This window comes from Electrona antarctica, assembly GCF_951216825.1.
Source record: "Electrona antarctica genome assembly, chromosome: 16".
NCBI classification, from domain to species: domain Eukaryota; kingdom Metazoa; phylum Chordata; class Actinopteri; order Myctophiformes; family Myctophidae; genus Electrona; species Electrona antarctica.
The window spans coordinates 38,022,525-38,138,611 of record NC_136797.1 but is presented as its reverse complement, the minus strand read 5'-3'; the positions used below and the strand labels follow the sequence as shown (position 1 = coordinate 38,138,611).

The 116,087-nt window shown below is 41.9% G+C and overlaps 3 protein-coding genes across 3 annotated transcripts; all 3 read left to right on the top strand.

Moving 5' to 3' along the window:
• The first annotated feature begins 1,255 nt into the window (after positions 1-1,255).
• LOC306939690 (long-chain fatty acid transport protein 6) lies at positions 1,256-31,869 on the top strand. The gene is made up of 12 exons (XM_079524363.1): positions 1,256-1,510; positions 4,738-5,029; positions 8,432-8,544; positions 8,770-8,866; positions 10,515-10,673; positions 11,372-11,496; positions 16,753-16,947; positions 18,846-18,936; positions 19,681-19,879; positions 27,953-28,050; positions 28,203-28,333; positions 28,985-31,869. Exons 1-12 carry the CDS (start codon positions 1,313-1,315, stop codon positions 29,159-29,161), a joined length of 1,875 nt encoding a protein of 624 aa, XP_079380489.1. The 5' UTR covers positions 1,256-1,312; the 3' UTR covers positions 29,162-31,869.
• LOC306939692 (proteasome maturation protein-like) lies at positions 21,732-22,166 on the top strand (the record flags this gene model as incomplete). The annotated part of the gene is made up of 1 exon (XM_079524365.1): positions 21,732-22,166. The coding sequence occupies one exon, from the start codon at positions 21,732-21,734 to the stop codon at positions 22,164-22,166; it is 435 nt and encodes a 144-aa protein (XP_079380491.1).
• An 8,197-nt stretch (positions 31,870-40,066) lies between the features above and the next one.
• On the top strand, positions 40,067-67,124 carry slc27a6 (solute carrier family 27 member 6). The gene is made up of 11 exons (XM_079524362.1): positions 40,067-40,450; positions 44,065-44,297; positions 44,682-44,891; positions 46,088-46,246; positions 55,519-55,643; positions 58,127-58,321; positions 60,285-60,375; positions 62,295-62,493; positions 63,849-63,946; positions 64,554-64,684; positions 65,027-67,124. Exons 1-11 carry the CDS (start codon positions 40,140-40,142, stop codon positions 65,201-65,203), a joined length of 1,929 nt encoding a protein of 642 aa, XP_079380488.1. The 5' UTR covers positions 40,067-40,139; the 3' UTR covers positions 65,204-67,124.
• The last annotated feature ends 48,963 nt before the right edge of the window (positions 67,125-116,087 follow it).

The following is a 116,087-nucleotide window of genomic DNA, read 5'->3' as shown; positions in this document are numbered from 1 at the left end:
TACCTACCTAGGTTCCATCCTGGAGGCTAATCTTTCCGGTGATAAAATGGCCACCAATGTAATCAAAAAAGTCCATCAAAGAACAAGATTCCTTTACAGGATCTCCTCACTGGTCAACAAAAACACCTTGAAGACCTTAACAGGAGCCCTCGTACAAGGTTTCTTTGACTGCATGCACCTCTTGGTACCACAGCACCTCAAAGGCCCTTAAAACAAGGCTCCAGACCTCCCAAAACAAACTGGTCAGGCTCCTACTTGGCCCGAACCCACCTCACCCCTGCCCACTTTGACAGGCTGGAATGGCTTAGGGTCGACGACAGAGTACAGCATCTTGCAATGGGTCTGGTCCACAAGATTCGATACACCACCAAGATACCCATGTACCTGAAATACTTCCTTAATGTTAACGAAGTCCACACCCACAACACCAGAGGGAGAGCAACAAACCATGTACAACCCAGATGCGGCACAAACAAGGGACTAAATTATTTTCGCTCCTATGCCACCAAAATGTGTAACGCCCTACCAACAGTCATTAAGACATGTGAATCCCTTGACTCCTTCAAAACCACTCTCAAAGGGCACCTACGGACGGCTGCAATTCGAAGCTGGCCCCCGTAAAATCGGAATCCCCCCCCCTTGTTTTCCCCCTCACTGTATGTTTATTTTCCCTTTTTACCTCCTTTATGATGAATTCCTGTTCTGTTATTTGGCTGTATAGAAGTGTCTATTTGTACGTCTCTAAATGTTTTGATGAATAGAACAAGGTGGACCCTCTTGTAAACAAGTGTAATGCTTTATTGGGTCGTCCACTCACAGTTAACAGTCTTTGTATCGAGTTGTGCTTGAAATGTACTGTAATTCTGCAAACTGTTAATACATATTTCAATCAATCAATCAAAACCATATGTTTATTCAGCTTCAGTTACAAATAACTAATCAAATTGAAACAAAATCAAATTTTCGAATTCTTATTATTACAGTATATAGTAGCATAGTTCTAATGCATCTTGCATGCATGCAAGTTTCCCGACATTTTGAGGGAAATATTTTCAAATAATGAATATTAGATTTAAATTAGCTCATTTGTGGAGTGGCTTCTTCTGGGCTTCATTGTTTTCATAGACCCTGCTCACTTATTTCCGTCGAAAGATCTGGCAACGCTGCTCCCCATGCGCATGCGCACTGCCGGCACGTCAGCAGCCAGGCAGGAACCGTCCCCCCAGCTCAGCTCAGCCATGTAAATAAGTTTCTGTTGAAGCAGAACTTTATTAATGTCGTAAAAACCTGTTTGTTTTTAAGGTGAGACATCATGTTCACTTGGCTGGCGGCGGGGTGGGTGACAGCCATGGCGGTGGGCCTGCTGTCCGCGCTGTGGGTCCAGAGGAGCCAGTACCCCTGGTTCTGGGACGATCTGAGCTACTATGTGAGGGTTCGGACGGTCGGACGGGCTGTGAGGTCCCGCATGCAGAGGGGGGTGATCACCTACCTGGACTGCTTCATTCACCAGGTAAGATCAGCACCTATCTGGACAATCAGGGTTGCCAATTAAGTAACCCTTCTATAGGGTGACCTGATCCGAACTGTTCATTTGAGGAACACAAGTAGCCTACCCATAGAACTATCGCTTATGTGGGACGGGTTAAATGTGGTTATAGCAACGTATTACTCAAGTTGCTATTAAATGCCTTATGTCATATCATATTCGACCATAGGGCTAATATTGCATATTATTTTGTTATTAAACCCGGCTCTGGCGTCTCACATTTAGTTTTAAAATGTTAATTTATCATGGGTGGTATGGCGGACATGCAGGTACTGTAGCCTAGGGGATATTTCTCATGTTATTTTAACAGGCTTAAAAACACACCTTGCGGGAAAAGATACCTTTACAACACTAAGACAACTATTAGGGGACTATAGGGCATTTGGACACTGATGGGTGGGACACTTGAAAAGTCTTGGAATGAGGGACTGACCCAAGCAAAGGGGGACATCTGGTCATAGGAGCCAGGAGTCTTCTGGATTTTGACCTCATCTTCTGGCAGACTCCCGGATTGTCATTTCTCTGGGGATTTCTCCTTGATTTGGTATCGAATTCCCAAACTACTGTGTTACAAAGTTTCTGGGGGAGGACCCCCAGTCCAGACCCCCGGCAGGGGGTGGTGTCTGGTGTGTGAGTGTGACTCATAGGCCTCCAGTAGTTATTGATCAAATCTGACTGCACTACTAAAGTTTGTTAGCCTCTCAGACAGTTTTTTTCTGCCAGGGCACACCTTTCATATCATAAGCCCAAAGATTTGTCTAAGAAGGCATATAAACAACTGGTAATGATTACAAAACAAATCATGTAAATGTTTATTCTGTTACTGTTGTTTTTGTCATCACCATTGCAATAGAACAGTTAAGAACTGTTCTATTACCAAACTCTCCTTGATTCTGACAGTCCAATGTTGACAGCCCTGAGATTGCCAGATCACCTATCTCTGGTCTGGACTTTCACAGTTTCATTCACTGCCTATCTGCAGTGTTAAAGAAAGATATATAAGGGTCTGTTTGGTTTCATTTTACACTCTCAAGAGTTAAAGATCTATAAGGGTTCATTATTCATTTGGTTACCAACTCTCCATTATTTGATTGATTGATTGAACATTTTATTCACAGTATGAATGGGTACATTTCAAACGAAGGCACAAGCCAATACAAAAACTGCTACGAGGATGAAACCAGAAAAGCACTAAGACTTGTTTACATTAGGGTCCTCCATTTTCAATTCATAACATTAAAGACGTACAGTTAAAGAAAGTAAAAAAGGGTGTTCCACATTTTAGTGGCATATTACCCCTCACATTTAGCTGGGGTCTCCCGCGTGGAAAGCCAACATCTTAACCAGGCAGAGGCTCCTCTGAGCCACTCCTGCTACAACAGCTCATGTACCTTTATTATGTGTGTAAACCTCATGTATATAACATACTGTATTGATGGATATGTGTCAACCTCATGTACTGTATACTGTATGGATGGATATCTTTGCTGTCAGGGAGAAAAACTCCTAACTCCAAAATGTTAATTTTTCAGGAAATTCAGGAAACCACATATTTTTAAAACAATGCAATACTGCCTCATCAAAGTTGGTATTGTGACATTAACTGAGAGGGGGAGAGGGTAGCTGCTTTAGCAGACAGTTTGAGGGTCCAATGGAGTTCAGTTAAGAGGTTTTGTCCAAAGCGCTTTTTAATACTTTTCATTGGTTCAATGTGTTATTAACCAACGCACAATGTAAAGGGTGTTCAATAGCACTGATTTATTGAGAAAAAGAATGTGGAAATAATATGTCGTTTCTTTGATTTCCCCCCCAAACAAAACAAAACTAGAAAAAGTGCTCCTCGGAGCACAGGTCTCAGGTAGGTTATTGTGGGGACATTCCTGCAAACTGTTGATTCCAGGAACTATCACAAATTCGACAGACCCCTCTTGTTAGATAGGATGATGTTTGGCAAAAATCTTAGTTTGGGAGTAATATAAAATCACTAGAAAAGCAGTTCCTGCAGAAACTGCGTGGGCTCGCTGAAAACCAAAATGGACCATTGGTCCGGCACTGATGATGGATGGTGACTTATTCACTGCCGCCCCAGGAAGTGGCAGAGGTTTGAATGCATTGTTATAGCAGCCAACCAAAAATACAAGCATAAACTGTGTAAAGCTGAACATGTTGAAGTTTGAACTGGTTTGAAGTATGTGGAGGTAGTTGGATGCCAAAAAAAGTTAGCCTGGCTAATAAGCCAGACCGAATCAGCCGTTGGCAAAAAAAAAATTGCCTGCCGGTGGATTACGGTCTGGAGAGGCTCAATTGTACGCCCATTTCCTACACCAGATAACTGGTGTGGCCAATCGGGACACGGTATGCAATATGGGCAGGCTTTGGTACAATGATGTTCAATGCTTGAGACCTTTGACTGACAGTAGCTCTGACCAATTGCGTCAAAGAGAAAATGTTTCAACCCGCCCCCCGGGAAACAAGATCCATACACAGCATCTCCAGACTCAAATACCACACGACAGTGTGATTTGAGTCTGGCTTATTAGCCAGGCTAAAAAAAAGAGAACTAGTATGTGCTCGCCAGAGCCAGCCCACAATAATTGCTTTGTAAAAATCTGCCTGATGGCCTCCTGGTGGCGCTATAATAGGCCAATGTGGAAAAGGGTGACATTTCTTCCTCGGCCTAGTGGGAATATGCGTGAAATGTAAGTACGGGCCTGGGCTGGCGGGACAAGAATATGATGGAGCTTGCACCGAATCTATTATCACCACCCTCACTGTGGTTCTCAACCAGTGGTCCAGGGACCACCAGTGGTCCTTAAGGGGGTTCCGGGTGGTCCCCAGCTAAGTGAGGGAGAGTTGGTAACCAAATGGACCCTTATAGATCTTTAACTCTTGAGCGTGTAAAATGAAACCCAATTTATTTTATGCACTCAAAAGTAAAATTATTGTTAAACATCTGCATTACATAAATGAAGTCTACACTAGAGAATGTAGAATAATTGTTATTTTGATCAACGTTTGCCTGTTGTCTCCTATGGTACCACACATCAATACAGCATGGAATTGTGGACATCTTATCCGATGATGAACGATAACAAAATATTCAAAGTTTTGGGTCTGAGAGGCTAAATCTCATCTGATCTGACAATAAAGATTCTGATTCTGATTCTGATAATATGATCATCCCTCTACAGGCGAAGAAGACCCCCGACAAGGCCTTCATCGTCTACGAGGACCAGCATCTGAGCTACGGCGAGGTGGACGGGCGCTCCGGGCGCTTCGCGCGTGTCTTCCAGAAGGAGGTGGGCGTGCGGCGTGGGGACGTGGTGGCGCTGCTCATGTGCAACGAGCCCGACTTCGTGTGTGCGTGGCTGGGCCTGTGCAAGCTGGCGGCGCAGGTGGCCTTCCTCAACACCAACCTCAAGCCCCGTGCTCTGCTGCACTGTCTGGACTGCTGCGGAGCCACGCGTCTGGTGGTGGGGGCGGGTCAGTGCCAGTTTGTTTGTTTGTTCTTGCGTTCTTTCTTGCTTGCTTGCTTGCTTTCTCAACTTTTGATTTAGTACAGTACTTAAGTTAATGTAGCACTCTGGGATGACCTGTGAATGAAAAGTCCAATACAAATAAAATTCATTATTACCCTTATTTTTTTTACCCTTATTATTATTATTATTATTATTATTATTATTATTGTACTTAGTTACCAGTACCACCGCTGAAAGAAATACAAATGTAGTTATTATTTTAGTCACACAAGCTCTTATCATTAGTTAAAGGGGAAAACCACCCATTTTCAACATTTTACTATGTCATTAATATACCTTAGAGCTGTTGTGTGGAAATAATAAAAAGGTCCCCCCATTCTGTGTTTCCTAGAACTGTAAGTATGAAAAAAATCACCCGTGAGCTATATCTCTGAGAAATATGGGAGGGGATGGGGCCCCCTCCCCTACTGGGCGGGGTTAACCCCTACTAGGTGGGGTTTTTCCTTTTCTTTTACATGAGTTGGGCGTGTTATAATGTAGTAGACTCTGGAAAAGCATTCCAGCAGCCAGCTCGTAGCATGGCTCGTTAGGCTATAGACTTTCAATCTGTACCTCCTGAGTTCAAATCCTGCTCATGCCATAATTCTTGTGTCCACCGCGAACAACTTCTTTTTTTGCGGATAAAGTACAGTTTGCTTTGGTCCAACATGCGTTGTGTCGTGCTTGCGGTTAGGGTTAGGGTTGGGTTGGGTTTTGGGGTAGGGTTAGTAATAGTAATGTCCGGCATAGAGTACATGTTCACCCACATGCGTTGAGTTGTGCTTGCGGTTAGGGTTAGGTTTGGGGTTAGGGTTAGTAATAGTAATGTCCTAGTCCGACATACAGTACATGTTCACCCGTGGCTTTGTGTGGTGCCACTCAAAGTGACTACTGGGTTGGGATTACTGGATGCATGGCCCAACCCCATGTATTTCTGTCAGAAGGCGTTGAGGGGTGAAAACACCCCTTCTCCCACCACGAGCGTGCTCCGCAGCATCATTCGAAACACTATAAGGCTTGTGCAAGTATGCACTGTGATGATTAGCCAGTGCACTTGTGCAAGGACGTGCTGCTGTGATTGGCCAGTAGCCACTTTGTGAGTGTTTGCGTGTCTCACTCAGATCGGGTGTCCTGCTCTCAATTTCTAGTATTTATAAAAACCCACAGGCGCACATAGTATACATACCACTTTAATTTTATCTAAAAAAAATATATATTATTAATTTGCAAAAACATAAAGATAATACGAGGTTTCTGCCCGACGACAACGACATGTAATGATAATGACGTGACATAACGTTCTCCTTCCAGGTGATATGATTACACTTCACCCTTCACCCACATTCTGTCCCTCTCATAAAAGCATGCTGTAAGAGCCACAGTATAATGGGGTTATTATGGCACGGTGACCTCAGTATGAGAGCCTCCGTCTCTCGAGGAATTGATCCCGTGGTTGGACCTGGCTGACGCGCTGATGCTAGACTTGTACTGTTCGCTGTGTGTCAGTGCTCCAATGATTAACACAGGCAGCTCTTCGTGCTTTTAAATATTTATTGCTTGCTTCACCTGTTCACCATATGCGATTACATAAAACCCATAATTAGAGACAGACAAATAAACATTTCAGACAAACAAACATTTCGCTCCACAGTGTTTGAACAACAGTGACGTACCTGCGGTCAAAAACCATTGCCCTTCCGGGTCAATCCTCCCTACAGATGCCAGTGAACCTGATGCTTAAAAGGATAACAGCGCCACCCCATGGTCACAAATTAATTTGACAATTGTACTCATTTTACACTCAGCCTCTGTGATTTCTGGTCTAGAGGTGCGGGTGCTTGGCGAGTAGAGAGACAGAGCTGGGAGAGACAAGGCAGTGAGAGTACAAGGCAGTGGATCCTATTGGCTCACCGATCTGAGTGCCCGCCGCCGTCCCCCTCCTCCCCTACCCGGTAGAATACAGCTATGAACACCGACGTCACCAAATTCGCAGCAAAATACGCCCCAAGTTATTGGTTTGCGAAATGCAAGTTGGCTCCCACTTCCTATGCCAGATTTTCCAAAGGGTTTCCCCAGGCTTTTAATTTTTGAGCCGAATGCGAACGAAAATAAAAGCGTGGGTACCGAGGCTTACGATGACCTAGTTTGCTTTAATTTTTGCCAAATTCTATACAGCAGTGTGTAATCTGAATGTTTTTGATTGAATGTTTGATTGGTGCTCATTTGTTTTATGGATGTCTAGATTTATGTACAGAAAATATACACCTCTATACCAGGGGTTCTCAACGTTTTTGGCCGGGGACCCCCGGAAATGCTTTGGCAATGTCTCGGGACCCCCGCCCCGCCCCCCTCCCGACCCCCAATATAAATTGACTGCTACAATAACCTTAAACCATTTTGGGCGGGAACCCCTTTTGGTGTTTTAAGCAGTTATAATTTAGCTATTTAAAAATAGCAGATCTACAAGCTCATAGCGCGCCACCGAGTGGCGCGCTATGAGCTTGTAGGTCTGCTATTTTTGAAAAATCGTGAAAATAAAATTTAAAAATATATATATATATATTTTTTTTTTAAATAATTTGGGGACCCCCTAAAATAATTTGGCGACCCCCCGAGGGGTCGCGACCCACGGGTTGAGAACCCCTGCTCTATACCTGCAGTCTTGCATTGTTTCTGCTCCACACAGGTCTGTAAATAGCAACTAGTTCTCAAAGGTTTTTGTGCCAAGGACCGCTCGAAATTGATATATTTATTTTAAATCACAGCTACACAACTTTTCTTGTTGCCACTGCCTTTCATGGAGTTTTATTTTGTTATTTCTCTTCTGCATCTTCTGTCATTTTATTTGTTACTTCTTTTGTTTTTTTTATTGCATCCTAATCCTAATATCATTTTATAACGTGTTGCATTGGTTCTCAAAGTTCTAATGTGGCCTGACTGAGTCCCGGAGGCCTTCCTCAGCGTAAATCACGCAAATTCACGCTGATGAAGGCGGCGAAGGACTCCGGGCCGAAACGTCCATGTGTTTGCTGCTGGACGAAACCTAAATAAACAAGAATCCTACTGGATACAAAGTGAGTGCTGGTATCTTTTTCCAGTACTTGACCAGTACAACCACAGTCTTATGCTGTTGCCCACTGAGCAGTTCCACTGGAGCAGTTGGGGGTTCAGTGTCTTGCTCAAGGGCACTTCAGCGGTGTTGGGAGAGATGTGGGCATTCACCTCCCCAGTTTTTTACCAGTCTGGGGAATCGAACCGGCAGCAACCTTACTGCAACAAGGGTGCTCCTCTAACCTTTAGGCCACTGCTGCGGCCTTCCCCAAATGCTGTGTCTCTACATCATATGCTACTGTATATGTCTCCGTAGACGTGCTGAGCGGTGTGCTGGAGGTGCTGGCGGAGCTCCAGCAGCAGCAGGTGGAGGTGTGGGTGGTGGACCACGCGTCCCCCTCTAGTGGCGTCAGCACCTTATTGGACAAGGTACTGTAGTCGTTTATTTGGTCATATTAACAAAGCAGACATAAATGTTCTCTTTTGGGTCATGAGCTCTCTCTCTCAATTCAATTTAAATTAAATTAAAATAGTTTTATTGGCATGAATGTAACAATTACAGTATTGCCAAAGCATCACATGCACTAAAAAACTGAAATAAATAATAATACAACAACTCTCTATCACTCTCTAATTCACTTTAATGTTCTAAAGGTGGAGCTGGTGTCCGCTGACGAGCGCGTGATGGCGGGCCCATCCGACGTCGACATCATGTCCAACTTCCTCTTCATATTTACATCAGGAACCACAGGTCATTTTGTGTGCTGTTTTTATTCCTTTATTTAGGAAACCCCCAGGGGTTGCTGAGGGGCTTCCAGTGGGTAAAAATAATGTATGTATTTTGCATCTTGTAGATTGGCTTGTAGACATTAAATGATGTTTTTTGGAGTGTCGAGCTAAAAGGTGTTGGAAACCACTGTACTCACTGAACTGTAATGTAATGTACATATCCATTGTAATCTTTAGTGGTTGTAATGGTTTTACCAGCAGAGTAAATGTTAGTGGTCGTATAAGGGTTTTACCAGCAGAGTAAATGTTAGTGGTCGTATATGGGTTTTATCAGCAGAGTAGATGTTAGTGGTCGTATAAGGGTTTTAACCAGTGTAATGTCATGTATAGATCCAGAGTAATGTTAGTGGTCGTATAAGGGTTTTAATCAGTGTAATGTCATGTATAGATCCAGTCTAGAGTAATGTTAGTGGTCGTATAAGGGTTTTAACCAGTGTAATGTCATGTATAGATCCAGAGTAATGTTAGTGGTCGTATAAGGGTTTTAACCAGTGTAATGTCATGTATAGAACCAGTCTAGAGTAATGTTAGTGGTCGTATAAGGGTTTTAACCAGTGTAATGTCATGTATAGATCCAGAGTAATGTTAGTGGTCGTATAAGGGTTTTAACCAGTGTAATGTCATGTATAGATCCAGAGTAATGTTAGTGGTTGTATAAGGGTTTTAGCCAGTGTAATGTCATGTATAGATCCAGAGTAATGTTAGTGGTTGTATAAGGGTTTTAACCAGTGTAATGTCATGTATAGATCCAGAGTAATGTTAGTGGTCGTATAAGGGTTTTAACCAGTGTAATGTCATGTATAGATCCAGAGTAATGTTAGTGGTTGTATAAGGGTTTTAACCAGTGTAATGTCATGTATAGATCCAGACTAGAGTAGATGTTAGTGGTCGTATAAGGGTTTTAACCAGTGTAATGTCATGTATAGATCCAGACTAGAGTAGATGTTAGTGGTCGTATAAGGGTTTTAACCAGTGTAATGTCATGTATAGATCCAGACTAGAGTAGATGTTAGTGGTCGTATAAGGGTTTTAACCAGTGTAATGTCATGTATAGATCCAGACTAGAGTAGATGTTAGTGGTAGTATAAGGGTATAACCTTCACCCACTGTGTTTAAAAAAAACCTACAAAAAAAACTGTGTGTGTGTGTGTGTGTGTGTGTGTGTGTGTGTGTGTGTGTGTGTGTGTGTGTGTGTGTGTGTGTGTGTGTGTGTGTGTGTGTGTGTGTGTGTGTGTGTGTGTGTGTGTGTGTGTGTGTGTGTGTGTGTGTGTGTGTGTGTGTGTGTGTGTGTGTGTGTGTGTGTGTGTGTGTGTGTCTGCTGAACCTTGACCTTAACCCATTAAAGGGGAATCCCACTCATTTTCAACATTAAACTATGTAATTAATATAACTTAGAGTTGTTGTGTGGAAATAATAATAATTACTTTAATTTAGTCTTAGTTTTAGTCATCATAGCTTAGTTTTCATTTAGTTTCCATTTATTTTTTGTCATATTAGTCAACAAAATCAACACTGATTACTAGTTACTGAAAAAAGGTAATATGTAATAAGTTACTTTAGTTACTTTCCAACACTGGTTGTCAGAATGCCGTCATGCCGTCTCTCGCCAGGTGTGTCCAAGGCGACGCGCGTGGGTCACTTCAAGGCCATCATGAGCATGTCCTTCCTGCAGCTGTGCGGGGCGCGCTGCAGCGACGTCATCTACATCACCCTGCCCCTCTACCACATGTCTGCCTCCCTGCTGGGGATTGGAGGATGCATCCAGCTGGGTAACCAATAGAACAGCATGCCCTGGGGGGGTCCTGCCAGGGGGGGTAATTTACATTGATGCTACGTTAATGACTTAAAATGTAGCATCAAAATCAGTTTAACCACTTTTTTAACCCAAAATTAATTGGCTATTTGAAAAGAGCAGATCTACAACCTCAGAACGTGTCACAACAAACTGTGAGCTTGTAGATCTGCTCTTTTGCAAAGTGCATCAAACCACTTCACAATAACCACATGAATATGATATTTTTGTTGGCCACCCAGAAGTTCTACCAAATTAGAATATCGTCTCTGTCGTGTGGAAACCTCATATATCCAAGACTGTTACCTTTCAGGATACAGATTCAAAAGTAGCAAAAGTAGCAGATCTACAAGCTCGAAACGTGTGGGTTTGCGCTGTGTTTCGAGCTTGTACATCTGCTATTTGTTGAATGCTTTTGTGTGACGCTGTAATAAGTAGGCAATTAATTTACAAAAAAACAACACGAATAGAATATGGAGATAAGAGGTTTCTGCCCGACAGCAGCGATATACTTTAATTCATAATATTCTCTGTTATTACAATATATAACTTATGCAATTGGGACAATTTGGTCTCCGGGCTCTTCTATTGAGACAGGCAGGCTATATTAGCTCAATGATAAAACATAAACATACATTTATTTGTATTATTAATATTATTATTTCTTTTCAACAGGTGCTACTTGTGTGTTAAAGAAGAAGTTTTCAGCAGGCCAGTTCTGGAAGGACTGCATGAAGAATGAAGTGACCGTGTTCCTGTACATAGGGGAGCTGTGTCGCTACCTCGTCAACCAGCCTACCGTAAGAAAGTACACTCATTACTACCTCGTCAACCAGCCTACTGTAAGAAATTACACTCATTACTACCTCGTCAACCAGCCTACTGTAAGAAATTACACTCATTACTACCTCGTCAACCAGCCTACTGTAAGAAATTACACTCATTACTACCTCGTCAACCAGCCTACTGTAAGAAATTACACTCATTACTACCTCATCAACCAACCTACCGTAAGAAATTACACTCATTACTACCTCGTCAACCAGCCTACTGTAAGAAATTACACTCATTACTACCTCGTCAACCAGCCTACTGTAAGAAATTACACTCATTACTACCTCGTCAACCAGCCTACTGTAAGAAATTACACTCATTACTACCTCGTCAACCAACCTACTGTAAGAAATTACACTCATTGAGTCATTACTACCTCGTCAACCAACCTACTGTAAGAAATTACACTCATTACTACCTCGTCAACCAACCTACCGTAAGAAATTACACTCATTACTACCTCGTCAACCAGCCTACCGTAAGAAATTACACTCATTACTACCTCGTCAACCAGCCTACTGTAAGAAATTACACTCATTACTACCTCGTCAACCAACCTACTGTAAGAAATTACACTCATTGAGTCATTACTACCTCGTCAACCAACCTACTGTAAGAAATTACACTCATTACTACCTCGTCAACCAACCTACCGTAAGAAATTACACTCATTACTACCTCGTCAACCAGCCTACTGTAAGAAATTACACTCATTACTACCTCGTCAACCAACCTACTGTAAGAAATTACACTCATTACTACCTCGTCAACCAGCCTACCGTAAGAAATTACACTCATTACTACCTCGTCAACCAACCTACCGTAAGAAATTACACTCATTACTACCTCGTCAACCAGCCTACTGTAAGAAATTACACTCATTACTACCTCGTCAACCAGCCTACCGTAAGAAATTACACTCATTACTACCTCGTCAACCAACCTACTGTATGAAATTACACTCATTACTACCTCGTCAACCAGCCTACTGTAAGAAATTACACTCATTACTACCTCGTCAACCAGCCTACCGTAAGAAATTACACTCATTACTACCTCGTCAACCAGCCTACTGTAAGAAATTACACTCATTACTACCTCGTCAACCAGCCTACTGTAAGAAATTACACTCATTACTACCTCGTCAACCAGCCTACTGTAAGAAAGTACACTCATTACTACCTCGTCAACCAGCCTACCGTAAGAAATTACACTCATTACTACCTCGTCAACCAGCCTACTGTAAGAAATTACACTCATTACTACCTCGTCAACCAACCTACCGTAAGAAATTACACTCATTACTACCTCGTCAACCAACCTACCGTAAGAAATTACACTCATTACTACCTCGTCAACCAGCCTACCGTAAGAAATTACACTCATTACTACCTCGTCAACCAGCCTACCGTAAGAAATTACACTCATTACTACCTCGTCAACCAGCCTACTGTAAGAAATTACACTCATTACTACCTTGTCAACCAGCCTACCGTAAGAAATTACACTCATTACTACCTCGTCAACCAGCCTACTGTAAGAAATTACACTCATTACTACCTCGTCAACCAGCCTACTGTAAGAAATTACACTCATTACTACCTTGTCAACCAGCCTACCGTAAGAAAGTACACTCATTACTACCTCGTCAACCAGCCTACTGTAAGAAATTACACTCATTACTACCTCGTCAACCAGCCTACCGTAAGAAATTACACTCATTACTACCTCGTCAACCAGCCTACCGTAAGAAATTACACTCATTACTACCTCGTCAACCAGCCTACCGTAAGAAATTACACTCATTACTACCTCGTCAACCAGCCTACTGTAAGAAATTACACTCATTACTACCTCGTCAACCAGCCTACTGTAAGAAATTACATTCATTACTACCTCGTCAACCAACCTACTGTAAGAAATTACACTCATTACTACCTCGTCAACCAGCCTACTGTAAGAAATTACACTCATTACTACCTCGTCAACCAACCTACTGTAAGAAATTACATTCATTACTACCTCGTCAACCAGCCTACCGTAAGAAATTACACTCATTACTACCTCGTCAACCAGCCTACCGTAAGAAATTACACTCATTACTACCTCGTCAACCAGCCTACTGTAAGAAATTACACTCATTACTACCTCGTCAACCAGCCTACTGTAAGAAATTACACTCATTACTACCTCGTCAAACCAGCCTACTGTAAGAAATTACACTCATTAATCGTAATACCTCGTCAACCAGCCTACTGCAATTAACACTGATTACTACCTCGTCAACCAGCCTACAGCAAAGCCCAAACCACACCAGTTGCAACAAAACCGTTTTAAGGTCAACCACACCAATGCAACTTCTTCAGATTTCGCTAATTTTTGTTTTTGCCAAAAGTGCCCTTTTAGGGAATTTGAACCCCTGCCTATCTAACATTGTCTGCACGTCCCTGCTTGATAATGTACAGTATAGTTTAATGTACAGTATGGTTAACACTCCGATTGCCCGGGGTTATTTAATCCATTAAATCATAGCGCCCAATCGATTTATAGCAACGGAGCACTTTCACCGACGGACCGGAAGTTATACCGGATGTGGCTGGGGCAGCTAAATGTAGCCAAAACACTCTAAAGGCGATCGACAACAACGGGAGGCATGATTAAATCTAACGCGACTAGACACAGGATCTTTTCTTAGAAGTGGACGGGATGATTTAGATCGAGAGTTATTAACGTTTTAAGATTTTCGTTGTCGTAGGCTAATAGGGGGGGGGGCATATTTTTTTCTGTTTTTGTAAAAAAAAGAAATTAGTGGACAGACAGTACGGGGGGACATTTTCAATGACGTCCCACTGTTACGCAACATCGAGGATTGCGCAACAGGCGCTCCTAGGCTGTGGAGCGATGCGATCGGTTTTCATATCAATAAACTTCGTCTTTTGGATAAAACTTCGTCCTGGGAGCTGGGTGTTACTAATAGAAAGGACGGTGAACTTCGTCCTGGGCGATTGGGGTGTTAATGTACAGTATAGTTTAATGTACAGTATGGTTAATGTACAGTATGGTTAATGTACAGCATAGTTTAATGTACAGTATGGTTAATGTACAGCATAGTTTAATGTACAGTATGGTTAATGTACAGCATAGTTTAATGTACAGTATGGTTAATGTACAGCATAGTTTAATGTACAGTATAGTTTAATGTACAGTATGGTTAATGTACAGCATAGTTTAATGTACAGTATGGTTAATGTACAGCATAGTTTAATGTACAGTATGGTTAATGTACAGTATGGTTAATGTACAGCATAGTTTAATGTACAGTATGGTTAATGTACAGCATAGTTTAATGTACAGTATGGTTAATGTACAGCATAGTTTAATGTACAGTATAGTTTAATGTACAGTATGGTTAATGTACAGTATGGTTAATGTACAGTATAGTTTAATGTACAGTATGGTTAATGTACAGTATAGTTTAATGTACAGTATGGTTAATGTACAGCATAGTTTAATGTACAGTATGGTTAATGTACAGTATGGTTAATGTACAGTATGGTTAATGTACAGTATAGTTTAATGTACAGTATGGTTAATGTACAGTATGGTTAATGTACAGTATAGTTTAATGTACAGTATGGTTAATGTACAGCATAGTTTAATGTACAGTATGGTTAATGTACAGTATAGTTTAATGTACAGTATGGTTAATGTACAGCATAGTTTAATGTACAGTATGGTTAATGTACAGTATAGTTTAATGTACAGTATGGTTAATGTACAGTATAGTTTAATGTACAGTATGGTTAATGTACAGTATGGTTAATGTACAGTATGGTTAATGTACAGTATAGTTTAATGTACAGTATGGTTAATGTACAGTATGGTTAATGTACAGTATGGTTAATGTACAGTATGGTTTAATGTACAGTATGGTTTAATGTACAGTATGGTTAATGTACAGTATAGTTTAATGTACAGTATGGTTAATGTACAGCATAGTTTAATGTACAGTATGGTTAATGTACAGTATAGTTTAATGTACAGTATGGTTAATGTACAGTATAGTTTAATGTACAGTATGGTTAATGTACAGTATAGTTTAATGTACAGTATGGTTAATGTACAGTATGGTTAATGTACAGTATGGTTAATGTACAGTATAGTTTAATGTACAGTATGGTTAATGTACAGTATAGTTTAATGTACAGTATGGTTAATGTACAGCATAGTTTAATGTACAGTATGGTTAATGTACAGTATAGTTTAATGTACAGTATGGTTAATGTACAGCATAGTTTAATGTACAGTATGGTTAATGTACAGTATAGTTTAATGTACAGTATGGTTAATGTACAGTATGTTTAATGTACAGTATGGTTAATGTACAGTATAGTTAATGTACAGTATAGTTTAATGTACAGTATGGTTAATGTACAGTATGGTTAATGTACAGTATGGTTAATGTACAGTATAGTTTAATGTACAGTATGGTTAATGTACAGTATGGTTAATGTACAGCATAGTTTAATGTACAGTATGGTTAATGTACAGTATAGTTTAATGTACAGTATGGTTAATGTACAGCATAGTTTAATGTACAGTATGGTTAATGTACAGTATAGTTTAATGTACAGTATAGTTTAATGTACAGCATAGGTTAATGTACAGTATGGTTAATGTACAGTATGGTTAATGTACAGTATGGTTAATGTACAGTATGGTTAATGTACAGTATAGTTTAATGTACAGTATGGTTAATGTACAGCATAGTTTAATGTACAGTATAGTTTAATGTACAGTATAGTTTAATGTACAGTATGGTTAATGTACAGTATAGTTTAATGTACAGTATAGTTTAATGTACAGTATGGTTAATGTACAGTATGGTTAATGTACAGTATGGTTAATGTACAGTATGGTTCATGTACAGTATGGTTAATGTACAGTATGGTTAATGTACAGTATGGTTAATGTACAGTATAGTTTAATGTACAGTATGGTTAATGTACAGCATAGTTTAATGTACAGTATAGTTTCATGTACAGTATGGTTAATGTACAGTATGGTTAATGTACAGTATAGTTTAATGTACAGTATGGTTAATGTACAGTATGGTTAATGTACAGTATGTACAGTATGGTTAATGTACAGTATAGTTTAATGTACAGTATGGTTAATGTACAGTATGGTTATGGTTCATGCACGTCGTGTGGTTTTTCCAGATGCTGGAGGAGCGCGCCCACAAAGTGCGCGTGGCGGCGGGGAGCGGCCTCCGGGCCGACGTGTGGAGGGAGTTCACGCGGCGCTTCGGGAGGATCGGTGTCCGCGAAGGCTACGGCCTGACGGAGGCCAGCATCGGGTTCCTCAACTACACCGACGAGGTGGGGCCCATCGGGAGGGCCAGCTACTTCAACAAGGTGAGTCTAACGAGGTGGGGCCCATCGGGAGGGCCAGCTACTTCAACAGGGTGAGTCTAACGAGGTGGGGCCCATCGGGAGGGCCCGCTACTTCAACAGGGTGAGTCTAACGAGGTGGGGCCCATCGGGAGGGCCCGCTACTTCAACAGGGTGAGTCTAACGAGGTGGGGCCCATCGGGAGGGCCCGCTACTTCAACAGGGTGAGTCTAACGAGGTGGGGCCCATCGGGAGGGCCCGCTACTTCAACAGGGTGAGTCTAACGAGGTGGGGCCCATCGGGAGGGCCCGCTACTTCAACAGGGTGAGTCTAACGAGGTGGGGCCCATCGGGAGGGCCCGCTACTTCAACAGGGTGAGTCTAACGAGGTGGGGCCCATCGGGAGGGCCCGTTACTTCAACAAGGTGAGTGTAACGAGGTGGGGCCCATCGGGAGGGCCCATTACTTCAACAAGATGAGGTGCGGCTGCCTAATTCTAGACTACGACGGTGACTATCCTTGGTAACGCCCCACCTGCCTCTGATTGGCCCCCCTCCTACTAGTAGTAAGAAGTGTTAGATGCCCGCAGGGCGGAGCATTCTTCTCACATTGTAATAAACCAAGAAACCAATTCAGCCAGCCAACAGCATAATGGTCTAATCATTAGACTACGGATCCACACCTCCCAGGTTTGAATCCTGCTGCTGCCACTATTTTTCCAACAACCGCCGACTAGTTTTTGCTGATAAAGTATAGTTTTAGACCACAACGGAGGAGCGCCCTCTCTAGCGAACTTGAGCCACGAGAGACAACACAGGGCACGCTAAAACGCACAAGTTGCCGTGTCCAACGTTGCGAAGTTCGCTAGAGCCGACTCACTCAGCCCCGTTCGAGTTGCGAGCCAATGCCAAGACCGAGCAATATTTATTTCCCACCACGGAGTAACCTCGCATCGGTGTCACCAGACTATCCACCTCGGAGGAAAGTCTGGTAAGACGGGCAGTGTCGGTAGGCCAATCAGAGGCAGGCAGGGCGTTACCAAGGCATAGTATTGAATCACACGGTGGGGCCCATCGGGGAAGAATCGGGAAAGAATTATCCTTTTTCTATCTATCTAAGACAGGGGTTCTCAACGTTTTTGGCCGGGGACCCCCGGAAATGCTTTGGCAATGTCTCGGGACCCCCGCCCCGCCCCCTCCCGACCCCCAATATAAATTGACTGCTACAATAACCTTAAACCATTTTGGGCGGGAACCCCTTTTGGTGTTTTAAGCATTGTAATAATTTAGCTATTGAAAAATAGCAGATCTACAAGCTCATAGCGCGCCACCGAGTGGCGCGCTACAAGCTTGTAGGTCTGCTATTTTAGAAAGATCGTGAAAATAAAATTTAAAAAATGTATTATTATTATTTATTTTTTTGAAAATAATTTGGGGACCCCCTAAAATAATTTGGCGACCCCCCGAGGGGTCGCGACCCACGGGTTGAGAACCCCTGATCTAAGACAGTGTTTGTTTCCTAAAAATCCATTGTAGACATGTTGTGAGCTACTTTCTTCCGTGCAGGTGATTATGACCTGACATTTGAATTTGAGGTTGCGCTGGGGTGTTAGCAGATCTACAAGCTCACAAGCATGACGTGTTGTGAGCTTGTAGATCGGCTATTTTCAGCATGCAACCAAGTGTAAAATCAGCCATTACGACGTCATCGCCTGCCAAAATACATTTTAGCTGACAAAGTAAACAGTAGATTTAGTCAACTATTAATAGACTAAAACTAAAACTTTTCAGTTGACTAAAATATGACTAAAACTATAACATTTCAGGTGACCTAAATTCAAAAGACTATTACTATAAATCAAAATGTGCTGTCAAAATCAACACTGCTTTACAGTTAATAATACGGTACTCTTGTTTTTTCCAGCTGAATATGCCTTTCGAGCTGTTGAGATGTGACGCAGAGACATATGAACCCGTCCGCACAGACACTGGAAGATGTGTGCCGTGTCAAAGAGGTGAAATAAATCATAGGCAGGTCAAACCACTGTTCATGTACGTTAACGTTAGGGTTGTCCCGATCCGACCACATGATCGGAAATCAGGGCAGATCACGCCATTTTCAAATGATCGGAATTGGATCGGGAGCAAAGAAAACGTAATCCCTAGTATCAATATTATAACAATATCATGATATTAGAGTGAATATTGTCTGTCATTTTGGATATTGTACTATTGTGATATGGCGTGTCATTTTTTTTATTTTTTAAATTTATCCCACGATTTTGTAACTAATTTTTCACCCCTGACCGAATAATTAACAGAAACCCCCAAAATGTGTCATTGTACATATGGCCCTATTTTTGTCAGTGTCCCTACTTCCACTACATTTGTCCCTAAACTTCTTTGCCTTTACTTACTATATTTTGAAAAACATCTTACAAAATATCTACATGGACACACACCACGAACGCCCGGGGGTATTTAGGACCACTAAATCAGAGCGCCCAGCGATTTGCAGCAACGGGGGGACATTTCGAGATGCACCAGGCGCCATCTTGGATGTAGCTGAAGTAGCTAGATGTGCCGTGGGATTTTTGGTCTCATCCACTAAAATGGGGGGGAACATTTTGGATGACGTCCCAACTGGAAATTACATTGAATGTTGCCCAACATGCACTTGTACTTTACTTGTAACGGAGAGTATTTCTACATTGCAGTATTGATACTTTTAACGTACGTTTTTTTTCCCACCACTATAGGAGAGACGGGCCTCCTGGTGGCGCCGCTGTCCTTCACCAACCAGTTCCTGGGCTACGCCGGCAACAAGACGCAGTCGGAGAAGAAGCTGCTCCGCGACGTGCTGCGCCAAGGAGACGTCTACTTCAACACCGGAGACCTCATGCTGCACGACCACCGTGACTTCCTCTACTTCAGGGACCGCCTCGGGGACACCTTCAGGTGACCGTTGTTGATTTTGAGTTACTGTAGTTAAGAGAGCCATTGAAAGGAGAGTTCTGCCAATGAGGCGGGGGGGGGGGGGGGCAGAAAACAGCCCGGTCACGTGGTTCGTGTAACTCGTTTGTCACTCTCTAAAGCCCATAGACTCCAATGCATTCCGTAAACTTCCGGTTCAGGCCCTTGTCACTCTTCGCCAATAGAAGTCAATGTAGAAGATTGGCCCCATGAAGTAAACAGAGTTGTCGTAACTCTCATCCATACTACTCTTGTTTTGCTCACAGTCTTTTGAGTAAAATTGAATCTGAAATGTTTTAGTTTTAGTCTAGTTTTAGTCGAATAAATCTACAGTTGATTTTGTCGACTAAAATGAATTTCGGGAGGCCTTGATGGCGTCGTAATGGTTGATTTTACACTTGGTTGTATGCTGAAAATGCAACCAAACATGAAATCACTTGTCTTTTAGTTCTACTGAATAATTTATTATTACTATTTGTTATTATTATATATTATATATATTTACTAGTTTTAGTCATCATACAGCTTAGTTTTTATTTAGTTTTTGTCAGTGGAAATAAAGGTAGTCGACGAACATTTTCCATCATAGTTTTAGTCGACGAAATCAACCCTACTTCAACCCGACTTTGTTGATTCTGATGGCAAATTTTCATTTAGTCATAGGCCTTTTTACGATTCCATTCATTTTTTTTTGCCAGGCCTTGATGGCGTAATGGCAGATTTTATACACTTTCATGCTGAAAATAGCCAGTCTACGAAAATAGAAGCCAATCTGCAACCAAACATAAAATGATTTGTCTTTTTAGTTCTACTGGATCACTTCTCCAATAGTCTCTCCCTAACATTTTTGTCGACAAAATTATTTGTTGACAAAATTGTCAATATATTTAGTCATAGATTTAGTTTTTATTTCGTTTTTTGTCTGTTTTCTGTCATAGCAGTGCATGTTCTTTTTGTGGGGTGCAGGCATTAGTTCCGACATGCTATTGGTCCGACTGTCATTAGAACGACAACCTACCTCAAACCCTAACCTAACCATAACCGCAAGCACGTGAGCAGCGCATGTTCGCCAACATTAACGCATGTTCGCCAATCTTAATCCGGTAGTCAACCATAATGCGTGTTTGCCAACCTTAATCCGATCGTTGTTTCCGCATGTCGGTCCTATGCTGTGTCGGATAAGCGTGCGCACCCCCCTTTTGTGCTCATATATGGAGATCTCTTTTTCTGTCTGTCCTTTTTGTCTGTCCTTTTTGGGTACCCTGATGTCATCGGTATACTGCATGCCCATATATGGGCTTTCCCGTATAAGATCTTGTGAACTCTTCGCCGAACGTTCGCCCCGAGAATAAGGGACTCTATAGCATATACTTGATGTTTGACCACTTGAACACCAGCATCCCTATCCTGGGGGTGGGGTTGGTGAAGAGAGTTGGTGTAGAAAGAACTCAAGTACAGTGGAACTCAGCTCTGTTTTACTAAGCATAGCGGATCAAACTGAAGTGACATTGATAGATTCCAATATTATCAAAGTATTCCGAGGCACCCCTGGACGTGTGTCACGGCACCCACCTTGAGAAATCCTGGTCTAGGGGTTCATAATGGAGGCCTTGGCAGGGCTGAAACACTGCCCTAATTTGGAGTCATACGTCACATCATACATCACAGATATATCATAAACGGACTGCATTTATACCTCCAAAAGCGTTTTACCACACATCGACGCTCAGGCCTGAGAGAAGCACACAGAAATTCAGCCCTAAAGACAACAGCCAGAGATATCGCCAAAGGAGCAAAGAAGCCTGCAGAAAAAAAACACCTACACACAAACGTAGCCATGGAAAGCCGAGGACTGCACTCCCAGCAGCAGGACAGCGTGGTGCCGCTGGCGGGCCCCGGCCCGCAGGGCGCGCATGGCGTCCGGGACACGCTGCGCGGCGGCTTCGCCGGCAGCGTCCAGACCCAGCTGCTCCCCGCCCACGCGCTGGAGCTGCCCGAGAAGAACTTCCAGCTGAACCGCGACCGCCTCCGCCTGGCCACGCTGCGCAGCGAGCAGGGCCTCCACGCGCCGCTGCGGCTGCAGATGGAGCTCCGGGCGACGGGGCAGGTAGGGCAACGCCTGGCCTTTCTGCCCAGCTCCCACGTGGCGTGCGACACGCTCCGCGGGATGGACGAGAGTATCGGCTTCGAGGACATCCTCAACGACCCGGAGCAGAGCGAGTGGATGGGCGACCCGCATAGGATGGTGGAGCACAAGCTGGGGCTGTTGTGATGGACGTTGTTGGACCGATGTGCACGCACGCACGCACACACACACACACACACACACACACACACACACACACACACACACACACACACACACACACACACACAAACTACACATACAGTCTTATCGTTCTTGAACCCTCATAATGAAATCTATACAGATGTGCCATTTGAGAACTCATGCCATTGGCAAGACAGTGAGTGGATTGTCAGTAAATTGTCAGAACATTGTCAGTGAGAAAGGAGGGAATTTGCAATAGTGTTATGTTATGTCAATGCTATTCAGATTTGAAAAGTGACACAGAGAAGAATTAGCAAGGCTAAACAGTTAAAAAGAACTGTGGGAAAACAAATACTTTCAGAAAAAATGCAGGAAAAGTATATGAAAGCCTGAAGTGTTGGAATAGCACGTCATTCTGCATGGCCGCGGACCACCATATGCATGCATTTTTGCCAGGGACCCTACCAGAAGAGAAGATGTACAAGCTTGCAGCAGTGAGCTTGTAGATCTTCTATTTTCGAATAGCCAAAACCAAGGCCCGTTTTCCACCGTTGAACCAGTTCAGTTCTTTTCCCGCCTAACATTGAACCAGTTCACAGTGTTTCCACTGGAAATGAATTGATTCAGAACCCTAAAGTTGGTTCGGAACTGGAACCAAAGAAATGTCGCCGGTTCCGTGGAAGAACAAAGGTTCCAAGAATCTAGAATGGAACCAGTTATTTTGGTGGAAAAGGGAAGGACGGACCCGCACAGGATGACGTGGCACAAGCTGCGTCTGTTGTCAAACACTGAAACCGGTAGTTCTCAACCTTTTTTTAAAGGGATTGTGACATTTAAAAAAACGTTTTTCTTTAGGTTTTCTGAGCTCAATTGCACCCAAAAAAACTGAACTTTTAACATTCAGTAGATTTTCTGTGGTCTGGGGTTTTCAGGCTCAAACAAGTGCTCTGATTTTCCTGCTGTTTGTGATGTCACAGCCTGCAAATCCCATATATGTTAACACGAGGCCTGCCGGGAACATAGGAATTTTAAAACGTAGAATCTTGTGGCCTGCCACAAACGGAAAAGCCGTTTTAACAGCGATGTATTAATTAATGCATGTTTTAATACGATCGTATCGAAATCTACCGTCAGTTAGCTTTGTTATGCTTCTGACACAATGGGCGCGGCCATTTTGAAAATGCGCGCGCATCCACTTACATTGCCGGCTCTGGTTTCAGACGGCTTTATCTCACAGAAGCGACATTGCAGAGGACGCTTTGTCCCAGACAAGCGTTTTCAACGGCCTGTAGCAGGCGCTGTGATACTCGCGGTCAGCTTTTTCCACCGCCGAGCGAGACAACAACAACCGGTCATGATACCACACACAGCAGCTTTTCACAGGAACAATGCGATTACGGATATTTGGATCTTCAAAGTAAGTGTTACGCGCGATAAAACCTTGGCAATACGCAATCGAGGGATTAATGAATGGCGGCAGGCAGACGGTTAATAGGATTTGCCAGCAGATGTCACTGTTTTCACTGTTTTTGCCTGTTTCCATTGCAGCTCAAAAGGCTTCCAAACCACAGAAAGTCTACTGAATGTTCAAAGTTCAGGTTTTTTGGGTGTATTTAAGGTCATAAAACATAAAAGAAACGAAAAATAAATGAAAATGAATGCCATGAAACATTTAACCATTAGACCAGATTCTACAAACGTCTTTTAAATCCCGTAGTCACGTATGTTTCTATGTCAGTGGTGTTCAAACTGATGATATGTATTTGGCTGCAAATCTCAAAATCCCCCCCAAAAAGGTAAGATTTGAGTTAAAAATGTTCATTTGGAAAGAATATATTCAAAGATTTGCATACATTTTCACAATTTTTCCAAAGATAGCAGATCTACAAGCTTGTACCGTGGCTTGTAGGTCTGATATTTTTCAATATAATGGTTAAAGTGGTTAAAAGCTAAAGTGACTATTTTTTACACTGTTATGAATCACTTGAACCCTTGCAACCCAATTCTCAGGTGGACTATTGTTGGCAAAAAGGTTTGGCGGAGAGAAGAGGTTCTCAACCCTTTTCATATCAAGGTCCATTATTTATTCGGTATTTGAGCTACAGACCACCATTTGATAAAAATGGTAAATGGTAAATGGTGCATTTATATAGCGCCTTTATCCAAGGCGCTTTACAGAGATTGTGCATTACATTCACCCATTCACACACACATTCATACACCGATAGCAGCGGAAACCATGCAAGGCACCAACTAGCACATCGGGAGCAATTAGGGGTTCAGTGTCTTGCTCAAGGACACTTCGACAGTAACTCTGGGGGAGCCCGGGTTCGAACTGGCAACCTTACGGTTACCATCCAGGCACTCTACCCCTGAGCCACCGCCGCCTTGATGAGATTTAGCCTCTCAGACCCAAAACTTTGATTTTTTTTGTTGTCGTTGGATAACATTGTGTACACACTTTCATGCTGTATTGATGTGGTACCATTGAGGGAGATACAGTAAAAGGCAAACGTTGATCAAAATAACAATTCTTCTACATTCTCTAATTGTGTAGATAATTTGACTCGTAATGGTAGCCTGGTAAACCGCTCCCCCTTGAACAAAATATGTCTAGGGGAGGGCTTTACCAGTCTACCGTAAGGGTCCATTTGGTTACCAACTCTCCATTATTTAGCTGGGGACCACATGGAACCCCCTCAAGGACCACTGGTTGAAAACCATTGGTGTAGAGGGAATTCAAAGAGCGGACCAAGTACAGAGCCAAAGGTCAAGTTTACTAAGTATTAAGTGGTTAAATGTCTGAAATGGCTTTTTCCAGCGCTGTATCAGCCCGTGTGAGTGTCCAGCGCTGTATCAGCCCGTGTGAGTGTCCAGCGCTGTATCAGCCCGTGTGAGTGTCCAGCGCTGTATCAGCCCGTGCGAGTTTGCCCAGTCTGTGTCGGCCTGTAGCCTCCTTTCTATCCAGTGCTGTATTGGCCTGTGGCCTGTAGCCTCCTGTCTGTCCAGTGCTGTATTGGCCTGTAGCGGCCTGTATCAGCCTGTAGCCTCCTGTCTATCCAGTGCTGTTTTGGCCTGTAGCCTGTATCAGCCTTTAGCCTCCTGTCTATCCAGTGCTGTTTTGGCCTGTATCCTGTATCAGCCTTTAGCCTCCTGTCTGTCCAGTGCTGTATTGACCCGTATCAGCCTGTATCAGCCTCCTGTGTGAGTTTGTCCAGCACCTGGAGTGGGGTCAGAGAACACGTCAGCGTGATCCTCTTCTCTCGGGAGCGGCTGCCCTTGTCCACGCACACGTCACTCCTCCTCACGCCTAGCACCTCGGCCAGGTACCTGACCAGCTCCACGTTGGCCTGCCCGCCCACGGGGGGCGCCGCTACGGAGACCCCCACCGCCTCCGGCGACACGTGCATGACGGCGGTGCGCTTGGCGCCGGGCGTCGCACGCACGGACACGGCGAGAGCTCCGCTCTTGTCGTCTCGCGCCACCGGTCCGGCGGGCGTGGGGGGAATTGATGACGTTGTTACGACGCTGGCTTTCTGTCCACCTTTGGGCGTTTTGTCTTTTTTGGGCATTTTCTTGTGTTTTCTGGAGAGAGGTGCCCCCTGCTCTGGTTGGTGGAAGTGGGAGTCGCCGATGGGGACAATTTAAGTGAGGTTTGCCAATCCGTCTTTGAAGAGCTGGACAATGGGTTTAATTCCTCTCTGAATTAAATAATGCAAAAGAGAACATTAAAGTCATGATTTCTGAACCCACTAGATATGTCACAGATGTCTGACGTCATAGACGTCTGATATCATACATACTGTATGTATGATGTCACACAGTCACAGATATCTGATGACACAGGCTGGTCACATGAAGTCAGAGATCTACATTGGAGCCACACCGTTTCTATGTGGATCCCAAGATCCATAGAAAATCAAACCAGCACATTTTGATTTCAGTGTTGATTTTGATTTAGTTTAGTCATAGTCTTTTGAATAAAATAAAATTTAGTTTTTTGTCATAATTTAGTCATCTGAAATGTTTCAGCCCTGTACATTTCAGCCATTTGAAAATACCCAATCTACAATCTCACACTGTGACACATTGTTGTGGGCTTGCCATTTTCAAAAGATGTGTATATTTGAAAAGGAGACATTCTATAATGAGTACTTCCCACTTTTGGTACTTTAGGTACATTTTGATGCCAACACTTTTGTACTTTCACTTCAACTACATTTCGAATTCCGGACATCTTCTACATTGCAGTATTGATACCTTTATACTGAGGGGGAGAACGTCTCCACCACAGAGGTGGTGATGGTGTGTCACTGTTGTTGACAGGTGGAAGGGGAGAATGTGTCCAGTTGTCCACTACAGAGCGGTGGTGATAGTGTGTTGTTGACAGGTGGAAGGGGGAGAACGTCTCCACCGCAGAGGTGATATTGGTGTGTTCACGATGTTGCAGTTACCTTCACACCACTGGTTGTTGTTGTTAACACATTGAGAGCCCACGCAAAACTGCCAAGACATCTTGGGCTATGCACGTGCGGTAATACCCAGGACGTCCACAGACGTTTTGGGCACAAAATGTGTTAACAGTTGGAAGGGGGAGAATGTGTCCACCACAGAGGTGGTGATTGATAGATAATTTTGGAGTTTGGTGGATGGAATTGTCAATTTCCCTTTTGCCCAGACCGTGTTCATATTTTGTCATCTTGCCCTTTGGTCATCAGTTTTATCATCAGCCTACTGCCTGTTTACTCTGGGTTGTTCTCCTTATCCTATTTATGTCATGTCACCATCCACGTGCCTAATCATCTCAGCCCTATATTATCCTTTATATTATTTTATCATATATATTATGGGTTGCCGGACGCCAAGTTAAGATTCACTGTCTGTCCCCAGTCAAAAGTCACCATACTGTAGTGTGCTGTTTTGATTTTAGGTTACATGCAGCTGCTTCGATATCAGTGTGGCCTTGGGGCCTAGTGAGAGAGAGCATTTCTCTCTGTAAAGAGTTCACAGCTAGCCGGGAAAGAAATGTTATCTTCAGGTTGCCATAGCAACGCCAGCCTCAGTGCTTTCCCGGTCTATGGCCCTCCATGACGGAACTAAGGAAGCTGTCACAATATCAGTCTCATCATCCATGTGCTGGTCCAATGAGCGCTTGACAACCAGTGCCAGCGCGGTATAGTGCGGAAATGAAATATCTATTAAGCCAATGAGGGTGTATCAACAACTGACGTATTCTACAGTATTAATGCCTGTGAAATGAATTGTTCGAGAGAGACTACCCTGTGCCTTTTGGTGGTACAGGGGAGAGTTATTTGGCTGTATGTGAGTATCATTCTGTCTCTCAGATCTGGAAAATGAATTAACTAAAACCACAATGTTCTGACTCGACAATCATTCTTCTGGTGGACTCATCTTTTTTATTGGGTACTTAAAAGGTATTTTTCTAAAAGAGTATTTCCTGCTTAAAGTAATCCTGTTAAAGCTAATTGTTAACTTGGTCATCTACCATTGTCAGAGGCTCTCTGCCTAGTTGTGGTGCTGAGTATTTATCAGTACTTTTGAGTACTTCCTTAAGAGTATTTTTTATAGTTTTAGCTCTGTGAAGCTCAATAATTCAGATATACAGTCCTTTATCATTAATTGTCCCTTCTGCATTTTATATGCAACTAATTGGCCTTCCCTTATCTGTTATCTTGACAATTAATGTATCAAATTGGTCTTCAAGCCTTATAATTGGTTTTATCTTAATTATAATTCCATCAGTGATGGTGTGTTGTTGTTGTTGACAGGTGGAAGGGGGAGAACGTGTCCACCACAGAGGTGTCTGAGGCTCTGAGCAGTGTGGACTTCATCCAGGACGTCAATGTTTACGGAGTGACCGTCCCAGGTCTGTACCCCTGCCTAAGCCTAACCCTAACCCCCCTAAAATGTGTTTTGGCAGGCCTTGATGGTGTCATAATGCCTGATTTTATCCTTGTATTGGTTGCATGATGTAAATAGTCGATCTACATTAATTATGTCTCCAAACTGTGTGGACAGGATATGAAGGTCGAGCAGGCATGGCGGCCGTGGTTTTGAAAGCAGACCACGCACTGGACGGCGGGAAGCTCTACCGGAATTTAGTGAGAACACTGCCTGCCTACGCCTGGCCCCGCTTCCTTAGGATACAGGTATGAATAACCCTACACCTGCTGACCCTGGTTCGTTAGGATACAGGTATGACTAACCCTACACCTGGCCTTGGTTCCTTAGGATACAGGTATGACTATAACCCTACACCTGGCCCTGGTTCCTTAGGATACAGGTATGACTATAACCCTACACCTGGCCCTGGTTCCTAAGGATACAGGTATAAACTAGAAATGCACTCTGTCGAGGTGCCAACTTGCGCCTTGCGCACAAGTATGCCATCTAGAGCCTACGGAATGCGTTTGTGAGCGTGTTCTCTTCTTCCGCGTCATCAGTGCCCATACCCTGGGTGGGGTTGGCAAAAGGGCCTTTCTGTGTTCCCTGACTTCCCTCACAAAAACATGCAGTAATCCTGGTCTCTAAACTGCCTCTCCCTGGCCAGCCGCGGCGCATGATGGAGGGGAAAGGAACTGGTTGGAATAACGTGTTCCTTCCACGCGTTATACGTCCTACCGGGGAAACTTCCCCCCCTGTCAGGTGAAAAGAAGTGGCTTGGACTCCTCATGCATTGAAGGAAGCATGAGGTCGTTCACAAAATATAGCAATTCCACACTTATTTTAACAAAAACATAACAATATCCCTGGCTTTCCTTGAAGCATCAGTCTTTGTCCGAATGTGTTTTGCGGGTCAGGAGTCTCTGGACGTGACGGAGACCTACAAGCAGCGGAAGCAGACGCTGGTCCAGGAGGGATTCCACCCCGGCTCCGTCCGCGGCCCTCTCTACTTCCTGGACACGTCCCGGAAGGACTACATTTCCCTAACACCACCTGTGTACCACGACATCATCAACGCACAGGTCAAACTGTAGCCGTCCCGGTGTCACTCTATCTGTGACGGCGACCTCACGTCCTCATCCGAAATACCATACTAAACGTACTATTCTTTTTGTTAGTTATGTGTGAGACTTTTTAGTGTGTTTCTACTCGATAGTACGTGAAATTATGTATTATTATGTATGCAACAGTGGATGCTACCCAAGGCAAAAAAGAAAGAAAGACCCATCCGCCATCTCTGGTTTACGTCCAGTATCTGCGTGAAGTGGGCGGACGCCTTTTTAGGAGACCGACCGGAAGCAGGTTGGAGTCTATTCATTCCAATGGGAGAGTGAACGTGAACACAGTTTCTGAATCATTCTTAAGCTCCACGGTCACCAAACTAAATATTTGACCCAATAATTTATCGACATTTCTCAATACACTCCCATGGGATCTAGCACCAGTAACCATAGGACGTTCGTTCGCGAGATCTGCCGCCAGACACCGGCATTTGTTTTACAGTTTCGCCTCTAGTGGCTCCAATCGGGATGGCGGATCTTAATAAATGAACAGTCTTTGACACTATGCTGCTATTCTAGACCGCTAGGCCATTGCCCGCCTCTACGCTGCTATATGAATGTCCCACAATGCAACACGGTAGCTGCGACCACAACGACATTCCAGAATTGACATGGGGGACATCGACCAAACCTCCGTCGTAACGTCAATTATGCTTGTATTAAACAGTTAGTTAGTTTGTTGAAATGTATGACGTCCTGTAAACGTTCATCTGCTACTGTACACACGCCACAGTGCAGTGTTGATTTTGACGACTAAAAACTGATGATTTTTTTTTCGTCGACTACCTTTTGTCACCTACGAAAACTAAATAGAAACTAAGCTATGATGACTAAAACTAATACTAAATATATTGACAATTCCGTCAACAAATAACTAGACTAAAAAGTTAGAAAGCGACTAGTGGAGAAGAAATCCAGAACTAACAACTAGAACTAAGACAAATCATTTTGTGTGGTTGCGCTCTGGTGTTAAGCTTGTTGTGAGCTATTTTTAGCATGCAGCCAACTGTAAAATCAGGCATTACTACAAAATATTTTTTCTCAACAAAATCAACAATCTTATGATATTTAGTCGAGTAAAACTAGACTAAAACTAAAACTTTCCATAAGATTAAAACTAAATAACATTTTATTCAAAAGTACCTCTGCTTTGTCACAAGATGGGGCACTTTCTTAACATGTGGTCTCATTAGCATGTCTGAAGTTCAATGCTGAGCATTTACAAGCCTCTTATTACAAGTGGCTTTTCTGTTTGTTATTTTTTTTATCTTGGCTGGAAATAGCAGCAGATTCCGCAAACCGGATGCCAGGGTGCATACGCTCAAAGGTATGTTGAGCAATAGGATATTGATTAGTATGTAGAATATGGATCATTTGGATGCAACCAAACATTATACTGTATGTCCGATCCACATTTTTAAAAATTATTGTATTATTAAAAGGAAAAATAATCCTTTTCTACAGCCTTCTGTCCGTATATTTGCTGCTGTCGAGTAGAAACCTTTTATGTCCAAAAGAGTTACTTTTCCCAGACTGTGTTTTTGGTCAAAACAAGCTTTTTTCCACGGCCCCTAACTCATGAACCAATGGCTGCGGTTGATTTCTTTATTTATCTGGCGTTCCTTTGGCTCCCACATGTGCCTTTGTTTACATGGTGGACACATTGTGGGTCCATCGTCAGACAAAAGTTAAACAAGCTGAAAACACTGGCACTGGCAGGGGAATTAAATAATTAATACCTGGCACTCAAAGAGATTTATGAACAAACATTTTAAACAAAAAGTTTAAATATGGCCTTAACAAGGTGTTTTCCCGACAGCAACGAAATACGCTTTTACTCCAATGTTTACAAACGACATAAACCAATCAATGTCTCTAGCATAAAAAAAATGCATCAAATGCAGTTTAATGTCGTATTCCAAATTCATCAGGTTGTAATTATAAAGACAGACCTTTATACAAATTAACTCTTAACATTTCTGTCTAGATGAAAGATATATTCTCTTAACTTAATTATTTTCTTTATTTAATACCTCCAGATTAGCTATCATAGTATAAACACAATTAATGGTTCTGGACTGGGGGTCTTGGCTCCAGGGGCTCTAGGGGGGTCCCCAAGAAAAAAATACTAATAATACAAATATATATATATCAATTTGGAAATAGACGATCTACAAGCTTGGACATCAAGCTGTTTTAATTTTTACATTTTTTTATCTTGACATTTTGTGAAAAATGTTGGACAGATTTTTAACAAATCTTCTCTCATTGGGGGCTCCTCGCACAAAACCGTTTCAGATGGTGGTTCGCCACCAAATACATATCAATCTGGGGGTCCTCCATATGAAAATGTTTGCGAACCACTGCTGTAGATTATTTTAATTATTATTATTAATAATAATCATAATAGAAGCAGGTTAGAAAGATTTTATTGTAAAGGTGAACATTCTGCTTTACAGATTCATGTTTTTTTTACATGTGACTTTTCTCTTTTAACATTGATGCACCAGCACGAAGCACAAACTATCAAGCATTCATTCCTCCAAACAAAATGTACTTTTTAAGTCTGATGTACTGTATAATTGTTTCCATTATTTCAATTGTAAAATAGAATCTATATGACATAAATGTCAGTCTTTTGTAAGTCTTAACATTTCTTAAATAAAGTGAATGTATCCAGACGTGTGTGTGTCTCTTCTCGGATAAAACCGCCCACCTGTTTCTTTTTTGGTTTTTTTCGGGTTGCGTTACAATGGACAGGTGAAAAATGCAGGCTCAGTGACAACGTAGTATACAGCGGTATTGAAAAATAGCAGATCTACAAGCTCGTGCATGTACTGTAGCTCTTCTATTTTTAGAAAAATCGTGAAAACGTGTGCAAATCTTTTGAATATATATATTCTTACCCAGCGAACGTTTTTTAACTCAAATCAAATTTGCTTCTGCGGGGGTCACTGGAACAAAATATTTTCAGATGTCCGCGGACAAATTCAGATAATTGACATGAGAGGCATTGACATGATGAAGGTTTGAGCACCACTGATTGGTTTTTCAGAAAACTAATCAGATAATTTTGTAGAATTGGGTCCTCATCCTCATGAGTTCCATCACATTTAAAACCGTTTCTGGAACCGGTTTTCATCACACTGTCGGAGCTGGTTATGTGGACTTCACGTATCTGCTATATACAATTACAATACCAGCGGTTCTCAAACTTCATTTCATGAACCACCATATGGTCCATATCACATCTTCTACAACATCTACAGTACAAGCTCATAACGCCTCACAACGAGGCTTGTATTTTTACAACATTTTGGAACCGAGTCAAACTAAATGTAATACCTCAACTCCTACAATTCCAAGTGCTTGTTAGGGTGGGGACTGGGTCCCCATGCACCCCACTGGATCCCCAGTTCAAATATGATTATTTATATATTCGCAATTATTTTTGAGTGGTGCAACCACTACTATACAGAGCTTTGTGTGTCTCTGACTGTGTCTCTGGCTGTGTCCCTGTGTCACTGGCTGTGTGTCTCTGTCCCTGGCTTGGTCCGTGTCCCTGGCTGTGTCCGTGTCCCTGGCTGTGTCCGTGTCACTGGCTGTGTCCCTGTGTCTCTGGCTGTGTCCCTGTGTCACTGGCTGTGTCCGTGTCACTGGCTGTGTCCCTGTGTCACTGGCTGTGTCCCTGTGTCTCTGGCTGTGTCCCCCTGTCCCTGGCTGTGTCCGTGTCACTGGCTGTGTCCCTGTGTCTCTGGCTGTGTCCCTGTGTCACTGGCTGTGTCCCCCTGTCCCTGGCTGTGTCCGTGTCACTGGCTGTGTCCCTGTGTCACTGGCTGTGTCGTGTATGTCCGTGTCCCTGGCTGTGTCCCCCTGTCCCTGGCTGTGTCCCTGTGTCACTGGCTGTGTCCCCCTGTCCCTGGCTGTGTCCCTGTGTCACTGGCTGTGTCCCCCTGTCCCTGGCTGTGTCCCCCTGTCCCTGGCTGTGTCCCCCTGTCCCTGGCTGTGTCCGTGTCACTGGCTGTGTCCGTGTCACTGGCTGTGTCGTGTATGTCCGTGTCCCTGGCTGTGTCCCCCTGTCCGTGGCTGTGTCCCTGTGTCCCTGGCTGTGTCCCTGTGTCCCTGGCTGTGTCCGAGCATGAAAATAGCGTTTGGTTGGTTTTCATCACCAAGTGTCACTGTTGTGCAGCCTAACACACACACACACATTAACTGTATATACATGATGATGATTTTGGGTGTGACAGTACAGTAGAGGGACCTCCTGGCGACCCCCACACGGTAACTCTGTCATTTCTCAACCGTTTCGGACGTGGGCTTGTTCCTGTGGGTCTGGAAGTTCCGGGGACCCCCTGGGGACCCCCACATGGAGTTGCACCACTCACTTCACACGGATGTGATTTTTGCATAATCGCTAATTGTTTCCATGTTGAAAAATGTCCATACATTTAAAAAAAAAAATCAAAAATAGCAGATCTGTAACAGAAGCTGTAACATGTTATAAGCTTGTAGTTCAACTATTTCCAGTGCTAAGCTGCTCCCACAGTGATGAGTCAATGAGGTCACTCCTCCCCAGCTGGGTGAACGCTGCTGGAATGCACTATTGGAACCTAACTAAGTACATTTACTTAAGTACTGTACTTAAGTACAATTTTGAGGTATTTGTACTTGAGTATTTACAATTTACAATACTTTTCTACTCCACTACATCTCAGATCCAAATATTGTACTTTTACTCAACTACATTCATTTGAAAACTTTTAGTTACTAGTTACTAGTTTGTAGATTTCGATTACTATTACAAAACTTACGTTTAACCATTTCAGCCCTATATACATTTAGACCATTTGAAAATAGCCGATCTACAAGCTCACAATGCGTCGCATTGTAGATCTGCTGTTTTCAAAGGATTTGTATACATTTGAAAACTTTAAATGGGACATTCTGCTTAGTGAGTACTTTCTACTTTTAAGTACATTTGAATACCAATACGTTTGTACTTTTACTCAAGTACATTTTTAATTCAGGACATTTACACACAGAGTATTTCAATATTGCAGTATATACTTCAGTATATACTTCTACTTAAGTGAAAGATGTGAGTACTACTCCACCACTGCTGGAATTGTAATGTCAGACCGGTCAGTCCTGTGGCTCTGGTCGGTGTGACAGACGGGACGGACCGGTCCGCTAGGGTGCCACTGCCCTGGCTGCACAGAAGCGCAGGCAGTGTTCATTCACTTTCAGTCATAGTCTTTTGAATAAAACTTCCATTTAGTTTTAGTCACATTCTAGTCATCTGAAATGTTTTAGTTTTTGTGACAGTCTAGTTTTAGTCAGAGATTTTAGTCGACTAAATCTACATTTGATTTAGTCGACTAAAATGTATTTTGGCGGGCCGTGATGGCGTCTCATTGGCTGATTTGTACACAGCGCTCACAAAGGGCGTCACACTGCGACGTGTTGTGAGCTTGTAGATCTGCTATTTTCAGCATGCAACCAAGCATAAAAATGACTTGTCTTTTAGTTCTCCTGGATCTCTTCTCCACTAGTGCCTTCGTAACATTTTAGTCTAGTTTTATTTATTTATTTTTACAAAATTGTCAGTATATTTAGTCTTAGTCATCAATAGCTTAGTTTTTATTTTGTTTTCGTCAGTGGAAAAAGGTAGTTTTAGTAGACTAAATCAACACTGCCGCCTCAACGTACTAATGACATTGAACACATTAAGACCTTTTACAAATGATTTTATTTTAATTTTTCCCCCCAAAAATAGCAGATACAAGCTCGTAGCGTGTCTTTTGAATAGCTAAAGTATAAAATAATTTGGTAAAAGTTTGAATCTATAATGACACAGATGCTTTCCCGGTTTCGATGTGTTAAGTTAAGTGATTAATTTATTCCTGCACCCTCAAAGAGTTTCTCATGAAAACATTTGAGCTGAAGATTGTAATCGAGTCGACTGAAAGAAGTGTGGAAGAACTGAACATGTACTAATTGTACTACCAAGTAGGCTAATAGATCAATGTCTAGTCGAGGTTAAGTGAAGAACTGAACATGTACTAATTGTACTACCAAGTAGGCTAAAAGATCAATGTCTAGTCGAGGTTAAGTGAAGCCACAACAACAGCTTTGTTTGTTCATTCAGGATCTCCCATGATAATCATTAGCACGTGAATGGCAGCTAGCAAACAGGAACAAAGTGCACTTTCTTTTTTTGTCCAAAAGTACACAGGAATAGTTGGTCCAGTTGGTCCAGAGCCTAGTAAGTGTTCACCGCATGAACCCTAGCATCACTTTTCTGGGGGGTGGGGGCATTTACAGAAAATAGCAGACTTCTAAGCTCAGCTATTTTCGGCGATGGCAGGCCCGGCGCCACGGGGGTGCTACAGTACTCACCTTTTCGGTGGTTAGTGAAAACAGAGAGAAGTGTCGGGGGGTGGGGGGCACTGACCTCATCAAACCCTGCATAGCCATACATGGAGAAGACTGGATCATCACCTAGATCTGCATATATGGAGCCGGCCAGCAACTCTACATCTGACCTCAAACCCTTAGATCTCCATATATGGAGCTGACCTGTTCTGACATTCCATATGTTGATCCATCCCCACCGTCCTTCCTCTTCGATGTCTCCCTTTTGACTGATACCTGTCCAACAGGCCCGAAAATTAAGGCCCAGCCCTACCTGGGCCCTCATCAAACCCTGTACACTCAAGACACTTCTCCCGCTGCTACCCTCATATATGGAGCTGCTCCTGACCTGTTCTGACATTCCATTATGTTGATCTGACCTCATCAGACCCTGTACACTCAAGACACTCTCCATATATGGCCAGTACAGAATCCATTCCATATGTTGATCTGACCCCCCCATGCCAAAGCGCCAGCCCAGCAGTCTGCTGTCACCCAGGCGAACGCGTGCACGCGACCTCGCCGCTTCTCGCCCTCAGGGCGTCTTGCTGGTTTTACTCAAGTACATTTTGAATTCCGGACTTTCTCTTATATCGAAGTACTGCAGCATTAGGCCTCACTCACACCTTTCGATCTAGCATACAACATTGATGCATGCTTGTTGTATGAATGTTGTGAGTGTCATGGCCGCCCCCATGCATTTCCAATGGAAGTCACATGGTTTGAGGACTACATTTTGGACTACAAGCTGTTGTATGGCTTTCGGCTGTGTTTCGACTGCCCCCCTCCCCCTCATACAACACAAATGTTGTGTCAAACCATGTGACTCCCATTGGAAATGCATTGGGGCAAGCTGTGTCACACCCTTTGTATACAACAAGCATACATCAATCTGTTGCGACCGTGTGAGTGAGGCATTAAAACAATTGAGTACTTTTTCCACCACTGGTGGTCGCCTTATCACCTAAAACTGGAGTATGTGTGGTACAGTATGTCACAAAAGACTGACGTCATTGATGTATGATGTAATAACTGTCTGGTGTCATAGATGTCTGAGGAATGAGTGTGGTAGGCCACGTCCCATAGATATACCAGCAGTCCACATACTGCAAAGATGTTTCTTCCAGGAAGGAAGGGGGGGGAAACACCAACTCACTTAGAGTTAGTTGGACGGACGGACGGACGGACGGACGGACGGACGGACGGGGGAATTGTTGGAAATATGATGGAGGCTTTTCGAGTTGTCTGCTCACCTATCTGTTTTCACCTATCTCTTCTCCTCTCTCTTCGCTTGTTCTCTCTCAGCTGTGAGGTCCGAGTCCTCTCAGCTCTGAGGTCCGAGTTCACGTCTCAGACTTCCTCCACAAACACATGAAGAGGAGCCACAGTGACCTCCACTGCCAGATGTTAAGTGGTCAGGGGTAGAGCGGCCGGATGTTCCCAGTTCGATCCCGGGCTCCCCCAGAGTTAGTGTTGAAGTTCCGTGAGCAAGACTCTGAATCCCCAATTGCTCCTGATGTGCAGGTTGGTGCCTTGCCATTGGTGTGTGTGTGTGCGTGTGTGTGTGTGTGTTAATCTTGTTTTTTTTGAGTGGTGCAAACCACTCCAACAACTGGCTTTGTACCCGTGTACCCGTGTTTGTTCGTACCAAAAAACGAGCATGGTTGCTATGGTTAGCAACCAAAAAAATCACACCCGTGTGAACTGAGTGGTGTAAGGTTTTATATAGCATGATCAGCTGTGGTCTGACGTAATGTCTAACGTAATGAAATAAGGTAAGGTATTATGTAGCCTGATCAGCTCTGATCTGACGTAATGAAATCACACCCGGATGTGATTTCACAACTGGCTTTTTCTGTGCAGAGAAAATGACCATGGTTGCTACGGTCATCCAGTTCACCCGGGTGTGATTTAATTACGTCAGAAATTATTTTGAACATAGCAACCATGCTCATTTTTTTCTGCACACAAAAGCCAGTTGTAGGAGTGGTTTACACCACTCAAAAACGAGCATGGTTGCTATGGTTAGTATGTGACGTCACTGACATCACAGATATCACGTCAGAGTGAATCAATCTCTATATAATCAATCTTTATAGTTATTCCTATAGTTGCACCACTCAGTTCACACGGGTGTGATTTTATTTTTTTTAAACAATCTGCCTAACGATGATGTCACTGTAAGATGGATTTCTGAACTGCCCACAGCCCTCCTCTGAGACACAGAGTAGGAAATAGATTGTGCTATTTTATCATTGTGGACAAATTATATGAAGATAGAAGTGGTGAAGTCGTCCTTTAAATGATATGATAGGTCCTTGGGAAAAAGAAGTTATTATTTAATTAGATCATCATCATCACCACCATCATCAAACCTCAGGTGTCCTATATCTGCTTGCTCTATAGTAGGCTAAAGGCTACAACCCTTCTATCTGAGCACATCAAGACCATCTCTCATCCTCCCTCTATAGTAGGCTAAAGGCTACAACCCTTCTATCTGAGCACATCAAGACCATCTCTCATCCTCCCTCTATAGTAGGCTAAAGGCTACAACCCTTCTATCTGAGCACATCAAGACCATCTCTTCTCTATAGTAGGCTAAAGGCTACAACCCTTCTATCTGAGCACATCAAGACCATCTCTTCTTCACAAAGAATCCTCCCCCTATTTAGCAGAACAGTCACATGACAGACAGCCCGACCCGCGGTTCACGTCACGCACACGCGCGCGCGCGCACACACACACACACACACACACACACACACACACACACACACACACACACACACACACACACACACACACACACACACACACACACACACACACACACACACACACACACACACACACACGACCACCAGTAACTAAGTACATTTACTTAAGACTGAACTTAAGTACACTTTTGAGGTCTTTGTACTTTACTTTAGCATTTCCAATTTCCAATACTTTCACTTCTCAATAATACGCTTTGTTTTATAACTTTTACCACACCGGTTTGATGTTACATGATCGCCCTGCCCTGATCTGATTTTCATCAGAATCAAGACGTTTTTTTGCTGTTGTTTTTTACTCCATTACAATTATTTGAAAACGTGTTACTATTTTTGAGATTTTAATTTTCATTAGAAAACATACATTAACCACTTCAACCCTATACATTTCAAAATTTGAAAAAATAGCAGATCTACAAGCTCACATTAATGCGATGCGATGCATTGTGAGCTTGTAGGTCAGATCATATGTTGATCTGACCTCATCAAACCCTGTACACTCAAGACATGCTCCTTATATGGCCAGTACAGAATTCATTCCATGTTGATCATGCCAAAGCGCCTGCAGCACTCGCCCTGCAGCAATCTGCCGTTAACGAGGCGGATGCGTGCACGCTTCTCGCCCTCAGGCATCTTACTGGTACTGTAGGCCTATAGAGAGTATGTGCGTGACATCATCAAACCAGGAAGTTATGCAGGAACGCCTACTGAGTGGCAAAAAACTACTTTCTGGCCTTGACAGCCCATACATCCAAACAGAAAAGTCATATCTGATTGCATTAAATAACGTTAAACAATGTTAAACTCACTTTGCATGTTGCTTTGCCACTCGATGTGCCATTCACTTTAAGCATGTGCATACCCTCTATTGTGTGTTTCCCAAACCTTTCAGGTCGAGACCCGAAAGAGAGATTAGGCCCTAGATCTTGCGCCACCCCTTATCCCTAAACTTATTTGCCATGTTTTACTATTTTAAAACATTTTAAAATAGTACAAATAGCTGATCTACAAGCTAACAACGTGATTGGCTAGTTGAACTATTTTTAAATGTTTTAAAATAGTAAAAAATGGCAAATAAGGGGTAAGGGGTAGCGCAAGATGGAGCCCTAGATGTTTGCCCGGGACCCAAACTGGTGAAAATAGCAGATCTACAAGCTCACAACGCGTCACTTTGTGCCGCGTTATGAGCTTGACACCGGCTTTTTTCACTATACAGTATATAGCCTACCTGTACTACAAACATTTGTTTTCTAATGTATGGAATTTCTTAGATTTTTCTTTGATTTCTTCATGAAAATGACTGAGAACGTGCTGCCACATATAGTTAACATCTAAATAAAACTCACCCACAAAAGTTCTGCCATGAAAAGGGTAGGCTAGCCTTTTTATATTAGGCTACTCAAAAATGAAGGCTTAAGCATGTGACAATTAGATGCTTTTTAATGTTTTGAAATAATAATAATTAAAAACCAAATGTGGGAAATAAAAATAATAAAAGGGACCCATAAAAATGTGTCCGCGACCGCGACCCACACCCGACCCACTGTTTGGTGATGAACGGTGCACTATAACCTATGGTTGCTTGTTTCTCTCGCAAAGCCATGAGCCTGGCAACACTGGTGGTAGTAAGTGTGTAGATTTTCAGAGTAGTTTGTTAGACACACAGTTGACAGTACACACACAGAAGGATAGTTAGAGGCAGGAGTAGTCACTGTCTCTCTGTGTGTGACCGACTCCGCGAGTCTCTCCGTCCATCGGCGGTCATGTCGCTCCTTCTGGCCGGCTTGGTGGCCCTTCTCGCCGGCATCATCATCACCACCACCATGGTCGTCGGTTGGTGGGTCTGGCTGGTGGTGGCGGCTCTGCCTCTGCTCGTAGCGGCGCAGAGGCTGTGTTTCCCCTACCTGTGGCGGGACGCGCTCTTCCTCTGCCGGGTGGTGAGCCGCGGCGTGCGGCTGGAGCTTTACCGACTGCGCGGCTCCGTGCTCACCGTGGCCGACAAGTTCGCGCTCCAGGCGGCCAGGATCCCCCACCAGCCGTTCATCATCTACGGGGACGAGACGCACACCTACCGGTAAAAGTTGTAAAACAAATCGCGTTGTTGAGTGACTGTCACACCGGTTTGTTTATTTACTGTATGCATGATGTTATATGATCGCCCTGCTCTGATTTGCATCAGAATCAAGAAGTAATTTTTTTCTTCTTTTATTTCTATGTCACTAACTTTAATACTATAGGCTGCAACAAGCAGATGCTAAGGGTCCAAGGGACCGACTTATTCTGCAAAATTGTGCTATAAAAAGCAGTAAAACTAATATAAAATGTTAGTAGCCTAATAATAATAATAATATAGTAGTAGCATAATAATAATAATAATAATAATAATAATAATAATAAACATTGAAAACTATGCAATGCAATAATGATAAAGTCCTGGATGTAATGTAAAGAAGACAGGTTCAGGGTCTTGTCATAGGGCGGCTGTGGCTCAGGAGGTAGAGCAGGTCGTCCAATGATCCATGGGTCGGCGGTTCGAATCCCGGCTCCTCCTGTCTACATGTCGAAGTGTCCTTGGGCAAGACACTGAACCCCAAATTGCTCCCGATGTGCTGGTTGGTACCTTGCATGGCTTCCGCCGCAATCGGTGTATGAATGTGTGTGTGAATGGGTGAATGTAATGCACAATCTATGTAAAGCGCCTTGGATAAAGGCGCTGTATAAATGCACCATTTACCATTTACCATTTAGACAATTGGCACAATAGCTTATCATTTAGCAGCATTAATCATAAAATCATCATAATTTTCAGGTTGAACTTTTTTAATTCATCAACAAATATTTTGAAAACATTGCACACAAATAGCCGATCTACAAGCTTACATGCAACATGTCACATTATGACGTGTTGTAAGCTTGTAGATCCTACTATATTTCTAAAATCTTTTTAAAGTATGAAGTTATTAAACATGTCAAATATGTCATCATAATACAAACTTCTTGGTATAATTGTACTTGTACTTTATATATCTGCCTGGTAAAAGTTCTGTTTACGAAGCCTGGAATTCAAATACAAAACTAGAAAAAGTGCCACATGGGGCACAGGTCTGCACCAGGGAAGGTCAGGTTGTGGCCTCCTGGTGGCGCTATAATAGCAGGCCAATGTGAAAAGGGTGCCATTTGTTCTTATTTCTTTGATGGCAATTTGATGATTTGAGGCATTTTGTAACAAAAATGTGTTTTGCAAAGATCCACCTGTTGGTGGCGCTATAACAGGCCAATGTGAAAATGGTGGGATATATTCCTCAGCCCAGTAGGAAAGTGCGTAAAAGATTTCACGTAAATTGCACGCTGTGTTCATGATTTGAGGCTTTTTGTTCAAAACGGGCCAGTCCTGCAAAGTTTGAAAGCCAATGTTAGCCAATTAGGATGGAATATGAAATATCGGACAGATCCTTCTTGAGCACATGACTATAGAGATACTGTGTAACGATTTGCGGGATTTTTGGACAAAATCTGGAGGAGTAATAGCAAAAAATGTGTTTTACAAAAGTCGGCCTCCCAGTGGCCATCCCAACAGGCCATTTTTTGGAGCAGAGGTTCATCGTTGTCATCTAGAGAGTGTGTGTGCAAAGTTTGGCATGGATCGGGCCAACGGTGCCGGAGATTAGCTGGTAACGGACGGACACACACACACACACACACACACACAAACACAATTCAATTCAATTCAAATGGCTTTATTGGCATGAGAAAACATACGTTTACATTGCCAAAGCAGAAAGCACAATACAACAATACAGCAATACAATCAAAACAAAAAGTATGTACATTTGAACGTCAGAATCTTCAATAGATCAATTTCTATGTACCAAGATCACTGGATGCAGGTATAGTGCAGGAATATACACAATGATTAGTCTTTAGGGCGGTTGTGTTCCGTTTGATATCCTTCTATCACAGCAACTCACAAATCTTGCTGCTGTGTTTGCACATTGTTGTACTTCGCCCAGCAGATATGGGAGTTTTTTGTCATTGGTCATGTTTTCAAAATCTCCGTGTGTGGTTGTAATCTGTGGGAAGTATGTGTCTCTGATGTCTTGGTACAATGGACAGATGGTTAGGAAGTGTAGCTCGGTTTCCACTTAATTTTGTGTGCAGTGGGTGCGCACACACACACACACACACACACACACACACACACACACACACACAAACACAGACGGAGTGCAAAACATACTCTCTGCCCATGCCTTCAGCCTGGTGGAGACAATAATGTAATTTCATTAAAGGATGCCTGTCTTAAATATAATTGGTCCTCACCCTAATGCTCATTATAATTTGGCACCAATTCTGTCTACTCACTCTGGCCCCTTTTCCACCGAAAGAACTTTGGTTCTAGACTAGAACTGGTTCCGTTCTATATTCCTCGAACTTCGGTGCTTTTACAGGTCCAGTTCCAGACCAATTGTGAACTGGTTAAATATTAGGGAAAAGGGGCCACAGGAGGGCTGTGGACAGTATGCTACAGTAACCTGCCTACCAGTGACATCATCTGTATGCATGTTTGGTCATTTCAATAACATTTCAAGTTTATTTTCATTATTATTTAAATTAAGAAAACAATGGCTTGTATTTCAGCACGCTAACTTTCCAGAAAGAGAAAGACGTGTAGTTTCTATTAGAAGGAGGGAGGGGTTCCTTCTAATAGAAACTACACGTCTTTCTCTTTCATCGATGATGGGCTTCAAGCTTGTAGATCTGATTTTCAAAATACTTTCATACATTGCATACATTTGAAAACCTGTGAAATGGGACATTCTGCATAATGAGAACGTTCTACTTTTGGTACTTTAAGTAGCCTACATTTTGACACCAATACTTTTGTACTTCTACTCAAGTACATTTAGAATTGTAACAGAGCAGTTCTATATTGCAGTTGATACTTTTACTTTATCCCTAGAACACTAAACCTGGGTGATTTTCACCAGGACAATTATGTTAATTATGTTGATTTTCATAATGTTTCTGATGTCTGAGGTGGGTCTGGGTAGCTTCATGATGCTCAGTGACGACATAGGTAGGTTTGTTTCCCTGCCCACATGCCTGTTTTTTTCTACAGGCAGGTGTTGGCGTGAATTTCACCCGGGTTTAGTGATAGAGGGTAAAAAATAATAATACTCATACTTCTACAATGGGCAGGTTTTTTTTTTACCCAGGAGCATTCACACATGTCCCAGGAATGGGTGAACCAAAGGAGAAGTTCTGAGCTCATTTTCTTTTGTAGGTTTACTTTAGATACGTTTGGTTTTCTTTTTTTGTGTGAAATTTCATGTTGAAATATTAAATAAGAGTACATACAATTACCATGTATTGCTGTACTTTAATATATTGAGAAATATTTGTTACGGAATATTCAGGTAAGATATACCCGGGGTGTGACAAAAGTTGGGTTTAGTGTTCTAGGGTTAAGTAAAAAAATCACACCTGTGTGAACTGAGTGGTGTAAGGTATTATATAGCCTGATCAGTTGTGTTCTGACGTAATGTCTGACGTAATGAAATCAGCATCAACCAATCAGCATCAACCATGCTCATTTTTTTTGCACAGACAGACAGACTAACAAAGCCAGTTGTAGGAGTGGTTTACACCACTCAAAAATAAATAAAATTTGTCCACCGGTCGACACAGGGACGTGGATGAGCGCAGCAACCGCGTGGCCAACGTGTTCCTGTCCTCGGCGGCGGTGCAGCGGGGCGCCACCGTGGCACTGCTGATGAGCAACGAGCCGGACTTCGTGGCCGTGTGGCTGGGCCTGTGGAAGCTGGGCTGCTCCGTGGCCTTCCTCAACACCAACGTCAGGTCCAGGGCTCTGCTGCACTGCTTCCACTGCTGCGGAGCCACCTCGCTGGTGGTCGGAGCAGGTGCGTAATTAATTAATTATCCCACGATTTTTGTAACCCCTTTTTTTCACCCAGTGTCAATTGTCTACGCTTGTGTGTGTGTGTGTGCGTGTGCGTGTGCGTGTGTGCGTGTGCGTGTGCGTGTGCGTGTGTGTGTGTGTGTGTGTGCGCCCCTGCATGTTAAGCATGCACACGTACAAGCATAGACATGACCGTGGGGAAGCACACAGTGGGGAAGCACACAGAGTGTCATGCGTTGGTGCACGGTGCAGGCGTTTGTAACACGTGGACGAGCGTATAAAGGCATTGAAAGAGCCTTGTGTGTGTGTGTGTGTGTGTGTGTGCACGTGTGTGTGCGTGCGTGTGCGCATTTGTGCGTGTGTGTGCCCGTGCCCGTCCCTCTAGACCTGGTGTCCTCTCTAGAGGACATCCTTCCCAGCCTGCAGGAGGACAACATCCAGGTGTGGTCCATGACGCGGAGCACCGACTCTGCCCATGTGCTCACGCTGCTGGACAAGATGGATGCCGCGTCGGCCCGGCCCATCCCTGCCGTGCTGCGCCGCGCCACCTCCCTTAAGGCCCACACCCTTTACATCTTCACCTCCGGGACCACCGGTAGGTAACCCAGAAACCTCTTCAGTGGTGGGTTAGGGTTAGTACTCACATTTCTGATGGGCGCTAGCCCCTCCTATGCACAGCTTTGTGTGTAGGTTTTTAATAATTATAATAATATATATTTTTTAGTTTGTCAAAAAACATATGTCAGGATTTAGAAGGTAAAAGTACTAAAGTATTGACATCAAAACGTACTTAAAGTATGAAAAGTAAAAGTACTTATTATGCAGAATGTTTTCAAATGTATACAAATCTTTTGAAAATAGCAGATCTACAATCACAATGTGTCGCAATGTGACCTGATCTTATTCCACTTGTTTGAAAACTTTTGTTACTAGTTACTTTGTAGATATTTATTATTATTACTAAACATGAATTAACCACTTCAACTCTATAAATGGACAAAAAACAAAACATTTCAGATGACTAAGATTTTTTTTCTGGTTACAGTTACAGGAGTTTTCACTACATGATGTTTGTGATATGAAATGTAAGCTTACCCTAATCACAGTAAACATCACTGCAGTCATTTTCAAGTTACTGTAGTATAGTCACTTCAGTTGGCTGGAGTAGATTGTGATGAAATCCTATGTATTGAATCGAGAATCATTTTGAATAGAGAATCGTTTTGAATCTGAATCGAGTTGAATCGAATCGTGACCCCAAGAATCGGAATCGAATCGAATCGTGGGACACCCAAAGATTCACAGCCCTATTGAGTTGTGTGTACAATTTTACAATTACAATTTAGGCATTTAGCAGACGCTCTTAATTCAGAGCGACTTTCAGTAAGCACGAACATCACATGCTAATACATCAAATTCATATAAATAGCTAGTCATCAAGAATCATTAGCAAACTAAGAACCTAACATCCGTCTAACAGTAGAATATCTATTCATATACAATGAAACTCGTATACTCACGAAACTATGAGTATAGAGTGATATATCTACATAACATGCTATTTAAATTACAGTTAAGTTGAGCCTTTGCATACGCCTGTAAGGTTGTCGAGGTTAGGGAAATTGCTACGGCAAGTGCGTTGTCCTGGCTCTTTTAGACAAGGTTCTGCCAGCCTCCCTGTGTAGGCAGTAGCCAGGTCGCGATAGAAGTCCAAATAAATAATCATCCATCATCTTTATGTGTTGTGTCTGTGCTTATATTTCTCACACAACACTCGTGTCCCTATCCTAGGCCTCCCTAAGGCGGCGGTCGTCACCCACCTGCAGACCCTGAAGGCGGCGGCAGGCTTCTGGGCGTTTGGAGCCACGGAAAAGGACGTGGTGTACATCCCCCTGCCTCTGTACCACAGCGCTGCCTCCATGATCGGCATTGGAGGGACCATCGAGCTGGGTAGGCCCAAAACTACCTTTAAACTGTGTTTAAAGGCTTGAAGGCCATTGTCTGTGATGGATTCAATTACATGCTCTGGTAGGCTGTTCCATTGTCTGTGATGGAATCAATTACATGCTCTGGTAGGCTGTTCCATTGTCTGTGATGGAATCAATTACATGCTCTGGTAGGCTGTTCCATTGTCTGTGATGGAGTCAACTACATGCTCTGCTAGGCTGTTCCATTGTCTGTGATGGAGTCAACTACATGCTCTGGTAGGCTGTTCCATTTTCTGTTATGGAGTCAACTACATGCTCTGGTAGGCTGTTCCATTTTCTGTGATGGAGTCAACTACATGCTCTGGTAGGCTGTTCATTTTCTGTGATGGAGTCAACTACATGCTCTGGTAGGCTGTTCCATTTTCTGTGATGGAGTCAACTACATGCTCTGGTAGGCTGTTCCATTTTCTGTGATGGAGTCAACTACATGCTCTGGTAGGCTGTTCCATTTTCTGTGATGGAGTCAACTACATGCTCTGGTAGGCTGTTCCATTTTCTGTGATGGAGTCAACTACATGCTCTGGTAGGCTGTTCCATTTTCTGTGATGGAGTCAACTACATGCTCTGGTAGGCTGTTCCATTTTCTGTAATGGAGTCAACTACATGCTCTGGTAGGCTGTTCCATTTTCTGTGATGGAGTCAACTACATGCTCTGGTAGGCTGTTCCATTGTCTGTGATGGAGTCAACTACATGCTCTGGTAGGCTGTTCCACACCTGGACAGCAGTGTGGAGAAAGGTTCGGTCCAGTGTGCGTGTATTGGAGCCTGGGGGGTCGATAGCATGTTCTGGTGTAGCTGTGCATATAGGCGGGTGTTTTGCCATTTAGTTTTTCCCACCGGTTTTCCGAAAACACAGCAGTCTGCAGGGACCTTAGTAGTGTACAAATGACCCCCGTAACTCTGAGAGTACTGAGAGGGTACAGATGGGACCAAATGGACCCCATAATGGTCCATTTGTACCCTCAGACCTGCACGGTTCCATTTGGTTCCTAATGATCGATAATTTAGCTGGGTACTCCCTGTTAATCCTGTGCCACCTGTTGGACAGAAAGTGTTGTGCAGGTGCCAGAGAAAAGGGACAAATAAAATAATAAACTAAATGGATCCTTTATTAGATCTTTAACTCTTGAGAGCGTAACATGAAACCAAATGGACCCGTAAGGGTCAAGAGTTAAAAGTATTGTTAAACATCTGGATTACTTAATGTACAATAAGTCTACACAATTAGAGAAATGTAGAATAATTGTTATGTTGATCAACGTTTGTTAAAGGTTATACAGACTACAACTGATACAAAATGCAGCTGCTAGACTAGAGCAAAGAGAAGTGAGCACATTACACCTGTCCTTGCGGCACTTCATTGGTTACCTGTAAGTTTTAGAATAGATTTTAAGATTTTATTGTTTTTAAAGCTCTAAATGGTCTGGCACCTGCTTACATCCGTAATCTTTTAACTCCCTACAAGCCTGGCCGCTGCCTGAGATCATCCAGCTAAACCCTATTGAAGGTTCCAAAATCTCGCCTTATCACAAAAGGCGACCGGGCTTTTGCTGTACGGGCCCCTCGGCTGTGGAACTCACTGCCTGAGGATCTCAGGCTGGCAAACTCAGTATCCTCTTTTAAATCGCGGTTAAAAACTCACCTTTATTGCACAGCCTTTTTATGAAATGTTTTAATTGTGTTTCTTTTGTTTTATTCTTATTGTATTATTTTACTGCTATTATTATCATCTGTAAAGCACTTTGTAAAGTTGTTTTTGGAAAGGTGCTATATATAAATAAAGTTATTATTATCTCTCCTAGTCCAAAATCTTATCCAATGACAACAAAATAAGTCTTGGGCCTCTCAGTTTATTCGGCTCAAATGACGAATAAACAATGGACATCGATATGAAATGGGTTGAAAAGCACCCGATTACATAATAGTCCTTTTTTGTGAGTGTACATGTCAACGGGTTAGGAAAACAGAGCAGAGCCCTGTGTTCCTCCAGAACGCAGTTTGCTGTATGATGTGATGATGAACAAAGAGCTTGGCCTCACTGGACCCTGTGTCTCGCCATTAAGGGCTTAATGAGCGAGGACGTGCACAACCACACGTGTACACTGCACAGTTGGCTTGTTGTTCAAGCAGCGGCGCACGCACGCACACTCACGTACACATGCGCACGCACGCACACCAGTGTTGCCAGATTCTGTGAGATTAATGACCGTGGTGGAAAGTAACTAAGTACATTTACTTAAGTACTGTGTTACGACCCTTAGTGTCTAGGGGCAAAGACCCGCAACATGTTGGAAATGAGAAGCAGCAGCTTATGCAAAAATATAGTTTATTAACAGGAATGTGGATAAATGAATGAATATTTACATAAGATGAATCAATTAGTTGGATTCAGACAAACTACAACTAAGCAAACCTAATCCTTTCCGAAGGGATTCAAATCATAATCAAAGTCACTAGTTGGTTGGGGGAAAGAGGATTGCCTCCTTCCCCAGCGCCGGTCAGGCTCAGACTGGCTTTTATAGTGAGGGCTGGGCCTGCCACCTCAGCGTTGCCATGGAGACGAGAGCAGCCACCAATCCTCTGAGGGTGATCAGTTCCTCACAGGTGAGAAGGAACCTGGCCACGCCTCCGTGACCAGAGCATCAATTACTATGCTGATTGGCAATGAAGCCAACACCCCAGCCTCTTCCACAGAACACTGTTGCACCCTATGGCCAGAAATATAATGAAGTCTGTGTGTTTGACTAGGGTTTGACTGGATTGCTGCATTCCTACAATGACCATAATGCTTTTTTGCACTGCCCCTTCTTGTGGAGAAGGGGGAGGCTGTTTGGAGGTGTGACTTAGAGGCGGACTTACCATTGGGCTAGGGTGGGCTGCAGCCCGGGGGCCCCCGACATGGGGGGGGGCCAAAAAATATATGATTTGAAAGTATTGCAATCCAATTCAAGTGAAATTTATGTTTAGTTATTGTATATTTATTATTATGGTTAAACATTGAGAGCTTCTGCTCTGCTGTCTGCACTGCAGACATGAGTGATGCTGTGTTGTGGGGTAGCTGTGGAAAGCCCTAAAGCCTGCCATGTATGCACAGCTGTCTGTCTGTCTGTCTGTCTGTCTGTCTGTCTGTCTGTCTGTCTGTCTGTCTGTCTGTCTGTCTGTCTGTTGGGGGGCTGGGTACCTCAAAATTTAAATAAAAGACCCCCAATATGTTGCTGCATTAGTGCACTATTAGTGGCTTTACTCTTTCTTTATTGCTCATCTCTCTTACTGTGATTGTTAATGTGAGGACATTGTGAAATATTTTGCTGTAAAACTGCATTAGTGCACTACTGGCTACACTAGTGGCTGCATCCATTCAGCGACTAGTCTATCTGTCTGCCTACCTGCCTCTCTCTTTTGGGGGGGCTGGGTACCCCAAAATTACAGCGAAATTAAAACAAAATACCACAATTTTGTCTAGCCCGGGGGCCCTTTGGAGGGTAAATCCGGCCCTGCAGTCCAGGAATGAAGTGAGACGACATGCACTAAAATATCCAAAAACGTTTCTTGTGTGCTAAACATCATTAAAATAAGATCTGGTTGCAAAAGGGGTGAAGTGGCCCTTTAAACTAACTTGTAATTGTAAAATAGAAAATTGTAATCCTTTAATATGTTACTACCCGTTTACGCCATCGTATTACTCATTAATGTTTCTCATTATTTAAGTTTCAGATGTATTTCTGTACCGCTATCTGCCCTATGTTTCATACTCCTATCTGCACCGCACAGTCCTATGTTTCATACTCCTATCTGTACCGGACAGTCCTATGTTTCATACTCCTATCTGTACCGCACAGTCCTATGTTTCATACTCCTATCTGTACCGCACAGTCCTATGTTTCATACTCCTATCTGTACCGCACAGTCCTATGTTTCATACTCCTATCTGTACCGGACAGTCCTATGTTTCATACTCCTATCTGTACTGGACAGTCCTATGTTTCATACTCCTATCTGTACTGGACAGTCCTATGTTTCATACTCCTATCTGTACCGGACAGTCCTATGTTTCATACTCCTATCTGTACTGGACAGTCCTATGTTTCATACTCCTATCTGTACCGGACAGTCCTATGTTTCATAGTATACTCCTATCTGTACCGGACAGTCCTATGTTTCATACTCCTATCTGTACCACACAGTCCTATGTTTCATACTCCTATCTGTACCGCACAGTCCTATGTTTCATACTCCTATCTGTACCGCACAGTCCTATGTTTCATAGTATACTCCTATCTGTACCGCACAGTCCTATGTTTCATACTCCTATCTGTACCACACAGTCCTATGTTTCATACTCCTATCTGTACCGCACAGTCCTATGTTTCATACTCCTATCTGTACCGCACAGTCCTATGTTTCATACTCCTATCTGTACCGCACAGTCCTATGTTTCATACTCCTATCTGTACCGCACAGTCCTATGTTTCATAGTATACTCCTATCTGTACTGGACAGTCCTATGTTTCATACTCCTATCTGCACCGCACAGTCCTATGTTTCATACTCCTATCTGCACCACACAGTCCTATGTTTCATACTCCTATCTGTACCGGACAGTCCTATGTTTCATACTCCTATCTGTACCACACAGTCCTATGTTTCATACTCCTATCTGTACCGCACAGTCCTATGTTTCATACTCCTATCTGTACCGCACAGTCCTATGTTTCATACTCCTATCTGTACCGGACAGTCCTATGTTTCATAGTATACTCCTATCTGTACCGGACAGTCCTATGTTTCATACTCCTATCTGTACCACACAGTCCTATGTTTCATACTCCTATCTGTACCGCACAGTCCTATGTTTCATACTCCTATCTGTACCGCACAGTCCTATGTTTCATACTCCTATCTGTACCGCACAGTCCTATGTTTCATACTCCTATCTGTACCGCACAGTCCTATGTTTCATAGTATACTCCTATCTGTACTGGACAGTCCTATGTTTCATACTCCTATCTGCACCGCACAGTCCTATGTTTCATACTCCTATCTGCACCACACAGTCCTATGTTTCATACTCCTATCTGTACCGGACAGTCCTATGTTTCATACTCCTATCTGTACCGCACAGTCCTATGTTTCATACTCCTATCTGTACCGCACAGTCCTATGTTTCATACTCCTATCTGTACCGCACAGTCCTATGTTTCATACTCCTATCTGTACCGCACAGTCCTATGTTTCATACTCCTATCTGTACTGCACAGTCCTATGTTTCATACTCCTATCTGTACCGCACAGTCCTATGTTTCATACTCCTATCTGTACTGCACAGTCCTATGTTTCATACTCCTATCTGTACCGCACAGTCCTATGTTTCATACTCCTATCTGTACCGCACAGTCCTATGTTTCATACTCCTATCTGTACCGCACAGTCCTATGTTTCATACTCCTATCTGTACCGCACAGTCCTATGTTTCATACTCCTATCTGTACCGCACAGTCCTATGTTTCATACTCCTATCTGTACCGCACAGTCCTATGTTTCATACTCCTATCTGTACCGGACAGTCCTATGTTTCATACTCCTATCTGTACCGCACGGTCCTATGTTTCATACTCCTATCTGTACCGCACAGTCCTATGTTTCATACTCCTATCTGTACCGCACAGTCCTATGTTTCATACTCCTATCTGTACCGGACAGTCCTATGTTTCATACTCCTATCTGTACCGCACAGTCCTATGTTTCATACTCCTATCTGTACCGCACAGTCCTATGTTTCATACTCCTATCTGCACCGTCCGGGCCTATTTTTCATACTACTATGACGGCTGAGTTTCCTCTCACTGGATCAATAAAAGGTCTATCTATGTATCTAGTGTGGACAGGACAACGTCCATCTATGTCCGTGATAAACATTGCGTGTGGACACTAGGACGTTACCTCTAGGAGGACATTTTGTGATCTCCAATAGCCTTATCTGTGCTTTTATTTGCAGTCATATTTGCGGTGTGTCCTCCGCCCGAAAGCACAGTGGGCACGACGCCTGAGCTGTACCTTCTGCTTGTGTGATGCGCTTTGGATGACCTCATGTGTCCCAAAATCCAGTGGTGGGAGAAGTACTCACAATTTTTACTTAAGTAAAAGTATCAGTTCTGCAATATAGATATACTATGTTACAAGGAAATTACCAGAATTCAAAATGTACTTGAGTAAAAGTACAAAAGTAGTGGCATCAAAATGTCCTAAAAAATATCCTATTTTTTTAATGACAGGTGTAGCCACTACGACCACAACAAATGTCCCAAGAAGCTAGCCTAGCCGCCGAGTCTGCTGCGCTCTGGGAGAACAGAGCAGCTGAATTCTTTGTTTTCTTTGTCTGTTTTATCATGCTGGTTTGAAGCACGGCTAGAAGGCTGTTTCAACCAATCAGATTGCTTCCTCGAAATGTATGTATGTTGTAATAATTATCAAAGTAACTAGTAACTAAAGTTTACAAATTATTGTTGTGGAGTAAAAATACAATATTGGCCTCTGAGATATAGTGGAGCAGAAGTAAGTACTGCAAATTGGAAATTCTCCAATAAATAAGTAAAAGTAAATCAAAATTGTACTTAAGTACAGTACTTGAGTAAATGTACTTTACACCTGTGCCAAAACCCACCTCTGTTTGTTTGTCGAAGGAACGCTGTCAAAAGTTCACAGACGAATAGTTGATACTATATTTGGAGGGATTTGGCCAGAAATAAAACTGAAGGATAAACAGTCAATCCAAAAGTGTGTACACACAGGTGAGGTAACCACATGGACATTTGTACTCACTTCAGAGTTACATTAACACTGAGGAGGACCCTCTAACATTTTGATGCCTCTCCGGAACTAAATGTTTAGACAAACTCCAGGTCCATGACCAGTCACATGAATGTGATGTGACTGCTGCGTTAGGTTTAATGTTTAGACAAACTCCAGGTCCATGACCAGTCACATGAATGTGATGTGACTGCTGCGTTAGGTTTAATGTTTAGACAAACTCCAGGTCCATGACCAGTCACATGAATGTGATGTGACTGCTGCGTTAGGTTTAATGTTTAGACAAACTCCAGGTCCATGACCAGTCACATGAATGTGATGTGACTGCTGCGTTATGTTTAATGTTTAGACAAACTCCAGGTCCATGACCAGTCACATGAATGTGATGTGACTGCTGCGTTAGGTTTAATGTTTAGACAAACTCCAGGTCCATGACCAGTCGCATGAATGTGATGTGACTGCTGCGTTAGGTTTGGTATCCCAAAAATATTGGTGTATATAGGGCAGGTCTGCAACTGCAAGTAAGTTTGGCCTTGGGCCAAACTCTTTCAAAGACAGTAGATGGTGGGCCAGAACACAATCAATGGCTAATTTAAGAATAGGAACCTTGTCTTACAGTATGTACAATAATTAATAATAACTATATTGTTATAAAAGGTGTGTGGTACAATAGATAGAAAACCATGTGGAATAAAATGTTACAGGTGCAGGCCTCATCCTTGAATGTAGCACGTAGACTAGAGGATATTTAGTTAATCAAAAAGAACATTTTATCTGGAGACAGAGAATCATGCTCCTTTTGGAACAAGAGCTCTTTCATGGTTCAAGGTCCGTTAAAATGGAGAGAAACAATGTATCATTTAAGGAATGTAAAATACAACTTGAGAGAGGTTTTTCATCCACACGTCTCAAAAAGAGGAAAGTCAACAGTGAAAATGGCAACATGGAGGCCACCAGACTGTGGCCTTGTGGTTAGAGTGTCCGCCCTGAAACTGGAAGGTCGTGGGTTCGATCCCCGGCCGGGTCATACCAAAGACATGGGACCCAATAGAGCACCGAAGTCCTGACGTCACTTTCAGTAGAGGGCACCAACACACAGGTTTATAGGTTTTTTATTTGTATTGAAATCTCCATAGGGCGATTTTATGTCGCTTCATATAAGAACTGTGTTTGAAAAATAAACCGATCACCCCGGCCTTTTCACTCATATGGATATGAAGCATCGACTGAAGGTGGAAATGTACAAATATACCCAAAGAGTAACAAAATAAGCGTTAGAAACGAGCCAAACAACCCAGAGACTACATTTCCGGGTAGGCTGCTTCTGCCCGCAGCCCGTCGCACAACAGAAACTGAAGGTGGTCGGTTTATTTTTCAAACACAGTTCTTATATGAAGCGACATAAAATCGCCCTATGGAGATTTCAATACAAATAAAAAACCTATAAACCTGTGTGTTGGTGCTCTCTACTGAAAGTGACTTCGGTGCTCTATGCCTACCTGCTTGGCACTCAGCATCAATGGGTTGGATTGGGGGTCAAATCAACTAATGATTCCCGAGCGCGGCGCACGCTGCGGCTCACCGCTCCAAGAGATGGGTCAAATGCGGAGAACAAATTTCACTGCGGTAACGTGTGTGACTAATTGTACGACTTTGACTTTGACTTTGCTTTCCCGAGATTCCTTGTATAGTATACAGTTGGGTGCCACCGATATTGTCCCTTATCATTTGACCCATTTAGGCCTGACCTCAAAATTTAAAAAAATCCTTCTAAATCCTCCAGTTTTCTGAAATAAATTCACGATCTTTCGAAAATAGCAGACCTACAAGCTCATAGCGCGCCACTCGGTGGCGCGCTATGAGCTTGTAGATCTGCTATTTTTCAATAGCTAAATTATAACATAATGTACGTAATGGAAGGGGACATTCGGTAGGTCAATCAGAGGCGCGACTCCCTCTTTCCCAGCGGCACTTGCTTTGGCAATGTCAACGGAAGTCCCGGAAAAGACGTGCTGTGATTGGCCAGTAGTCACTTGAGTGGCAGCAACGCAGCATGCCTTAAGTTCAGCACTTCCGCTTGACTTCCTCCTCACGCTAGAGACAGGTCGCTAGTCGCTACAACGAACTGCAGCAACCAATGAGACATCTATATCTTTTTGTATCTATGGTTAAAAGCTGAAGAAATAGCCAATTATGGGGCTATCATTCCAGTGTGACTGTTAGGCCTGTCACAATTTTTACATAATCGCCTAATCGCAATTATTTGAGATAATCACAATTAGTTGTGCATTATCGTCATTCGTTGAAAAATGTCAGAAAAACCGCAGATCTACAAGCTTACAAGCTTTTAGATCAGCTCAGTTTGCTGTGTCATTCCAAGTGGGACGTGACTGAATGTGTTGGGGTTGGTTTGCTGTGTCATTCCAGGCGGGACGTGCGTCCTCAAGAAGAAGTTCTCTGCCTCGCAGTTCTGGAACGACTGCAGGAAACACAACGTGACAATCTTTCAGTACATCGGGGAACTGTGCCGCTACCTCTGCAACCAGCCGAAGGTAATGTCCACGCAACGCATGCACACACGGCACGCACGCACGCACACAAGCGCAAGCACGCACGGCGCACGCACGGCGCACGCACACGCACGCATGCACGCACGCGCACACACACATACACACACGCACGCACGCACGCGCACACACACATACACACACACACACACACACATACGGATTCAAGTTCTGTCATAATTGTCAGTTCAGTCAGAGCAGTTCAGTTGGATTCCATCCTTTCATGCTGTTTCACAGAAATCGCACATTAGGAGTTGACCATACAAACATTTTCAGTCGTGAGATTAAATTGAATCCATGCGTAAGTGTGCCGACACGCACGCACACACGCACGTGCGCACGCACGCACGCACGCACGCACACACACACACACACACACACACACACACACACACACACACACACACACACACACACACACACACACACACACACACACACACACACACACAACTGTTCCTCCTGATTGACCTCAGTTCACCATCTCTCTCCTTCTCTCCATCTCTCTCTCTCTCTCTCTCTCTCTCTCTCTCCATATCCAGTAATAGCATATAGTAGAACAGCTTTCTTTCTATAGAGGCTATGCGCGTGACATCATCCTCACACCCGGAAGTTATGTGGGAATGCAGCATGCCTACTTTCTGGCCTTGACAGCACATACATCCAAACAGAAAAACCTGATCGACGTTAAACAACGTTAAACTCACTTTGCGATTTGCACTAACTTTATGCATGCACATACCCAGTATATCAGAGAGAGTTATTGGAGTGTGTGTGTGTGTGTGTGTGTGTGTGTGTGTGTGTGTGTGTGTGTGTGTGTGTGTGTGTGTGTGTGTGTGTGTGTGTGTGTGTGTGTGTGTGTGTGTGTGTGTGTGTGTGTGTGTGTGTGTGTGTGTGTGTGTGTGTGTGTGTGTGTGTGTGTGTGTGTGTGTGTGTGTCTCTGTCTGTCTGTCTGTCACAGACAGACAGACAGACAGACAGACAGACAGATACAAAAATATACAAATACAAAATATAACATCTGCACTTGGACCGACTGGCTTAGAGTTATGCATGGGCTACAGTACATAGATCATGTGTCATCTATTAGCAGTAATGTGGCCATATCATCCATGAATGGATTAATATATATCTCTGCTCTGGAGGGGGAAGCTTGTATGTCCAAAACAGTTTGTTTATTAAAAAAGAAAAGAAAGGAAAAAGGTTAATCTAGCCGATCTGCAAGCTCATAACGCATTGCATGCAACACATTCTGAGTTTGTAGATTGGCTATATTTACTACTTTTGTGCGACACTATGATGAAGTAGGGCATGAATTTACGATGTACAGTGTCAGCCATCTACACAGTGGGACTGTGTGTGTGTGTGTGTGTGTGTGTGTGTGTGTGTGTGTGTGTGTGTGTGTGTGTGTGTTTCAGTGTGAATATGGCGCGGTCAAAAGCGCTCTTTGTTCAGACTTAACACAGGCCGTCTTTGACGGTGGCAGTCTGTCAGCCGCGTCTACGCATGGCATTCCTCTTCACTCCCATTCACCGTGTTTACCGGGAGAAAGGCTTGCTTTCTGACAGTCGCTCACTGCGGGAAACTCGTTTGTTTGTGTAAACAGGCAGGCCCCACAATTACGTCACCAAAAGTAGAGCCCCAAACGATGTCAGGTTTTTTAGGGACAAGTCCTACACCTACACACACCACTAATTACTTTGACTTGATTCAAGTTTCTATTAGAGAACATCTTACAATAAGCACATTTATATACAAATAAACATAAATCACTAATGAATTAATTGTATTTATATTAAACTTCAATATATGAAGAGCATTTAACTTTAATAGAGGGTATGCGTGTGACATCAACATCATACCCGAAAGTTGTGCGGGAACGCCTACTGAGTGGCAAAAAACTGATTGCATGCTGCTGTTAAACTCACTTTACTTTATGCTTGCGCATACCCTCTATTATACAATGAACAAGCACCACAAACAAGTAAATATAAAATACACACAATCTGAACATTATTTTTATTTGATCACAAGCCAACCATTTAAAACAGTTATTCTCTCAAGTTTTCCTCGTGACATACTGTATCTTTGGGGGAAAGATTTACATATCTATGTACCATTAATAATATTAATGGTCATATGGCATATTATGACAGTGTTTTATATTACAGCAATAAGCCACAAGAGGTCTCAGGTTACCATGTATTTTATAATGGCTGAGAGGCGTGGTGAGACACGACGCATAGCGGAGTGTCTCCAACCCTACTCAGCCATGTGGCAAGAAATTAGATAAAGTAAAATAATTGTTATTTTGATCAACGCCTGTTATCTCTCCTAATGGTACTAACGTCAATACAGCATGGCATTGTGGACAAAATCTTATCCAACATTCTAATAATGGACCTTGATGTGAAAAAGGTATGAAAACCACTGCTATAAAAGCTCTCTCTCTCTCTCTCTCCACGCAGGCTGATGGGGAGCGCCTTCACAGCGTGTGCATGGGCGTGGGCAACGGCCTCCGGCCCGACGTGTGGCGGCGGTTCCATGCGCGCTTCGGGGAGGTGCGGATGTGCGAGCTGTACGGCTCCACCGAGGGCAACCTGTGCTTCATGAACCACACGGGGCGCATCGGCGCCGTGGGCCGCTCCAACGCCATCTATAAGGTGAGTGCATCGGCGCCGTGTACATGTCTCAGTCATTTGAGCACACCATTTAGTTTTAGTCCCTATTTAGTAATCTGAAATTGTTTAATGTTACTATAGTCTTAGTCGACTAAATACCCAAATATTCGTCTTTTAGTCTTATAGTCAACAAAATGAACAGTGCTAAGCAAAGCAAAGCAAAGTTACTATATTTACCCAGGGTAACTGGACTAACCATCAGATACTTGTTTACAGCCAGGCCCTGCTCATAGAACATTTCATGGTAGTGGTTCAATGCCTTGCTCAAGGGCACTTCAGCGGTGGTAATTTTAACGTGCCGGTCCGGGGATACGAACTGGCGACCTTCCGGTATCAAGACCGCTCCGCAAACCGTTCGGCCACCGCTGCCACTAGGGAGTGTCAGTGACCTGGCCGTCAACTCCCTCTCAGCGTGAGCACGTGGCTACTTTATTTTGATCTTAAGCAGGTGGGGGAGCAGTGGTGGCGGTGGGTTTATTTACTAAGAATAACAAGATGTATTATCCAGGTCGCTGGGTTCACAGACACAGGTCACACAGGCATGGGTCAACGATGTGTCCACACACGCACGCACGCACGCACGCACGCACACACACACACACACACACACACACACACACACACACACACACACATACACGCACACACAGGCATGGGTAGGCATGCCTAGTAGTCAGCGAGGATAAAAAATAAAAAATCCTGGCGTACGTACACAGAATGGTTGTTTGTGTAATCCACCAAAGCTGCTGTAAGGTTAAGAGCATTAACATTTAATCTGTTACTGTAGCCTTACCGTTTCACTGATCAGCCAAAACAGAAGGCACTTAAATCATCTTCACCTCCTTTATGGTAATTTGATTATATTCTCACCAAAACTCCTTTCCTCGTCTGAACATTTAGACATGGCACAGCATGGGCACCTTCTTGCATTAAGTTCCTATGCCCATGTGAACAAAAACATTGGCGGATGATTGGCTGATCACCCCATAGCGATGATTTCATTGGCTGAGCAAAGTACATATTAAGATAAAAGTGAGGGCAGGAAAAGTGAAGACACCAAAAGTGATTGGCCGGAATGACATTCGGGATGATTTAAGCACGGAATGTGATGGATGATGATGTATGATGATAAGAGTGCTCCTCAATTAAACACACACACACACTTGCACGCACGCACGTACACACGCACGCACAGACGCGCGCGCACTTCTATAAAGCAGTGGTTCTCACACAGCTGTGGTGGTAGCCTGGCTAATAAGCCATATGGCTACTGTGGTGGTGCTTGGAGGTGGAACTTGGGTGGTTGGGTAGGACACCTACTGGTCGACAAGAGGTACTGCTGCCTGAAGGTAAAATTCGACCGTTTGCTCAGTGGTAGAAATAAATGTCAGTGTTTTATGAAGTTTTTTTAATAATTGAATAATTGATAATAATAATAATACATTTTGTAGGAAACAAAAGATAAAGGGACCCATAAAAATACATCTGCATCCCCATGTTTGGGAAACATTACACTTTAGAATTTTGGCATTTAGCAGACCCTCTTAATCCAGAGCGGTTTAGGGTTTACAGTAAGCAAGAACAACACATGGTAATACATCAAATACATACAGAAATAGTCATCAAGCATCATAAGCAAGCTAAGAACCCAACATCCGTCTATAAACAGTAGAATATCTGTAAACTATAGAGTGCTATACAGTATTTTATAGTCCCTTTCTCCTCAAAATGAGACTGCGATCTTTGGGACTTGGGACCTTATAAAACCCTAATCTTTGATCGGAGGGGCTATGGAGGGCTATCACTTCCGGGTTGAGCAGAAGTGGTCTCTTCTTCTGAGTTTTTTTTGCGCATTACATGATCACGATCCCGCCTATAGTAACGGGAGGGAAAATGTGTATGCCCACTCAAAAGCATATTATTGTTCTCCTTGTGTTGTTGACAGCTCCTGTTCAAGTATGACCTGGTGCAGTATGACATGGTGAAGGACGAGCCTGTGAAAGACCACCACGGTTTCTGTCTGCGAGTCAACAAGGGTAAGCTCACCCACCAGCAGGGTGGCAAAGTAACTAAGTACATTTACTCCAGTAACATATAGTTTATTTGTATTTAAGTGGTTCTCAACCAGTGGTCCAGGCAGGGACCACCAGTGGTCCAGGCAGGGACCACCAGTGGTCCTTGAGGAGGTCCCCAACTAAATGATGGATAGTTTGTAATATAGTCTAGGTCCGTAACTCTTGACAGTGTAAAATGAAACCTGTAAAATTGTTAAATATCTGCATTAATTACAGTAAGTCTACACAATTAGAGAATATAGAAGAATTGTTATTTTGATCAACGTTTGCCTGTTGTCTCGCCTATGGTATACCAACATCAATACAGCATGGAATTGTGGACAAAATTGTTTTCAACGACAACAAGGTATTCTAAATCATGGGTCTGAGAAGCTAAATCTCATCAAAATAATGGTGGTCCGTGTGGCTCAAATGCTGAATATATAATTGGCCTTGATATGAAAAAGGTTGAAAACCACTGTTTTATTTGATCATCTTCACCAGTATCAATACAATCAAACGTCAACATAAGCATAATGTGTTGAAATCCCCACAGCAGTATCTTAGATCGCAGATAAGAACTTTGTCAACTGGGCTTTACTGGTCAGGGGGTTTATTATATTCATTCATATTTGATACAGCCTGTTTCTAGAGAAAATGTAATTAGTTCTGCCTTAATAGTCTTAAAACTACACTTCCGGTTCTGAAATCAATGCTGTTACTAAAATTTGTCACGCTCCGTCAAGACAACAATTGATTGGCGAACGTTGTGTGCGACGGGTAGCAGCTCGGAAATGACATCGTAGGCCAGTCAATCATTTGACCCAAAAGACATTGCAATAGTAATCGTTCAAGGTTTTTTATGATCCTTAGGGTCATCCAAATAAAATAAAAAAGATATTATTATATACATTTTGGATCAATGTAAATTCAGGGGTTGAACTTTGGGGTACCATTAAAAACCTATAAGGCAAACATTTCAAATTTGAATTATGCTTTAAGTAGCATGTGACATGTCAAACTAGGGATTATTCATGATTCTGAATCAATTGCAATCATTAGTTTTGCACGAAAAACACTCCTTGGGCTAGAAACGGCCATAGCCACTTGCCCAAATGTGGCCAAATGTGCTGACCTCATCACAGCCGCGGACAAAGCCAACTCGAATCGTGACAAATCATGACAACAAACAAAATGTTTTGGTCATGTCCCTTTTTAGCTTAGATTGACTGGCCTATTGTAGTCTTTGGGTTGTTTGACTCATTTCTAGCGTTTATTGTATTACTCCCTTGGTATAATTTGTACATTTCCACCTTCAGTCAATGCTTCATGTCCATAAGAGTTACATCTCTGGGGTGATTTTGTTTACACTGTCAGAGTTAAATGGACACTGATTTTACAGTGTAGATTTGGCTCATATCTAAAAAAGCTTTCAAATGGCTTTTAACTTGCTGTGCTGTGGCATGACATTAATACATTGGGGCGCATGTACATATTGGTCGTTTATAGATTGATTGCATGATTTGCATCTGATACCATCGCTGTCTCACATCAATACAAACTGCAATGCCGTCGTGTTTCAATCAACTACTATTTATTTTGTATTTAAAAAATCAGCTAAACTACTCCGCATCAAGGATTTTATTGGGTAGGCCCTACAATTATTTATTTAAATTATTTTGGGTGGTTCTTATTCCAGTTGTGGTTCCTGCCTGATTACTACAAACCAAATGACTACAACATGACGTAAAATATAATCCACTCCTGACCGGATCATAAACCTGAAAAGGAATGCTTCCCAGGCTAGTTATCAGGTTTTTCTTCAGGTATCGGGTTTCCAGGAGCTCCATCCTATACTCCTGTCTCATGTTTTTCTTTCTTTTTTTTTCTCCGTCCCCCAGGCGAGACGGGACTGCTGCTGTCCAAAGTGAGCGCCACCAGCCCGTTCTTCGGCTACGCCGGCAGCAAGGTGCTGACGGAGAGGAAGCTGATGAGGAACGTGTTCGTGACTGGCGACGCCTACGTCAACACGGGCGACCTGATGGCCGAGGACTGCGATGACTTCATCTGCTTCAAGGACCGAGTGGGAGACACCTACAGGTAGGCCAGGGGAAGTGCATCCTTCATCTGCTTCAAGGACTGAGTGGGAGACACCTACAGGTAGGCCAGGGGAAGTGCATCCTTCATCTGCTTCAAGGACTGAGTGGGAGACACCTACAGGTAGGCCAGGGGAAGTGCATCCTTCATCTGCTTCAAGGACCGAGTGGGAGACACCTACAGGTAGGCCAGGGGAAGTGCATCCTTCATCTGCTTCAAGGACCGAGTGGGAGACACCTACAGGTAGGCCAGGGGAAGTGCATCCTTCATCTGCTTCAAGGACAGAGTGGGAGACACAGGAAATTCCAATTAGTTTTAGTCAACTAAATATCATAAGATTTTAGTTGACTAAATCTACAGCTGATTTTGATTTTACAGGCTCACAACGCATCACACTTATTATCTACTATTTTCAGAGCGCAACACCCAAGCGCGACCAAACATGAGAATGACTTGTCTTTTATAAATGTTTTTTTTGTGGCTTTCGCCTTTATTTTATATTTTTTTATGGAGGGACAGACAGTAGGCTGACAGGAATTACCAGCCAAGGTGCCTGGACCATTGAGCCATGGCATTATAGTTCTACTAATCTACTGGATGTCTTCTCCACTAGTCCCTCCCTAACATTTTAGTTAGATTTGTTGACAAAATTGTCAATATATTTAGTTTTGGTCATCATAGCTTAGTTTTTATTTAGTTTTCGTCTGTGAAAAAAGGTAGTCGACGGACATTTTTCGTCAGAGTTTTAAGTCGATGGAATCAACACAGCTACAGGTAGACGAGAGTCACGAGAGGAAGTGCATCTTTTTTGGGGGGGGGGACCCTCTCTGGCCCTCTCCTCTCTGGCTCTGGCCAATGGAGAGTGACGTTGCTACGTGGCGGCCATCTTACCTCGGGGCATCATAACATTGTGTCTATGCTCTATGGGGCATGTACTTTTAAATAACCATAACTTGCTCAATTTTCAACCGATTTTCAAACGGCTTGGTTTGTTATAAACGTCAGAGACGTCCGCATACTTATATGCTTTTATACGACGTTCTGTTTTTGTTTGAGCTGCCATTGAACGTACTGTACTGTAGTCCCGAAGCAAGATTTGCCTTTATTGATAGGATGAAAGTAATCTGACAGGAAATGGGGAGAGAGATGGGGGTAAGACCACCCAAAGGCAAAGGCCGTCGGGATCGGGAGTCGAACCCGTGGCATGCCGTCCGGCTGGCTCAGCAGCCTAGGTGCCCAGACGGTTGAGCTAACCGCCCGGGCCGAGGAAGTGCATCTTGCCCTGACGCATGCCTCTGGGTCACTGATTCCGCATTAAGGTCATACTGAATTGTGTGTTTCTATTGGCTGATTGTCAGGTGGAAAGGTGAAAACGTGGCGACCACCGAGGTGGCAGAAACACTGGGTCTGGTGGACTTCATGCAGGAAGTCAATGTTTACGGGGTGGAAATTCCAGGTATTGTGTGTGTGTGTGTGCGTGCGTGTGCGTGTGTGCGTGTGCGCGCATGTGTAACGCGCGTTGTAACGATACAGTAACTGCATCGGTGCATCAATTTTAATTTCAACAATTGAAGTATATGGATAAGTAAACGTATCATTTGACTTTGCATATTCAATTGTATCAATACCAAGTACTTGTGCGTTGCATTTAGCAACTTTAAGAAGATAAAAGAGAAAGAGGTGTTTAATTACTTTTCCATTCAATATCGCTAGACTTGGTCTATCGATAAATGTGTGTATTCTTTGTGTTCATGTCAAGGTGCAGGTTTGTCCATATCATGTGTGCACATACAAAGTCAAAATACAAATACAATGTGTGTGTGTGTGTGTGTGTGTGTGTGTGTGTGTGTGTGTGTGTGTGTGTGTGTGTGTGTGTGTGTGTGTGTGTGTGTGTGTGTGTGTGTGTGTGTGTGTGTGTGTGTGTGTGTGTGTGTGTGTGTGTGTGTGTGTGTGTGTGTGCGTGCGTGCGTGCGTGCGTGCGTGCGTGCGTGCGTGCGTGCGTGCGTGCGTGCGTGCGTGCGTGCGTGCGTGCGTGCGTGCGTGCGTGCGTGCGTGGTCCACAGGAAATGAAGGCAGGGCGGGCATGGCCGCTGTCATCATAAGAGCAGGTCATGCGTTCGACGGGAGGAAACTGTTCGATCATGTGGCGAACGACCTGCCGGCCTACGCCCGTCCCATCTTCATACGCATTCAGGTACAGAGAACCACTGTTGATCTGGACAGTGGTGGGGCAGGTAATTTACAGTTTACAATTTAGGCATTTAGCAGACGCTTTTAATCCAAAGCGATTTACAGTAGGCGAGAACAACACAAGGTAATACATCAAATGCATAGAAAGTCATCAAGGATCATAAGCAAGCTAAGAACAGTAGAATATCTGTACAATGAAACTATAACACTACAGAATGCTATGTCGACATAATATGCTAAATAAATTACATGTTTTAGCCTTTGCATGCGCCTGCATGGTTGTCGAAGCTAGGGCTAAGTGCTAGTTAGGTTGTTATTAGTAAACAGTGTTTACGTTTCATTGCAGGAACACATGGAGATAACGGGCACCTTCAAGCAGCAGAAGTTTCAGCTGGTGAAGAGCGGCTTTGACCCGTCCGCCGTCACGGACCCACTGTACTTCCTGGACGCCTCGGAGAAGCGCTACGTCCCACTCACACACGCCTTGTACCAGAGCATCCTGGCGGGAGAGAGGAAGTTGTAACGAACACTTTGACAATGTCTGTTATAACGAACGCTCGCCACGGGCCACGGCCCGGGACGCCCCACAGCCAGGCTTCGTAATGGTTACACGCGCTGCCGCCAAGGTCCGCCCGGATGGGGGTTTTTTTGCACTGAAAGCACGTAATGTGTCGGGAAGCCTTCGTTTTTTGGAACTTGTATCCATGTTGCGTTGAACCTGTCTGTGGACAGTGACAAAACAAAGCCAGTAACATTTTAAGCCTTATTTCCACACTGATGTCTCTGCAACAGAAATAGGCTATCTACAAACTCACGACCCGTCTCGGTGCATACGCTGTGAGCTTGTAGATCTGCTATTTTTCGAATAGCTTTTTACTTTGTTTATTTTGATGGGACAAAGCATATTAATGGACATTATGAACAAATGCAATGTAGAATAGATACACCGGATTTAGCAGAGATGCTAATTTTCACCCGCACACAAAACATAAAAACGAAACAGGCAAGCAGTGAAGCACATAACACTACGAGACAAAGCATAAACACATACATACAAGAAACAGAGTACAAGGTATAAAGTGCATCTATATGGTTTAGCAGCGTTTCTATAAGGCAATACAGAATTGTAACTAAAGTAACTTGTGCACAAGTTACACTGAAATGACTGAAATCTAAACTGACATGGGCGCTGTCCCAGTTTTAATGGGTTAAGGGGCTTTATTTTAGGGTTAGGGTTTAATTGGTAACGTTAAAACGTTACCAAACTTACCGGAATAATTCAATCACAGGATTTGAATTCTGTAGTTTTGTTTTTGTTTGTTTTTTGTTTTACCAGAGGACTATCTTCAGCTTGATATTTCAAATTAATCTGTGTTTTTAAATGGCAACAATAACCGATCTACTAGATCAAGTCTATGCTATTTCTTTTTATAGATTTGGTGTAGAGAGGTAAAAAAAGAAAGAAAGAGGGGGCCTATTATAGATCCCTGGGTGACTCCGGTCAATGAAGTATACAGATGTACCATTCCAACTCTTCACGCTTTCCTGATCTTTTCCTGAAGGTTTTCTGAAAATGCATGATTTCCCTGCAGGTTTTATTCACCGATTAGTCTTTCTAATTCTACTGCTTTGCTACTGAAAAGAAGTGTTCAGCAGAGGACAGGGAATCTGTATAGAATTAACATTTCACTGACGATCTTCTGACACATGCACTGATAATCTACTGAATTGCCAATTTGGCAGTTCTCAAATGGCACATCTATAGGTTTACGTGGTTGATATGCGTGTCTCTGCATATCCACACTGTCAGTGGTATTGCTGCTGACACACCCACATTAGGCTGCATGGCACGTCCACACCGATGGTTTAGCTCAGTCGGTAGAGCACTTGCCTCTTGACCACATGATGCCGGGCACCTCCAACCAATTCAGCGGAGGATTAGCGCGGCTTGGGCGTGGCAAGTCTTGCGGCGAGTGCTGGGATGCTGATGGTATGCGTTGCGCTCCACCTCAGCAGTCCATCTCACAGGAGTTTATCCCCGGCCCCGCTTAGCAGTGCGCTAGACTCCCGATGCCGACATTGATCCTCTCCGACCTACAGTTGACTACTACTACAATATAGTATAGGGCATAACAGTGGTGGCCATTTTTTGAATGAATTGTTAGAATTAATGAATTTCCAGAATCAAGCCACCCAGGATCCTGGTGCATCATGATCATAAAAAATGTATTCTGTGAAAAAAGTCCAAACAAAGGGTATTCACCAGGATCCTGGATGGCTTGATTTGGCTTAAATTAATATAATTGGGAAAAAGGAACCAGAAAATGGCCGCCACTGCTATGCCCCAATACTACGTCATATGATGCATCACAGACAGAACATTGAAGATAGCATCGCTATCATAGCGGCACGTTGCACACTCAGCTATTTTCGGTGAGTGACATGACAAATACCTGTCATGATACCTGTCATAATACCTGTGACTCAATTGTGGGACCAGGTGGAAATAATGTAACCTTGTGTATAAAGGAATATGAAGTAAATGTGCATTTTCATATTTTTCTTTTCCCGATATTGTGTTTTATGTGACATTTTATACATAACTGGGTCATTCCTACGTATATTGGGTGGCATTTCAGCCTAGTAACTTTTTCAAAACATTTGTATTCTTTTTTTTTTTACAGGACTTTTCTTGTTCAGCTGTCAGAAAAAAATGTTTTACTGCTTAATGCATTATAGTTATTTCCAAATTCCTATCCATTTACACTGTAACAGGGGGACACATTTTGGACATAACAGGGGGGACATTTTATGCTAAAGATGGCCATTATGTAATGAAGACGTAACACTGTATTTATGCACTCAAATGACTCAATACATGGTCTGGGCTACCAGGGGGGACATTTTATGCTAAAGATGGCCATTATGTAATGAAGACGTAACACTGTATTTATGCACTCAAATGACTCAATACATGGTCTGGGCTACTTTTAAACAAATTATTTCATCAATGGGGCGTGGCATGGTGGTGATAAGTGCCTGTGGCACTGTTGGTGTTATGGAAGCCCAGGTTTGCTTTGATAGTAGCTTTAAAATCATTTGTATTGTGGCATCTAGTGTTGCACACCTCACCTTCCTCTTGAGTGTTCACTGTCAGTGGACCAAGACCAAGAGTTTGAGAACTACTGATTTAGAAGGCATTTGTTGAATCAGCCTCGGGTCTTAATGGGTTAACCCATTAAGGACGGGATACCCTTTTTGGGGTTTTACCTTTCAAGACGGGAATCCATTTTTGGGTTGTTGCTATTTTTTTTTCTTTCTTTCTTTCTTTTTAATTAAAAAATGAATGAAATGATAATAAAATGCACGAGCTCGCAGCGTGGCTCAAAGTGACGCACTGTGAGTTTGTATATCTGCTATTTTTCACAGCCACTGTTCTAAATCACTGTTCTAAATCCTAAGAGTTTTCTGAAAAAAAATGTATGTAGCTAAAATCTAAAATGACACAGCTGCTTCAATTCCTGGTTTTAATCATTTTAAATAGTTAGGTATAAATAGTAAATGGTGCATTTATATAGTGCTTTCATCCAAAGCGCTTATAGATTGTGCATTACATTCACCCATTCAATTCAAAGGGCTTTATTGGCATTACATGAGAAAACATACGTTTACATTGTCAAAGCAAAAATCTATTGGAGAATCTCCAATAAATCTATTTCTATACACAGGAATACACGCAATGGTTAGTCGTCTTTAGGGTGGTTGTGTTCCATTTGATATCCTTCTATTTCAGCAGCTCACAAATCTTGCTGCTGTGTTTGCAGTGCACACCCATGGTGGAGGAAACCATACAAGGCACCAACCTGCACAGGAGCAATTGGGGGTTTCAGAGTCTTGTCAAGGACACTAACTCTGGGGGAGCCCAGGATCGAACTGGGAACCTTGCGGTTCCCATCCGGCCACTCTACCCTCTACTCCACCTATACCCCTGGACCAGTGCCGCTGCCCAAAGGGCAGTTGAGTTGACGTGAGTAGGGATGTCCCGATCAAGTTTTTTTTTTCTCCCAATCCGATTCTGATCATTTGATTTTGAGTATCTGCCGATCACTTATGCCATATCACAATAGTAAAATATCCAAAATCACAGTCAAATATCCATTCTAATATGATATGGATATACTATAGGGAAGGGCAGTTGATGTTGTGTCCCGATCAAGTTTTTTTTTTCTCCCGTCCGATTCCGATCATTTGAAAATCGGCCCCTATTTCCGCTCACGTGATCGGATTGGGACAACCCTAGTTGTGAGCTTGTAGATCGGCTATATGAACTATTAAAAAATGCTTTTCAAAATAATAAAAAACGTGTTTTGTTAAATAAAAAATGAAAAAAGTAATTTAAAAAAATGGCGACCAATTTCAGGGTGTCGTCAGATTATTTTAAATAAATTAAGAATTTACATATAGGCCTATGTACATGCATAAACTCTCCTTAACGATTATATCTGGTTCCCGTATTTGTTTGTTTGTTTATTTATCCTTCCTTTAGGAAATTATAGTTCATCCTGATAGGATTGACTATAGAGTCAACATGGTATACAAATCCTACAAATGGTCTCCTAAAAAGCTGTCCGGGATGTAGACCGGAGATGGCATGTCTTGCTACCCCCTTTTTGAAACTAGCTCCTTGCCACTCGCCCTACACACTTCCACTTGGTTTGAGCATAGATATATAAATCATACGGTACTGGATGGGAGGGGGATCCCAGTGCCATCTCTATTATTTATATATCTATGCTCAAACCGAGTGGAAGTGTGTGGCAGGAGCTAGTTTCAAAAAGGGCCAAAATTGCTGTCTTGGTTGCTGTTGCTGCTGTGACCACTGTTGCCAGATTTTACAAACAGAAGCAAGTGGCCAGGTCTATGAAAACAAGCCCAAAGAAGCAACTGGGCTGTGTGTTATCCACTTTACACCTTTACCACTTTACACTTGATCGGTTATTTGAACATAGCAGATCTACAAGCTCACAGCGACACGCAAGGTTTTAGATATTTTCAAAAAATATATATTGAGAATAAATTGATTTTTGCCACAAAGTATGTTCAGATGTAGCCCTAGAATGTCTGTGATAATTCATATACTATCGTATATTCTGTTTACACAGCCATAGAACACCCTGGTTCACTTCTGGTTGCAACATGCTTACTTACTTACTCCTCTTCGTCCCCTATGGGACATAAGGCTTCAATGAGCGCACTCCATTGCATCCGATCCCTGGCAGCATGTTGCGCCTCTCCCCAGGACAGGTTCATCTGTTCCAGCTCCTGCGTCACAGTTCTGCGCCAGGTGGTCTTGGGCCTCCCAGGTTTTATTTTGCCTGGTGGTGTCCATCGTAAGGCCACCTTTGTGATGCAGTCCTTACTGATAAGGCTTCCCAGATAAGTGAAATCTTCCACAAACTCAAGTGGTTTTTCATCGACAAGGATGGGTTGTGTGGGGGTAGAGTTCACACACAACACTTGTGTTTTTGAGGTGTTAAAAAACACCTCAACATGCGCTGCATTAAATTTGATAAATGCTCTGTTTGTACTCACCCATTAAATAATTCCAGTAAGATATTGCCCTCTACTTTCATATCCATGTGAAAGTTCTGGCACAAAACGTGTACCGGTATTTAGTCAAATATCTCCATTTTTCCACCGCATTCGCACACCTTTCACTCCGGGCAAAGGGGGAATGACAGCTGGACTGAATTTACCAAAACTTCCTCTGATCACCACAAATGTCATCAAGAATTGACCAGGGAAGCACAAATGTTTGGGGCACACTTTCATTTATTGAGTGAGTACACACGGAGTGCCGACCATCCACATTTATACCGCCGTTCTGCCGCTGCAACCGTATACAGCAGTGTTCTATGCCTCTGGTATGTGAAATATTTGCAATGTATGTAACAACAGAGACATTCTAGGGCTAGTTCAGATGGAGGTCCGTGGACAATTGCATGCTTTACTGGGGGTCCTTGACGTGAAGCAATATGGGAACCGAGCCACTGGTTTAAACAACATTTAGGAAGCAAGCCTATAAGCAACTATTGTACACTTTAGAAACAAGCCCAAATAAGCAACTACTACACTATAGAAACAAGCCCAAACTAGAAAAAGTGCCCTTCTGGGCACAGGTCTCCACCAGGAGGATAGGAGTGTGTGTGATGTTTGGCAAAATGTTTAGGAGTAATATAAACATGTTTGTTTGTTTCTTGCAACAATTTTCTTCGTTTTGTTGAGGAAATACAGAGCCAGATCACTCATAGCATCTCTGAGGATAGAATTCTGGATGAGCAGGACATGTGCAGCATTTTGTACAAAACGGGCTACTCCTGGAAGGCAGTGTAGAATCTGAGAAATCCAACAGGCTCATCTTGATCACATGACTACAGAGATCATGTGTACCGATGTCTGTGAGATTTGGATGAAATCTGTGCGACTAACACAAACAATGTGTTTAGCAGAAATCGGCCTCATGGTGGCGCTATAACCGGCAGATGTGGAGGGATGCAGGGAAAATGTTTTTCCATTGCCTCTAGGGAGTGCGCATACATAAGTTGTCGATGCAGTTATAGGTAAAAACAGGAATGGTCCTGTTATAGCGCCACCGTGAGGCTTATTTGGGGGGAAAATAGTGGCATGTCGTCCTCGGCCTAGTGGAAATGTGCGTGTATAATTTCATGGAAATTGGACACTGTGTTTGTGATTTGTGGCATTTTGTTTGAAACAGACCAATCATGTGAGTTTTGGAAGCCAATCTTAGCCAATCAGGATGGAAGATGGGAAATTGTGCAGATCTGTGTTGATCACATGACTATGGAGATAGTGTATACCGAATTGTGTGATGTATGGATAAAATGTGTACGAGTTATCTACAGAAATGTGTTTTGCCTAAATCGGCCTCATGGTGGCGCTATAACAGGCCATTGAGGAATATTTGGGGCAGAGGTTCGTCATTGGCATCCAGGGAGTGTGTGTGCACAGTTTGGCATGGATCGGGCCAATGGTGCCAGAGATTAGCTGATAACGGACGGACGGAAGGACGGACGGAAGGACACACACACACACACACACACACACACACGGACGGAGTGCAAAACATACTCTCTTCCCATGCGTTCGGCCTGGTGGAGACAATGAATCTGAACCTGACAATTAATTGACTCTCCTAACATGAATGTTCAAGAATAACACCAAATGGAACCAGATTTAAATCATTTGATTGGATGATTAAATAAGTGTATACTGTACCATTTTCATAGTCATCATCAGGCTGGTTTATCACCCCATAGACGCTTGTGTCGCCTAAAAGTAAATAACATGCATTAATGTGGTGCTAAATTTAATTATTCCAATGATGGTTCCTATTTAGTTAATGCTAATGAGGAAAAACAAACACAACTGGACTTCCAAAAAGGACTTTAAATTAAGATGTATTTCATTTTAAGTTAGACATGAATTGATTCAAAGTAGAAGCAGTTGTCACAAGTGTCCTTAATGAACGTGATTGGTTGAAAGACTGACCGTGCTGCAGTTGGCAGTACACATCATCAGCCGACGCCTGTACGGTCAAATGTAATGTAGTTTATTTAAATATAGAAACTACAGGCTACAGATGTAAATATATTTATGACACAGTAAAATGTTGAATTCGCCTTTAAGTATGTCACGGTCAAATGCATAATAAACCTTACAAATACAAACATTATTGTTTGTATGTAGGCTACCCAGTAGCCTACACATATGATTAGATGAATGTGCAACTCACAGTCAAGCCCCTAGTCAGGGACCTCTATGGAACGATGATTGATATTGCTTGTAACTTTATAATTTTTATCAGACATAATAATGCTATATAGTTGTTTAAAAAGTGACATAGTACTGCTTTAACCCATTTAGACCTGACTTCGAAATAAAAAAAAGTCTTCTGAAAGAATATATTCAAAGATTTGTGCTGCATTTTCACGATTTTTTCAAAAATAGCATACCTACAAGCTCGTAGCGCGCCACTCGCTATGAGCTTGTAGATCTGCTATTTTTCAATAGCTTAAAGTATAACATAATGCTTAGTTAAAACACCAAAAGGGGTTCCCATCCAGAATGGGTTTAACTGTTACACCCCTCTAACAATGCTTAAAAAAATGTGTACAATCTATCAATTATGCAAGAATGTAAACATGAGATAGTCAGACTGCAGCACTGAAGCAAATTGATATAGCACAGAGGCCATTAAAACCCACTTCTGTCTCATTCTGTCTCCTAAAACTCAGACTTTCTGCAGCATCTAACTAAATAAAGCTGTCTTCTTCTCTGCTCTCAATGTCAGAATGACTTATAGAGTTACAATGTGTAACTTTGTGTATGTGGAAAAAAACCTCTCGATCACTCTCTACTTACTAGAACTATGCTTGTTATGGTTAGACCGAATAAATTGAGTTTGTTTAGCTATCCAGTGTGCAATCATTAATATATGTGTTCCTGTCGGGCGCCCGCTGGCCTAGCGGTCCAGGCGCATGCCACACATAATATGGCTCTGGCCTGACTGCGTGTCACGGGTTCGAGTCCCGTTCATGACGACCTTTGCTGCGTGTCTCTCCCCTTCTCTCTCTCTCCCTCTTTCCAGTCATGTTTAGCTTGGGAGGCAGGGTTGTTCCTGTCTACCTTCATTTGTATAAAAAGGCAAAAAGCCAAAAACAAATCTAATATATATATATATGTTCCTGTCTAGACTAGAGATACTTAGAAATAATTAACTCAGTATTTGGTATAGATCAAGCAATGCATCCACAATTCCACTATAGCACGCAGCCTATATGCCAAATGTTATACTGTGATATTATACAGTATTCAGCACATTATTTTAGGGCTATTTTGCAAAGACATTTATTTTACAATATGCAATCATTAGCGACATTGTCACTCACACATTGTGTGTGTGTGTGTGTGTGTGTGTGTGTGTGTGTGTGTGTGTGTGTGTGTGTGTGTGTGTGTGTGTGTGTGTGTGCAAACTTCTGAAGAAATGTGAACTGAACCCCTCTCAATTTGGTTACTCCAGAAGAGTCCAGATGGCTGTCACTTTTCTCACATGCTAATGTAACTAGCAATAGCAAGATCATTGTCCGAAAGTTCGCTTCGTTTGGCAGGTGTGAAGGCTCATTCGAATCCTAATGCGTGTCTAATGTGTCTGTCTGTCACTGTGTGGGGATCCGAGTGGAGACTTTCTTCATCTTGTTTAAATATAAATACTTCAAAATTAAAACACATGTTTAGCTCAGCATGATCTATAAACTGTATAGCTAACATGGAATATGCATAATAATTGTGATCGGATCATCAATGGGACTCTGGGAGTAGGCTATCTATTGTAAACTTCGGATCATTTTGCGCTCCCGTCTCCGCTGTGCCTCGTTCATGTGCCCAAAAAAAAGAACAGTGGCGCGCGCACACACACACACACACACACACACACACACACACAGTAAGTCTCCGACGACACACTGCATCCGTTACTCTCACTTTACGTGAAAAGTCTATTTTTTAACATCGGCTTCTGAACACATTGATAAAATTCCCTGCTACGTTTCCTTGCTTTCCCTGACACAGCCAGTGTGAAGGCAAACCGCATCAAATTAAATATGCAAGAATCCAAATTCTCCGCCCATACGCATTTGAGTCTACAGAAGTATTAGGTGAGAATGTGACCTAATTAGCAACTTTGTACAGCCGTCTGGTGGCAGTGTCTACTCCTTACAAGTGTTTCACCGGATTTTACTGTTAAATAAATAAATAATTAGCCGTGACTGCGCACGTCTGTAGGAACCGATAGTTAGATCCGAAATTGAATTATGCCTACTGTAATGGGTGCCACGGAAAGTACAGACAACTCACCCCGCAATGTCAGAAAGTGAAGACATCTCACCCCGGAAAGTAAAGACATCTCACCGGGGTGAGATGTCTTCACTTTCCGGGGTGAGATGTCTTCACTTTCCGGGGTGAGCTGACCGGACATCTCACCCCGGACATCTCACCCCGACATGTCAAAAAGTGAAGACAACTCACCGGGGTGAGATGTCTCGTATTCGTCTGTAGCTGGGCTCTGATTGGTTCCCTGAGACTGGGCGGGTCTGCAATTACTGTCTGTAAATGAAAAACAACACCTTATAACACAAGTATTTAAACCTTCTAATTATCATGTCATCTCAATCATTGCAATCTAGATACAATCCTTCTAATGTAATCTCTAGCTAATCCAGGGAGTGCAATCAAGTGTTCATGTATTCTAGATGTAATCCATGTAAAGATGTAATCATGTAATGTAATGTAATCATGTGAGTTAGTAGTTGTCACCTGTGTATCTCCACAGCAGCAGCACCACCACCAGGATGGTCAGTAGTATCACAAGCAGAGCTCCTCCAACCAGACCACCTACATACAGAGGAGTAGGACTCTGTTCCTTTGATCCAGACCCTGAAACCACAATGACATTTTAAAAACTAAGCAAAAAAGACCCGGACACACACACACCCACACACACACACACACGCACGCACGCACGCACGCACGCACGCACGCACGCACGCACGCACGCACGCACACGCACACGCACACAAGGCGTGGCATTGGAGGAGGTGAAGTAGCGAGAATTATGTTGAAATCTATGACAAATGGTGTTTAGAAATACTTTCTTTCTATTTTTCCCCAAAATGTCATATGAAAGCAGAGAATCACAGCAACAATACGATATATTGCTTATTTCAATTGACTCAATATTGTTGAATCAAAATATTATATGCCTACAATGAAAAGCATTTTTAGACACACTCAGAGACACACATTTGAATAGTGATATACTGTACATGGCAAAGACCTGCTATCCATAGTGTAGAATACTAGTATATAAGCAACGTACTTACCTTTTAAAGACAATGTGACGGTTTCGCTGCGTTTGGAATATTGTTTGTCGTCTTTGCGTTGACCTTGACACTGGTATTCACCACTGGTATTTTCAGAAGGACCTAAAATGTATTCAGAGTTTTCACTGGAAGACGCAGCTCCATTCTTCCACCATGTGTATGTCCAGTCAGAAGCATTTCATGGCAGCGTACAGTTCAGAATAAGAGTCTCAGGCCAGTTTCTGCTGAGAACAGGAACAGGTGCCTCTGTAGAAGACACACACACACACACACACACACACACACACACACACACACACACACACACACACACACACACACACACACACACACACACACACACACACACACACACACACACACACACAGAGAGAGAGAGAGTTGAGTGATACTTTAGTAGTGTTTCCTGCAGGTAATTCCATCATCTGACAATGACAATTCAATGACAGATCCTAACCTTTATTTTATTTTATTTAATTTAGATTAGACTTTCTTTTTTTTTTAACACTATTTCTCCCCAATTGTCATTATGTCAATTATATCCTCCACACATTTCTGTGTTGCCACCACTGTTCCTGTGACACTGCCTGTGGTTGGTGCCAGATGATGTCTTTGTGCTCAGATTGAAGAAATACAATAAAAAAAAAAACTGTTATATAAAAGGAATCAATCATATTATAGAGTACAGTATATTTGAACTCACCAGAGACAGTGATATTAACTGAGTTGCTGTACGCTGTGTAGTATGTTGGGTCTCCTCTCCCTCCTCGACACCAGTATCGTCCACTCTCTGAGACACTGGACGGAATTAATGTGTAGGTTGTCTGTTTTGTCACCTTCGTCACTGGTTTAGAGCCTTTGTTGTCTCTGTACCAGTAAATGTTCCATGAAACTGTACTCTCCACTTTACAGGTGAGAGTCACTGGATTTAATTCCAGTACACTGAGTCTCTCTGATTCCAGTGTAGGCGTTGGTTGAGCTGTTATTTATGACAGAGAAATGAATTTGAACTGTGAAACTATTGAGGGTCTGTATTTCTCTCAACTGACAAAAACATGGGAAAAAAATATTATTTCACACACACGCACACACACACACACACACACACACACACACGCACGCACACACACACATGCACGCACGTACACAGTACACGCACATATACCAGTGTGCTGCGAGCACTATGGAGCGTGCCTCATCGATACGCGGTAAATATAACACAGATGAGGCGTACTGTAATTAAGATCGTAACACGGACATACAGTACAAGGAATTGGCATTAAAGTGCTGTGTTTTATAAACCGTACATGAACGTGTATGGCTCGAAATGTGTTAAACCATTATATGACCATGAATGATCATAGCATAAACACAATGTCAGTGTGATGAGTAAATGATATGACTTACCTGATACCACCAAGGTGACTTTATCGCTTTGTTTCACAACCAGGTTATTCTCTGTAAGACGGCCGGTACACTGGTATTTACCACTGGGCCTTGTGCTCTGTAGCGTTGTATTAAATGCATAAGGATTCTGACCAGTGTATGTTTTAAAGAAAGCACCATCTTTGTCTATTGAATAAGACCAGTCTCTCCAGTGAATGCTGGTTTGGGCAGAACGGTCAGAACAGCTGGAGGTCTCTCTACACAAACACATGGATCAATCATTGTGTTTGATTTAGACCATGCAGTGGAATATATAGTGGAACAGGACACAGCAGTGGGAGTGGTTTTCTGGTTCCACTGAAAAATCGGCCATTCATTTTTCCATAGTGAAAAAAAAAATCACCAGGATCCTGCGGGTGGCTTGATTCTATAGGCTTAAAATAATTGATATAAATATTTTTGTAAATCTCTATGACAAATATGAATTGCTGATTTTTCAGTGGAACCAGAAAACCACGCCCACTGCATTGCTACTACTACTACTACAAAGCTGTGAAATAGTGTGTTTATAACTCACCAGAGACCTCGATATCAACGGCGTTGCTGTAATGTGTGTAGTATGGTGGGTCTCCTCTCCCTCCTCGACACGAGTAGATTATATTCCCTGAGACTGTGGGACTGTAGGTTGATCCATATGTCATCGTCACTGGTTCAGACTTGTTGTAGTCTCTGTACCAGTAGATTCCCCATGGAGGTGTACTGTCTTCCACAGTACAGGTGAGAGTCACGCTGTCTAATGCCAAGACACTGGTTCTGTCTGATACCAGTGTAGGTGTTGGTTTATCTGTAATTTATAAAAGCGACATAAATTAGAACCGTGTAAGTATCGGGTCTCTGTATTTCTCCCAAAAGCTTGAATTAAAGAGCATCTTACATCAAAAAGAAAATATTACACCAATAAATACAAACAGGACAAATGGTGTAGTAAATCTATCTATAATTTTAGAGATGTCTGTCTGTATGTCTATTGTATGACTGAAGCAATGCCGCTGCTCCTCACTGGCTGCACCAATGGCTCCGAATTTGCACACAGGCATTGTTGCCCATTACATTATGGAGGTCTTAACAGGGCCCTTGTTTTTCAATTTAACGCTGTTTATTAGCATTTTTGGCCAACTCCATTTAACTCTAGCACCGAAGTAACACTGTTATATCTCAGACCACCCGCTATATATGCCAAAGCCTCGACAACCTAGCAGGCTTATAGAAAGGTTATCTATGTTATAGAGGCCAGGTTAATTTGTTGACCAGTGGCAACCTACAGTTTTTTGGGGTTTTTTTTGTATATTATTATAATGCTTTATACTGTTTAAACCGATAAGTTCTTGGTTTACCTACGATGCTAGATGCAAACATTGATTCAATTCAATGCAATCATTTCTAAATTGTAAACTGTAAGGAGTAAGGCAGGTGTTTTAGGGAAAAAACTTGTGTCGCAAGATAGCAACTCGGCCATGGGAACGCCCATTGCGCAATGTTAAATCCCACAATCCTTGGGTGCAAAATAGGGCCCACGGTCTCTACAATATATATTTTTTAGTTTGTTTTTGTTTGTTTGTTTGTCACTGAAATAGTGAAATATCACTTTGTTACGGGTAATAACAAGACGTTTAAAACCATAATTTAATATTTGACTCAATTCCGTGACTTACCTGATGATACAATCAAAGTTACTAAATTGCTGGCACGTTGATCCTCTTGACGTGTTTTACAGTGACTGTGACACTGGAATGTATTTTGACCATCTCGCTCTGCTTGCAATACAAAACGATTCTGATCAGTGGAGCCGACAAAGTTTCCATCTTTGTATAAGAACCAGCCTTCGTCCTCCCCTTCCTTGTCACATATGAATGTAACATTCTCTCCGATGAATGCCGGGTTGGGCTGCACGCTCAGAACAGCTTTTGGTATATCTACACAAACACACAATCAAACCAAATTCTACAAATGTGATAAATACATCAAACAAAACTGACATAAATATACTGTATGTAATAATTGAGAGGTTGACGTGTGTGACAGGTGTAAATATGATCTTTATTGAGTGAATAAAGACAAAAGATAATAAATTAATCCTCACTTTCACTGAGTCCACAGGAGAGGAAGATGCTCACCACTGGAGAGAGAGAGAAAAAAACATTTGATATCAAGCAATATCAAGCTAAGCATGAACTGCATTAATTATTCCTAATTAACAGAATACCAACATAGACTAGAGTTCTCAAACTCTGCCCGAACCCGACCAGGCCCAACCAGGCCCAACCCGGGCCTAAAATGTATGCTAATAAAAAATATATGAGAGGGATTTTTTTTTATACTAATACAAATAATAGTTCTGTTCTGTTTGTTTGTGTATTTATCTACGCTTGTATTATGAAGATGGTGCTAACAGGCGTTTCACTTTTACTCTGCAGAGTTCTGAAATTCTGCCCAAACCCGACCCGGGTCGGGCCTAAAATCTATGCTAATTAGTCGGGCCGGGCCGGGCCTCGTCCTGATCAGTTAGGGCCGGGCCTTTATTATTTTCAGGCCCGTGGAGAACTCTAACATAGACAGCTAGTTGGCTCAAGTTCAATGAGAACAAATACAGTACATAATGACTTGGAAGGGTATTTTACTTTAAAACACTTCTGTGGTCATTTTATCTACTCTCGTTTTTATGTGCACCCCAGACAGTATTGAAGTTGCTTGATTAAATCAAAAATAGCTACATTTATTTGATATCCATTTTATCCATATCTTGTCATGCAAATTCCTGGGGTTCTGACAGCAGCAGCAACCCATGACTTATACACAGCCCTGAGTAACGCCCCTTTATAGCATGTGTACGTGTGTGTTGACAGTGTTTTGAAGAAAATGTTGAAATCCTTTCATAAAGTATGACAATACCAACCTTACAATCTGATGCTGCACATTAACGCATAGTTTGATGTATTGACAAGAATGTAAATGTCATTTATGTAAATGTACTTTTAAGTTTATGATGGTCTCTCTGTACTGTATAGTTGCATCATCACTGCGGTACTTCAGCCTGTTGTTCACGTTTTTATGTCTTATAGTCAATTCAAATATTGATGAAATGATAAATATACAGCGAGGTGAAAATGATCCTAAATAAAAACCAACAACAACATTTTCATAGTTTAAACTTTAAAGTGGCACTATGTAACTTTTTTAATGAATACAATGTAATTGTGTTCAATCTGTATCTTAATACAATATAACTTATATAATTGTCTTTTGTCTCCCTGCTCTTCTATAGAGGGTATGCGCGTGACATCATCATCAAACCAGGAAGTTATGCAGGAACGCCTACTGTGTGGCAAATAACTACTTTCTGGCCTCGACAGCCCATGCATCCAAACAGAAAAGTCCTATCTGATTGCATTAAACAACGTTAAACAATATTAAACTCACTTTGCATGTTGCTTTGCCACTCGATGTGCCATTCACTTTAAGCATGCGCATACCCTCTATAGAGACATTAGGTCGTGTCAAAGGTCACGTCTCACCTAGACACTATCCGACATGAATTTTGACCTGGCAGCTAGGCTCTAATATCTCAATGGTAAAAAAAAAAAGAAACTATAGAAGTGTAAAGTTACGTACAGTATTACTGATTTAATGTATTCAAACTCATCAGCTTAATATTAGTTTAATGGTGCTATATAACTGACCTACTATACATAATTACTCACAGAGGAGAACACAGGCCACGGTGTGTAGTTTCATCTTCTCTTTAACGGCTCCGAAAAACCTTATACCTCTGCTAATAGTGAAATAATACACTTTGCAGAGAGAGAGAGAGAGAGAGAGAGTCAGCTCAAACCCACAAACAATGCAATACTGTATTTCCAAGAATGTTGCGCAAACATCAGTAGCACTCTCTCTATAGGTGGCCTTACACTAGTCGATAATCAGGCTTTTTGACGCTCGGGGGGTGCCCGACCGCTCAAAGCGCGATCGGGATCGGCCCGATCAACATCAAGAATGTTTGATATTTGCTCTGCCCCACTCCGATTATCCTAGTGTGTGGTGCTATCAAATTTCAGATTGAAAAAAATCGGCTAGTGTAAGGCCACCTTAAGAGAGGCGTGATAAGCACTGGTATATGTTTATTTTCAAAGCCATCTCAGGGATTACATTTGCTCTATGTTGGATCAGAATGCTGGTGCCTATCTTTTGTTTTTTATCCCATGATTTTGCAACCCAATTTTTCACCCAGTGTCAATTATCTAATGTAATCCTGGGCGCTACACTTCCTCTGCCAACCTGGGAGTATGCATCAAGCATGGATGTAGCGCGTGGAAGGAACACGTTATTCCGACCAGTTCCTTTCCCCTCCATCAGGCGCCCCGGCTGGCCATGGGGAGGTAGTTTAGAGACCAGGATTATTGCATGTTTTTGTGAGGGTACCTACCCTAGGGGACACGGGGAGAACATGCAAACTCCAGTCCACAAGGCCCTTTCGCCAACCCCGCCTCGGGTATGGGCACTTATGACGAGAGAGGAGAGAACACCCCCCCAGCGCCCACAGCGTCCCCAGTGGGGATCGAACCCAGAACCTTCTAGCTGTGAGGCAACAGCACTACCGACTGTGCCACCGTGCCCCTCAAGTGACTTCTTGACCCTCAAGGTTCCTTTTGCTAACACAAAGTGGGGCAAGTCAGCATTCTGTGTCGGTGCTCCATCTGATTGGAATGAGCTCCAGAAATCCCTAAAAATTGGGTAATTTCTGGGAAATGATTTCCAGCACTTTAGTTAAACATTGTAACTGTTTTAATTAATTCTCTATCTTTTATTTTAGTTTTTAGTTTCAGTATTTTTGTATTCTATTTGTATTCTGTGTGTGTATACATACACACACACACACACACACACACACACACACACACACACACACACACACACACACACACACACACACACACACACACACACGCTTATTATTATTAGCCAACTATCTCAATATCTATAGCAGTGGTTCTCAAAGTGTGGTCTGAGGACCCCCAGTGGTCCTTGAGGGGCTTTCCAGGGGATCCCCGGGCCAAATGTAATGTATTAATATAGCATAAAAAACAGTTCCACCACTTTAACCCTTTACATATTTGAAAATAACCGATCTACAAGCTCACACAACGTGTCACCACTGTGAAACCATGTGTGCTTGTGTAGATCAGCTATTTTCAGCTATAAATGTGAAACATACTATTACTATTATTATACTACTATTTTGTTTTTTAAATTAACGCTGTTAGGCTACTTTACATATGTTTGTGTGGACCCCAGGAAGAGTAGCTGCTGTTGCAACAGCTAGTCTACTATAGCTAATGTGGATCCAAATAAACAATAAAATGCAGGGTGCACAGGGTAGCATACAGTAGGCTATTGGCTATATCGCTCTTCGGCGTGTTTAAAATCTCACATGTTCATAATGATTCAAGGTTGTACTTTATTTATTTGTTACAACTTGTATACTGCAGGTACATAAGCAACTTTTGCATGGTGTGAGCTACTGTAGGCTCTGAGCACTTAAAGAGGATGTGGTTTTGTTCATGACTTTACATGCTTGTTGTGGAACCGTGACTACATACAATAGCAAGAAGTGTATTAGACAAAGTGATGAAGTCAAATGACTTGTAGGATGTAGGTTAATATAAAGACAAACATAGGATAATGTGGCAGGACTGGCAGATTGAAGTTCAGTGTTTTCTTGATGTTTGACAGCAGCAAACAGTAACACCCCTTAGAAATGACATATATCAGTAGCAAACCTCCGTTGGTGAGGCTCCATGGCCTGTCATTGCGTCAGCAAGCAGAGCAGCAAATGGAATACATACCAACAAGTTGTCCTATACCAACAATTAACAACAAATACACACATTTGCAGTTAGTTCTTATCATTAGTAATATCAAGCATATTATTGGAGAGACTGGTAACGCTGTCTTAAATACATGACACACGTCATAATACTAATAATAATATTGATAAGAGAAGTGGGAGGAGAACTGTTTTTATTTATTTATTAAAATGCAGATAATTATACAACCACACATCGGATGAATCTTGTTTACATTGAAACGTCATTCAAATTTCTTAACAAACTGAAGCTACTGCATGTTTATTATAAAATTAAAAAATTTATTAATTTCTTCACTAAGCCTACTTAAAGGACCACTTCACCACTTTTCAACCTATCTTCATATAATAGGTCCTCATTAATGATCATGATACAATGGCACAATTTATCTACTTTCCCATTTCAACTTTTCAGGACTAGAAAGCCTGCAGTTTCTATTAGCTTGGATTCCCATCGATGATGTCACTGGTGGACAGGTTTCTGCACTGCCCACAGCCCTCTTATGAGACTGACAGACTGAGTAGAAAGAATGGTGCCATTTTATCATGATTATTAGTGAGTTATTAGTGACTAGTAGGCCTATATGAAAACAACATCATCTACAACCTAAATAATATGCAAATATAAACACTTGCCACTTTCCATCAACATCTTAATCACTAGTTGATCTTCATACAACAACAAAAAACTAAAACAGCTGATTGACAAGCTTAAAATGTGTAGATATGAGATCCCATTGTGAGCTTGTAGATCACCTATTTTGACTATTTACAAAATATGCAAAAGTGTATAAATGTTTTGAAACATTGCTTAAAATAGAGACTAATGTACGGTTGATGTGGTTAAAATATTTGTATAAATCCAGTAAACAATTAAAAAACATTATGCAACATTATAAATAATTAATTAACATTTTGAAGGCAGTATACAGTAACAAAACTAAAAAAGGATAACACAAAAATCCCCCGCGGGCTATAGTTTCCATTTTGGTCCATATACTGTACTCAATTCATCGTCATGACATACAATACACAATGCATTACATATCAGCAACAACTCTAAGAGCAATACTAGATATATTTACAGAAAATAAGAGTGTGTGTGTGTGTGTGTGTGTGTGTGTGTGTGTGTGTGTGTGTGTGTGTGTGTGTGTGTGTGTGTGTGTGTGTGTGTGTGTGTGTGTGTGTGTGTGTGTGTGCGTGTGTGCGCGTGCGTGTGAGATGAACCGAGAAGTCTGGCATGGCATTGTGAAATCCATGATCTCGACCGCGGTCGAAAAATGATGATGATGTGTGTGTGTGTGTGTGTGAATGTGACGTATGCACATGCATTTTGAGTGCACATGCAAATTGGTTGTGTGTGTGTGTGTGTGCGTGCCTACAGTAGGCCTATGTGTCCAATTGCCCATGGTTCTTGCATTTATATGGAATACCCTACCTACATACATTTTGTGCTTCAGCAGTGCTTGTAATATCCACAACCCATGGTTATGGTTATTCGGGTCTAGGATGCTTCACATTCTATAAGTCTCTTTATCATGTATAACGTCCGATTGAACTGAGAAGACTTTCTGATCTATGCTTCGTTGCACGACAGTGTTGCACATCCAAAATATACTATTAGCTAAGAACGAAATGCGTTGAGACGTGTTGTGAGCTTGTAGTTCGGATGCTTTCGACACGCAACGATGTAATGAATAGGCTGATCTAGGATCAGATAACTGCAGTGCAACTACAGGCAGCAGGTTCATATTGAACTTTAAATATAAATGTAATAGTTCTAAAACTATGCATTGCAATGTTGTGTTATGTTCTTCAAATTATAATAATAATAGCCTAAGTAGCCTATAATATCTCTGCTGTCGGGAAGAAACCACCTAACTCCAAAATGTTCATTTTTCAGAAAATGAAGAAAACCTTATATTTTGAAAACAAAGCAATACTGCCTCACCATGGTTGTTGTTGTGACTTTATATATTGTCAATTACTTGCATGAGAGGGGGAGAGGTGGTGGAGTAGGTTGCTTTAGCAGTCCGTTTGAGGGTCCAATGGAGTTAAGAGGTTTTGTCCAAAGCGTTTTGTTTTTACTACTTTCCATTGGTTCAATATTTTTGAAACAACACACAGATGGTGTTCAATAGCATTAATGCAAAAAAATCCAAAACCTCCAAAATGGAGTTAGATGGTAGCCGACAGCAACATAACATTCCCCTGCCTGATATTTTTATTTAACGGTCAATTAAAAATGCTCTGGGTCAATGGTGGATATATAGTGGCTAACGTAAACCTCGGTGCAGATCCATGTGTCTTTATCCACGTGTGGTGTTGGGTTTGGTTTTCCTACACGGCTGTAACTGAGGAAATGAAACAGAGTTACAGTAACATTTTAAAACGGGACACTGTGTCCTAAAACATGCAGTATAAAAATTAGTCTGCGTTTAGTGTATAAAGTGTATTATTCACATCTCGTTCAGTTTTTATCATTCGTTAAGTTCTCAACACATCACAAGTACCTCTGCTTGGAGTGGAAATTCACTCAACAATAATAGCGGATCTACAAGCTCACAGGGCGTCACTTCGTGCCACACTATGACCTTGTAGATTTGCTATTTTTGTAGAATCGTGAACACTTGTTGTTGAACACAAATTACAGGCACGAAACACATTTCTAACAAATCCAATTAATCTGAACCTGTATTGACTCTCCATGAATGTTCCACAATAACACCAAATGAAACCAGATTCAAATATTGTATTGGAGGTTTTAAAAAGTGTATACTGTACCATTTGCATATACACCATCAGGTTGGTTTATCTGAGACTCAAGGACTCTGAAATTGAAATATAAATACGTATCAGTAATGAAGAATAAACCAAGATGTAATCCACTGCTGTCATGATGATGAATATACAGAGATCAATACTGTACCTACCTGACATAAGCTGGATCTGTGGATTAAAAACAATATGTTATAACATCAATAGTTGAACCAAATGAAAACCTAATCTGGATCATTTTATACTCATTTCATACTTTGGCTATTAAAAAATAGCAGATCTACACGGTCACAGTGTGTCACTTTGTGCCGCAATATGAGCTTGTAGATCTGCTATTTTTGTAAAATCGTGAACATTTTGTGCAAATCACAGGAACAAAACACATTTCTAACGAATCTATAATTAATCTAGAACCTGATAATGTAATGACTTTCTCCTAACACGAATGTTCCACAATAACACCAAACGAAACCAGATTTAAATCATTGAATTGGATGTTTAAAAAAAGAAAAAAAAGTGTATACTGTACCATTTTCATAATCATCATCAGGTTGGTTTATCTGAGACTCAAGGACTCTGTAATTAAAATATAAACATGTATCAGTGATGAAGAATAAACCGAGATGTAATCCACTGCTGTCATGATGATGAATATACAGAGATCAATACTGTACCTACCTCACATAAGCTGGATCTGTGAATTAAAAACAATACGTTATAACATCAATAGTTGAACCAAATGAAAACATGCAGCTATAAATGTTTAGTCAGTGTCTTACTCATGTTAACCCAATCTGGGTCATTTCATACCTTTGGCAGATCTACAAGCTCATAGTGCGTCACTTCGTGCTATGAGCTTGTAGACCTGCTATTTTTGGGGGGAAAAACACACACATTTCTAACAAATCAAATGAATCTGAACCTGACAATGGATTGACTCTCCTAACATGAATGAATAACACCAAATGGAACCAGATTTAAATCATTTGATTGGATGATTAAATGTATACTGTACCATTTTCATAGTCATCATCAGGCTGGTTTATCACCCCATAGACGCTTGTGTCGCCTAAAAGTAAATAACATGCATTAATGTGGTGCTAAATTTAATTATTCCAGTGATGGTTCCTATTTAGTTCATGCTAATGAGGAAAAACAAACACAACTGGACTTCCAAAAAGGACTTTAAATAAAGATTATTTCAGTTTAAGTTAGACATTAATTGATTCAAAGTAGAAGCAATTGTCACACGTGTCCTTAATGAACGTGATTGGTTGAAAGACTGACCGTGCTGCAGTGGGCAGTACACATCATCAGCAGACGCCTGGTCTGTAGCTGGGCTCTGATTGGTTCCCTGAGACTGTCTGGGTCTGCAATTAAAAGATCCATATTTATCAGCGGTAATGAAGTATAAAAGAAGATGTAATCTATTACTGCGGTCATGCTGATGAGTAGACAGAGTAATAATTATAGTACTCACCTGACACCACATAGACCTGTAAATGAAAAACAACACCTTATAACAAGTATTTAAACCTTCTAATTATCATGTCATCTCAATCATTGCAATCTAGATACAATCCTTCTAATGTAATCTATAGGTAATCCATGGAGTGCAATCAAGTGTTAACACTTAGACCGCTAGCATTTATTGATAAATTATGATCTAATTCACACCAGCATTTTTCCCAGTTGAGCTCTTATTTTGAAAAGCCACATTTCCAAGATGGATCTATGCCGGTGCGCTGGAGAGCTCTACATCGGCACCTCCGTGCCATCAAAGAAACATTGTTTTGGCAAAAATGCCATCTGGGATGGAGCGCTACGAGCTTGTAGATCTGCTATTTTTGAAAAATCTTGAAAATGTGGCGCAAATCTTTGAATATATATTCTTTCAGAGCGAATGTTTTTAACTCAAATCTTTGCTTCTGGGGGGTCCATGGAACAACATAATTTCCAATGGCGGTCGGTGGCCTATATAACTTCTGGGTTCCTTGACATCAAATTGTTTGAGAACCACTGATATAGAAACATAGGTTTTTCAGAAAACTCATGATTTAGAAGACATTTTGTAGAATCGGCCTCAAGGTCTAAATGGTATAACAATCAGTATGTGAGTGTTTCTCACCTTTAGATGTTCCGTATCGCCACAGCAGGAGCAGCAGGATAGACAGTAAAATCACAACAAGAAGTCCTACTATCAGACCCACATGTAGAGAAGTCAGTCCTGCAGGCCTAGGAGACACTGAACGTGGAGACAGGATCGACAAAGACAATAGCATTTTAGTTACGGTATACCTTCATAAATAGACCTACAGTCATTCAGTATAATCTACAACAAACATGGCATAATTGGCATTTAGTGTAAAATCGCCCAGACCTTTTGATAGTCCTTGTCACATGAATTACAAGATAATTTGTTGTTGATAATGAATTATATTTCTGCAATAAATAGTGACATTTGTAGCATGTTACGTGCCATTTCGTGATATCTATGTAGTTTAGAGGCCCCTCTCGCAACATTTGTCAGGTAATCATAGCCAATTAGAATGGAATACATCTCTGACTCCAGAGATGAAAGTGACCTGGAATTGCCACCAATTTGGGATGGTGCATCTTCCTTGATAGCCACAACTGGGGAGTGTGCAAGCAAATTATGACACTGATCGGTCCATTGGTGTCCAAGATTAGCTGCTCACAGACCGACAGACGGACACATGGACGGGAATGAACACATATAATCTCCGCCCCCCAACGGCCTGGCGGGGGTAATTACTCACCATCATTTGTGTTCAAGGCATCACTGAACTGAGAGTAGTAAACTGGGTCTCCTCTCCCTCCTCTGCACCTGTAGACTCCTCCCTTTGACACTGTGATTGGTCCAGTAGAGTACTGACCACCCTCTAACTCACTGATTGGTCCAGTAGAGTCAGAGTAGTGACCACCCTCTGACACTGTGATTGGTCCAGTAGAGTCAGAGCATTGGTACCAGTAATAGTTCCATCCAGAACCCTCCTCCACAGAGCAGCTCAGTGCAACACTGCCCCCTGATGGGATGACTGTCTGCTCAGCTGTCAGTGTGGCCTTTGGTTGATCTGCTGTTCACATTAGAGAGAAAAACGTAAAATAAATACACTGGCTCAGCATTTGTAGAAAGGTGGTTGGTTATGACAAATCCTGGTGTTTCATATGGAAGTAGAGAATCATAGCAACAAAATTACATTATTTAGATTGTCTCTATTTTTGGAACAAAGTCTTAAACAATGAAATGCATCTTTAAACACACTTGCATTGGGAGACAGATCATGACAAATGCCTCCTATTCAGAGACTAGTATACTATCTCAAGGTACTTTGTGTGAATGTCTCTGGGACATATCTTCCATTGATCTTATGCATACCTTTGAAAGACACTGTGATGGTTTTGCTGAGTTTGGAATTTTGTAGGTCACGATTCCGTCGACCTGTACACTGGTATCTACCACTGGAATTTTCAGAAGGACCTACAATGTATTCAGAGTTGAAAATTCTGGTTGAAGGATTATTATCCTTCAGCCATGTGTATGTCCAATCAGAAGGACTTTCTGGTAGCGTACACTTCAGAGTAAGAGTCTCTCCAATAAAAGTCTCAGGCCAGTCAGGGCTGAGAACAGGAACAGGCGCCTCTGTAGAACACACACACACACACACACACACACACACACACACACACACACACACACACACACACACACACACACACACACACACACACACACACACACACACACACACACACACACACACACACACACACACACACACACACACACACACACACGTTCAGTTCAGTTCAGTTCAGTTCAGTTCAGTTCAGTTCAGTTCAGTTCAGTTCAGTTCAGTTCAGTTCAGTGAACCTGCAAACGTTTAACTGCTAACTTTTATTTCATTTAATATCGAGTAGACAAATATTATTTATTTTTACCACTATTTCTCCCCAATTGTCATTATGTGACAATTATCCTCCATGCACATTTCTGTGTTGCCGCCACTGTTACTGTGACACTGCCTGTGGTTGGTGCCAGATGATCTATATGTTTGTGATGTCTTTGTGCTCAGATTGAAGAAATTAAAAAACAATATAAATAAATATTATTTATATTGTGTTTCGGTCGTTTTTAAATTTAATTTTTTTAATTGAGAACTGCTAAGGGTTCTGTCATGCTCATTTGAGTCTTGACCACTGCTGGAGAGCCCTTTTCTACCAATCACATTGCTTGATTGGAACTACCTGATTGGAACTACCTGTTGTATAAAAGGAATCAATCATATTAGAGTACAGTATATTTTAACTCACCAGAGACATCAATATAAACTGAGGCGCTGTAATGTGTGAAGTATGTTGGGTCTCCTCTCCCTCCTCGACACAAGTATTTTCCACTCTCTGAGACACTGGAGGGCCTGAATGTGTAGGTTGTCTGTTTTGTCACCTTCGTCACTGGTTTAGCGTCTTTCTTGTCTCTGTACCAGTAAATGTTCCATGATACTGTACTCTCCACTTTACAGGTGAGAGTCACACTGTTTGTTGTCAGTACACTGGATCTGTCTGATACCAGTGTAGGCGTTGGTTTAGCTGTGTGGTTTATGACAGTTGAGAGAATTACAAACACCCAATACTTATGTACAGTTCAGTTCAAATTCATTTCTCTAACATAAACTGGGGAAAAAAACCATTATTTCACATGCACGCACGCACGCACGCACGCACGCACGCACGCACGCACGCACGCACGCACGCACGCACGCAGACACACACACACACACACACACACACACACACACACACACACACACACACACACACACACACTGCCCCAAGCACTGTGGTTCAAGTCCCATTTCCCACATCCTTGATACATCTCTTTATGTCTACACAGTAGTACAGAACCATAATTAAACCATTATCATAACATAAACACAATGTCAGTGTGATGAGTAAATGATATGACTTACCTGATACCACCAAGGTGACTTTATCGCTTTGTTTCACAACCAGGTTATTCTCTGTAAGACGGCCGGTACACTGGTATTTACCAGTGAGCCTGCTCTTTGGCGTTGTTTTAAATGCATAAGGATTCAGACCAGAGTATGTTTTAAAGAAAGCACCATCTTTGTCTATTGTATAAGACCAGTCCTGCTCTCCTTCATTCATGTCACATGTGAACGTAACAGTCTCTCCAGTGAATGCTGGGTTGGGCAGAACGGTCAGAACAGCTGGAGGTCTCTCTACACAAACACATGGATCAATCATTGTGTTTGATTTAGACCATGCAGTGGAATATATAGTGGAACAGGACACAGCAGTGGGAGTGGTTTTCTGGTTCCACTGAAAAATCGGCCATTCATTTTTCCATAGTGAAAAAAGAAAATCACCAGGATCCTGGGGGTGGCTTGATTCTATAGGCTTAAAATAATTGATACATATTTTTGTAAATCTCTATGAGAAAAATTAATTGCTGATTTTTCAGTGGAACCAGAAAACCACGCCCACTGCTTTGCCCTATAAAGCTGTGAAATAGTGTGTTTATAACTCACCAGAGACCTCGATAGCAATGGGGTTGCTGTACTGTGTGTAGTATGGTGGGTCTCCTCTCCCTCCTCGACACGAGTAGATTGTACTCTCTGAGACTGTGGGACTGTAGGTTGATCCTTCTGTCACCGTCATTGGTTCAGACAATTGGTAGTCTCTGTACCAGTAGATTCCCCATGGAGGTGTACTGTCTTCTACAGTACAGGTGAGTGTCACGCTGTCTAATGCCAGTAGGCCTACAACAGGTCTGTCTGGTACCAGTGTAGGTGTTGGTTTAGCTGTAATTTATAAAAGCGACATAAAATAGAACTGTGTAAGTAATGTATTGGGTCTCTGTATTTCTCCCAAAAGATTTAATTAAAGAGCATCTTACACCAAAAAGAAAATATTACACCAATAAATACAACAGGACAAATGGTGTAGTAAATCTATCTATAATTTTAGAGATGTCTGTCTGTATGTCTATTGTATGACTGAAGCAATGCTGCTGCTCCTCACTGGCTGCACCAATGGGTCCGAATTTGCACACAGGCATTGTTGCCCATTACATTATGGAGGTCTTAACAGGGCCCTTGTTTTTCAATTTAACGCTGTTTATTAGCATTTTTGGCCAACTCCATTTAACTCTAGCACCAACGTTTTTGCCGTCACTGCGCACGTGCACGGTTACAGTACAGTTGGTTGCCTATCGAATTCAGTTACCTCCCGTCCCCTCCATAACGCAGGTTACAGAATCGCACAACTTCACACAGCTACTGTAACACGCATGTAACAGCATCATTTCCGTGGTATAAACACAAATATTGATACTGTGAGATGTCCTGTATTTCATATGAAAAATGCTATCTTGCCCACACACAGATATGGGAAAGAAAGCGTATTGTAGGCTATATATCTCAGACCACCCGCTATATGCCAAAGCCTCGACAACCTTGCAGGCTTATGGAAAGGTTAAAATGTCATCTATGTTATGTAGACAGAGGCCAGGTTAATTTGTTGACCAGTGGCAACCTACAGTTTTTCTTTTTTTTGTATATATCTTTTTTTTTATATATACTGTTTAGACTGATACGTTCTTGGTTTACCTACGATGCTAGATGCCAACATTGATTCAATTCAATGCAATCATTTCTAAATTGTAAACTGTAAGGAGTAGGGCAGGTGTTTTAGGGAAAAAACGTGTGTCGCAAGATAGCAACTCGGCCATGGGGACGCCCATTGCGCAATGTTAAATCCCACAATCCTTGGGTGCAAAATAGGGCCCATGGTCTCTACAATATATATTTTTTTGTTTGTTTGTTTGTCACTGAAATATCACTTTGTTATGGGTAATAACAAGACGTTTAAAACCATAATGTAATATTTGACTCAATTCCGTGACTTACCTGATGATACAATCAAAGTTACTAAAGTGCTGTCTCGTTGATCCTCTGGAGGTGTTTTAGGGTGACTGTGACACTGGTATGTATTTTGCTCTGCTTTCAATACAAAATGATTCTGATCAGTGGAGCTGACAAAGTTTCCATCTTTGTATAAGAACCAGCCTTCGTCCTCCCCTTCCTTGTCACATATGAATGTAACACTCTCTCCGATGAATGCCGGGTTGGGCTGCACGCTCAGAACAGCTTTTGTTGTATCTACACAAACACACAAGTAGAATCAAACAAAATGGTACAAACGTGATATAATACATCATACAAAACTGACATAAATATACTGTATGTAATAATTGAGAGGTTGACGTGTGTGACAGGTGTAAATATGATCTTTACTGAGTGAATAAAGACAAAAGATAATAAATTAATCCTCACTTTCACTGAGTCCACAGGAGAGGAAGATGCTCACCACTGGAGAGAGAGAGAAAAAATATTTGATATCAAGCTAAGCATGAACTGCATTAATTATTCCTAATTAACAGAATACCAACATAGACTAGAGTTCTCAAACTCTGCCCGAACCCGACCAGGCCCAACCAGGCCCAACCCGGGCCTAAAATGTATGCTAATAAAAAATATATGAGAGGGATTTTTTTTTATACTAATACAAATAATAGTTCTGTTCTGTTTGTTTGTGTATTTATCTACGCTTGTATTATGAAGATGGTGCTAACAGGCGTTTCACTTTTACTCTGCAGAGTTCTCAAATTCTGCCCAAACCCGACCCGGGTCGGGCCTAAAATCTATGCTAATTAGTCGGGCCTGGCCGGGCCTCTGCCTGATCAGTTATGGCCGGGCTTTTATTATTTTCAGGCCCGTGGAGAACTCTAACATATAGACAGCTAGTTGGCTCAAGTTCAATGAGAACAAATACATTACATAATGACTTGGAAGGGTATTTTACTTTAAAACACTTTTTTCATTTTAACATCTACTCTCGTTTTTATGTGCACCCCAGACAGTATTTAAGTTGCTTGATTTAATCAAATATAGCTACATTTATTTGATATCCATTTTATCCATATCTGTGTCACTGCATGGTCACAGTGGATGTCCTCCAACCACCTCAAGCTGAACCCAGACAAGACTGAGCTTCTCTTCTTCCCAGCTAGGTCCTGCCCTATGCGGGAGCTAACTATTTCCGTAGACAACGCCCTGGTAACGACGTCTGTCCCAACAGCCAGGAACCTTGGTGTTGTCCTGGACAGTCAGCTCTCGTTTAAAACCCACATCACAGCTGTCACTCCTGTAGGTTCACACTCTATAACATACAACGAATTAGACCGTTCCTCACCCAGGAATCAGCCCAGCTCCTAATCCAGACAACAGTCTGGCCTATCGCCGATCGGCATGTGCACTTAAACCTCTCCAACTGATCCAAAATGCCGCAGCTCGCTTGGTCTTCAACCAGCCAAAATTCTCACATGTCTCCCCCCTGCTCCGCTCCCTGCACTGGCTCCCGGTCGCTGCCCGCACAGAATACAAAACTCTGATGCTGGCATTCAAAGCAACCAAAGGTATGGCTCCCCCATCCATATCTTGCAAGCATGATTGATCCCTACAAACCCTCCCGCGCACTCAGATCAGCCAACCTTAAATAGCACTTTTTAGACTTAGATAGCATTTGAAACAGACTTAGCATGTCATGTAGACAGCACAATAATTGCATGTCTTAATGTCTTCTATTGAGACATTAGGTCGTGTCTCACTAGACACTATCCGACAAAAAAGTAACTATAGAAGTGTAAAGTTACATACAGTATTACTGATTTAATGTATTCAAACTCATCAGCTTAATACTAGTTTAATGGTGCTATATAGAGCACCGAAGTCCTGACGTCACTGCCCTCTACTACCAGTAGAGGGCAGTGAGCGCCATGGTTCATGTATGTTTTTATAAGCATTGTACTCTCCATAGGGGGATTTTAGATCGCCTCATATAAGAACTGTGTTTGAAAAATAAACCGATCACCCGGGCCTTTTCACTCATATGGATATGAAGCATCGACTGAAGGTGGAAATGTACAAATATACCCAAAGAGTAACAAAATAAGCGTTAGAAACGAGCCAAACAACCCAGAGACTACATTTCCGGGTAGGCTGCTTCTGCCCGCAGCCCGTCGCACAACAGAAACTGAACGTTAATTACGTTTATTTTTATTTTTATTTTATTGATATATAATGTATCGTGGTTAGTACGAGTCGAGTCACCACCAGCTGAGCTTACGTCAACGAGGAATCTCAGGAACGCAATATGTTGACAGCTGGGCGTGACGTATATGCTCAGCGACATTGCATTCATATGTAGTTTCAAGGCTTTTGCGGTCACATTAATTCCATTTTCTCTAGAAACTGGCTGTATCAAATATGAATGGACATCATTAACGACGCACAGCCACTCCCCTGACAGAAACGCCGAGGTGGTCGGTTTATTTTTCAAACACAGTTCTTATATGAAGCGACCTAAAATCGCCGTTTGGGGATCTCAATGCAAAAAACAAATACATGAACCTGGAGATTGACACCCTCTACTGAAAGTGACGTCAGACTTCGGAGCTCTATAACTGACCTACTATAAATAATTACTCACAGAGGAGAACGCAGGACGCGGTGTGTAGTTTCATCTTCTCTTGAACAGCTCCGAAAAACCTTCTACTTCCTGTTAATAGTGAACTTATAGACTTTGCAGAGAGAGAGAGAGAGAGAGAGAGAGAGAGAGAGAGGGGTACGGTAGAGAAAAAGAGTACAGTTGCCGATAATTTCCAGAGATAATAATGATTATGTAATTTTGACCCTTATGACCTTAGACCAGGGGTGCCCAAAAGTTAGATCGCGATCTATCAGTAGATCACAAAGGCTATGCAGAATCTGCAGATAGGCCTACATGACATTCCCCTAAAAATATATACTTTAAATATAAAAAAAACTATTTTTGACATCTGCCACTTGAATTAAGGTGAATTGATTGATTGACATCAAAAAGGCCCTGTCAGCTCAAACCCACAAACAATGCAATACTGTATTTCCAAGAAGGTTGCGTAAACATCAGTAGCACTCTCTCTATGAGAGGCGTGATAAGCACTGGTATATGTTTATTTTCAAAGCCATCTCAGGGATGGGATGCACCCCCCCCCCTTTACATTTGCTCTATGTTGGATCAGAATGCTGGTGCCTATCTTTTCTTTTTTTTTATCCCGTGATTTTGCAACCCAATTTTTCACCCAGTGTCAATTATCTAATATAATCCTGGGCGCTACACTTCCTCTGCCAACCTGGGAGGTTCCTTTTACTGTAAGCATCAAGCATGGACGTAGCGTGTGGAAGGAACACGTTATTCCGACCAGTTCCTTTCCCCTCCATCAGGCGCCCCGGCTGGCCACGGGGAGGCAGTTTAGAGACGAGGATTACTGCATGTTTTTGTGAGAGTACCTACCCTAGGGGACACGTGGAGAAACATGCAAACTCCACACAGTATCTCAATATCTATAGCAGTGGTTCTCAAGGTATGGTCTGAGGACCCCCAGTGGTCCTTGAGGGGCTTCCAGGGGGTCCCCGGCCAAATGTAATGTATTAATATAGCATTAAAAACCAGTTTCACCACTTTAACCCTTCACATATTTGAAAATAACCGATCTACAAGCTGCTCACACAACGTGTCACCACTGTGAAACCATGTGTGCTTGTGTAGATCAGATATTTTCAGCTATAAATGTGAAACATACTGTAGCCTATATTTTAAAATAAATGAACGCTGTTAGGCTACTGTACATTATGTTTGTGTGGACCCCAGGAAGAGTAGCTGCTGTTGCAACAGCTAGCCTACTATAAGGTAGAGCTAATGTGGATCCAAATAAACAATAAAATGCAGGGTGCACATGCAGGGTAGCATACAGTATATCGCTCTTGCGGCGTGTTTAAAATCTCACATGTTCATAATGATTCAAGGTTGTACTTTATTTAATTGTTATACATCTTGTGTACAGATACATAAGCAACTTTTGCATGGTGTGAGCTACTGTAGGCTCTGAGCACTTAAAGAGGATGTGGTTTTGTTCATGACTTGCTTGTGTTTGCGGTGGTTTCCTGTCTCTCTCTCTACATGCTTGTTGTGAAACCGTGACTACATACAATAGCAAGAAGTGTATTAGACAAAGTGATGAAGTCAAATGACTTGTAGGATGTAGGTTAATATAAAGACAAACATAGGATAATGTGGCAGGACTGGCAGATTGAAGTTCAGTGTTTTCTTGATGTTTGACAGCAGCGAACAGTAACACCCCTTAGAAATGACATATATCAGTAGGAAACCTCCGTTGGTGAGGCTCCATGGCCTGTCATTGTGTCAGCAAGCAGAGCAGCAAATGGAATACATACCAACAAGTTGTCCTATACCAACAATTAACAACAAATACACACACATTTGCAGTTTGTTCTTATCATTAGTAATATCAAGCATATTATTGGAGAGACTCGTAACGCTGTCTTAAATACATGACACACGTCATAATACTAATAATAATATTGATAAGAGAAGTGGGAGGAGAACTGTTTTTATTTATTTATTAAAATGCAGATAATTATACAACCACACATCGGATGAATCTTGTTTACATTGAAACGTCATTCAAATTTCTTAACAAACTGAAGCTACTGCATGTTTATTATAACATTAAAAAATGTATTAATTTCTTCACAAAGCCTACTTAAAGGACCACTTCACCACTTTTCAACCTATCTTCATATAATAGGTCCTCATTAATGATCATGATACAATGGCACAATTTATCTACTTTCCCATTTCAACTTTTCAGGACTAGAAAGCCTGCAGTTTCTATTAGCTTGGATTCCCCATCGATGATGTCACTGGTGGACAGGTTTCTGCACTGCCCACAGCCCTCTTATGAGACTGACTGACAGAGAGTAGAAAGAATGGTGCCATTTTATCATGATTATTAGTGAGTTATTAGTGACTAGTAGGCCTATATGAAAACAACATCATCTACAACCTAAATAATATGCAAATATAAACACTTGCCACTTTCCATCAACATCTTAATCACTAGTTGATCTTCATACAACAACAAAAAACTAAAACAGCTGATTGACAAGCTTAAAATGTGTAGATATGAGATCCCATTGTGAGCTTGTAGATCACCTATTTTGACTATTTACAAAATATGCAAAAGTGTATAAATGTTTTCAAACATTGCTTAAAATAGAGACTAATGTACGGTTGATGTGGTTAAAATATTTGTATAAATCCAGTAAACAATTAAAAAACATTATGCAACATTATAAATAATGAATTAACATTTTGAAGGCAGTATACAGTAACAAAACTAAAAAAGGATAACACAAAAATCCCCCGCGGGCTATAGTTTCCATTTTGGTCCATATACTGTACTCAATTCATCATCATGACACAATACACAATGCATTACATTTCAGCAACAACTCTAAGAGCAATACTAGATATATTTACAGAAAATAAAGAGAGTGTGTGTGTGTGTGTGTGTGTGTGTGTGTGTGTGTGTGTGTGTGTGTGTGTGTGTGTGTGTGTGTGTGTGTGTGTGTGTGTGTGTGTGTGTGTGTGTGTGTGTGAGAGAAGAACCGAGAAGTCTGGCATGGCATTGTGAAATCCATGATCTCGACTGCGGTCGAACAATGAGTGTGTGTGTGTGTGTGTGTGACGTATGCACATGCATTTTGAGTGCACATGCAAATTGGTTGTGTGTGTGTGTGCGGGCCTACAGTAGGTGTGTCCAATTGCCCATGGTTCTTGCATTTATATGGAATACCCTACCTACATACATTTTGTGCTTCAGCAGTGCTTGTAATATCCACAATGACTTTTGTTATGGTTATTTGGATCCAGGCTGGTTCACATTCTATAGGTCTCTTTATCATGTATTGTTTTATTATGGTCATTTGGGTCTAGGATGCTTCACATTCTATACGTCTCTTTATCATGTATAACGCCCGATTGAACTGAGAAGACTTTCTGATCTATGCTTCGTTGCACGACAGTGTTGCACATCCAAAATATCCTATTAGCTAAGTGAGCGTTGTGAGCTTGTATATCGGATACTTTCGACTCGCGACATGCAATGAATAGGTTGATCTGGGATCAGATAACTGCAGTGCAACTACAGGCAGCAGGTTCGTATTGAACTTTAAATATAAATGTAATAGTTCTAAACCTACTGTATATTGCAATGTTGTGTTATGTTCTCCAAATTATAATAATAATAGTCTAAGTAGCCTATAATATCTCTGCTGTCGGGAAGAAACCACTCAACAAACCACAAAACAAAGCAACACTGCCTCACCAAGGTTGTTGTTGTGACTTTATATAGGCCTATTGTCAATTACTTGCATTAGAGGGAGAGAGGTGAAGGAGTTAGTTGCTTTAGCAGACATGCAGTTTGAGGGTCCAATGGAGTTAAGAGGTTTTGTCCAAAGCGTTTTTTACCTACTTTCCATTGACTCAATATTTTCGAAACAACACACACAGACGGAAAGGGTGCTATTGCACTGATTTATGCAAAAAAAAATCCTCAAAAATTTAGTTGGTTTCCTCCCGACAGCAACGATTATAATAACATAACATTCCCCTGCCTGATGTATTTTTAAACGGTCAATTAAAAATGCTCTGGGTCAATGGTGGATATATAGTGGCTAACGTAAACCTCGGTGCAGATCCATGTGTCTTTATCCACGTGTGGTGTTGGGTTTGGTTTTCCTACACGGCTGTAACTGAGGAAATGAAGCAGAGTTACAGTAACATTTTAAAACAGGACACTGTGTCATAAAACATGCAGTATAAAACATAATCTGCGTTTCCCTAAATGTGGAATGTGAACGTGGAAAGTTCCCATCTCGTTCAGTTTTTATAATTCATTAAGTTCTCATCACATCACATCATCAAGTACCTCTGCTCACTGGAGTGGAAATTCACTCAACAAAAATCGCAGATCTACAAGCTCACAGGGCGTCACTTCGTGCCACACTATAACCTCGTAAATCTGCTATTTTTGTAAAATCGTGAACACATTTCTAACAAATCCAATTAATCTGAACCTGAATTAATTGACTCTCCTAACATGAATGTTCCACAATAACACCAAATGAAACCAGATTTAAATATTGTATTGGATGTTTTAAAAGGTGTATACTGTACCATTTGCATATACACCATCAGGTTGGTTTATCTGAGACTCAAGGACTCTGAAATTGAAATATAAATACGTATCAGTGATGAAGAATAAACCAAGATGTAATCCACTGCTGTCATGTTGATGAATATACAGAGATCAATACTGTACCTACTTGACATAAGCTGGATCTGTGAATTAGAAACAACATGTTATCAATAGTTGAACCAAATGAAAACATCATCTGGGCAATTTCATACTCGTTTCATTTCATACTTTGGCTATTCAAAAAACAGCAGATCTACACGGTCATAGTGTGTCACTTTGTGCTATACTATGAGCTTGTAGATCTGCTTTTTGTAAAATCAATCTAGAACCTGAAAATGTAATGACTTTCTCCTAACACGAATTTTCCACAAGAACACCAAATGAAACCAGATGTAAATTGAATTGGATGTTTAAAAAAGTGTATACTGTACCATTTGCATATACATCATCAGGTTGGTTTATCTGAGACTCAATGACTCTGTAATTAAAATATAAATATGTATCAGTGATGAAGAATAAACCAAGATGTAATCCACTGCTGTCATGATGATGAATATACAGAGATCAATACTGTACCTACCTGACATGAGCTGGATCTGTGAATTAAAAACAATATGTTAGAACATCAATATGTTGAAACAAATGAAGACTTAAAGCAATAATTCTTCAGTCAGTTTCTTCCTCATGTTAACCCAATCTGGGTCATTTCATACTTTGGCGATTCAAAAATAGCAGATCTACAAGCTCATAGCGCGTCTCTTTGTGCTATGAGCTTGTAGACCTGCTATTTTTGAAAAACACATTTCTGAACCTGACAATTAATTGACTCTCCTAACATGAATGTTCCAGAATAACACCAAATTAAACCAGATTTAAATCATTGGATTGGATGATTAAAGACGTGTATACTGTACCATTTTCATAGTCAGCATCAGGCTGGTTTATCACCTCATAGACGCTTGTGTCGCCTAAATGTAAATAACATGCATTAAATGTGGTGCTAAATTGTGTTATTTCAGCAATGGTTTCAATTTAGTTAATTATGCTAAATGAGGAAACACACAATTGAACTTCCAAAATTGACTTTAAATGTCTAAAGAAAATGAAGATAGATTTTGTTTTAAATGAAGATTTTGTTTTAAATTAGACATGAATTGATATTCAAAGTAGAAGCAGTTGTCACAAGTGTCGTTAACACTAGAACACTAAACTTAACGTTTTGTCAAACCCTCACTAATCCCGCATGGTATATTTTACCTGATGTAATATATTCCATAAAAAGCATTTCTCATCAAAATATATTGAAGCACAGCAATACTCTTCTTTAATATATAAACAAATGGGGGGGCAAAATCAGTGAAAAAAGAAAAGCCCATTGTGGGTGTATGCAGGTATTTTTCTCTATCACTCTATTACTAAACACAGGGGAGAAATTCACTCGAACACCTGCCTGTAGAAAAAATAACAGGGATGTGGGCATGCAGGGAAACAAACCTACCTTCTATGATGTCATTGAGCATCATGAAGGTACTGAAAGACCCACCCACCTCAGACATCAGCAATATTATGAAAATTACAAAAATATAATTGTCTGGGAGAAAATCACCCGTTTTTAGTGTTCTAGGGTTAATGAACGTGATTGGTTGAAAGACTGACCGTCCTGCAATCTGCAGTACACATTATCAGGAGCACTCTGATTGGTCGTCTGGTCTGTTGCTGGGCTCTTATTGGTTCCCTGAGACTGAGCGGGTCTGCAATTAAAAGATCCATATTTATCAGCAGTAATGAAGTATAAAAGAAGATGTAATCTATTACTGCGGTCATGCTGATGAGTAGACAGAGTAATACTTAGTAGTACTCACCTGACACCACATGGACATGTAAATGAAAAACAACACCTTATAATAACACAAGTATTTAAACCTTCTAATTATCATGTCTTGATAGTTGCTCAGTGATTGTAATCTAGATGTAATCCATGGATAGAGTTAATCCGTCTAATGCAGGGCAAGTGATGTAAATAGGTTTTCAATAGGTTGGTCAAGGGGTGGTCTTTTAGATTGGTCCCAGTGAGTCCCACTTCAATAACGTTAGGAGTCATATCTTGTAATTTTTTACAAATTGCAGCATTTAACTCCCATTTCATTCTATATGGTTATAATATGGTTATATTCATGTAGAAAATGTATCTGAAAGAAATAAACACAATTCCAAATCTGACAACTTTAATATTTGCAAAGACAGTGCAAAGTATGCAACGTATAAGCATATCAAGTAAATTAAATAGGACCAAAATAAATAAAGTAAAAATACAAATAGTGAATTAAATAATTTGTGGTGCACTCAGTGAGCTAAATAAAGTATGGTGCATTGTATGCACAGCTCAATAAAGTCTCTCATTGTCATTACTAACACAAATCAAGGGTTTGTACTTTGTAATGCATCTGGGACGACATTGTTTCTCACCTTTGGATGTTCTGTATCGCCACAGCAGGAGCAGCAGGATGGACAGTACAATCACAACAACAAGTCCTACAATCAGACCCACATGTAGAGAAGTCAGTCCTGCAGGTCTAGGAGACACTGAACGTGGAGACAGGACCGACAAAGAAAATAACATTTTAGTTACGGTATACCTTCATAAATAGGCCTACAGTACACATTCATCATCATCATTCTGCAACAAACATTTGTAGCATTTTCGGTGCCTACATGATATCACTGTTGTTTAGAGGCCCCTCTCGCAAAATTTGGCAGGCAATCATAGCCAATTAGAATGGAATAAACCAGAGATGATGTGTTTACCGATTTGTGTGAGCTTTGGGCAAAATCAGTTTCAGTTGTATTGAGTATTATTATTATCATAATCCAAGGAATCCACGGTAAACACCTTATTAGGTCGGTGCTCAGGTGGAGCAGTGGTGAAGTGCCTGCTCTCCACCACGGAGGCTGGGGGATCTAATCCACCGTGGTGCATCCGGATTTGAGTGTCTAAACAAATACAATTTGATCGTGTTCTGGGGAGGGAAGCCGGGCAAGGAGGGTGATATTTGCCACTGCCACGTAGTTCCTCCCCGCTGCACCTGTCAGCGGGGAGTGTTGGGCGGGAGGAGTAGGGTGAAGGCTCTATATGTCTACATCCTCCCGGTGGAGGCTCCTCCCTGGCAGGTGAGTTAGTAGGATACGACAGCATGAGGGCCAAGTGTTTGTGGGGAGTTTGTGGCATAACGCGTCCACAAAATGTTGTCCATTGGGACCAGTTGGCCTGGTGGAGATAATTACTTACCAATTATACTTATCAATTGTGTTCAAGGTGAGAGCATCACTGAACTGAGAGTGGTAAACTGGGTCTCCTCTCCCTCCTCTGCACCTGTAGACTCCTCCCTCTGACACTCTGATTGGTCCAGTAGAGTCAGAGTAGGGAACAGCATCCTGCATGCTCAGTGAGTCGTTATGTTGGTACCAGTAGTAGTTCCATCCAGAACCCTCCACAGAGCAGATCAGTGCAACACTGCCCCCTGCTGGGATGACCTGTTGATCTGTTGTTCACATTAGGACATAATGGACTATGAATGGCATTTGACTGGAATGTACATAGTGGTTGGTTATGTTATGACAAAAACTGGTGTTTTGAAATTGTTTCTTTCAGCATGAGATATTGCTCATTTAGATTGACTTAATATTTTTTAGAACAAAACGTTGTAGGCCTACAATGAAATTGTAATTGCCTGCTATTCAGAGTCTACTAGTATCCCAAGCAAGGTACTTACCTTTTAAAGACACTGTGACGGTTTCGCTGCGTTTGGAAAATTGTTTGTCGTCTTTGCGTTGACCTTGACACCGGTATTCACCACTGGTATTTTCAGAAGGACCTAAAATGTATTCAGAGGTTTCACCCAAAGACTCTATTATAACCCTATTATACTTCAACCACCTGTATGTCCAGTCAGAAGCTCCTCCTGGTAGCGTACACTTCAGAATAAGAGTCTCTCCAATGAAAGTCTCAGGCCAGTCAGGGTGTCTGCTGAGAACAGGAACAGGTGCCTCTGTAGAAGAAACGCACGCACGCACGCACGCACGCACGCACGCACGCACGCACGCACGCACGCACGCACGCACGTGGCACGCACGCACGCACGCACGCACGCGCGCACACACACGCACACACACACACACACACACACACACACACACACACACACACACACACACACACACACACACACACACACACACACACACACACACACACACACACACACACACACAGAGACAAACATAACTTTACTGTCTCATTGTAACTAAGATAACCACATTTTTATGACAGATTAGGCTAGCACTAGTTGACTAGCAATGTGTCTCTGTCTCTGAAGACAGATTCAGCTCGTTTAAAATAAATGCCTATAGGTTCCCAGAATGCCAAAACACTGACTCACAGCTGATGAGGATGTCAGAATGGGAGTAGCTTCTACACAGGCAAAGACTTTATATTATTTCTAATCAGTGACACATATTAATATTGTGATTAGGCCGTTGGTGGCTATAGGTGTTCTGTCATGCTCATTTTTTTTCATTCAAGTTTTGTTTATTCTCGAAATTACACTGAGTAATCAAACTCATTTTCAGTGTCGTCAAGTAATACAATCACAATACATCAGAAGATTAGGAAAAGAAAAATACAAAAGGTATACATTTGAACTACATAGGTTTACAAATAAAAAGCAAAGACAATTTTCGATCTAAAAACATATTGTGGGGGTCTGTAAGCTCACCAAGGTTTTAAAATGACTCAAGTGGTCAATTTTAATGTCGTTTGCAGGTCATTCCATGTATTAGGGCCACAGAAGCTAAAAGCAGATCTACCAAGTTCAGAGTTAACTTTTGGTACCTTGGATTTGGGGAAATTACTTGACAGGGTGTGGTGGGGTTCAGAGTCCCATTTCAGAAAAGATGAGATGTATTTAGGACAATCTCCAAGCATGGCTTTATACAAGAACAGGTGCCAATGCAGTTCTCGTCTCTCTGTCGGGGAGGACCATCCAACCTTGTTATATAAGATACAATGGTGAGTACCATATAGCTATCACCCGTAATAAATCGAATCGATGAGTGATAAACAGAGTCTAGGGATTCAAGAGTGGATGCTGCTGCATGTCTGAGCTTGAGCACTGGCGAGCCTTTTTCAACCAAACACACACACACACACACACACACGCACACGCACACGCACACGCACACGCACACACACACACACACACACACACACACACACACACACACACACACACACACACACACACACACACACACACACACACACACACACACACAAATACGTGGCAGTGACAAATATCCCCCCCCCCCCCTGCCTGGCTTCGCTCCCCCGAAAACGAGCACCAATGACAAAAATAATTAAATTAATAGTACCCACAAAAATGTATGGGTACAGAACAATTATTAATTCATTATGATTTAATTGCACAGTAGATATAAATCATAAATATAATGTTTGAGAGGATGAAGTGTGTGACATGTGTAAATATGATATTTACTGAGTGAATAAAGACAATAGATAATAAATTAATCCTCACTTTGACTGAGTCCACAGGAGAGGAAGATGCTCACCACTGGAGAAAAACATTTGATGAGAGACACTATCAAGCTAAGCATAAATATCTGCAGTTTAATTATTCCTATAATATTAACACAACACAACAGAGACAGCAGACTCTGAATAAACAACAATAATAAACAATATTAAAGGGGTATTTGACACTTTCAACAACTACTCAGGCACCCCAGACCGTTTTTAAGTTGCTTGATTCAATATTTAGACATTTGATATCCATTTCATCAGACCGTATCAATGGAATTGCACTTTGAGGGGTGTCTTTAAGGAAGCGGTCTTTAACCCATTTTGACCTGAGATCAGATTCTAAAAAATGTCTTCTACATCCTGACAGTTTTCTGAAAAAGCTATGTTTCTGTGTCGTTCTTCGATTTTTCCAAAATAGCAGACCTACAAGCTCGTAGCGCGCCACTCGGTGGCGCGCTATGAGCTTGTAGATCTGCTATTTTTCAATAGCTAAAGCATAACATGGCAGGGCGACTGTGGCTCAGGAGGTAGAGCAGGTCGTCCAATGATCCATGGGTCGGCGGTTCGAATCCCGGCTCCTCCTGGCTACATGTCGAAGTGTCCTTGGGCAAGCTGAACCCCAAATTGCTCCCGATGTGCTGGTTGGTACCTTGCATGGCTTCTGCCGCAATCTGTGTATGAATGTGTGTGTGAATGGGTGAATGTAATGCACAATCTATGTAAAGCGCCTTGGATAAAGGCGCTATATAAATGCACCATTTACCATTTACCATTTACCATAATGCTAACACCAAAAGGGGTTCCCGCCCAAAATGGGTTAAGGCAGCGGCTCTCAAAGGGGTCCTTGAGGGAGTTCCAGGGGGTCCCCAGCTAAATGATAGATAGTTCGGAACCACATGGACCCGTATTGGTCTGTAACTTTTAGAGTGTATAGAAATGGTACCAATTTGGTTCCATTTGTACAATAAGTTAAATTAACATTGATTTTACAAAAAATATACATTGGGCCGGGTCCCAGAAAATGCCATTAAATGGGGGTCCGTAGCCTAATGCATGTCAAACTGGGGGTCCTTGAAATTGAAATGGTTGAGAATCACTGCTAGAGCCGTAAAAAGCTTCTCTTAGTGGGGTCCCTGGCATGTCTTTTAAAATGGTGGGTGGTCCGCAGGTATATAAGTCTCGATTTGGGAGTCCTTGACATGAAAAGGTTTTAGAACCACTGCTTAAGGTGCGTTAAGGTTCATACTCCTATTTTAGAGCCGAATAAAAGTCGGTTCGGCTCTGTAGAGCCTACTATGTGACGTCATTTGAGGTTCGGGGGGTGCGGGTACCGTCCTAAAGTCGGCTCTTCGGTGCTACTGAAAATGTCTGACGAGCCGAAATCATTTCGGCACTACAGCGGTAAAATAGGAGTATGAATCGGCCCTTAAGGGACACTTCTTCTAACACACAAATCAATGCAACAGGTTTGACATTACATCATGCAGCTTCCCCCAGTACTGACAGCGGCAGCAACCCACAACTTACAGTCCTGGGTAACACCCCTTTATAGCAATACTGTGTTGAAAGGGTTTTGAAGTTTCATAAAGTGTGACAATACCAAGCATACAATCTGAGGCTGCACATTAACGCATAGTTTGATGTTTTGGAGATAAATGTAAATGTAATTTATGTAATTTTATGTTTATGATGGTACTGTATAGTTGCATCATCACTGCTGTACATTGGCCTGTTGTTCAAGTTTTTACTGCATGATTATATGATTTTAGTCAATTAAAATTGCGAGGTGAAAATATCCCGATACCATTTGTTTCCGACCGAGTACGAGTACAAGTACTTATTTTTTTAGTACTCGCCGATGCAGAGTACCGATACAATTAGGTACTTTTTATTTTTGTTGAGTAACCACATATTTCACCCCCTTTTTCTCATAGATGCAGATGGATCTCCGATCTACCCCTTGTCAGTTGTCATGTATGCTTGTAGAGAGACTTGCTCCCGTTGCATTCGTTCAGCCTAGTGTCAATTGGATGTTTTGGTACTCGGGTCAGAGTACCGAGTACATGTAGGCCTACTTGAGGGTGGTATCGGCCCGAGTACCCGGTACCAGTATTGGTATCGGAAACAACTCTAGAAAATATCTGTCAAGATCCTAAATAAAAAAACATTTACATTGTTTGTCTTCATATAATTGGTCATCACTAATGTTCATGATAAAACACCACCATTTTTTCCTACTCAGTCTGTGTCTCATAGGAGGGCTTTGGGCAGTTCGGACACCCGTCCACCAGTGACATCATCATTAGGCAGATTTTTTTAAAACAAGATTTGTTTTAAAATATATTTAGATTTTTATTATCGTGAGAACAATGGCTTCAACTTTTGCATTGCAACTTCTCAGGAAAAGAAAGCCTGCCGTTTCTATTAGCTTGGATTCACCATCGATGATGTCACTGGTGGACGGGTTTCTGAACTGCCCACAGCCTTCCTATGAGACACAGACTGAGTAGGAAAAAATTGTGGTATTTTATCATGAACATTAGTTAGGACCAATTATAGAAAGAGAAGTTGAAAAGTGGTTGAAGTGGTCCTTTAATGTGGCACTATGTAACCTTTTTAATAAAAAAATATAATTTTGTCAGATCTGCATGGTAGAGTAGGCTATGTTAATACAATATAACTTATATAATTGAGGTGATTGAATTTTGTCTCCCTGCTCTTCTATTGAGACATTAGGTCATGTCAAAGATCACGTCTCACCTAAAGACACACTATCTGACATGAATTTTGACCTGGCAGGCTCTATTATCTCAATGGTAAAAAAAAAAAGTGGAGTTTACATCATGCCATGAGCTCTTTAGTAAACTGCTCTTCCTCTTTTTCGGGAGAGAGGATGATAAAAAGAAGTGAGTTAATTCCTTGCAGGTCCAACGACATTTGTTTTCTTATTAGAAGTAGAAATCAACACCTCCTAGCATATAACATGACACATTCCAGAGATAATATATACTGATTATGTTGGACCCTCTCGAAAACGAGACGATACATCTCAAGCGGGTATCCTTTCAATAAAGGTTATGTCATTTTGACCATGACCTTGTGACCTTTTGAAGTCTGTTCTGGATGTTGGCCTTGACTGTCTTGAGTTGACAGACTGGATGGGGAAGTGAATGGCAACCACTTACCCATCTCACATCTTGAGCAAGGTCGTGAGCACACTTTTATTATTAGCAAAGTATCTCAATATCTATATCAGCGGTTCTCAAAGTGTCGTCCGGGGACCCCCCAGGGGTCCTTGAGGGGCTTCCAGGGGGTCCTCGGCCAAATGTATTATAGCATTTAAACCAGTTTCACCACTTTAACCCTTTACATCGACTATTTGAAAAGAGCCGATCTACAAGCTCACAACGCGTCACACTGTGAAACATTGTGCCTGTGTAGATCAGCTATTTTCAAAAAAATAGACATAAATGTGAAACAGACGATTTTTAAAACATTTGAACAACACTGTTAGCGTATACATGCAGGGTGCACAGGGTGCCATAGCTACAGCATATCGTTCCATTTTGGGCCGTGTTTAATACCTCATAATGATTCAAGTTCAAGGTTGTACTGTATTTGTTACATCTTGTGTGCAGGTATACGTAAGAGTAAAACGTATTTTTGTTTGGCTTCCGTCAGATGCAGCAGCATCTAACTATAAATGCACCAAGTCTGTGTGTGTGTGTGTGTGTGTGTGTGTGTGTGTGTGTGTGTGTGTGTGTGTGTGTGTGTGTGTGTGTGTGTGTGTGTGTGTGTGTGTGTGTGTGTGTGTGTGTGTGTGTGTGTGTGTCTGAAATCCACGTAACTAGGGATGTCCTGATCACATTTTTTTGCTCCCGATCCGATTCCGATCATTTGATTTTGAGACATGTCGATACCGATTTTTCCAGATCCGATCTTTATATTTTTATACAACACTTATGCCATGTGAGAAATGTATAGGCTATGTCACTGAGTCTAGTCTATAGTCTGTTTCCTTTCAATTATTCAAAGGCAAAAATATGTGACTACTTTTATTAGAACTATAGCAAAAATAATGATGATAGGCTATTGGTTAATTTAATTAGATTGAGTGAATCTTGCAACTACAGTGTATGGAACTGAAGTCAAAGTTAAAGGAGAATTCCATGCTAGAAGGCTTTCTTACCTTTCTTACCTTTCTTTGTAGTCGTTACGTCCCCACCAAAGAGGTCCAGGTGTTTTTTTTACCGTTTGGTACTTTATTTACAGTTTGCTATTGAACACAGCGCTTTCAGTTCACAACGGAACACATTACATTGTTTCGAGAAAACGCGAAAACCCTTCAATGTATCTTGTTCGTGTGCTGATGTCGATGGTAGTGGAGCACCCAGCTCCACAGCTTTAGAGCAAAGGCTACAAAACACTCTGTCTTTAGTAGAGTTGTACGTGATCCAGGTAAATGTATCTTTCCAGATACATATTGATATTTGCGCCCCCGGACTGCTGGCTGCTGGCTGCTGCTGACGACACCTAATTATTAGCTCTTAAAAGAGCCGTTGTGTTGGCGCTGACAGTGCTGTCCGCCTCGGCAGCTACGTTGTCGGCGGCGGGCATCGTGATCTTGTCGGCGAATTGTAGCATGGACTGGACGAATCTCTTCTTGGCTGGAGGTGGCTTCATCATAGTAGTCAAATGGAAATAAAGCCTACTGTACTGCAATGCAACATGTATACTACCTGGCAGCAGAACAAAAGCCACCTTATTAGCATTTGAATGAATACCTGTTCGCCCACCCCCCCAGTGGCCCAAGCACCCTAAAAGGTAACCCCCCCGTAAAGGTGTGTATGCCTACGTGACAAAATGACCAGGGGGAGGGGATCTTCAGCCCTTGATTACGTGACAAAATGACCAGGGGGAGGGGATATTCAGCCTTAATCTCAGTGGGTGCTATTTGGCTTATTATTTTTTCAGTGGGTGCCCAAGCCCTCAGGCACTCTCAAAGTTGACGCCGCTGCTCTCTGCTGCCCCATCTGGCGGAGTCAGGTTAGGGGAAATAGCCAATAAGGAGCTTTTGCACAAAATAACACCTGGACCTCTTTGGTGGGGACGTAACAACTATACAAAGAAAGGTAAGAAAGCCTTTTAGTATGGAATTCTCCTTTAAAACTCTTGTAGAGAACTCTTGTAGAGTACTACCCCCTTTTTTCCTACCCGATTTCGCACCAGTAGGAGGGCGAGAGCCCTGTATGCAGATTCAAACACACTGCCTTATTTACTACAGCAAGTTCAAGATGCATAACTTGTAATAGCCTATGCCAGTGTTTCCCAACCTTTTTTCTGCCAGGGCACACTTTTCATAGCCAAAAAAATCCCAGGGCACACCTAGATATACGGGGGGTGGGGGGGTTGTATATACATGTACACATATACACATGAGGCTCTATCTTCACTTACACACCTCTTCCACCAGGGGGCGAAAGGCACCATGAAGGCAACAGTTCCTGGGCAACATGTGAAACATGTTGCCCAGGAACTCTATGGGATCAAAGTACTAAGTACAAGTCAGTTGGTCAGCGGCGGTCAACACGATATAACCGTTATTTTTAACTAGGCCTACTTATAAATCATAACTCTAGTATCGGTGAAAAATCATTTAATAAAGGAGGTAGGCTAATATTACATATTCTATCTGGTTGTTAGTAGGTTGTGAGCTGACCACCCAAGGTTCTCAGATTAAAGAGGGGTTCTGTGACACCAGAGTACATTTAAATTACATCTGTTTATTTCTGTTAATCCATATGCCATGGTTTCTATAAAGCAAAGAAAGGAATACATTACAAACTAGAAAAAGTGCCCTTCTGGGCACAGGTCTCGACTCTCCACCAGGAGGATAGGACTGTGTGAGATGTTTGGCAAAATGTTTAGGAGTAATATAAACATGTTTTTTTGTTTGTTAGTTTTTCGCAACAATTTTCTTCATTTTGTTGAGGAAATGCAGAGTGCCTGGTGGCACTATAATAAGCCAATGTGAAAAGGGTTCCATTTCGAGGCATTTTGTTCCAAACATGTGTTTTGCAAAAATCAACCTGTTGGTGGCGCTATAACAGGCCAATGTGAAAAGGGTGGGATATATTCCTCAGCCTAGTAAGAACATGTGTGAAAGATTTCACGTAAATTGCATGCTGCGTTCATGATTTGAGGCTTTTGTTCAAAACGGGGCAATCTTGCAAACTGTGAAAGCCAATTATAGCCAATTAGGATGGAATATGAAATATCGGACAGATCCGACTTGAGCACATGACCATAGAGATACTGTGTAACGATTTGTGAGATTTTTGGACAGAATCTGGAGGAGTAATATCAAAAAATGTGTTTTACAAAAGTCGGCCTCCTGGTGGCGCTATAAAAGGCAGATGCGGAAAATGCAGGTCAAAGGTTTGTCCTTGGCCTCTAGGGAGTGTGCATGCAACGTTTCACGCAGATCGGTGCAGTTTTAGGTAAAAATGTGAAAAGCTGCCTCATGGTGGGCGCTATAACAGGCCGTTCTGGAAAATGTGGAGCAGAGGTGCATTGTTGGCATCCAGGGAGTGTGTGTGCAAAGTTTGGCATCGACCAGGTTAACGGTGCCGGAGATTAGCTGGTAACGGACGGACGGAAGGAAGGACGGACGGACGGACGGACGGACACACACACACACACACGGACGGAGTGCAAAACATACTCTCTCCCCATGCCTTCGGCCTGGTGGAGACAATAAGCAACTACCAATATACCGACTTTACTGAAAAACGTCAAAAGTTACTTATAATAAGCAGGCATGGCAACACTGGCTGTGACAACTGAATGGGAAGTGAGGTGTTGAAACACATGAGGAGTTCCCCAGCTCCAACTGAGGTGAGTTTGAGGTGTTATATTAGCTTTTAAGCTGCTTAGCATTAATGTCATTAAGGAACTGATGGACTCGTGTAATTTCACTTTGATATTCCTTGGTATTAGCAACAACTAATCAGGATGAAGCGCTAACGTTGTGTGATGTTGAATGAATGTTGTATTATTGAGCTCTGCTTGATTGAATGATGCTGAGACAGACAGGCAATGCAGGCCTGAATTGTATTTGTTTCATGGTTTTTCTTGTTATAATTTGGTGAATGAATGAATTGAGCATGTGAAATATAGTGGAATCGGTTTGGAAATGCCTTTATGATGGGCATTACTAGCCAGTTCTGTTACCTACATTTTACTGATTTGTTTGTTTACCTCACCTGCTGAAGGGAATTCAGTTTGGCTTGAGGCCAGCGTTGGAAAAAGTACTATTGTATATAAATACAATTTATATACAATAGTACTATATAATATATATCTATTGCAAATAGCCGAAAATAGCACATCTACAATCTTGTATATTGGCCATTTTCAAATGGCCAAAGTGTATATAGGGTTGAAGGTCGGTTTTGTGATAATACTAATCCGATTTGATATGAAAATCAAAGTGAGTGGTGCAACTCCGTGTGGGGGTCCCCGGGGGGCCAAAGTGCCCAGATGTCCTATACATACACTATATTTTGTTTTACTGTAAGTGATATGGTCAGCTTCTGTTGTTTTAAATGTGCTCTATAAATAAAAGTTTTATTTGATATAGGCTCTGTATGTTGTGAAAGGATACAACATACGTCTGGCTCTCAGTCACTTGAATTTCTTTCTCTTTCTTTCTTTCTTTCTTTCTTTCTTTCGATGGCCATTGGAAGGCTCAACCTCTGGACTGAGGTCTCTCTCTGTCAATGGATTCCTGTGCTCTGTGGCTTTGGACCTGGGCCACCCAGGGGTTTTCCTCTGAAGGCTTCTGATGAAGACGGCTCAAAGTAGGAACCCCCTTTAGGCCTGTCATGATTATGACATTTTTACTGGACAATTAATTGTCACTCAAATCAATTGCGATTAACGATTTAATTGTGTCTTACTAATAAGTACAATAAAACTGTCTCTTTAGTCGGAAGTCCTCAACCAACAATTTGACTACTAGTACAGTGGCTAACAGCCACATTTTGGGAGAATCGTGATTATTGAAATGGTGATACAAGCGTGAAATTTGGTTAAAATCATCTTTGATGGTCACTCTTCGACTTAACAAACCGGGCCACTTGAAAATCAAAGATGGCTGCCATTTATTTCAAGATGACCAACAAAATTAGACTGATTTTTGCATTTCAGTATCTGATTGATTGAATAGTTTATTAGCCAAATGTAAAAACAGCAACAGAGTACAGTCATACACTCAGTCCTAAAGGGACCTTGCGGTCTTGTTTCCATTTTGGCCCTATGCAATCAATTCATAGAAGAATAACAAAACTCTACATCATCAATAACAAAAAATAATAAACTATGTAGAGTGGGCAATTTTGATTTACATCCCAAATGTAATCTCTTCTTTGCTGGAGAGTACTAGCCTATGTCATCAACTTTAACCTTGAAGTCATTTACAGTACAAAATTGACCTTACTGAGGGAATGTTTGGAACTGAAAAGAATAGTTTGTTTTACCAAGGTGTAGTGAGAGTTTATCGATAAGCCAAGTACGGATTTTGGTGAGTTCGGAACTGAGAGACTCGTCGACTTGCATCTTGTTCTCACCCAAGATCAGGAATGCTGACTCGTCTCAGAACAAGAACAATTTGCAGTTACAGGCAGCATTAAATTCGTTAATGTAAAGAAGAAACGGTAACGGCCCAAGTATGCTTCCTTGGGGAACCCCGCAGTTCACTGGGAGGGACGAGTCGAGGACATGAGGTTCCATTGATGTCAACCACTTGTTCTCTTCCCTCCAGGTAGGATTTCATCCAGTTTATTGATGTGCTATCAAAACCGATCGCCTTCAGTTTTGTCCAGTAGAATTGAATGATGTACAATGATTTTGTAAATGATTTACGAACGCCTTTCAGTGTAGAACGTCTTTGACTATACTTTTGTGATGTTAATCACCAAATCACCAAATAGCACTCTGTCTCCCATAGTATGTTTCTGAACATTTCCAAACGGGAGTTAACATTGATAACATCTAAATTAAACATTTGAAAAACACTCCATGAAGTGAAGCAGATAACTGCAATATTTTGGGAGAATAATTCAAATGGTTGGAAATACTCGAGTAAAGTACAAATACCTCAAAATTGTACAGTAAGTACATGTTAGTTTACACCACTGGATATTACATTACGGACTGTTAGAGTAGCTGACACTGCAGGAACACAGAGAGAATACAAATAAAATACAATAATAACAAAATAAGTTTCTCACCAATCCGGTTTGAAGCATCTTTATTATGTAACGTAACACTGCTCATCGATTGTATTTTTTATTTATTGTGTAAAACGGTGGTTTTCAAACATTTCGTGGCCAAGGCACACCAATGGGCAAGATCAAACTCTCAAAGCACACCTGTATTCATCAACACGGTCTCTTCCAACATAGCCTCGGTACCCAGGCTTTTATTTTTGTTCGCATTCGACTCAAAAAGTGAAATCCTGGGGGGACGAAGGAGGGGAGTGAACTACAGTGCAGAGGGGAGTGAACTACAGTGCAGAGGGGTGTCGCTCCTCAGTGTTGTCCACTGTTTTCTACCAGAGGGTAATTCACCACTCCGCTCTGCGTCTGTGATTAATCAACCTGCCGGTGATTTATATATCAACAATGACCACCTAGCCAGCATGCATTATCCTTTGCATAATCGTCGCAGTCATCGATTACAAAAAAGCAGAAATAGCAGATCTACAAGCTTACAACAAGTTGTGGATCAGCTATTTCCGATACTTTTACTTGTTTGTTATTTGTCATATCTGCCCTGTGCCTTTTTTCAAAAACATTATCCCACGATTTTTGTAACCTATTTTTTTTCCACCCAGTGTCAATTCTCTAGTGTAACCCTGGGCTCTACACTCCGCCAATCTGGGGAGAGGAACGGACTGACCTCATGCTTCCATCAGTGCACGAGGAGTCAAAGCCACTTCTTACCACCTTTCCCAAATGTTTAGCTACCTTTTTTAAATATTATACAGTATATACAGCAGAGACAATGTTTTTATAATCGTCATGGGGGCCCGCCCGGCCGCCCCCCAAAAAGAGGTGTTAAGGTGCCAGACTTGGATGGTTAGAGCGGCGCGACCTGGTACGGGACGTACCGAGGCGAATATATATATATATATATATTCAGGTCCAATTCCTCATGGGGGCCGAGATCCCTGGTCCAATTCCTCATGGGGGCCCTGGCCCCCACAGACTCTACGTCACAGATATACAGTGGTCAGTCAGTGATATTGGCCCTTTCATTTCCAGGTCCTTTTTATTGCACGTCACACACCCACCACGTGGGTTTAGTTCAGCAATCAACCACAGGGTGGAGCAGTTGCTCAGAGTTCCTGTTGGGTTCTTTTTTCTTTTTCAGCCTAATTGTAGTTGTTATTTTACTCCTTTGTTGGTGTGTGTGTGTGTGTGTGTGTGTGTGTGTGTGTGTGTGTGTGTGTGTGTGTGTGTGTGTGTGTGTGTGTGTGTGTGTGTGTGTGTGTGTGTG

What these genes read in the sequence shown, in the direction of transcription:
- slc27a6 (XM_079524362.1), top strand. Translation starts at nt 40,140, where the DNA reads ATGTCGCTCCTTCTGGCCGGCTTGGTGGCCCTTCTCGCCGGCATCATC. An exon ending in CTCGCTGGTGGTCGGAGCAG is followed by an intron (nt 44,298 to 44,681) that starts GTGCGTAATTAA and finishes CCGTCCCTCTAG; the next exon opens with ACCTGGTGTCCTCTCTAGAG. An exon ending in ACCTCTGCAACCAGCCGAAG is followed by an intron (nt 55,644 to 58,126) that starts GTAATGTCCACG and finishes CTCTCCACGCAG; the next exon opens with GCTGATGGGGAGCGCCTTCA.
- LOC306939690 (XM_079524363.1), top strand. Translation starts at nt 1,313, where the DNA reads ATGTTCACTTGGCTGGCGGCGGGGTGGGTGACAGCCATGGCGGTGGGC. An exon ending in TGGACTGCTTCATTCACCAG is followed by an intron (nt 1,511 to 4,737) that starts GTAAGATCAGCA and finishes ATCCCTCTACAG; the next exon opens with GCGAAGAAGACCCCCGACAA. An exon ending in TGGAGGATGCATCCAGCTGG is followed by an intron (nt 10,674 to 11,371) that starts GTAACCAATAGA and finishes TCTTTTCAACAG; the next exon opens with GTGCTACTTGTGTGTTAAAG.